This window comes from Pteronotus mesoamericanus, unplaced genomic scaffold (assembly GCF_021234165.1).
Source record: "Pteronotus mesoamericanus isolate MK-2021 breed Mesoamerican mustached bat unplaced genomic scaffold, CSHL_Meso_final contig_1242, whole genome shotgun sequence".
In the NCBI taxonomy this organism is placed as follows: Eukaryota; Metazoa; Chordata; class Mammalia; order Chiroptera; family Mormoopidae; genus Pteronotus; species Pteronotus mesoamericanus.
The window spans coordinates 2,316,032-2,455,792 of NW_026555053.1; the positions used below are offsets into that span (position 1 = coordinate 2,316,032).

At 49.8% G+C, this 139,761-nt stretch overlaps 4 protein-coding genes, 2 long non-coding RNA genes and 2 other non-coding genes across 9 annotated transcripts; 4 read left to right on the plus strand and 4 right to left on the minus strand.

Moving 5' to 3' along the window:
- Positions 1 to 2,912: 2,912 nt before the first annotated feature.
- On the plus strand, positions 2,913 to 17,235 carry CUNH15orf40 (chromosome unknown C15orf40 homolog). Of its 2 annotated transcripts, none has more exons than XM_054589136.1 (4): positions 2,913 to 3,052; positions 3,953 to 4,079; positions 6,062 to 6,189; positions 17,152 to 17,235. In XM_054589136.1, the coding sequence occupies exons 1-4, from the start codon at positions 2,939 to 2,941 to the stop codon at positions 17,233 to 17,235; spliced, it is 453 nt and encodes a 150-aa protein (XP_054445111.1). In that variant the 5' UTR covers positions 2,913 to 2,938. The 2 variants fall into 2 exon arrangements, with proteins under 2 accessions (XP_054445111.1, XP_054445106.1); XM_054589131.1 differs by lacking the exon at positions 17,152 to 17,235 and adding an exon at positions 7,492 to 7,684.
- Positions 17,236 to 18,563: 1,328 nt separating this feature from the next.
- LOC129083291 (uncharacterized) lies at positions 18,564 to 19,527 on the minus strand. Its single transcript, XR_008530477.1, has 2 exons — positions 19,344 to 19,527; positions 18,564 to 18,609 (listed from the first exon to the last, which is right to left on the minus strand). It is a non-coding gene; the product is annotated as an uncharacterized LOC129083291 (long non-coding RNA).
- Positions 19,528 to 21,947: 2,420 nt separating this feature from the next.
- LOC129082779 (uncharacterized) lies at positions 21,948 to 28,555 on the plus strand. The gene is made up of 3 exons (XR_008530437.1): positions 21,948 to 22,251; positions 22,364 to 22,484; positions 28,461 to 28,555. It is a non-coding gene; the product is annotated as an uncharacterized LOC129082779 (long non-coding RNA).
- An 8,214-nt stretch (positions 28,556 to 36,769) lies between these two features.
- On the plus strand, positions 36,770 to 84,963 carry HOMER2 (homer scaffold protein 2). The gene is given in 10 exon segments (XM_054588518.1): positions 36,770 to 36,930; positions 36,932 to 36,948; positions 64,955 to 65,111; positions 67,694 to 67,825; positions 75,552 to 75,644; positions 78,655 to 78,761; positions 80,221 to 80,377; positions 82,309 to 82,419; positions 83,106 to 83,186; positions 84,042 to 84,963. Coding segments are annotated over 10 exon segments (1,128 nt in total). The 5' UTR covers positions 36,770 to 36,846; the 3' UTR covers positions 84,231 to 84,963.
- Positions 84,964 to 97,298: 12,335 nt separating this feature from the next.
- On the minus strand, positions 97,299 to 112,172 carry WHAMM (WASP homolog associated with actin, golgi membranes and microtubules). The gene is made up of 10 exons (XM_054589146.1): positions 111,495 to 112,172; positions 110,648 to 110,821; positions 109,875 to 110,025; positions 108,522 to 108,691; positions 107,718 to 107,883; positions 105,127 to 105,311; positions 104,226 to 104,312; positions 103,930 to 104,025; positions 100,417 to 100,912; positions 97,299 to 98,333 (listed from the first exon to the last, which is right to left on the minus strand). The coding sequence occupies exons 1-10, from the start codon at positions 112,158 to 112,160 to the stop codon at positions 98,038 to 98,040; spliced, it is 2,487 nt and encodes an 828-aa protein (XP_054445121.1). The 5' UTR covers positions 112,161 to 112,172; the 3' UTR covers positions 97,299 to 98,037.
- Positions 112,173 to 115,653: 3,481 nt separating this feature from the next.
- On the plus strand, positions 115,654 to 130,020 carry FSD2 (fibronectin type III and SPRY domain containing 2). The gene is made up of 13 exons (XM_054589150.1): positions 115,654 to 115,882; positions 117,354 to 118,071; positions 118,212 to 118,307; positions 119,822 to 120,052; positions 121,208 to 121,230; positions 122,143 to 122,264; positions 123,525 to 123,680; positions 124,162 to 124,296; positions 125,026 to 125,176; positions 125,905 to 126,038; positions 126,934 to 127,066; positions 128,713 to 128,889; positions 129,708 to 130,020. Exons 2-13 carry the CDS (start codon positions 117,499 to 117,501, stop codon positions 129,958 to 129,960), a joined length of 2,184 nt encoding a protein of 727 aa, XP_054445125.1. The 5' UTR covers positions 115,654 to 115,882; positions 117,354 to 117,498; the 3' UTR covers positions 129,961 to 130,020.
- Positions 130,021 to 132,957: 2,937 nt separating this feature from the next.
- On the minus strand, positions 132,958 to 133,084 carry LOC129083490 (small Cajal body-specific RNA 15). Its single transcript, XR_008530487.1, has one exon. It is a non-coding gene; the product is annotated as a small Cajal body-specific RNA 15 (non-coding RNA).
- An 823-nt stretch (positions 133,085 to 133,907) lies between these two features.
- Positions 133,908 to 134,098, minus strand: LOC129083476 (U2 spliceosomal RNA). Its single transcript, XR_008530485.1, has one exon. It is a non-coding gene; the product is annotated as a U2 spliceosomal RNA (small nuclear RNA).
- Between the last annotated feature and the right edge of the window lie 5,663 nt (positions 134,099 to 139,761).

The window sequence follows — 139,761 nt, forward strand, 5'->3', positions numbered from 1 at the left end:
CCTAATGGATCTCAACCTCAGTTAAGTGGACTGTCTGTGGGATGTGTGGTTGTGGTTAACCAGCAAACACTCTGAACTAACCATTACGGAAAATACTTCTGCCTTAAAAAGGATGGTGTGCTAGAGATAAGGTAATGATTTTGGCGTCTGAGGCATTACAGATGCCTCCGGTGTGCGGCACTGAACAGTGATTGTAACAGGAGGTAGCTGTAGAAGGCACAAGAAACGGAACTGTTTACTGACATGGGACATCCCTGGAATTTTTTAAAAATAAATATTATCCCTTTATTATTTTTTTTGTCATTTGTTTTTTTCTTCTAAAAGTTGAGTGTAAAGTGTCATTTTGGAACGTGGGTTCTCGTTAATCAAGGTTTAACTTGTATTTTTAATTTACAGAAGTAATGCAACACACAATGACAGTGCCTCGCTGCTGCCATAAAGCAAGTCACAGGAACTGCAGCAGTGACACCTGCTGTCACCTGTCTCCTGATCGGGTTTTTGTGGTCTCGGGTTGTTCTCCCCCGTTGTAACTTCAGGAGTTAGGAAAATGAAGACCACTCGTTACTTACTCTGTCGCGGCGTGGCGGCCGTCTCCCTGTTGTTTAGTGTCAGTGACAGCTACCGGAGGGATCACTGTGAGCCAGACTCTGCACCGAGTACTTCACACACATTCTCATTTGTTTCTCACAACATCGCTGTGCGGTAAGTACTGTTAGGATACCCACTTCACAGGCAAAGAAATGCATGTTTCAAAGGCTCACAAAGTGGTGGGAGGCAGGATTGAAACCCAGGTCTATCTCCTAAGCCACAGAGTTGGGAAAATACTACTTTTCTGGGTCCCAAACTGACATGTCACTGTTTCCTCCACCTCTACAATAGGACCTGGCTAATCTGTATTTACTATAGGGTATAAGTATTTTCTGTGTCGTAGAAAGTGATCCTTCCACTATCTACCCCACAAATTGAGGTTATTTATTTGCATTATCAAAGTATCCTTTGTCTTAGGTCTACATAAGTAGTAGCTAGGGCTTCAAAGAAAAGGTCTGCCTTGGAATAGACAAACTTGAGGGCCTTAGGGAGAGCCAGGCCTTCCAATGCAGTGCGCTGCGTGCAGCGTGTCTAAAACTTAATGTTCAGCTTCCCTTTCTAGTCCCATCTGTTTCAAACCGCTTTCTTGTCTCTGCTTCCCTGCTCTAGCCTTTCACATTTAAAGCCTGGGACCTGTCGCTTGCATTAGACAGCATGTGTCCTTTGTAAGGGGGGTGCTGCCGTAGCATCCCAGCCCCAGAGCTGCGCGGCTCACTGTCTCGTCTAGCTTGTGTACTGTGAAAACCCGTGTTCTGCATTGGCAAAGCCGAGACAAGATGGAGTTTTCACATGGAACTTTATTAGGAACTGAAAGAAACTAAAATAGGAACCAGTACAGACATTTATCATAGGTTTTCTGCCGTTTGGATCATAGCCCCTGCCCTTCCCCACCCCACTGGGCACCACCCCACTCTTCTTTCCCCTCCACAGACAGATTTTGGATGGAAGGAACAAGTCCAGGGCACAGTTGGGTGGCAAATGGGGCTGATGGCTCCCCGCTCCCCAGCAGTCACCTTTGGGAAAGGCTGAGCGGTTCTCTGCAGGGCTCCCCTGCACCCCTCCCGTCAGCTGCGGGATACACTGACGTCTCACTGCCACCAGAGTTCCCTCTGTTTCCACGGCGCCTGTCAAGGCTCCAACTAGGGCTGCCGTGACTTAACCAGTGCTGTGTAATGCTGACTCAGCTCTTACGCCTCATTCCTTGACGGATTTCAAAGAAAACATGGCTTTGGTTTAATGCCTGGGTCCCTTTGTCCTACCAGAGCCTTCTTACTGAGCGGTCTTGGGGTCCACGTCGGGTGGACAACCCACCCAAGCCCGGCTTCCCATTGCCTTGACCCCATCAGCCACTCATGGCCACACCGTGCACCTCCCTGTGTGGAACTGCCCTGCCTCGGAAATCCTACAGACATCAGCTCTGACCGCAGCCTCCGATGCTTTCTCAGCTCCCCTTGCATGCCAGTTACATTTTACTGAACTTCTCAGCCCTCTTCATTCCCTACCCAGTTAGACTCCACCTGTGATCTTTTTTATTCCTTCTCCACTTTTGATCTTGGATCACTTTAATCATTTCATCAGTAACCCTGGAAGCCCCTCCTACCCACCTGGATGAATCAAACTGTCTGCCCTCAATTTCCTGCCTGCTGGGTCCAACACATTCAAAACGATAGCGTACAGATGGAGGCTCTGGTGGTTTCCTGGCCTCCAAGCCCACCGAGACCACTGGCGCAGCTCTGTGCCGTTTTCCTGAGCGTTTAAATCAGCCACTCACCTCACACCTTCAACACCCTCCCTCCTTTAGCTAATGAAGGAAGCTGCAGCTCCTCCCACCAAACCTGTAAACACACCTACGTGTGCACCCCTGGGCTGCCCACTTAGGAAGGAAAGGGTGTCTCCCTGAGGCTTCCTGCGGAAGGGCCAGTCTCCTGCTGTGCGCAGAATCCCACCGTCTGTCCCAGCTGTTAACTCCCTTCTGGCTTCGCTCCGACCAAAGTTGATAGGATGTTCTTACTCTATTAGCTGCCATCCGATTTTTCTTTTTTTTTTTTAAGTCTTAATGTCATGTGCCCCTCCAGATACCAGGTAACTCCTTTACAGTGAGCTCAAATACTTCCCTACACCAGTTAGCCTCCTCTCCATACACTGCAGGATTCTGAGCGCCTGGCCCACGGTGGGTGCTACCCATCTCGGTTTCTTGGGCCGCTTTCCAGGGCAAGGGGAGCCCGCGCGGCCGTGGAGCAGCGAGTATTGCTCCTGCGGGTCGGCAGGCGTCACCCTTGCGCCGGAGCTGCGCCCACCGGGGTGCGCGCACGCGCAGAGGGCGTTTCCGGCGCCGGCCTCCCTGGAGAGGATGCTCTGGCTGGGCTGTGGACTGAGGCGGATCCGGGCGGGACCTGGTGCTCGGGCCTTTGCCCGGCTCCTTGTGGGCGCCGAGATGCCGAAGAAAGCTGGCGTGGCGAACAAGGCCAGTAGCAGTCCTGCGACAAGCGGAGGGGTGGGCCGCAGGGGAGAAGCGGCATAGCGGGGTGGGAGCTCCGGCCGCCTGCCCCCGGGCTGGGGGGCTCCCTGGGCCCCGACCCCTGCCCTCGAGGCGGGCGTCCGTCCTGCGGCGCCTTCGGCCTGCGCTCCCTGCCTCACCTCTTCTGTCCAGAGCGCGCTGCGCCCGCTCTCAGGGCGAGCTCCAGCCGGCAGGTGCCCCTGGCGCCCAGGCCCGACGGCGTCCCTTCCCAGGAAGTGACGCCTGCGCGCGGTCAGCACAGTGTGTTAGAGTAACAGTGGGTCTTCCTCCCTGCGGCCCGAGCTCCCGGCGGCCCTGGACCGCGTGTCCTCATTCACGCTTACCCACCTCTGCCTGCGGGCGGCCCGGCGCTTAGCTCGTGCGTGCCGGACGGACGGTCTGGTACAGCTAACTCACAGAGCAGGCCTTTAAACATCCCCGTTGTTCCTGCCTCTCCCCCCAGATTCTCGCCCACAAGCGCGCTCCCAAGCTTAGTCGTTCACAGACATTTCTTAGCTCGTGCTGCCTGAGATGCCAAATATGAATACGCGCTCTCTGCCCCTGCGGGATGGGACATACAGAGCCGACAGCAGACACGAACCAGCGCTAAGGTGTGGAAGCCCAGAGTCAGGTCTCCAAGGCAGGAAGGAAATGCTCTATGGGGCTGATGGGAAGGCTTCTGGGGAGAATCGATGGGGGCCGTGAGAGACGCTGGAAAACCGTTCCAGGGGCCAGAAATCCCCGCGCACGGACGACTGGCCTAGTTTGTCTTGGTTAAAGGCGAAAGGGAGTAGCGGAAGGATGCAATGTGTGGGAACGTGTTTTGTAACCTGTAAAGTTGTAGTGTGGTTGTTGTTGTCGTTTTAGGGTAAAGGCCAGAGCAAGGAGCCAGAGAGACCACTTCCTCCCTTAGGTCCTGTGGCAGTTGATCCTAAAGGTTGTGTCACCGTAGCCATCCATGCCAAACCTGGTTCTAAACAAAATGCTATCACAGGTATATCTGGACACTGGGGTGGGAGGCCTGTATGAATTAGGTGGCCCCTCCCTCGTCGCTATGCCTTTGTTGAAAGTTTGTCCTACACAGTCTGTGTTTTTCACATCTGCAGTTAAAGGCTTTTTCATTCTTAAATTCTAGATTCTAGTATAAAGTTGTAAAACCACTGTTTAAGAGCATACGGAGTTTAAAGCATACCAGGTTAGATGAAAAAACATGATGTATTTTCTTTTTTAAAAATACAGTGTTTTAGAAAGGGCACCTAAAAAACGTGTGTGGCTTAGATTATTAGTTTGTCCTATTCCAGAACTGGAGGCGTTGGCTAGAGAAAGAAAGAAGACATTTTGGTGGTGCTGAATGATCATTGGTCCGAGGAGGGAGAGAAAACCTGAGATCTGAGAGACTGGATCATCAGCTCCAGTGTAAACTTGTTTTAAATCAAAATGATACAAAACATTTCTGGGTCCAGTTCTTTCATCTGTCAGATGGGAAAATTGGACTAAGTTAAAAGCTTTCAAGGGGTGGGCAAGGGGGGAGGCCAGCAGACAGGGTTCTGAGAAGCTGTGTTTACATTTGTTTCAAATGTTGGGCTTTCAGGGGAAATTGTCCTGTGTGTGGCAGGGAATACTGAGTGGGAAATAAGTTTAAAAACCATTGATCTGAATTATTTTGAAGGTCTTTTTTTACCTCTAAAGATATGCCAATTTTTAAAAATATTTTTAAAACGGGACCTCAGAATTTGGAGTGCTAGGCCTGGCTGTGTGAACGGCCATGTCAGCTTGGGTATCTGTTGGCAGTACCCTCCTTGGCCAGCATTTTCTGAGTAGTTGCTGTGGACACTGTCTACTCTTTGAATACCGTGTTTCATCAGATCTAAGATGCCATCAACTATCGGGTACACAGACATTTCACGCACCAGTAAGAACGACAAAATCTCTATAAATTAAACACTTTACTTCCATCTATTATAACATCTGGACTTAAAGGAGATTAGAATTTGAGAAAATCCACCTTAGGATCAGTGACAGGATGGGAGGAAGGTTGTTTTACCCCATTCTTGTGGAGTCTGGCCAGGCTGCTCGCACAGAGTGGGAGCATGTGAAATGCCCGCGTGACCGCAGACGCAGCAGCAGCTCAAGCTCACTTGCAAACTGCTTTGAGCAAATACTTCTCTCCCCCAGGAATGACAGTGGAGGACTGCAGGCCGGCTGCTCTTTATAAAGGCAGCGTTGATGGGCGAGGCAGGACCACTATTCAGATACAACGTTCCTTGTCCCTGGGTTTCAAAGCATGAATTGAAATTTATTGTTGATTTACATCGCTTTCTAGCAGGTGACCTTGGGCCCATCTTGATTCCTATTTCATTTGTAAAATGGAAATTATGTTGGTATTAATATCTTCATAAAGTCACGAGGATTAACAAGTTAATATTTGCAAAGTCCTTAAACATGTTTGTGTGCCCTTAAAATGGGTGTATGTGTTACGTAAATATTTATTAAATGCCGCATTTTGAAAACATTAAAGAAGGATTTCACATAAGAGACAAATCCAGCACAGTGCTCTCGTTTGCGTGAGGAGGAAGCCCTGAACAACCCTGTACAATCCAGTGGGCTGCCCCGTTCATCCTTTGTTAGTTACCTAGTTGGGGCTACACCCCACTCCTGACTCCTTGCCTGCAGCGCTTCCTAGCAAACAAGCGCAGTTCCCAGTTGCCTAAATCCAGGAAACTGCCCAGGATTCTGTAGGCCCATCTTGGTCAGTGGGGTGTGGGTAAATACCGATTCTCTTCTCTGGATTTGTTTTCTGTGATGGTGGGGGCATATTTATCATGTTCATCATGTTCCCTCAAGCCTGATCAGTTTAATCCATCATTTTCGCATCCAACAGTTATTAATTGAAAACCTGCTGTGTGCCAGGCAAATGCAAAATGTTCCCACTTCCTGCAGAACTTAAGGGTAAAGTCCACACTGTTTTCATTCCAGATCTGACAGCTGAAGCTGTAAGTGTCGCTATTGCAGCACCTCCATCGGAAGGAGAAGCTAACGCCGAACTCTGTCGGTATCTCTCCAAGGTCTTAGAACTCAGGAAGAGTGATGTGATTTTAGATAAGGTAAGGCTCTCTCTTTCTCTCTCTCTTTTAGTATCTTTGATTATCACACTTTAGTTATTATTTTTAAAAATACTGATTTTTTTCCTTTTCCAAATAATTGAAAAACTAGTTGTTTTAAACTGTCATTCATTTTACCACTAAAATCTGCGCATTCTTCCTATTTCATCTCCTTCGTTTCTGCTGTGTCAATCCTTACTCAGGCTGTCCACGTGCTCTACCTTCATTCCCTAGTTGCCACCATTTCCAGTGTTTTCTCCTTTCCAAATTCACTCCTGTACCTTTTCTGTCAGATTAATTTTGCTCTTCTTTCCCTTTGAGCCATACCATACTAAACCATCTAAAACAGTTCGTATTTGTTGATCATCTCCGTTAGTGCGTCCATCAAGTATTTCTGGCCCCACGTTGTACCCCTTGCTCACAGGGAGAACCTCATATGAAATCATTCGCACCACAGGTTTGCAGTAGGGTGGCCTCAAGGCCACCTGAGGATGATGTCTAAAACTCAGGTTCTTGGCCATTGGCCCAGACCTACTGAAATAGAATATGAATAGCAAGACCCTGCCCTGTCTGTATCTCTTCAAGTTCTGCTTGTTTTCCAGTGCTGTACTCTATAGCTCCCGTCCAGGTTCCAGCTGGCATCCAGAGTCATTGAATAATAGGCTGCACCTAAAAATCCATCTGATCACACCAGGTCCCTCAACATCCCCTATCTGGGGCAGGTCATTTCTGGTTTCTTGCCAGTGTGCATGCTCTGACATTTGCCAGAAAGGCATTCCCCACTCTTCTACCAGTGCAGCTTCTACCCAGCTAGAGAAAGCCCGCTTGGACTTTACCTTCTTTAAAAGCTGTGTTTTGAATTTACAGAAATGTGTAACAGCATATAGAATAACAATTTGTTCTGCATTTTGCAATTTTTAAATCAAAGTTTATATGAAATTGCAGTATTTGTTTTGGCAACCTAAAAAATATTTTTTGCTTTAAATTTAAACAAAAAGAATTACTGCAAACCAGAATTCATTTAAAAACTTTAGTGCCCAGCCTTTATTAGTACAGAAATTGATGTCTGAATGCAAAAACCCTGGAGAGTTGTAAAATTTGTAGTAGAAGGTGGAATCTAAGACATAGTCTCTGGCTAGATCGTGGCGGCCAGGAGACAGTGGCAGCTAAGCCGTCAGGAGCGTTGCAGCCACCTGTGAGACTCCCGCGAGGACATGGCTGCAATGCATGCAGCTGAAGTCTGTCTCTAATAGTCTTAGAAAGTTTAGTATGTTATCCTGACACTGTCTTTTCCTGTTAATCCAGGGTGGTAAATCTCGTGAAAAGGTGGTGAAGCTTTTGGCCTCCACAAGTCCAGAAGAGGTCTTGGAGAAATTGGAAAAGCAAGTTGAAAAAAAATAAAAGTAAGAAATGAAAAAATACATCCTTGAGAAACTTTTTTATTGCTAATGATGACAAGTCTGTTAAATAGGAAAATATATTTAAATGCACAGAAGAACATATAAGAAAAATACACGTATATTTAAATGAGAACAGGTCTCAAAAAAGAAGTAGCAATTTTAAAGGTACTGAACATTTGATGTAAGATCTAAAATTTCCTGACCCCAAATGGCTTGGACAATATTACCCAGATTTCATGACCTTTCAACATAGCAAAGCTGGGAAGGATATTCAAGGCGACCTGATTCAGCCCCTTTTATTTTGTGACACGGCTTCTGATATCCAGAAGTTGAGAGACACTCAGGATCACACTGTGCAAGATGACAACCAAAACCCAGATCCCTTGACTTCTAGTTGAGGACATTTTATCCTGATTGTAAATTAAAAGGATAGTATTCCCACACCACTTCTGGAATTCTAGGGATTGCCTTCTAATCCAGTTTACAAGTGACAGGAAAATTTGTCACTGCCTTGTAGTCTTTATATTTTAAAATGCTTATCTATATGAAAAAATGTTTTCTGTACCTTTTTTAAAACCCTTGAGCATTTTGTGAAAATGTAAAAATAATCAAAACTTGGCAGGCATACCTTGTTTTATAGCACTTCGCAGATATTGGTAATTTTACAGATTGAAGGTTTGTGGCCACTGTTTTGAGCAGTTTTCCAATTTTTCCAACAGCACTCGCTCACTTTGTATCTTTGTGTTACATTTTGGTAATTCATGTAATATTTCAAGCTCTTTAATTATTATTATATTTGTTATGGTGATCTCTAAACAGTGATCGTTGACATTGCTGATATTACTATTGCAGTTGTTTTGTGGCACCACGAACCACACCCATGTAAGACGGTGAATTTGATCGATAAATGTGTTCTGATGGCTCCACCCACCAGCTGTTCCCATTGCTCTCCCTTTCCCCAGGCCTCTCTATTCCCTGAGACACAACAATAGTGAAATTAGGCCAATGAGTAACTCTACAATGGCCTCTAGGTGTTCAAGTGAAAGAAAGAGTCGCACATCTCTCACTTTAAATCAAAAGCTAGAAATGATTAAGCTTAGTGAGGAAGGCATGTCCAAAGCTGAGATAGGCCGAAAGCTAGGCCTTTTGCGACAAACAGTTAGCCAAGTTGTGAATGCAAAGGAAAAGTTCTTGAAGGAAATTAAAAATGCTACTCCAGTGAATACACGAGTAATAAGAAAGCAAAACAGTCTGATTGCTGATATGGAGAAAGTTTTAGTCGTCTGGATAGAAGATCAAACCAGCCATAACATTCCCTTAAGCCAAGGCCTAATCCAGAGCAAGGCCCTAACTCTCTTCAATTCTATGAAGGCTGAGAGAGGTGAGGAAGCTGCAGAAGAAAAGTTTGAAGCTAGTAGAGGTTGGTTCATGAGATTTAAGGAAAGATGCTGTCTCTGTAACATCAAAGTGCAAGGTGAAGCAGCAAGTGCCAATGGAGAAGCTGCAGCAAGTTACCCAGAAGATCTAGCTAAGATAATTAAGGAAGGTGGCTACTCTAAACAACAGATTTTCAATGTGGATGAAACAGCTTTATACTGGAAGAAGATGCCATCTAGAACTTTCATAGCTAGAGAGGAGAAGTCAATGCCTGGGTTCAAATCTTCAAAGGATAAGCTGACTCTCTTGTTAGGGGCTAATGCAGCTGGTGACTGTAAGTTGAAGCCAATGCTTATTTATTACTCTGAAAATCCAACGGCCCTTAAGAATTATGCTAAATCTACTCTGCCTGTGCTCTATAAATGGAACAACAAGGCCTGGATGACAGCACATCTGTTTACAACATGGTTTACTGAATATTTTAAGCCCACTGTTGAGACCTACTGCTCAGAAAAAAAGATTCCTTTCAAAATACTACTGCTTATTGACAATGCACCTGTTCACCCAAGAGCTCTGAAGGAGATGTACAATGAGATTAATGTTATTTTCATGCCTGCTAACACAGCATCCGTGCTGCAGCCCATGAGTCAGGGAGTAATTCCAACTTTCAAGTGTTACTATTTAAGAAATATGTTTCGTAAGGTTATGGCTGCTGTAGATAGTGACTCCTCTAATGGGTCTGGGCAAAGTAAATTGAAAACCTTCTGGAAAGGATTCACCATTCTAGAAGCCATTAAGAACATACGTGATTCATGGGAGGAGGTCAAAATATCAACATTGACAGGAGTTTGGAAGAAGTTGATTCCAACCCTCACGGGTGACTTTGAGGAGTTCAAGTCTTCTGTGGAGGAAGTAACTGCAGATGTGGTGGAAATAGCAAGAGCACTAGAATTAGAAGTAGAGTCTGAGGATGTGACTGAATGGCTGCAATCTCATGATAAATCTCTAACAGATGAGGATTTGCTTCTTATGGATGAGCAAAGAAAGTGGTTTCTTAAGATGGGATCTCCTGGTGAAGATGATGTGAGGATTGTTGAAATGACAACAAGGGATTTAGAACATTACATAAACTTAGTTGATGAAGCAGCATCAGGGTTTGAGAGGATGGACCCCAATTTTGAAAGAAGTTCTACTGTGAGTAAAATGCTATCAAATAGCATTGCATGCTACAGAAAAATTATTCATGAAAGGAAGAATCAGTCGATGAGGCAGACTTCACTGTTGTCTTATTTTAAGAAATTGCCACAGCCACCCCAGCCTTCGGCCACCACCACCCTCATCAGTCAGCAGCTGTTAACACTGAAACAGGGTCCTCCACCAGCAAAGAGATTACGACTCCCTGAAGGCTCAGATGATGGTTAGCATCTATTAGCAATAAAATACTTCTTAATTAAGGTATGTACATTGTTTTGCCTACACCTTACATTGAGAGAACCTAAGAAAGCAAAGTCTGACTCATCCTGCCCCTGGAGGCAGGAGCAGAAAATCTGGACTCCTGGTTCCTGTGGGCTTTTCCCCACCCCTTTGCCCGGTAGGGGCTGGAGAGAGAACCAGAGCATGTACGTGGTACCTTTGCAGTGTTTGAAATTCCAAATGGCTAAAAACTCACAAACTTAGGGAGGCAGTGTTTTCCTGGGCTTGGGATTCCCAGCGTCCCCCCCTTACAAAAATTATAGGTATTTGGTTAAGTAGCTCCTTTAACTGTAATGCAGAATATAAATTTTGGAGTCCAAGATGGCCGCCGCCTCAGATTTTTTTTTTTTTTTTTTTTTTAATACATATGCCTGGAGACCAAAAATTTAAGAACCTAGATTTTCAATTTTGGTCCAGGAGGTGCCTCCATAATGTAAAGGCAGAGAGCCACCTAATTTGAAGAAGGAACTAAACTGCTACTGCAGTGCCTGGTACCGATGATCCTCCTTGTCTCATTTTCTCAGAGGCACTCCTGAGGCCGCCTCCTCGTATCTTGAGTTTAGCTCAGGCTAGAGTGTGTTGTAACCCAGGCCAACTGGGTACCCCAAAGTTCAGGGTCACGGCCGTGGCAGAGTCGGTATGATCCCGAATGCCACCCTTAACTCTACAGCTTTCAGAAATCCCCTTTAGTCAGTGTTTTTGAAAATGGAAGTGGTCTGGCCCTGGCTGGTGTGGTTCAGTGGATTGTGTGCTGGCCTGTGAACCAAAAGGTTGCAGGTTTGATCCCCAGCCAGGGCACCTGCCTGGATTGTGGGCAGGGTCCCCCGCTGGGGGCATACGAGAGGCAATATCTCTCACACATTGATGTTTCCCTCCCTCTCTTTCTCCCTCCCTCCCCCTCTCTCTAAAAATAAAACTAAAAAAATTTTTTTAATTCAAAAAAAAAAAAGGGAAGAAAATGGAATTGGTCTGGACTGTTGACAGGAACTAAATTCTAAATAAGATGCCAAATTTATTCATTTGAGCCAAGAACACACCTGCCAATTAGACTGTATAGTGGCATCCTCTAGTGAGTTCTTTCCGTCTCTGGGAAAACTTAGAAAACCAGCTGTTTGGAGGCCACTTAGAGCTTGGGATCGGGGCCTGGGAAATTATGGGCCTGGGTCAGCTATGACCATGTGGAGCTCCCATTTTGGCTGCAGGGAGAGACCTTTTCAGCCCCTCTCCTGGGATACTACTGGACACTGATGATTTGTGGCACAGGAGCTGCCTTTTTCTAGGGTCCAGGAAGACCACCTACTTCTCCCCACAGAGGCTTTCTTCAGAGAGTCCTTAAAATTCAGTGAGGATTTTCAGCATTTCATAATCCTATTCCAGCTGTGTGTCATCACAAGGTCTGTCTACTCTCCTTGCTACTAGAGTCTGGGCAGGGGGAATATACCCTCACTGTGCAGCACCAGTTATAGACTCTGGTCATTTCTACATGAAACTCCTCTCACCCACAATGCGGTTTCACTTTCGCAACCATGTCAGAGCCTTAGGTTTCCCCAGTGACACCTTGGCGGCTGGAGGACTGTGGAGAGTAAGGGAGTGAGTCAGGTCAACAGAACACCAGGCCTTTTGTCCTCTTCTCCTAGAGCTGTGCGTCCAGCACGGTAGCTGGCAGCCCCATGTGGCTGGTGAACACTCGAAGTATGACTAATCGAATTTAAAAATAAAAGATGAAAGTATAATAAAAATAAAGACCATGTTGGGAACACCACCAACAAAGAAGCTGAGCATGGCATGGGATTTAGAGGGTGGGACAGAGAAAGGTGAGTGAGGAAAGGAAAATGACAGGAATAGAGGTCAAAAGAGTATCAGCACATTACCTTGTTGGAGTCCTAAAGAAGAGAATCAAAGAAATGGAACAGAAAAAAATTTAAAAGTATAATGAAGAAAATATTAGAGAAATAAGATAAATTTACAGATAAAAGCCACAGTGTCCCAGGTGAAACACTGACAAAGAATGGTCAAAAATGAGACACAACCTAGTAAAGTTCTCCGATTTAAAAAAATAAAAGCTCATGGTCATCTAGACAAAAAATTGAAGTCATGGGGAGAGAGAGGAGAGACACATATATGCGTACTCAATGTGTTGTGGATAGGACTGAATTGCTCGTGTTTTAGAAAATATGGTAGCATTTATTAAAATTAAAGATAGTCCTCTTAAACCAACAATTCTGCTTTTGAGACCACCCCAGACCACATAAAAGCACCAAAGGATATATGAAAAAGCAACGTAGCATTGTTAATAGGGGCAAAAAAGGGGAAACAATCTAAGTATCTACCTATAAGAGAATGATCATATTGTCATGGTAAATCCATAATATAGTATGTTATTAAAATTAAATCATTGGATTTTAACCTATAACTATGGACCTGATGTCTTATATTTTGTTGCATAAACAAAGAATATACATATATGTGTGTGTATGCGTATGTATTTTTATATCTATAATAACTTTAATAAAAAAAGGGAAAATGTTTCTGTATATCAAATTTATATATACTTGTGCGGGCGTAGGGAAAGAGACACAACAGACCACAATCACTGGTTGGGTGCAGATTATTCATATTTGTATTATTTCATTTTTTGTAATTATATGTACATAAAATGTTTATAGTGAAGGAACTTTGAGAAGGAGAAAAACACACACAAAAAGGAAAAGCTCTGGCTTTTAGCAATTAGAGAAGCCTTATTTACCTAATTCAGACAAAAAGGCTGGAGCTCTTGGAGGGAGTTAAAGGCACTGGCAGTGGAAAAAAACCATGAGATCATCATCACATCATCCCCTGAAGCTGGAGAAGTCACTGAAACCCAGAGAAAATCTAACTGGTAATGAATACGTTTGGGCTCTCTGTGCCCTTTAGGGACAGGAATGAAAACACCAACCGAATTAGTCCATCAGCGCATGGAAACATTGGTGGAAGATCTGTGAGCTGCACCTGCACCCACGTCAGCCCAGAGTATCCCACACTCCTGGAGGCACAAAGCTGCCATAGACTGGGCCCAGCTTAGTGACAGGTACTTTGTATGAATGCTTTCACTTAACCGTGCGAAGGGCAGGCAGTCAAATCTAACACATTATTTTGGTGGAAGAATTGTTAACCTGCTTCTCTCACACTGTCCTGTAAATCTTAAAATCCAAGATGTATTTTAAAAGCTCATCTCCACTTCTCCAGTCTGATAGCACTGGTGACTCCTCATTCATACTTAAATTCGTATGGTAATTCATATTTTAATTCATGTAAGGAAACAATCACAACTCCTTCTCACTAAGTCTCCTGCCTACCTCATCTTCTATCAGTTACACTGTGTGTATGAACACTGTGTGTATGAACACTGTGCTTTACATTTTACCAAATACTTTCCTCCTGTTGCTTCAGCAAATGTTTGCAGCATCAGTTACGTGCTACCCCGGGTTTAATGGTCACAACTCCTAGTTTTGAGTGTCAAGCTCTTGTGCGATTGCTCATTTATTTTTACAACCCTGTGTGAGTGGCAGGGTAGGTAATATCCCCATTTTTATAGGTGAACAAATCAACTCGGTGATTTTCTCAAGGTCATACACCTTCAAGGACAGAACTAGGAGCCATGACTTCTTATGCTTAATGCTGTATGCTATTACGACAGACTGTCTATTTTTGAGATTAATTCCACTTGAACCATTTTTTCTCTTAAATTATCATTACTTTTTTTTATGTTATATTCTGTGTCTGTGCATGAAGCAGGAACCATGTCTTTTATTTCTTCCTGGCTTTGGGCTCGTAATGGGCAGCCTGATAGTGACTGCTGTTTAAAAAAAAGATTAAAATTTAAAAAAAACCCCACAAACCCACCGGCACATAACTCATGCAAAATACAGAAATAACTCATGTTAAAGGGAAGATTCTTACTATATTTTTAAGCAGGGCTGGTAGTCAGGCCGTAGGTACCCTATTCTATCAGTGTTAAAATATTTAAATATTGTTGCAAAATCATCTGTCTCCTGAGCTTTCTGAGAGGCACGTCTCTCACTTCCACCCTGCCCCTGCCCCTGCCCCTCTGGGGCTCCCTAATCAGTGTCAGAAGTGGACATAGCAGAGCGCTCCAGGGTCCTGCTGTAAAGCGGTGGTCAGCTACTGTCCTGCTTGGTAGTGCCTGAGCTCTATCAGTTCATAAGTATTTTTAATAACCCATTTGCTTTTATTTTCTTATCTGTCCGAACATTTTGATTAGATTTATTATCTAAGCCAACCAAAACTATAACAAAGACGTTTTAATTGAGTTTCCTAAAAACTTTTTTTAAGTGTTCCCCACAGTAACCCATCTGCTTTTAGAGAAGATGCTGGGGTATAGCCAGACCATTGTTAACTCTCTGGGCTAAATAGTGCTATGACCTATCTTATGGTTGTCTATTAATGTAAGTAGAGGGGTAGAGGAAACTCATTTTTATTTACATCTGAGTGTGAATAGTTTTATTAGATCCTTCCCAAAAAAAGTTTTACGTGGAAGGATGGCTTTCCTGGAAGCGGGGGAGAGCTGGGTCCAGAGCATGGAACAGTCCCTGGAGAGGTCAAGGGTCTAGCATGGAGCGCCAAGGGAGAAGGCAGGTGGCGGAAGTTGTGCTGTGATTCCTTTGGCCCATGATGACATGCGTACTCTTAATACTATTTTTAAATCAAATAAACCTTTTTCACTTGATACGAAGGACAGTAATAAAGAAGCATAACGCTCCTATTACCACATTACTGAATAGGCTAACTGCTGAAACAAGAGGGAGAAATTGATTAATATTGTGTTTTATTTAAATAAAACCATTCTGATGGCCATTAAAACTATTTGAAATACAATGATCACTCTGAAAGGGAGTTGTAGCATCACAGTATTTATAGAAGATAAAAGCAGCCAAGGTGCACAATTGGAAGTGAATATCACATTGTAAAATCATCCCACATTAAGTACCATAAAAGTAAGTAGAGTCAAATAATGCAGCATTAATCACACATGAGGGAAAAGGAAAGGGGAACATTACAGTTTTCCTCATACTTTTGTGTAATGTGCATTTTGACCTACTATGTTTCCATTAGCAAAAAGCCTTAGAGTTTGTATAAAATGATTGTGAACCCTAATCCCACCCACCATTTAGATCACGACACTAGAACTGAGAATGATTCCTTCCTCATTTTACGGTTTTATTCTTGATATTCTTCTAAAAAGAGACCAAAATGATTGTGGAGCTGACTCATACCTATAGAGTAATTACAAAGGACTGTAGTTACATAACAACAAGAGCCAAAAAAGAAATAGACTACAACAACTTTACCTTCCACCTGCTGATGTTAATGTACAATACAGTACAACTAAGCATAGTTGTGCATTCATGAGCTGATTTTACCAACCTCTGTGAAACTGTAGCAATGAGCACCTCCAAATATTTCCTCATATTAAAAAGGAAAAGCAAGCATTTTCTATTTTAAAATTTCTACTTTATTTCTGTGTAAAACAAAGACAGAACTGAAGGTCAAACAAGGAAAAGATACACAAAGTTCAAAGCACTATTAAGTCATGAAACAAAGAATCTGAGGTAGAAGTTAAGCAACATAACCCAGCAACCATCACCTCTCTCCAGTAAGATCTTAAATGTCTCAAGTTCCAAAAAATTAACGTGTTTTGTAAAACCTGATGTAAAATTATGACCAACAGAAGATACCCACAAATGTTTGTCTTGTTAACAAAGTAGACAGTTTTACTAAAAGCTGCTGACATTGCTATCAGTAGTAACCATAGGGAGGCCGTTGGTTGTAACCATAGTGTCCGTACTGGTGAGAGTAGTAGGGTTCTTGTCTGTGCTGCTGGTAATTGTTACCCCAGGGTCGTCCATGCCATTGATTGGATCGATTGTCACTTGGCCACCCTCGTCTGCTGTCCCTGCCTCTAAATTGTCTGTTATCTTGCAACCTACAACAACAAAACAAGAAAATTTTTAATTTCCCTTTTAAGAAAACACATCCATTTCCATCCTGTTGCATTTGATTTCTCAACTGACTACTCAGTAAACAAGAGTGAAAACCATTTTTCTCTATAGAATGTTATAGCAACAGTTATTCAAAAACATTCCTAAGATTTAAATCATTCTTTCACTGTTATATTGGACATGGTTTGCAGAGAAATAGGCAGACTACAACACCAAACCCAAAACAATGAGATAGTTCTGAATCAAACTAAAGACTATTGTAAAAACAAACTGGTGATTTATTCCTTTTATCTACTTTGAATTATTAAATAGAAATAACTTCTACCATATAAACTTTCTAAAGTAAAACCAAAAACATTACCTTCTTTATGGAATTTTAAACAAAATTTTGTAGAAGACTCTAGGTTTTTAAAAGTATATTTGCAGATAAAATATTAGTCCACAGAAAGAATGGTAAAGAATAAAAATAAAACACACATACACACAATTGAACAGTAAAGAAAAAAATACGTGGCTGACAAAATGTTAAATATTTACCAGCCACTTAATTTGTGCCAGGCACTAGGTGTACCACACCGAACAAAAACATTGGTCCCTGCCTTCAGTGGTCTTCTGGGCTAGCAGACTGAGGCTATTCTCTCCCAGGCCAGCCATCTGCAATTCATTCTTTGCAAGGAATACATACCAATTGCCTCTATTTCTCTGGTTCCCACCAGCTCTGCTACTCCATTCCTCAACAATTGGAGGGGACTCAGGAGGGCGTTTCAGGTATTCCTGGTACTCTTTGTCATCTTCTGTGAATCTACTGGCAAACATCTCTTCAAAATTTGGAACAGCTTCAGAAGTATCAGTCATTCTGAAATTCTGCACACTTTTTGTTTCTATTAGAATTAAAAAAAAAAATTAACAGTATTTTACCCATGAAAAACCAAGAAAGTACACAATTTTAGGTATGCCCAGAATAAAATACGTGACATTGCTTAAAGGAGAAAAAAGAGCCAATTTAAAAAAAAAACCAAAACAGTCTATAGAGTATTTTATAATGGTATCCAATGTATTCTTACTCCAGATTCTGTGATGAATGAAAAATAACTACTATAAATATTGTAATGGCTATAAAAACAAATCTCTATCAGCGGGTTTTTTAGAACCATTATGAATTCACGCAACAAGTAGTATTCCTTCACTGACAGTTCCAGGGAGCCCTCTACATCTAAGAAAAGATTTGACTTAGGCCACAGGGGCCTAACTCTCGAAAAACCAGGGTACAGAGTTCACCTCTTTCCATTTTCACCCAAATCCTGGAAGCCAACCACAGCCGTGTTCCGGAGGTAACCCACCTCTTCGTCTTCCTGATCAGACACTGGTCCGTATTCCCTTCCCCTACCTTTCCTCGCCCAAACCCATCTTTTTGCTCTTTGCGTCCACACTCCTAAAACCTGTTTTCTGATTTGGGGCACCTGTGCCATCATGCTAGCACTTTAAAACCAATCTCCCTCTTATCGGACATCCCCCAAATTATTTTTCTTCCTGTATTTTAAAAAGTTTTTGACAAGGAGATGGGATGTCGGAAGAGAACTGCTTCACTAGTTTGTCTTTCCTCCAAATCCCTCAAAACATGCAAATATTTGCAATACTACCTTCATCCCAACAAAATTAAGCTGAGATTATTGTTTGGATGCAAGAAACAACATCTAGATGTTTCTCCTTTCAGACTACTGCTCAGAGAGTTTTGCCTTATTGAAAATAGCAGACTTTCCATGTGCCTGGGATTGGCAAACTGCTGTCAAAGTCTCAGATCCAAGGTATGGTTTAAAATAAATTCTGCTAATTAAAGTTCGAGCTTGAGTTTCTAAAGGGATCACAGAAATCACCGGAAGGATGGCCCATACCTAGCCAGATGGGCAGTACATACCACAACGCAAGGCAGATGCGCTATTCTATTTTTATGTTCTCCCACATCACCATCCCACAAGTAAATATATTTATCATTACTCATGAGAATGAAATTTAAATAGAATGCTATTAACCAACGTTACCTCAATAAATTTAAATAAAATAAATTTAATTTTTTTGTTTTATTAAAATAAAAATAAATATATTTTTTATTGATTTAAGTTTTACTTACCGCGGGGATTTGAAGCTGTACTGCTTCAGGGTTAAGTTGTCTAGATCTGTGGGAGGGTAAAAAAACCACCTTCAAGAAAACCCTCGAAAGGGGCGGGGGAGGCAGGTAGGGGACAGAAGGGCTTAAATTAATGCAGGGGTTGGATTAAATGTGTTCCAAAACCTTCCGCCGCTAATTTGAAAGAGTGCTCGAAAGTGCCAGCGAAGAGCTAGAAAACGATACAAAGACTTGGCCTCTGGGCCTTCAGAACCAATAAACTAGTTCCAGCATGAGTAACAGCTTCACAGGGTATGGTCTTTTCGCTGAAATAAAAGGGCGCAGCCTTTCAGATTTGCACTAGAACATTAGTTTATTGACCACGAATAACACCACACAGAACTCCGGCTGCAGGCGACTAACCGTGGAAAGGACTAACCAGAGTCCGGTTTCGCTGCCCCAGGAGGTGAGCCCAGAGGACCGAGGGAGGTAAGGACTGGAGACCACCGCGATTTTCAGCCCGCTCCCAAAGCACATCAGAGCTGGTCTGCCAAGGCTTTGGCAATTCGCTCCCTTCCGAATGTTCGGGTGCCAAGGAAACTAGAGGCCGTGAAAGGTAAGGGGCTTCCGACCTCGCGGACGCGCCCAGACCCGGAGCCGCAGACCGAGGACAGCTCGCCCGCCGCTCGGCTCTGCCCGTCGGTCTCCCTCCTCCGCGGCCCCGAAACGGGCACATCACCCCCCCAAATGGGTGTCTACTCAGCTTGGGCCGAGCCCTGCCGACGAAACGCGCAGGAAACCCACCTCTGGCTCCCAACGCGCCGCTCCAACGCCACGCCACGCCACCCCACCTCTCCAAGGTAACGGGGCCACTACTGTCAGAATCCGACAACCCCCTGACTTCCGCTTCCGGCAGGCTACGCAGAGGCGGGCCTGTCGAGTCTCGCGATACCTAGGGTTCGGCGTGGGGCGCTTTTCCAGTTTTCCAGACAGGGGTGCTAACGTCGGAGCGCGCTTTACGCCTACCTGATACCTGCAGGAAAAGACGTCGCCGTCTATTAAGTCCCCTTGGCTTGGAGCCGGTGACGAGTAGAGACGGAAGTCCTGCAAAGATGCAGAGAAGGGAGGGAAAGGCCGCTTCCGGCCGCCTGCTCCCGAGGTCTGTGGAAAACGCGGGGCGAGAGAGGCCGCGGAGAGTAGCGCGAGCGGATCACCTCAGCGACGCGGCACCTTGACCTCCTGCAGGGCAGGCCGCGGCAGTAAGAGTTCCAGAGCCCGTTTCGTACGTGTTTTCCCCCAAACACACGCCCTCTCCCCTCCAGCTTCATTCGTCAGCGCCGAGCTGCCGCCGAGCGTCTTGGCCACTTTCTCCTCAAACGTTCCGCAGGTGTATATACACGCCGAGCACCCCAAATATGGCTTGGCCTCTTAGCGCCCGAATCACTCCCAGACTCGGCGCCCGTCTGTGTGTGTACCACCACCAGTTTCCGGCGGGGACACCTGGATGCCTGGACGGGCCGCCGTTTATTCCCTTCCTGGCGCTCGGCAGTTACTCAGTTCCGTCGGCTCCCCCGCGGCGGGAAGTCCGACCTTCGCGCCCGGCCCCCGCTGCCGCCGCCACCGAATCCGGGTTCCCGTGATCATTCCCCGCCACGGTGGGGACGCAATGCCTTTCCTCCGGCGCGTCCCCCGACCAGCCCGTCTTACATGCAGCTGCCATAGGTTTAATCATTTTCTTTTTAAAAAATTGTAGTTACTGACTTGAGAGAGAGAGCGAGGACCGTGGATTTGTTGTTCCACTTACCTGTGCAGTCATTGGTTGAGTCTTGTATGTGCTCTGGCTGGGAGTCGAACCCACAACCTTGGCGAAGGGTAGCACAGCTCCGATCTGAAATCTTTGCGGGCTCCCTGTTGCCTGTAGATTAAAGGCCAAATTCATTCATTTATTCATCTTTCTGTGTTTTTCCTTTTTGCTTAATCCCTCCACCCCCCAGCACCCCTCCCCCAATTTAGTAACATGGATTCAAAACTCTTAACTTTATTTTCCCCTGTTCCCCTTCCATTCGCCCTTTGCCCATAACACTAAACTTTCATGTATTCGTTCAGTTCTTACCACTTTCTGACGTAGAGCTGAAATTACTTATGTGCAAGTCGTTCCCCTGCCAGGCGGTACCCAGACCTTTACCTGATTCATTCCTGCATCTTGCCTGTGTGACGCTGTGCTTTGTATGACGTAAGCGCTCAGTAACTGTGTCGGGGATGAACGGTGGAATTACAAATGTTCCAAGCCATGTTTTAGAACCACTAGCCAAGCAAAAGTGTACAGGGTAGTCTGGACCACAGACACGGTAGGCGTGGTGTTGGATAGTAAAAGGGAGAGCAGAAAGACCAAGGTTACAATAATTGGACAGTCCCTGAGAATGATGATGGGAGAAAAGAATTCGGGGGCGTCAGTGGGGGGACTCCCAATTCCTTCGGCCTGGGAAATTCGGACTGAAAAGGGATAGCCTTAGGGCGAGCTGGTTTTAAAGCAAAAATGAGCTTAGAGCTCAAAAAGATTTGTAGAATTTGAGATGGCAGTGAACCACCTAAAAGAAAATTTTTAGTGGGTTGTTGGAAGTACAGGACTGAAGCTGAAGGAAAAGAGGCTCTGCCCAAATATGTAAGTGTGTGAGTCATCCACGAAGAATCAGCGATTGAAAATATCAGTGTATGGGATCTTTTCCACAGGAGGAAGTATTTATAGAGAAATGCAGAAGGCCAAGAGAAATGCAGAATTTCCTACGGCTCAGGAAATGCCCAGATTTAGGACTCAGGAATAGGAAATATGAAGAGAAGATTAGAATAAATATAATAGGTGGGTAGAAATGTAACAGTTGAAAAACTCGGGAAAATGCTTCCTACCTGGTATCAGGAAACAGGATATTTGGAAGAAGGAGGGCTATCTAAGGCCAGTTTGTTGGTTTCCTTGTGACTTTATGATGGCATTTCTAGGTAATCAGGACTTACAAAGAATATTTCTTTTCTTTAAATTTATAAATGGCACTTGGGAGCTCGTAGGCTTCTGAGAGTTTTTGTGAAAGATTCTAGGTATTACAGCCAATTTTCAGATGAAACTATTATTGCCCATAATGTCTTCTCATATTATGTTATCAGTTATTACATCTCATTTTCTGGCATCAGGAAATAATCTATTCCATGAAAAGGAATTTTCCAGATAATTGACACTTAGCCTTTAAATACCAAAATGTTTTCATTGGAACCACTTTTAATGGAAATGTGCATAAAATATAGTACTTACTTTTATGCAATAATCAGTATTTGCGCCATAATTTAATCTTTGCTTGGCAACTAAAGGTCATTGTTATCATTAATTATGATGTTCTGCTGCATGGTAAATATCCGTGGGCCTGTTGATATATATGGAAAAGATTGCCTGTTGTTAGTTGACTTTGCTGTCTGTTATTAGTGTTATATCTTAGTATTTTATCTTCTAGCCGCTTGATAAATTAACGTAATTTTACCTATAATTTTAAGCCTCACTTTGACCCGGTGATCTAAAAGCAAAATATACCAGCAGAAGACCCTAGGGAATCGTGGTATTGAGAGAGCCCTGCTTTCAAAGGCTGTGAGTGACCCAGGACAATGACCATTCTAAAGATGGTTGAACTGAGGTGCAAAGGGGCGTATAATTTATTCAAGGGCACAGCTGGTAAGTGGCAGCAGGATTTTGATCAAGTCTGTGATACTTCAAAAAACGCCTTGCATTTTTCTCAGTGAAACACTGTTTTCTCCTTTTCATTTCCGACTCCACAAATCTTTAGCCACGTTAAACAACTTTGCTGCTGCTGCACAGCCCAGGCTCTTCTGCACGGTTGCTGTGGACCCCCAGAAGGCAGGAGCTCTGCCCCTGCAGCCTCTCCACCGGGAAGTGAACCCCACAAGGTACCCATCTCCCTGATTTTATCTTCTGCAAAATGGGAGTAAAAATCCTTGCTACTTCTCAGCTTTGTAAGGTTATATTTATTATAAGAATTAATTATTGCATAGATAAAGTATGTTAGGATCAAGTGAAGAAAGATGCTATGTGAATGCTAATGATAGAGTTATTATATGTTACATAAATATCTAGTCTCTAAGAAAACATTTCAAGTTATATGAGACATTGTTTAGAATCACATCTGTACTCCCATGGCTGTAATTACATGCAGTTGTTTTGATCAGAGATTACAAGATTTTCATCCAGTTCTCTGCCTCAGTGTCATCCTCCCCCATAAGGAGTTCTTTGTGTAGGGGACTTTTTTCAGGAGAGTGTGGAGAGCAAGCCAATGCTAGTTACAAGTTTCTTTGCTACCTGAGTATTACTGTTTACCATAGAAGCCAACTGATATCATAGAAGAAATCATAGAAGAAGGAAAGATGAGCAACCTTGGGGAAGAAAAAGTTGTGAATCAGGCTTAATCGGTTGGAATCAAAGTCTTTTCCAATTCTAAAATTTATGATTGTGATATGAAAGTATTTTCCTCTCCTTTTTTCTACTGTTCGTTACATAAATAATGGCACAAACTATGTTTTCTAAGTAGAAGTGATTGGGACTTGCGTTATACAATGTCTGCCTATTTCTGTGTCATTTGACAGGGCTCATCCAAAGCCAAGTGATGACGCTAATCCTTAGTATCCTTCCTTCACTTTTTGTGGCTGCTTTGCATGCTCCGTCGGCTAGCTCTAGTAATCTACTCCTTCAGTACCTTGGTCCTACCCAACTCTTCATCAAATGTGTGTGTTACACTTAGACGGGACCTTGGAAATGCACAGAGAGGCCAAGAGATTCATCCAGAATTTACTCTCAACCACTCCTTCCCCCATACTGCCTTCATCTTTTCTCCAGGTTAACTTTCCAGAATCTTTTTCGTTGAAGTGATCATCACAGTTTGAGTGTTAAAACGCATTTTCTAAGCACTTGAAAATGGCCAGGTCAGGATTCTTATCTGAGGGTGAGCTTCTGACCTTTCCCTCGTTCTAAGAGGGTAAATCTTCTGGGTTTCAGCCCAGGGTTTTGGCAAGTTTATCGTCCTTGGTGACAGGTGGCCTGATCCACATTCGTGTGAGGCCAGCCTTGCCTAGTCATCATTTAAAAGAAAAGTACAGAAAGCCCCATTTTAAAACAGGTGTCCAGATGATGGAAGTATTTCCACATACGTGAGTGTGACATAGGGAATAGAAAGAGTACCGGACAAGGAGGCAAGATGCTTGGCTTATACCCTGTGGGTCACTGTCAGAGGGGGCCTTTGAGAGGATGAGGCCAACGGCCGACACGAGAGAGCGGGACCTGCGTAATCTGAGGCTCCTCAGCCTGTCCCCTGTCCTTGGAATATATGTTTTGACCACGGTCCCCACTGTCTGTTTTCAAGGGTGCAGCCATGAGAGAGTGGAGTGTTGTTGAGACCATCTGAACTGAACCTCTGTACAAACTTTTAAGATTCGTGTGAGTGGTGCAGAGATCTGCTCATCTTACAACTTGCCCAAGACAAGCCTCAGAAGTCAGCCGCCTTGCCTAATAAAACCAGCACCGGTATGGTGTGCTGTGCCTCTATCTTCAGCTCCCCTAGCTCTCACCGCAGGAGCCAATTTACAAACCAACAGTTATGCAAGTCACCTCGCTGGGCTTTTGTTTTTTCACGTAGTGTCTGATTTCACAGATAAAACTGAGACTTCAGCATTAATTCCCTCGGTTTCCCAATGCCATACCTACAGTTTGACCTCTTTATGCCCCGCTTTTTACCTTTTGTCTTTCGATATTGCTGCTGTGTGACTTTGGTCTGTGCATTCACTGCTCTTCCGGGCTTTCCTCCTGCAGTTATTCCTTCTCCCTTCTCTGTTTCAAACTCTCCCCCTTTCCTGGCTCCTCCCACCCCCTCACCCACCTGTAAGCTTGCTCAAGTTTCTCCAGTCTCAAAGCAAAACCGATACCCTGCCCTCAATCCCCTGTCCTCCTCTAAATATCTAGGCTCTCCTTTCTCCACAAGGGGAGTCTCTTACAAAGAGCACTCTACACCTGCGGTATTACAGTGTCCCCGCCCCCTTCCTATTCACTGCAGCCTTGTTTCTGCCCCCAGACACGCCACTGAAACCACTCTGGCAATGTTCACTAGGACTGTTGACCTAGGGCCAAATGCAATGACTGTTTGTCTAAAATCTTTGGTTTATTTAATATCTGTGCAGCATTTGACACTTACCTCCTTCCTCCCTTAAACCTTCTTCTCACTTTGTTTCCAGGTTTTTCGTGATTCTCCTCTGCCCTGGGACACTGTTTCCTCTCTGTCTCTGTCTCTTTGGCCAGCTCCTCGTTCCCCTGCTTGTCCCTCAACGTTGGTGTCCCCATGGCCTTGTCTGTACCCTCCTTATGTTACCTGTGCAGACTCAGTCTCTTTTTTGGCATCCAGTTCTGTGCTGATGACCATAGCCATCCATGATATCTGAACTTTAGACTCATAATACTCCTGCCTCTAGAAATTTCTATCTGTATGTCCGATAGGCATCTTTAGCTCATGTCATGTGAGTTCATCTTTCTTCCTGAACCTGTTCATCCACCTCTGTCTCCGTTTTTGAGGAATGCCTCCTCCTCATTACCTACACCAGAGACCTGGCAGTGATCCTGGACTCCTCTCGCACACCCAGTCCTTCCCCCAGGCCTGTGCCCTTGAGCGCCTGACCATTTCTTCTGTGTCCACCCCTCTCCTTTCCTTTCGCCACTCTTAGTTCTGACTCATGCCTTCTCATACAGACCACGGTGATAGGCTTTACCTGGTCCCTGTAGCCAGCATTGCTCCCCTCCAGACTCTCCTCCATCCTGCTAGTAGAGCGCTCTTCTTTAATTGTTATGAAACATATAGAACAAAAAAAAAAATAATAATAATAATATCGCCAGTTCTTGTGTATCTACCAGACAGCTCAAAGTAGGTTCTTCTGAAAACACAAACTCGGTTGTATCTATGCCTTGATTTGCCCACCTTTCAGTGGTTCCTAATTGCTTCTAGGATACATTCTTAAACTCCTCAGTGTAGAATTACAGCCTGTTAAGATTTAGTTCTGCCCTATCTGTTCAGCCCCATCTGCCACCTTCCCTAACTAAATGCGCAGCCATATCGAAGTGTTTCAAGTTCCTGGAAGAGTCCATGTTGTGCCACATACATGCTATTCCTTCTGTGTGCGGTGTCCTCCCCACGCCCGTCCACTTGGTAAATCTTAGCCTATTGTGTCATCTTCTTGTGGCCTTCCATAATCCACCCCTCTCTTTGTCCCCAACTCCAATTAAAAATGATTATTTTTTTCCTTTCTATCTTTAACATATATAGTCACATATTTATCACAATGTGTTGTAATTTGTTTACATCCACCTAAATTATAAACCCCTTGAGAGTAAGGCTGTGACTTTCACCTCTTCAGCAATTAGCGTAGTCTGGCAACATAATGTGTAGTTGGTGCTCAGTAAATGTTTATTGATCTGGCACCTCTGCCTTCCTCTCCGGTTTCATATTTGACTAATCGTTTCCACTGAGTAAACACTCAGCCACACGGACTCAGCTCCCCTCCTGTGCATGGCATCTGCGTTCCCTGGACACCCCCTTATCATGGTGCCACTTTATTGAATCCATCAGTTTTCATGTCCATCTTCCTGGTGAAATGTAAGTGCCAGGAAGCCAGGGACTTTGTGTGATGTCTTTGCATCTCTAGCACATGGCACTGGGGCCGCCACACCCAAGGCAGTGAAAAAGCACTCGTGAACATACGAATGAAGGCGTTAGACTTGCTGATTTCTAAGTTCTCCAACTCCAAAACTGGAAGATTTCAGGTTCCAAAAATTGTGACATAATCTAGAAGTTCTCTCCCAGTAAATGATCAGAACACCAATTCAAACAGTTGGCAAGTGGAAAGGTAAACATTTAAGAGAGTGAGTCAGATGAAGGTGAATCCTCCAGAATGATTGGGAACATTGGCAGTGAGTGGGTCCAAGTTGTCGCAGGCACCCCCTTTGCACCCGATGGTGGCTTCCATATGTTCCCTTCCGTGACACATGTGCCGGCGAGCTTCTCGGAAGGGCGTTTGACAGCCTCCCTGTGACTAAACTGGCTAGAAATGAGCTGAAAGCACATTATTTCTCTGCAGCAAAAATTGCTTTTTTCCCATTAGCACTTCACTTTAATTTGCTCATTTTCATCAAGCAAACACAAAGCTTAGTCATTTATTTTATTTCTGTTCACATAAAATTCTAGAGAAAACCCTAATCTAAAGACTCTCTTAGGATTTGTGACCTTACTTATTTTTTCACATCACAAGTAATTTATCAATATCCAGTGTATATCTAGGCTTCACGTTGGGAGAGCAGAGAGAATTAAAAATATGTGGAACACAAATTTTAAGGTCTACTCAAAGAGTCAAACGGAAGATATTTACAATATAGTGTATGCATGATAGAAGATATTACATAGTAAACTAATGGAGTGTAGAAAAAGGTAATTCCAATCTACATGTTGAGAGACTTCAAAGTGAGGGGGAAAAAAAAACAGAGCAAAGTGACATTAACCAGGAGAAATTCACTGAAGGTGGCGAATCTCCAACAGGCACACCACACACATACGGCCAGAAGTACGACTCTGTGGGGAATCTGGGTTTTGGATGGGGAGGATGGGGAATGGCCATTTTTCTGCTGAGTACCCTTCAGAGACTCGGTGGCTGCTCCGTTTCCCTTAGGCCAAGTCGCAGGGCTCTTTGCTCCTCTTCTCTTGCACGTTCCCCCAGGGACCCCTGTGCAATATCACCTCTGTCACATTTGGAATGAGGGTGGTCCCAGCTCCGTTGGGGAAATGCGTGTCTCTTTGGACTTCACCGTACCCAGTTAGACACTGGGGAGGGCCAACCCTGCCTTCCTCCGCGGGAGGTAAGCACCCTCTTCCTCCCACAGCAGGGGGGCTTTGCTCTGCAGGGATCTTCCGCGCCGCTAGGTGGGGAGGGCGTTGGCTTTGGACGCACACTAACCTGAGTGCCGTAGCCAGGTAGGGGCGCCTTTTTCTCACTTCTAAAATGAGGTTATAATGATGATTTTGTACCTCCCACATTACGATTATAAGGGTTAACAAACGTCAGTTCCCCTTCCTCTTCCTCACCGTGTTTCAGTGAGCCGCACCCTTCATCCTGGCCCCATCGCCCTGGCCTGTACCCCTATGGGGCCTCCCAGGTCCTCTAGCTTTAGCACAATGGCTCTCATCACTTTATTCTTACCCCCTTTTGGTCCCCCAATCCAACTCTACTCCCAGTGCCAAGTGCGCTGCACCCTCCGAGGTGAGCACCGGTGGATCTGATGGGCAGCCGAGCCCCGAGGCGGCCAGGAGGACGATGCCTGTGTTGCTTCCCGTAATTACACAACGGCTCCCTGTGCACCTTTATCTAGTCCCACTGCAGCCTTCGAGAAGAGGTGCTGGTGTCGCCCATGATACCCGGGGGAACTTGGGGCACAGGAAGTGGGAAAACACCCCTGAGGCTAATAAGTGGGGGAGCCCAGCTGAGAATCCCGATGGCCTGCTCCCTGCCACGTTCTACTGTTTAACCCTCAGAAGTGATTTTTGTGGTTACAGAGAATAAAAATCTCAAGTAGGGAGGCGATATTCACCTGAGAGCAAGCAAAGTAGCAGGTGCTTATTTCTTATATGTCAAATTGGCTCTGGATAATAGGATCCTTTCGTTCATCATTTCCCAGAATGTGTCCTCTGGAAAAGTACTTAAAATTTCATTGCTAATAAATTCATTTAACTTAGGAAATAGAGTCGGTTGTGTTTACTTACTGGAGTTTCTTAAGTCTACATTGATATACAAGAGGTGCTTTAAAAAATAGTAAAGACACCTGTTTCATTTTGTTTATCCCAGTGTTTCCCAATCTCTGGAGTATGGAACCTTTTCCTGCTGCGCACCACCTGTTGACATCCCAAGGAAACACTGCTCTGTGTAAACTTTCTGGAGTACAGATAAATAAAGAGCTGTTTTAGCAATTGCATTTCGTTAAAACACAAACATACTGGCTTTATTAAAAGGAGACACTGAATGTCCAGCCTGTGTTGCCAGGACGCTCTCTGATCCCTGTACCCTGGGTGGTTGTGGGGAGGGGGCAGCTGTGTGGAGGCTGAAGACGCCTCCCAGGGCCCACTCGGCGGGCTTGTATCAGAAGGGCCCCAAGGTGAAATTTCAGCTCCCAGGGCAGAGTTGGTATCCAGTGTCTCCCTCCGTAAACACGGACCGCAGATTTGGTAGATACAACCTTCCCAACTTATTTCCATACAATGACCCAGCGGGATCTAAAGGTAGAATATGATGTCACCAGCTATCTCTAGTCATTCCCTGATTAATACCTGGCCAATGAACACCTGGCTCGTTTGTTCTAAATTAGGACTATATCTCATTGTCATTCCTCAACTGTGGGGAACCGAGCCAGGGGCCAGGGCTGCCAGAACTTGGGGTCATCCAAGGCCTTCGGCCGTAGAGGTAGAGGTAAGAGGCTGTGTATAGCCCTGTGTGGAGGGTGCTGGAGGAGGGAGTGTGCAGAGGCAGCAGGCCCACGGGAGTCTTGGTTTGGGAAAGCAGCCCAGTGGTCCGACTAGCTCCTGGGAGCCTTTTCCTGCGTAGCCCCAGGTGGCTGGGTTGGCCCCCCTCGCTGTTGGAATGCTCTAGTTTATTTTGTCGCAAATTTGCCTTTCATAGGCAAGAATCATTTGGAGGCTCTTACTACACAGGCAGATTCCCATACCTGCCCCAGGAGGGCTGAATCAGCTTGTGTAATAAATGCCCCGCGTGAGCTATGCGAGGGGGCCAGCTTGGGGGAGCACCACTCTAGTTGTTCACGGGACCTTACGCAGCAGCAATGGGCGCAGTCCACGCCTCCAGGAGCTTTTGTTTCCCGTCACTTTGGTGTTTTGGTACAACTTGGGGTCTGCAAGAGTCTCAGGTTGTCTCAGAAGGGACAAGGGCCTCATCGTCATCCTCTTCACGGCCCTGGACCCCTAGTCCAGGGCAGGTCGTAGCCAGATGTTGGACAGCTAGAATGAGTATGTATGTGTTTTCTTCTTTTCTTGGGTCGGCCTTCCCCATCTTGTTGTAGTAAGAAGTAATTTTAGAAGGGGCAGTTGGGTGGGCTGTTGGTGCTGGTTTGGTGTCTTTTCTGTTAAACCTCTCTATCTGCTCCAGTTAGTCCAGGGCATTTATCAGGCACAGACTATGTGCAGAATAAGGTATAAAAAGTAAATGGAACATGCCCCTACCCTCTCAGCATTGAGTAACTTGCTCAGATCTGGGATAACAGGAAAGTTCTGGAGATGGTTGGTGATGATGGTAGCACAACACTGCGGATGTACTTAATTCCACTGAACTGTACTCAAAAATGAGTAAAATGGTAAGTGTTATGTATGTGTGTCCACAATGAGGAGAAAACCCAACTTGTTCAGGAGACAGTGCGCTCGAAAACCAACAGAAGAAGACATCTGCGAAGGGATAAAGCAGCAAATGTAAAGAAGCCCGTGAATTTAATGGGATACTTGAGTAAAGTAAACCAAATACCTGTACAACTGTCATGCTGTAGGGCAAGAATTGGCAGTTTAGAGAATTATGCAAATGAAAGAGATGCATGTGCCCAGAGCAGGGTAGATCATGTGTAATAAAAAGTGAATTTCTAAGGGGAGGAGCCTACTGAAGGGACAGCCCTCACACTACACACCAGCCTGGGTGTGGCAGTGTTTGCTGGGGGCCTGAGGGTCCGGAGTCACAAAGGAAATGGCGGTAGGAGCAGTCTCCCTGGTGGGTGCTGACGGGGAGGCCTCTTGCGCTGAGTGAGTAGACAGGTCTTGATTCAAAGTGATTTTGTGCGAACGGTCCTGGTATTACCCCTCTGTCGTTTCAGAAGGGAAGCCCTAGACACCCCTGAGGAGCGAGCTGCTGGAGATGGTTAGACATGGCCCGAGAAGGTGGGCACACTGCCAGGTCACGCATCTCGGCCTGCACGGGAGCTGGGGAAGAGCTGGAGGCGCGCGGCGGGGCAGCGCAGGCAAGGGCTTTGTGGCGCAGACGGCCAAAACCCCGCTGGGCAGCTGCCGTGAGGCAGGCGGTGTCCAGGAGAGCTGTTCCTGCCACAAGGACCCCAGCTTTGCGGGGGGACCTCACTTAGGACAACTGGTGGATGAGCTGAGCTTCATGGGAGGCAAAGATGCTGGAAACCAGAGCCACCATGACCTCCCAGATGGGGCTCAGGAGGAGAGTAGGCGCGGGCTGTGTGTCTGATAAGCCACCCGTGCCAGCCAGGCCATCTGGGGCTAGTCTGGCACGTAGTAGGCGTTCAGTAAATATTTGCTCCATTGAAATGAATTGAAAACCCACTTGTTCCTATTTTGTGTGATTTGCTTTTTGTTTGTTTTTTGTTTTGCTTTTAGTTTTCTGGTGAAGAGTTACTTCCTTTTTTAAAAGGAATATGTTTGATTCCACTAAAGAAGCCAAAAGGGGGTTGGTGGATCACATCTAGAATAGGAAGGCCCCTGTGCGCTGAGGACCACTCCTTCGTCCTCACCGGTCCCTTTCCTCCCCTGCAGAGTCCATCTGTGCCTCCCTCAGCCCGACCTCCGCTCCTTCAACACGCTCCTCCTGGGTTGGGTGTTCTCTTGCCAAAGGCTCCCAAGCCTCCCTTCCAAGCTCTGTACCTGCCATGGCCACCTGCCTGCTGGACATCTCCTCTTCTTTGTTCCTCAGATTCCCGCCCCTCAGCATGTCCAGAACTGGCACGCGTCTTCTCTCCTCTGTGAGTTGCCATTGTTCTCCCTCTGGGATTCCATCCGTCCTTAGGGGCATCACTGTCTGTTTAGCCTCTCCAGCTGGAAGCCTCAGTGCCACACGTGACTTTACCACCTCTTTAACTCATCCTGTCTTGACGAGCATGCCTCCGATATGGCTCTGGAATCTCTCCTCACCCATCTGACCTGCCTCATCCTAGCTACTCCCGAAATACAAACAGGCACCTATCTCCTCAGCTGCTGCCACCCATCAGGGGCGGGGAATGCATGCAACCCTAGTCCCTCTCAGGAAGAGCTAGCAGGCTTTAGGATTAACTCCTTCTGCCCTGTGCCCGGAGGAGGTACTGGTCCTCGTTGGCCCCACAGATTCCTGAGGTTTCTTAGTTCCCGCCTGGAGCCCAAAGTCTGAAGAAAGTCTAGCCAGTGAGCTAGGGTGTGCGCTTTTTTGTTCCTACCAGTTCCCAAATTCTGGGGCTCTGGGGCTGACAGGTACTTCTCCCTGGCACTGTGAGCTCGTGCAGTGATTCTCAACCTTGACCTTGCATGAGAATCCTCTGGGGAGCTGAGGGGATTCTGTCAGCACATCTGGATAAATCCCAAATCCCTAACTGGCCTCAGGGGGCCTGCGTACCCCCCCCCCCCCACCGTTACCCCCTGCCCGGCTGGGCTCTGACCTCCTCCCACTTCCTCCCGACTGCTCCTGCTCGGCGCTCAGCCACCTCAGCCTCTCTCGGTTTCCTCTGCCCAGGACCTTTTTCCTCCCCACTCTGTCTGGCTAATGACTCTTCGTTCTTCAGGCCTCTTCTTAGATGTTTCTTCAAAGAGGCCATTACTCACCACCCCTCTCAGCCTAAATTAGGACTCTTATTCACACAGATCATAGTTTGTATATTTGTGTGATTACTTGATTAATGCATTTCACCCAATTTCATAGTTCCTTGATGGAAAAACTCTGTTTTTGCTGTGCACTTTATCCCTAGTGCCCAGCACAAGACCAGCCAGATACATGGTAGGTGATCAGTATTTGTTGAAAGAATACATGTTTTTTGGTTACTGTCTTAATAGCTGCATAATACCTGCTAGTTATTCATTTAATTAATGACTTTAATGACATACGCACTGTAAAGAACTAAGCTCTTATGGTCCAAAGAAAAAAATGTTCAAAGTCTCAGATCCGCAGTATCAGAAGTCTGAACAAAGTAATAATAACATTGTATGTGGACATGGTGAGTCTCATTTTGCTGTTGAAAGAAAAAATATATAGATGATAGGTTCTGAAATCAATTTAGTGGGTTGTGAGCAGCACAGTTTTTAAAAATAGAACAAAATGAAAACTCTTAGAATGCTTTGTAGGTGAGAGGATAAGGATTATTTTGTAAAACTTTCACTTATGTATATATAACTTTGTTTCCATTTTATATAGCTGTGACTATAGATAAAGTTGAAGTATGTGCAGGGTTGCTGTGGAAAATATATTTCATACTGTGGGTTGCAGCTAAAAAATGGAGAGGCACAGGTTTTGGTGGCTTGCTTTGAGTTAGGAAAACAGTTTCAAGTCCCAAATGTCACCTGATAAGTCTACTGTTCAGGGTTTCCACATGCCTACCTTTCTGACGTCACCAATAACTAGATTGCTTGGAGAGTTTGGTAGACAGGAGACTCCAAGGACTACTTTCTTTTTTGTTAAACTTTTTATTTTGGACCAATTTAGATTTACAGAAAAGCTGCAAGGATAATGCAGAGTTCTCGTACACCCTGCACATGGTTGACATCTTCCTAACCATGTGGCACGCGTAAGGAGCCAACATTGGCACATCGCTCTGAACTAAATGCCAGACTTCAGTGGAAGTTTACCAGTTTTTCCTTCTTCTCTTTTAGGACAAATCCATGATCCTACATGCATTTTGTCATTCCACCTTAGTCTCCTCTGGTCTGCTACCGTTTTTCAGCCTTCCCTTGTTTTTCGTGACTTGGACAGCTCGGAGGAGTACTGGTCAGGTGTTTTGCAGAATGTTCTTCAGTATAGATTTGTCTGGTGTGTTTCTCATGATTAGACTTGTGTTATGGGTTTAGGGAAAAAAATGTCAGAGAGACGAAGTTCACGTCTCATCGCATCCTGTCGGAGGGTGTGTGCTACCAGCATGGCTTACGTCTGGTGATGTTTCCCTTGGTCACTTGGTCAGGGGGGCGTCTGCCACGTTTCTCCACTGTAAAGTTATAATTTTCCTCGTTGCGTATTCTGTTCTTTAGAAGCAAATCACTAAGACACTCAGACCAACCTACTCTCAAGGGGTGGGAGAACGAGGATATTAAATTCCACCTGGAGGGAAAATCTACACGTATTATTTGGAATTCCTCTGAAGGGAAGATTAGACTCTTCTCTCCTTATTTAAAACTTTTATCAGTATGGACTTGGGTGTATTTATTTTATATTCTGTGTTATAATTCTGAACGGGGTTATTTACCATGTTGCGCACATGCTCCATCCACCTTTGGCCACCAGGAGCTCTTGTCGTCGGCTCCTGTGTCCCTAGGACACACCCTGTCCTTTCGGGTTTTTTTTGAGCACTGCCCAACTTTCTGGTATCACAACATGCTCTAAGCTCCTTTTGTATTTCCCCTGCCCCAGACTAAGACCAGCTGTTTCTCTAGGCACTAGCGGTTGAGAGCCGGGAGGCAGAGATGCAACGTCTCCCTGTGTGACGCGGGGGGTGCACAGTGCTTTTCTGCCCGGGATGCTGGGGTGGAGGGGGTCAGTTGGCAGTCCAGGGGAGGGCCGCGTGGAGCTGCCTCCCATTCCCTTTGTTTCTCAGGCGTATGGAGCGCCCTGGTGAGCCGCCACAGCTCTCTGACTGCCAGTCCGAGTGCAGACTGTCCTTCAGAAGGACTGGCTGGGCTTGGATTCTGGGAGCCTCTGCTGCCCACAGGAGACAGCAGGGATCCCGAGTCCCCGAGCTGGTGCTGATCAAGGTCCAGTCTCCCAGACTTTTGGGGGCATCTCTGCCCTGCTCATTCGGAACTCTGGATCCATCCAAACAACAGTGCTTATACCTTCCCAAGGCTGCTGTTTCAAATCGGGCTTCCACCCCACCTCCTCTCTCTCATGCATGTTCGGTAGGTGTCCCTGTCCCCTTTAGAAAAAGTAGCCTGCCTGGCAAGTTCCCTCAGCCTCACATGCCTGCCCCGCTGTGCCCCTCTCCCCACTCTAAGGCTCACTCCTCCCTTCCCCCAGGACCCACCCTTCTTTCCCACATCTTGCCCCCCTCACTGGCTTTTCTTGTTCAGCCTAAAAGGACACTCAAGACTTGGCCCAAAAAGACTCTCCTTGGCTTTGCCTTAACCTCCAACCGACAAGGAATTTCTCCCCCTTCCCCCATCCCACCCCCTGCCCCGCTTCACTTCAGGCCTTTTGAAAGACGTCATCTCCCTGACAACTGGGGCCGTGGAGACCATGTTGATGGGAAATTTTCCATAGAAAAAAGGGTAACTGTGTTGGCTTCAATGAAGGGGGAGACACTGATAGGGAAGTTAGGTGTCCCCTCTGTAGGGACGATTCCAAGGTGATGTTAAAGGCCAACTCTGAGGCTTAGGCAAGGCTCTGGGCGTTGGGACAGCTCCTGCGCCTGAGGTTGGGGTTGAAGGAGAGAAATGGAGGCCGTTCCTCATAAGGGACGGGAGGGCCATCCATTTCCAAACCTCGTCTGATCTACCCTTTCCTCTCCTCACTTCGGTGCGAGAGCCTTTACCCAGAGTGACAGCCACTTTATCACGGAGTATTTCACCCCACATGGGCTCACACCTCCTGTATTGCCCTGCTTTTCACTGACTGTGTGAAGCAGCCCAGTGATTCACCAGCCCCACCTGTGTGGCATCACTGCATCTTCCCAAGGTAACGCGGGTGTGCCCTTCACAACAGTGGAGCCAAGGACACTCCTCTTCAGAGTTTGGAAACCACTTGGCCCCGCTGCACTGTGCATCTGTCCTCTGGGACCCCTACGGCAGCTGAGCTGGCTCCTGCCCTTTATCCCCTTTGCCACTGCCAGGGGCCCTCCCTGGTCTTCGGAATTCAGCTGGTGATAGACAGGTTACCTCCAGGACCAAGTGCTCACCCATCTCTGGCTCTAAACTTGGGCCTTACAGGCCCAGGCCAATTTTGTGTGCTTGTGGCCTGGCCTAGTCACTAATTCATTCTTATAGAAAAGCCTGTGCAAAGGCCCTGGGGCTGAAGGGAGGCCGGCCAGTTGGCTAGAGTGCAGAAAGCAAGGCGGAAACTGGGGGGGGGGGGGGGGGGCAGGCGGAGAAAGGCTCGAGAGGACAGTGGCACCTCAGTGGGGCAGGGCCTTCCACACATGCTGAGCATCTCGGTCGTCATCCCAAGGACAGTGGGAAAAAAGACACCAAAGGGTTTTTAGAGGAATGACATGATCAGATTTGTAATTGTGAAAATGACCGGCCAATTCTTGGTGCCTGCCCCCCAAAACTTCAGCGGTCAGCAGGTAAAGTTGTGGTCGCAGCCATGATAAGCATGCAGTAGGGGTGGCCCTGCTCCATTCGCTTGTCCCTTGACTTTTCACCGTCCTGAGATGCCAGGCTCCTGTGGGCAGTGTGCCCTCAGCAGAAGATAATCGTGCGGAAGGCCCTGAGGGCGGTCAAAGGTGGGGCTGGTCCCAGCGCCAGCCTTTAACAGGGAACAAGGACCCGGTGTGCGGAAGCGATCAGGAGACTGCTCTGCTTATAGTTCCACTTTGGTCATCTCAGTTTCCCTTCCTCTAAGAACAAGGAGAAGCTTGATCAAACCACAAAAGCAATGAATTACCCTCCAGTGGAGAGCCCTCATCCCATCTTCTCTCAAGGAAGAGCCCAGTACACCTGCTGCGGGTCAGGATCCTTCCTGCCACGGGGGCTTCTGCCGGTCCCCTGAGCCACCCATCCTGGCCGGGGACAGAGAGAAGGGGGCTTCGAGGAGCATGGCCGTTCCCAGCTCTACTCTGAAGATCCCAGCACTGATTTGAATGTGTGACCTTGGACAAATCACTCCCCCTTCTGGGGCCTCTCTGTGCCCTCACATGCAAACTAAGCAGGGGAGGCTCAAAGTCCCCTTCCAGCTGGGAATGAGACTCAGGCAAGGCAGACAGGCAGGATGCTCGCCCTGCGCGGAGCCCCCAGTAGGCGTGCGGCGGGGGCGCACAGTCGCTGGATCGCAAAGGGTGGGGGTCTGCCTGCGGGGCCGCGGCCACCGGGCACTGGCAGACCCCGCCACCCCGGCTGGGCTCGCGGCCTGGGGGCCACGAGGTTACGTAAGGAGTGGGGCGGGGCGGGCACCGCCCCAACGCGCGGCTGCCCTGCCCCCGGTGGCCCAGCCCCCCCCCCCCCCCCCCGCCTGCCTGCCCGCGCGGCGGCGGCGGCGGCGGCGGCGGCGGCGGCGGCGGCGGCAGTGGCAGCACAGCCCGCGGAATGGAGCAGCGCCGGGGCTGAGCCGGGCGCGCATGGGCCGCCGCATGTGCTTCACGGGGAGCAGCTGCCGAGCGGGCGGACAGCGAGTGCGAGAGGCCGCCTCGGAGCAGCCACGGGAGAGCGCCGGAGATGGGGTGAGTGAGCCCCTGCGCCGAAGGGCTGCGGGCCGCCCCCCGCCTCGTCTCAGAGCCCCCGAGCCTGGGGCGAGCGCGCCGCCGGCCCCGCGCCCACCGCCCCAGCCCGCGGCCCTTCTCTCCACGCCGCCTGGCCCCCGCGCGGGGACAGGCGCCTGGCCGGCTTCGCAGCCTCGGCCATGCGGCGGCCCCCTCGCTCCCGGGCGCGGTCAACTCCAGGGCCTGTGTCTGCGAGTGTTGGGAGCAGTTTGTCCTCCTCCACCATTGGGCTTATTCCGAACAGAATGCAAATCCAAGTTTTCCTGGAAAGGAAATGATAATAACCCCCCAGCGCAGGGAGGGTGGACTTTGAGGTGACCAGGATGATGGCCGTCTGAGCAGCTAGGGGAGGCTTCTGTCTCTGAAACAAGCGGGGAGATGCTCGGAAGCGAAGTTGAAATACTCTGTCGATGTGACTAATGCTTCAGAGCGTAGAAGGTAATTTCAAAAGCAGGGTCGGTTGCTCCTGGCTGCTCTCGGAGCGGTAGGCGCTGTGAGCCAGGAGCCGCTGTGCTCACGGCAGTCACCTCCTAACGTTGGCTCACCCGAGGGAAGTGCACTTCGAGGATATGCCGTCAGTATGCAGGGAAAGCTATCATGCCCACTTCACAGATGGGGAAACCAAGGCCTGACGTGGACGGGGAGCTTCCCTGGGTTGTTGGGCAGCTGGCGAGCATTTGTAGAGGGACGCTGTGCCTGGGCAGAGGGGAAGCCACAGCCTGACAGTGGGGGTGGGTTTGCAGGTGAACTAGCAGTTCTCAACCTGGGTGCCCTGCTGCTGAGCTTAGTGTCCTCCCTGCAGCCCTTGTCATGTCTCAAAGATGTGTGCTGGGTGGGTCTGGAGATCTCGCTTCCCTGTGTGGGATAGGTGAGGAGTGGGAAGGAGCCAGATTGTCCTGTGAGCTGGATCCAGCTCCTGTGGGTCAGTGGCCGCGTTGCGTCTTGCTCTAGAAAAGTTTCGGGAGCCCTTCCACCTAGTGAACTTCATCTGGGGGGTCTGCAAAGTGCTTGGAAGAACCAGAGGCAGGCCAAGAGGAGTTCTGAGGAAGGGAAGTGTGAGGGCTCTGGACCAACATGAACAGGACCGGGGGAGAGTCGGGCCAGGAGATGTGGTTAAGACAAAGAGGTTTCACGTGTACAGAAACTGGGAGCTTTGACCAGGGGTACCCGGCTGGGAAACAGACTGACTGTAGCATTTCCAGACTTACTCTTGGTAGGCTATGAACGGGCTGCTCTTTGGGCAGTGGGAACCTTTGTGGCTCTCAGGTTTCATACTTCAGAAAAAATGTATGCGAAGGAGGAGTTGGCAAGTTTAGATCTCAAGGTGGAAGATAAAGGGATCTGGTCATTTTAACTTCCTGCTCTCGGCCCCCCCCCACCCCCGCCCCCACCAACCCCGCAGCCAACCCAAAACCAAGCCAATACACTTGGGTGATCAAAAACAAATATTGAAACTCAGACTGGCTGAGGTCCAATCGTTCTGTGGAAATGAAAATGTTTACTCACAAAAGCTTAAGGAAAATGTCAGAAAATAATTTTTGTTTGTGGAGAAGCAGGGAGGAGTACCTTGGGGATTTTGTTTAAACATGGAATATGTCTTTCATGTAATTTTAACATCATCCATAAATATCTATTACTCACTTCTCATAGGTAAGGAAGGGCTGGTTTGTAACTCCTACCTACTTCTGCCATTTTTAATATACCCACTTCTTCTATAATTTATGGGAATGCACAAGCCATTGTTGTAAAATGAGATGGAGCTAGGGCTGGATAAGCAGTTTAGACAGAGGCGGGTGGAGGGAGCCATTTTAACCGAAAATAGAACCAATGTCATCCTTTCTGAGAGTTGAGTGGGATGGAGGAGGAAGAACCAGGAAAGGGCAGCCAGTAGGATACTTCTTAATGGTCCTACAGCCTTGTCGCAGCTGTACCTGTAGACACGACCAGGACTTAAGAAACAAATCTGAGTTTGCCTCTCCCCGCGTAAGGAGCTTTTCCCTACGGCCCGCCCCTCCCCTGTGAAGTGTTCCACATTGAGTATGGTTTCCCCGGGCAGCCTGTGTTCTCGCTCCCTGGGGCAGCTTTTTCATACCTTCTTCCCTCCTCAGACCCCTCTCCTCTCCACACACACACCTGGCCTCCCTCTTCAGTGACAAAAGAGGAGCCAAGGCCAAGGACAGCCTCAGCTCCCACCCTGCCTGTGGTCCCCTGTGTAGGTGCCCTGCTGTTTTCCTTCCCACCTACTTTGCTGCCTGATTCTACCAGAACCTCACTCCTCCCAGGAGACCGTCCCTGCCGTCCTCGCTCACCTCCTCGGGAAATGTTTCTCCATCTTTCACCTCCTTCCCTCCAGGCCCTTTCCCATCGGTGTGCAACATGCTGGAGTTCAGTGCCGTCCAGTAGGACTCTCTGTGCTGCTGGAAATGCTCTGTGTCTGCAGAGTCCAGTACAAGCTTCCATAGGTGGCTACTGGCACTGGGGATGTAGCTGGAGTGGCTGAGGACCTGCATTTTTCATTTCATTCCCGTTTAAACCACCACATGCTAGTGGCTGCCATCCGGGGTAAATAGTGGCTTCTCTTATCTAACTCCCCTCTCCTGCTTCGGGTCCAATTCCTTGCCCCGCTTCACCTGAACACATCTCAAAAGGTAGGTCCAAAGCCCCTGCCTCCGTTCCTTTTCTTGGCCCACCGCTTGCTCACCCCTCACACCCTACAGCCTGGCTTCTGCTCCCACTTCTCCACTGACACTGCCGGGGTCATGGAGGACCCGCAGGCTGACAGACTCTGTCCTTGTCTCACTCTGCTGCACAGCATTCCTCACCGGTGGCCGCACCCCGCTTCTTGAAACAGCTCCCCTCCCAGCTTCTTGCCACCTCGTGGTTCCTTTTGCTCCTTCGCCTGACCTCTGAATGATGGAGTGGCTGGTCTTGGCCCCCTTCCGCTGTCATTACTCTCCTTCTAGGTCATGTTACCTGCCCCCAGCCATGGCTTCATGTGTCAGCTACATGCTGAGGAGTCCCATGCTGCTTTCGGGCTCTGACTCTTGACCACATGCAGAGCTCTCGCTATTCCTTTCAGTTCTCTCCCCCCTCCCAGTCTGTGGTCCCACCCTCCATCCACTTGGTAAGAGTTATCCCGGATTCCTTCTCCCTCACTCCTCCCGCCCCTGCTCTGTTCCGACTGTCAGTGGCTCCCAGACCCACCTCCAGGATACATTGGAATGCATCCGCCTCTCTCCACAGTCAGAGCTCCCACTCTGTTCTTGGCCCCTCCTTCCCCGACTGACTTCCTAACAGGCCCTCCGGCTTCCACTCTGGGGTGTCTCCAGTCTATTTTCCACAGTGGGCCCCCAGTGACTGGCTCTAAAATCGCAAATCACATCACTTTTTCCCTAACATACCCTTCAGTCATCAAGAGGCTGGCCTGTGCCCTGTCTGCGCCTTTGCCAGCCACTCTGCCCGACCCTGACGCCCCTCTGCTTGCGCGGCCTCCTTGGCCTTTTCTGCCCTGCCTTGTGATCTTTGAACCACTGTTCCTTCTGTCTGGAGCGCGCTCGCCCTGGCTCTGCACATGCCTTCTGTTCCTTCAGATTTCGACAGCAGGGTCGAAATCCTGGATCTCCAGCAGACTCTCCAGTTGCTGCAACACACTCTGCTGCGCAGCCTCTCCTGACCACCCTTGTTCCTCGCTAACATAGACACACCTTTGTTTCCGCAGCACACTGCAATCTGGGCTTGTTTGCTTACTTATAATCTCTTCCCCGATGGCATCCGGCAAGGATAAAGTCTTACCTTTTTCACCACTGTGTCCCAATAATCAACCCAGTGTCTGACACCTAAGGGCCCCCACTAAATATTTTTTGATTGAGGTAATGCTTTCATGTGCTGGGCATCCTTGCTTGGATGCTGGCCTGGAAGTTGTGATAATTTTTGGATTACATTTTATATAGTTTGCTTAATTGAGAGTTGCAAGGGCCAGGAGAGAAAGAAATCACATTTGGGCGGAGTTTTCTTTTAATGCTAAAGCAAGCCATTTAGCTTTCACTGTGGCAGGGTTAGTTTTCAGGCCATCGGCTGTCATCCAAGTATTGGGACTGTAAATTGTCTTTTTACCTGCCTGCGAAAGGCTAACAACAGAAAAGCCAGCTTGTCTGCTGTTGTGACTTTTAGCTGATTTTGTCAGTGTTTACAAACAAGATCTACTGTATTTCTGTCTCGCTTCAGTTTACACTCAGTTATTTTCTTCAGCCAAGATTACATTGCAATGTACAGAGGCCACAATCTTGGTTATCTAACACCTTGGGCCTTCTTTCAGTAATCAATACCGATTAACTTTCTTTTGATGTTCATTCCCTATCCTTTAATTTTCCATTCCTCCTGAATCACACCAAACTATGCAGTTCCTATGAATTATGGCCTTTTATTTGGGGTTTGTGTTGACTGAAACAGATCGTTTCTCTGGTGTATGGAGGGAATTTGTTTTTCTTCATCCTGTTTTGGCTTTTTTAGACTTCAGTTTCCAAGGTTCATTTAGCCTCTCCACTTGTAATGCATTTGGAGAGTCCGTCGGAGATCCAAGATGAGCAGACCTACTAGTTAGCTCCTGCCCTTGTGTAGCTTATAGTTCCTACAGGGAGATAAGCCCCATATACAAGTACCAGCTCTGTCTGTGCCTTCAAACAGAATCTTGTGCCCTGTGGCTGGTCAGAGGTGGCGCCTGGCTCTCCGGGGTCAGTGCGCTGTGAGGAGGGCTGGGCAGGCTGCTGGCGTTTAGGGTGGCCCTCTTTGTTTAGACAGCCTTGTGTCGGAGTGGGAAAAATGCATAGCGCTGGAAATGGGGGGCACCCCTCCATTCTGTGTATGGAGTGAATGAGCGACAGGAAGGGACAAATACTCTCATCACTCTTGTCAGAAAGAGCGCTGAGCCTCCCGGCTTTGAGGGTTTAGGACGGAGCCCTGGGCACATTGGTGTTTGTATGCAGCCCCCTGAGGGAGGACCCAGAGCAGAGGGATGGCTTGTTTTTGGCTAATGCACTCAGCGGTTCTGTGTGAATTACTAGTTTTCTTTTCTGTAATGACTCCCAGGGAACTTAAGAGTCAAATGTGCGGTCACCGTTAGCAGAGCCATCCATTCCCTTTCTTCCTCGCTCAGTTTTATGACCTACTGTGATTGCCCTCACTCTTTCTCCTCTCCCACTTCTTTTTTTTTTTAACAAAATGAAAATAGCTTAGCTTTTTTTTTTCTAATTATAAAAATATTACATGTTCATACTAAAATCCAGCAGCATAAAGAAGGGAGTGAAAATTACTTGCCATCCCGTGTGGCAGGTATAACCTGTATCATCAATCAGGTGTCTGTCTTTGCAGACTTTCCCTGTGTGTGTATGTCTTTTTGTTTAGAGGTATGTATGTCTACAGACAGCAAATGTATTTTTAACAACATGGCATCATTCTATACATCTGTTCTGGAACATAAGTTTTTAACTTAAAATACCTTGAGTGGACATTTTTCCATGCCAATAACTATAAATCTACATCAGCATTTGAATCCACTTCTAATTTGTCATTTTGCTGGATTTTATACGACTTTAAAAACCTACCTCAATCCTTTCGAAAACAAGGCAGTGCATATTTTTAAAAAATTAAAAGAGACATTTTGACAATCCCTTAAAGCAGCTGTTGGCTTTAAATGAATTACTGAAAGACAAAAACTGTGGAGGAGACCCAGATCACAGCGAACACTGGGTGGCTGGCAGCGGCAGTGGTAATTTTGGGTGAGTCACCCTCCCTGAGTGAGTCTTGGTGAGAACACAGGGATTCATCGCTGTTGCTAAGGGCGGTTGGCGGACCGGGGCCCAGCTGCTCAGATGGCTTCTGCTTGTTTGGAAATATCAGGGCCGAGGGAGTCCGCTCTGGGACCTGGGTGAGGAGGTTCTCTGCCAGCAGAAAGCCCCGGGGCCCGTCCTGAGTGCCCCCTCGGCTTCGCGAGCCCTCGTCTGGTGGGCATCGCACCTCCCGCTCTGCGGAATTCCCTTGGCGAGAGGATTGGCAGGGACATACGGACAGGAAGGTCGTTATAGTCCCTGCTTCAGGTGCAAGGCGATTTTTTTTTTTTTAAAGCAGAAAACCTGGATAAATCCTGTCATCTATCACCTTAGCCAGCACTTGACACTTAAAACCTTCGGAAGAAGACTACCTGTGGGTCCATGGAGTGGGGACAGGATCTCCTTTTCCATTTGAAAAGAAAAACTTCCTTCACCTTTGTCGCAGGCGAAGTGAACAGTAGTCCAGAAACAGATTTATGAGAGTGAAAAAGCATTTTCCAGAATATTAGAAATCTCAGGTGTACCAAGTCCTGACCTAATAGATACTGAGAGTTAGACTCTGCTTTTTTTTTTCCTGTGAAAATAAATTGAGCAAAACAAAGCACGGTAAGGAATGCAGGTCAAAGCTTCCAATCTGCGTTGGGTTTGATACACCGGTCCCTAAGCACGGCTTGCTATGTGCCTGCACGTCCAGGTGTCACACACGCAGGCTGCCGCTGAGTTGCATTTCCAGGCCGGAAGTGCGGTGAGTGCGGGCATCGGGAGCCAGTGTCCTAGCGGAGTGCACTTTGTCTGGGAAGAGCGTCGGGCCGGAAGCCTCCGCCAAATAAACGCACGGAGAAGTCTCCAGTAGCACTGCCGCTGGCGCGGTTAGTCACATGCAATCGTTCTGGTAGAATTTATTTAAATTATATTTCAGATTTGCTTGTTAAAATAAAAATATGCTGTGCAGAACGCATTTAGACATGTGTTAGCGATCAGAGAGATTTTTTTTTAAAAAAACATTTTTATTCACAAGCTTGGTCGATAGTCTTCTTATTATTCCTCTGAGGAATTGGGGACCATGGTGTCCCCTCCTGTGTGCAGAGAAGCTTAGGATGAGGCATTGCCACCAGCCAAGGTACTTACCCTGAGGGCCATGAAACCCCGTAGTGTACAGGTACCTCCCAGCCAAGCTGAGGCTGGGCCTCAGCCACGGGAGGGTCCGGGCAGGCACCTGCCCCTTGGCCTTGAGCGGGGCGCTCTGGGTGCAGACCACCACTGAGGAGCTGGCCGGGCCCAGCAGCCTCTGTCCTCCTTTATCTCTGGGGGGAGTTTCGTCTGTGGGTTATGGGGTGGAGGGTGTCCACAGGGAGCCAATTAGTGAGGAATATTGCAGACCCTGCTGCCTGGGCATTGGATCCCTTTTGGGATCGTTAATTGGAAAAGATCTTAATTGGAGTTGTTCAGATAAATGGAGAAGAGGAAAGTTGCTTGGACTTCTGTTGTCTCGGGGAAGGGGGGTAACGGAGAAGGTTCTCATGGGGAAAAGGAATGGAGCCTGTGGCCGGAGGCCTTACAGGGCCGGAGGAGGAGCGCCCAGTGCGGGGCAGCAAGGCAGAGCGCAGCTCCGTGGGGAGGGCTCCTCACCCTCCGTGCAGGCTGGAGGTGGGCCTGGCTGTCCCACCAAGTGTGCGTTCATTGCCATGGAGGGCCATTTGTCCAGGGGGCTGGGGAAGGTGGCGAAGTACAGGCAGGTCAAACGCCAGCCCCCGTGGCTGGCTGTGGGAGCTTGGACAGGTCATCCCTCTAAGCTTTATCTGTTCAGTGATTGAGATGAACGAATGAGAAATGTACGTAAACATTTAGCACAACACAAAAGTACTCAGTGAGTGGTGGCCACGTTCGTTATCGCCATCATCATCATCATTGTCCTCGTCCTTTCTGCTTTGGGTGGGAGATTGGCAGGTAACCCCCGAGGCCCCTTCTGGAGTCTGTGGTCAGAGACAGTCCTCCCCCAGGGCTCCGTCACAGTCCCGAGGAAGTGCCAGAGTTGGAAGCCTGGCATCATGACCAGACGACATGAGGCTCGCCCTCTGGAGCCTTGCCTCCATCACTGAGCCTCTCAGGTGGTGTTGGTGGAGGACTGTCACATGCCAGAGGGCAGGAGAGGTCGGGAGAGCTGGCCCTCATATGCCAGCAAGAAAACCAGTCCGCCAGCCAGTTGCAAAAGAGGGGGAGGCATTTAGATGAAAGAGCTGCCCATGGCTGAGCTGAGAGAAAGGGAGAGGCTGAGTTGCCAGCTACTCTGATGTTTCCAGCCTCGACGACTGATCTGAGGGTGGTGCTGTTGACTGAGATCGGGAACACAAGAGGAGATGCGGTGTTTGGGGGGAACAGCCTGAGAGTTTGGTTTTGGGTGGGTGCAGTGAACTTCCACTTGTGAGGAGAAATTCGGCTTGGCAGTGAGGATAGAGTCTGAGATGAAGGGGGGACTCTGGGAAAGGCGATTGGAGGGAAGGAGAAGAAGCCAGTGGGTGAGAATGGGACGCAATGAGAATCAGAGGAGAGACACGTTGCAAGGAGCCAGAGGAGAGGAGGCCGAGAGGGTATCTGCTCACCAGAAGCAAAGTCCTCGGAAAGCTCGGAGTCGGGTGGGGACCCCAGGCGCAGCTGCTGCACACTGCTGTGGAACGGGAGTGTTAGGGGACTCGTGGATTTCAAGAGCAGCTTTGGCCAGGTGTGACGGCACAGATCCATTTGCCGGTGATTGAAGGCGTAGGGTAGGGAGAGAGTAGAGCTGTCTGGCTGAAGATGAAGGCAGGCTTGACGGGGCATCAGTGTAGAAGGAAGGTTCATTTTTGTTTTGTAAGTTGAGCATGTTGGGAGACTGAGGTCAAAGGAAAGGAGATTGGAGAGACTAGGAAAAGCTGAGAGGCAGGGAGGTTGTGGGCAGGAGGGAACTAAAGCAAGAGCCAGGAGGAGGCGCCCACCTCCAGAAGAGGGCGGGCAGCGTCCTCAGAAGGGGCACGTGCTGGCACACAGGCTTTTGGAGGCTGTGGCGGGAAGAGGGTGAGGGAGCTGGGCTGGTGGCCTTTCCTTCTTCGTGTGAGCCAAGGAGTTCCCTAATCTGAGAATCAGGGATGGATCAGAAGGAAAGGCATAGTTTGCTACAACTGGTTGTGGGGTCGGGCAGGGAGTCGCCTGCAGTAAATACAGCTTTGTGAACGGCCCCAAGGGGCCAGTCGGAGATTCAAGAACGTGGGTGTGGCAGGTGCCAGTCGCCACAGCTAGACCTGGGAGCAGGAGCAACAGCAAGCAGTCCCAGACCAGACGGTGGGCAAGCATCCGCGCCCCTGGTTTGGCTCCTAAGTTCCCTGCCATCCCCAGCCCTGGGGGCCGCTGCCAGGGACGCAGGAGCGCCCGCTCCATCTCGGTCAGCCGCCTTTCTGCCCTCGCCTCCCTGAGTAGCCAGTCATTGTTCTGTTAATAATTCTTCCAGACCCTTTCTAAAAAACGCATTGAAATTCGTGCTTGCATGACCTCCTTGAGTAATGAGATTTGTAAGTTTATTAACCTCTCTGAGAAGCAGCTTTCCTCGCTCCACGGGAACGTATCATCTGGCGGAGGGGATGACCGTGGTGACCCCGGGGGTGAGCTCAGTGCCTGGGGCAGAGGCGGGGTGGGGGCGGCTTCTCCGCGCCCTCGCCCCAACACCATCCGACCCAGCGAGTGTCCCAGGGAGGATGGGCTGGTGGTTTCTGCGCAGCCCTCTCCCCTCAGCCCACTCAGTGCGTCTCGCACTGGCCCGAAGTTGGGATGACCAGAGACACGGAACCATACCAACCCTTGTTCATCTTTCATTTCTATGAGCCCAGTTCTTTAGGTGTGAGAAGGGGAAAGGAGGAGATGCGAGCACTGCGCCCTGTGCAGACAGTGTGCCCGTTGGCACCGGCCCGGGAATCCACCGCGGTTGGGAGCGGATTGGGATGTGTGCCAGGAGACCATGTTGGAACACGTCCTGTTGTCCCACATCCGTACACGTATTGGGAGTGTGGAGTAAGCCACTCGCCAGGGTCCGTCTAAGTGGCAAGGATTCGTGACCTCATCCTCACTGGTTTGGCATTCCAGTCCTGCTGACACCCAGCCTGACCGACCTGTCTTCCGGGTACCCTGAATATTTGGCCCAGGCTGCTCGATATCGTTGATGACATAAGACATTTAATTGTAATCAATGTTATAGCAACATATTATCATCATCCGCATCTCCCCCACCTTTGCTCACCAGACCAGTGCGGCCCAATGGAAATATGAGCACACCTTATGTAATTTTACATGTTCTAGTGGCCACATTAAAGAAGAGAAAGAAACAGGTGAAATGGATTTTAATGTATTTTAACCCAGCATATCCCAGATATTACCATTTCAGCACGTAATCGATGGTGAGAAAATCAGATACAGTCCCTCTTTCCATGGAATTTACATTCTAGCGAGGGAAACAGACACCACCCGTCTCTGCCCCAAAAAGACACCTGTAAATGGATCCACAAATAAAATATCTGCAATTTGTGCTCAGGGCTGTGAGAGAAAGAAGCAAAGGCTGAGACCGGTGTTAAAATGTATGGCTGAGACGCCTTTCAGAAGAGGTGACATTGGAGCTGCTGTCTCGAGTGGAGAACAGGAACAGAGCCTTCTAGGTGGCGGACGGAGCAGGTGCAATGCCGAGAGTGGAATGGAGCTGCCCAGAATGTTCGAGAAATTGAAATCGGACCTGGGTGGCTGGGTGGCCAGAGGTGGGGGGGGAGAGCCCGGTCGGGAGCTGGAGCGAGGGGCGGGGGGCCGTGAGGTCGGCTGTGGCCCGGCTTCTGTGTGAGATGCAGGGAGGTTCGGTGAGACGGAAGGATTTTAGTAGGGTTGCGACGCGAGCCTTCTGTGTTAAGACGATGACTCTGGTGCTCTGTGGAGAATGGAGTGGAAGGGGACAGGAAGTGAAGCCAGGAGGCCAGTGGCAGAGCTTCTGGGTTTCAGGTGCAGAGAACGCTGGCTGAGGCTGAGACGGCTGACGAGGAGAGGAGAGGAGCGGGCAGGTTCCACAAACGGTCGGAGATGGAGTCATCGCTGGAGCTTTCAGAGGGATCGCATGCGGGGCGAGGGGGAGGGAGAGGGAGGACATAAAGACGGCTCTTGGTTTTCAGTTTAAGCATCTAGTAGCTGTGGGGAAGCTTCTAGAGGGGAAAGTTCGGAGCGGGAGGGGCGGGAAGTCCAGTTCAGGTAACCACGTGGGAAGCTCGAGATGCGGAGTGGAGCTGGCAGAAGGCAGTGAGTTACACGCATCTGGGGCCCAGCGGAGCCGGACTGCAGGTTGACTGGTGAGGCTGTGATCGGGAGGGGCAGAGGGAGGAGGAGAGGGCTCAGGAGCCTGCAGCACCCAGGCCTGAGGTGGCATCGAGGAAGAGCAGCCGGCAGAGGTTGGAGGAGGCGTGGCTAGAGAGGGAGGAGGAAAGTGGGCAGTGGCCTGAGGGCGGCTGATGGGGCAGCGTCTCAAGCAGGAGGGCTTGGGCATTGGTGCCGAGCGCTGCTGGGACGCGGCTGGGCAGCATGGCGGCTGCTGGAGGCCCTGCCTGGAGCCGGCTCAGCGGCAAGGTGAAGCCAGGAGCCAGGTGGTTCGGAAGGTGAATGGGAGGCTGGACAAGGGGTTGTGTGGGGATGTGTGGGCCACTTCACCAAGGTGACTGTTAAGGGAACAGAGAAATAGGACACTAACATGGCAGAGTGGAGGGAGAGGGAGAACATGTTTAAGAGAGAACGCCAGCACACTGTCTCAGCGGCTGCTGAGGGGTGTGCTACCCCGGAGAAGGCGGATGACAGAGGCGCCAAGGCCTCGGGAGGATGGTGGGCCCTTGCGGGGGGGTTCCAGGCACCAGGGGAAGGACCGTCCCTCGGCTTGGGTGTGGTGGAAGAGGCATGAGTCCCAGCCCACGGCTCCCGTCTGCACCACAGGGTCCGAGGCAGGTCGTCCCCGAGAGCGCGGGCGGGAAGCCTGCGGAGAAGGGGAAGGTGTGAAGTTGGCCTGGAGTGGGCGGCAAGCGTGCTGGAGGAGCCCCGGCGTGTGGGCTGTGGCGAATGACAGTTTGAGGTCAGAGAACATGAATTTAAGTGAAACTTGTCCACCCAGTTTGGCAACGTTGCCCAGTTGCTTGGGTGTGGGCCCAAGGAGGCAGGTGGTAGGCACATCAGGCTGGGCGGCAGGTGTTCGCGTGGGACTGGTACCAGCGATAGCTGCCATAGGCCATGGATGGGCCTGGGCCATTCAGGGAAGAGAGGAGCCGGGAGGGGCGGTGGCCAGCGGGCCCGTCAGCGGAGGGAGGTCTCTGAGGCGGGGATACCGGAGCGAGTGAGCTGCAGGCATAGGTGGTGTGGGCAGGAAGCAGGGGGTTGGGAAGTCCCACTTGGAGGTGGTGCATTTTTGGAAACGAGGGGTCCTGGTAAGGCTGGGGGACCGTGTCGCTGAAGGGATGCTGAGATGAAGGCTTTTTCTGGAGGAGGCCAAAGAACTTTGTCCAGGGTATTGAGGGTCATCCGCGGGGATGGCGACGGTGACAGAAGGTGGGCCGGGGAAGAAGCTGGGCTTGGAGCTGACCGGCGGGGAGGTGCCGCCGGTGGGATGAGCGCGGAAGTGGGCTCGCGGGCCGGGCTTGAGCACAGCTTTATCCCCAGGCCGGAGGTGGGGCGAGGGCTGTACACCCCGCACCCAGCATGTTCCCAAGTGATGGCTGGGCTCCCACCTCACTTTGGCGCCCACAGGATCAGCGAGATCTGCTAGACGTGAAAGTGACTCCCATGGGGCAGCACCAGCACTTCGTCAAGTTTGGCTTTGTTAGAGCTTCCTGCTTTCTTTCCTCCTCTCAGTTTTTTTTTTTTTTTTAAAAAAGCAGGCATGCCTTGCCAAGGATGGAATGTTCTGGAAAACTGGAATTGGAATCCCACAGCCTGATTGAAAGCTATATCACTTGCTCCCAGGGAAGAAGCTAAAAAAAGCCACTCCTTGGCTTCTCCCGTGCATGTTAAATGTTCTGCAAAGGAAACAATGCCTCACTCCTTAAATAATTAAGTGGGGTTCGCTGAGAATGGAGTGTTGCTCAGGCCTGGTCACACTGGGGCCCCCAGAGCCTTGCTCTCCAGGGGAGAGCCCAAGCAGGTGCCCAAAGAACTTGTCCGGGTAGAAAAATTGATGCAACTTCAAACAGCTGCCTTCCAAGTCCTTGGTGCAATTGGCTCAACCCTGGAAGTGTCACAAGAGAGGGTGAAGGGGGCCCGCAGGTTTCCCCTGAAACCGGCATCTGTGATGTTTGCATCTCCCGTGAATTCTTAGTTGGTCTTCCTTGTCCCCTGATGGCCACATGAGATGACTGGCCTCAGACCAAGTCTGTATCCTCCCAACCACTCTAGCATTGGCACTGGTTTCTGTATGTACTCAGTGGAAATTTCTGGAGAATCTGTGCAGGGAAGAGAAACCTACTTTATCTTCTGGCAGAAGGCCCTTCCCTCGGAAGCAGTGGTGGCATCTCAGATCTGGCGATTATTCCCCGGTGTCTGCCTGTCTGTGGGTGCACAGGCTCTGTCTCCTGGAAGGCATTGGACAGGGTGCTGAACACACAGCGTCCAGCCACACGGTCACTGTGGAGTCTGCGTGGCTCCTGTAGACAAGTGAGTTCTGCCAGGGCAGTGAAGGGCACTAATATTTATTAATTACTGATATGCATTATATCATTTAAGCTTCATGTTTTATGGATGAAGAAACAAGTTCAGGGAGTTTAAGTTACTTGATTACGGTCGCACAGCCAGGGCCCAGAGTGGGGCTGGTGGTTATATATGTTGGGCTCTGAGGTTCACACACTCTGCACGACTTACATTCCGTAACAAAAACAACCTTTGTTTCAGAAGTACAACTTGAGATTTTTAAAAGAAAGCAGAGAGGAGCCTCAAGGAAGTTCTGTTAGCCCGCCTTTCAGAGGGTGGGGCTAAAAGCAGGGGTTTGCTCCGATGTGATCCCCCGGCCATTCACACAGCTGTCTGAGTTTTCTGCAGACATCTCGCACCCAGAATCGGTGGAGCTATTCCTTTGTCTTCCTTTTCTCATCCTCTGTCTCCTGGTGTCTCCCTGGTCCTGCTTCTCAGATTTTAGTAGAGGTTCTCAGAATGACTTCAGTCTTCAGCCTTGTTGAATTGCATGTTGTGATCCCGTCTTTGAAGACATTATTCAGATTACCGAATAGGAATCTAAATCTCAAATAAAGAAACCTGTTTGGCTGGGTCTCTGTCAGATTAGTTGTATTGATATTGATGAGGACACAGAGGGTTGTGCGCTCTCCAGGGCCCACATTGCTCGCCCTTTTTATGACCTCGTTTCCCACACTTCCCCGCCCCCATCCCCCGCCATACTGGTCAGTGGTTCTTCAGGTGGTTGCCTGCGTTGTCTTTCTCAAAGAAACACGGGGGATGTGGGTTTTGTTTTGTTTTTGCCAAGTGCTCTAGCGGCTGTGCTGTAGTTGGAGCCCTCCTGGCTGTTAATGGAAGGACTTGCCCTGTTGGCAACGTGAGTGAGAAGGTGCTTTAGAGAAGTGGTCTCAGGACGGTGCCCCAATCAAACAGCATTGTATTTCCATGAAAGTTGGGGTTTCAAGCCCCTCCATCCTAGGTGGGAGGTCAGGCTGAGTCTGACATTGTGAAATTTGATTCTCTCTGTGCATCTTACAGAGTTTGTTCAGTTTATTTATGTCTTTTTTTTCCCCCTAGAGCAAATCTCTTATCCATTGGTAGCTAACGTAAATGAATGGCTCCTGAGTGTAGCTTGAAGAGGAAGTCAGATTGAAAATGTGATCTGAAGCCTAGATAGGGCCTCCTTAAGTTATTTTTTGCAGGAAGACGTTCCTCGTTGATGGTCTTCCAGGCAATCTGTTTTTAGAAGGAACATTTTCAGGTCACCACTGGAACAGGTAAAAGCAGTTTCCCCCCCATTCACGGGATCAAATATTTGCATGGTGGAGGCAGAAACCGCTTCAGACGTCTGTGTCCAAGGGCGTCTGGTGTTTTTTTCTCAGGCTTATCAGAATCGCCAGCTTTATTTAGGTGCCCTGTGTTCAGGTGGCAGCCCGTGGCAACAGTGTCACATCCAACCGGTCCAGGTGGAGGCCGCGGTCGCCCAGCAATGTCCCTCGTACGTCCTCACTCGGGTCCTTCGTTCGGTCAGTTAGGTAGTGTTTACTGGGTGCTCCCAGGGCGGCTAAGATGGATTTGGTCCCTGTCCTGGGAGAGTTTACAGTAGAGCAGGCAAAATGGATCTTGATTAATTACAGAAAGAATCCATTCAAGTGCTTGTTGAACAGTGTGTGCGAGACGCTGTCCATGGTGTTGGGTACCAGGCAGACGAGTCTCTGCCTTCGCGAGGCTTCCATTCTAATGAGATACACAAGGAATAAAAATATAACAAACAACACGTCTTCTGGCAGGTTAGAAGACAAAAAGTTTCTCGGGAAGCAGGGACAGGGACAGGTGATTGGGAGTATGGGCCGGGCCGGGCGGCGGGGGTGTGTCGGTTGCAGAGAGTGGGATGCAGGAAACGAAGATTATGGATGGGCTGGAGTTAAGGATAAATGACAGGTTATGACAGGGACTTGGGGAGGCTGAGGGAGAGGGGAGCAAGAGACGTTTCCGTGACCGAAGGCCAGTCGGGGGTCCTCTGGGTGTATTGAAATGACTGAGAATCGAGACAGGCCTGGCGTAAGAGAGAGGGTGGTGATCCAGGAGCTGAAATCATGAAGAAATGAGGGCGGTCACACAGGGGTCGTGGCAACAGCAGCATTAAGGGGGGAGGGATGGTGGGGTGTGGAGACCAGAGGTTCCAAGGTGGGAATTTTGAGGAGGGGAGAGACTTGCCTGGCGGGCAGCGGCTGTGAGGCCCAGGAGCGAAGAGGGGTCTGCAGGGGTTCCAGGTGGTCCGAGGGCAGACGGTCGGGATGTCTGGCCTGGAGTGGAGAGACTTTAGTGAGACTGTGACTTATAATAAGAATATTATAAGAGTATTATCGATCCTGTTTCTGGCACTGAGCTCCTAAAACCCTTGGAATCTCCTGGACTGAGAGTGAGAAACATGTCTTTTGTTATGTTAATGAGGCGACTTTTGGAAAGCACCTGAGGAGGGGGGCTGGTTGCCAAGGGAACCAGTGGGCAATTAGAGGGCTGGAGCTTTCACTGCCCCCACGTGCCCCTCCCTGGAGGGAAGAGGAGCCGGAGGTTGAATCGGTGGCCAGCAGCCAATGATTCAGCCAGTGTTAGCAATGAAGCCTCCACGAAAACGCAAAGGGATGGGCTTTGGAGAGCCTCTGGGCTGGGGGACACGCGGGGGCTTGGGGCGAGTGGTGTGCCAGAGAGCAGGGGAGCTGCACTCGCCTGCCCTGCCCGTACCTTGCCCTTCGCACCTCCTTCATCTGGCTGTTCTCAGGTTATACCCTTTGCAATGCATTGGTGACCTAGTAAGTAAAATGTTCCTAGTAAATTAGCACAGCCCAGGGAGGGGTCCCTGGGATCTCCACTGGATAGCCAGTTGGTCAGAAACACAGGTGACAACCTGGACTTGCCATTCGTCTGAAATGGAGGCTGTCTTGTGGGACTGAGCCTTAAACCTGTGGGTTCTGACGCCGTCTCCAGGTAGACGGCATCAGGATTGTGTTGAGTTGCAGGACACGCAGCCAGTGTCTTGGAGAGTTAGAACTGAGCCCAGAATCTCGGCTTCCCCGAGGAAGTGCTGTTTGAGAGGGTGGCAGGCGGGCAGGTGTGGCCAGAGGTGGTCACCAGGGAGCAGGAACCCCCTAGGGCTGCACAGTCCGGAGGAGGCCTGGCTCCCTGGTCTGGGTTGGCCTTTGTTCGGTGCTGCACGAGGAAGGGACCCGAGACTCCAGGGCTCAGGTGGAGATTCTCGGCAGCCGCCCAGGAGGCTGGCTGCTGCCTGCGGCCCCGTCTCCTGATCGGGATGTTGGTTGATCAACATGGTTCAAATACACCCAAGGGGCACCATTAGGGCTGTGAGCCCTTGGGCAGGACCCTTAATGTTTGGGGGACTCAAGAGGTATTTTCGGGGCTCTGTGCTGACTGTTGGGACATGGGGAAAGGCTGTGAGGATGCTGTTGGTGAGCAGGATTTGGATTTCCGGATCGTTCCTTAAGGCCTGGGGTGATAGCCTTGGTAAGGGATGCATAAGGCTGAACCTGTTCACCCACGGACCTGCTGAACAGCTCACGCGTGCTGCAGCCCGAGCGCGGTGGCAGGGAGGGGCGGCTGAGGTGGCTGGGAAGCAGGGCAGGTGTGGGGTGCCACGGGTGGCAGGCATGGTGGGAGGGGTGGGAAGGAGCCTGGGCACACGCCGGGCTGGAAGGCTGAGGTGACTCTCGCCTAATAGCTCTGTGTGGCCTTCTGTCCCCTCTGTGGAATGGAGACAGACACAGACCCTCACTTCTCAAGGTCGTTGGGGCAGTTAGGTGAGATATGTGTGCCAGTGTCCAGCATGATGGCAGCACACAGCTCATATGTGCCGGGACCTCCAGGAGCCACCCTGTGCCAGGCACTGCGGAGACCTGGGTGCTGAGGCCCACAGCCTTGCTGGACGGCGGTGGACAGGCTTGGGCGAGGAGCACGAAATGCTCTGAAGATGTAAATGTGCTCGGCACCTGTGTTTCTGAGGGTGGAAGGCCGAGGCAGAGCACGGGAGAGACAAATGCGAAGTGGGGGGAAGTCTGCGCACAAGCCATCTGGCCCTTTGGAGGAGCCAGGCGGTGTGCCCTTGGAGCATGGCAACAGCACAGGCTGCGCGGGGCCAGCCGTCTGACACCTGCCGGCTGCCTCGTTCACGGAAAGTCAAGCATCGGACCTTTTCCAAAAGGGAGAAGAAACTGTCAAGGATCCAGTACTGAAGGACCTCTGTGGGGTGTGTGCTCTAGCCCCTCTCTCAGCCCCCTGTTGAGACATGTTTTCTGGGTGCCAGGCTCTGCATGGCACATGATGTAGCCCTGGCCCTTGAGATCATTCTGGTTCATGCTTTCCACCCTCTGTCTGGCCAGGCAGGCCCATGGGAGAGGCCACTGGTGCAGCGCCCTGGGGAGGAGGCTGCTGGCGGGGGCCGTACGCGGGGCCTCCAGCGGTGCGGGTCAGCATGTCTCAGCTTACGCGTAGTCCATTACCCAGCAGCCCTGCTGGAGAGGGGGCTCCCCCTGCTCTCCAAGGAGGATCTGCTCGTTGGCCTTGTGGGATTGTGCAGGGTCCCACCAGCGGGCAGCTGGCCGCTCGGGGCCCTCTGCAACTTGGGTTCCCACAAAGCTCCTGGCCGCAACTTCAAGCGCTTCCTCTATCAAGGTGCTGTGGCGGCTGCAGAAGTGATGACTTGATCTCTGCCTGAGGGGCTTGCGGTCCAGTCAGGGGGCTACGACCCACCTATAGCTACCCAAAGGCCGGGCAGAGTGTGGGAGGGCCACCACGGAGCCGGGCTCCAGGGAGGGAACCTGGCTTGGCGCTGGAGCCGTGCCTCTGAAGGAAAAGGTGACCAATTTGCCTTTTGCCTTGGATTGTAGGGTTCTGACCAGTGGGAGTGGGCTGCGTTGGGGGTGGAGACAAGCAAGAGGCATTTCAGGGGGAGGCACCGCTTCAGCGAAGGCAGGTCGAGGTAAACTGCTGGCTGGGTAAGGGACTGATTGTGGGAGTGGGGTGAGTCAGGTGGGGACAAGGCTGCGTGAGGGCGGATTTCGTCTGCGGGGGCCGCCAGCACAGCCCGTTCACGCGTAGCTGGACATGGTGGGCACCTGTGGTCGGCTTGGATTGGGCGAGGTCGACAGGGTTGAGTACAAGGGGATAAAGCCAAGAAAGGCGCCCTTCACGCGCGTGTCGCTGGTTTGAGGTCCACGAGGGCCGACTGTGGACCAAATGCGGCCTCGCTCGGCCCGCTCGGAGTGCCTGGGGCTCCGTGGAGCTGCGGCACTATTTTTGGGCTCCCGCAAATGCCCATGTTTATTTTTAACCTTGAGCCTTTGTAAAGCGGGGATGTATCATGCAGGCTTTGCTTTTGAGTAAAAAGGTTCTCTGGGGCTGATGGAACCTGCAAAGGATGTTCTTGGTTTAAAGTTGAACATTCTTTGTATTTAATACCCCAGTTTATCTATTTTGACATTATAGGGAAGGCCACGCAGTCATTTGCTTTTTTAAAAAGTCCTGGAAAGAGGAAACGCACCAGCAGTTCGCCGGTGCCCTAACTTGTCCTGGCAGATCTGTGTCATGAGCAGTGGTGCTCAGACAACGGAGGTCTGTGTGGCGGAGGTGGCAGGTGGTGACAGGCGGTGACAGGCTGGATGGAACCCTGCCACCCACCTTCCACCTCCTGCCAATAGGAGCTCAGGGACAAGGGGCTCAGGATAGAATGTCTGTTATCTTTTAAGCATATGCGAGTTATAACTGAAAAATTAATGAGATTAACGTAGAGTGTAAGGTGTAGGATTCAACACATGTACTTATTTATACCTTTCCTCCAAAAACCCATTAGAATGATAATAGGGCGATTATTAGAAGCATAATCCTTTGACAGCAAGTGAATGGGAGGGAAGTACCAGCAGCTGAAAGGTTGCAACAAATTTATGGGTGATATAAAGGAGGGGAGGAACGGCAGTGTGAACGGTACAGCAGAGGAGACCGGGGCCCAGGCTACTGTTGAGGACCTGCCGGACCCCGCCAAGGCAGCTGCCCTGTTTTTTGCACTCCCGCCAGCAGTGCCGGAGGTTCCGGCGTGTCTGCACTCTCTGCCACACTCGACGTTCTCTGTCCGTTTGATTACAGCCCTGCTGGGAAGTGTGAAGTAATATCTGTCTCATTGTGGTTTTGGTTTGCACTTCCCTCTTGGTTCACGATGTTGAGCATCTTTTCATGTGCTTGTGGGCCATGGGTAGGTCTTCTTTGGAGATAATCTGTTCATAGTACCTTTCTGTTTTTTAAGTTGGTTAATTGTCCTTTTGTTGATGAGTTCTAAGAGTTCTTTATATGTTCTGGATATCAGTTCCTTATCAGATGTAGGATTTGCAAACACTTTCTCCGATTCTGCGGGTTGTCTTTTCAATTTATTTGACGGTATCAACTGCGACACAGAAGTTTTTTATTTTGACGTAGAAGAGTTTTATATTTTTTTTATTTTGGTGTTTATGCCACATCGGACACTTCCACAAGTCCTCCTGGTGGCACATTTGAAATCTAACAAACCCATTTCCTTCCATCTGTCCCCGCTGCTCTCGGCCAGGCTCTCATCTGTGCCCGGACGTCTCTGCAGTTAGTTGTTTATTCGCCTCCAGCCTCTTCCCACTTCAGTCCATCCTCAGTACGGATGCCAGTTGTTCCTCTAAGTTACAGTCCTGGTTGTGCCGCTCCTTTGCTCAAAAATTAGCATTTCCTGAATTTATGTACCGTGACACCGTTTACCTATTTTGAAATATTAGTGGGCGATCAACAGATTATACGATGTAACATAGGCTTAGTTAAGGTGGGTAGCAAAATGTGGTCTTGCAGGTGCATTAATTGCTGCAAGATTGTTCACATTTACATTTGAATGTTTTTTAATAGTAGCAGAATAAAACATCAGAGGAATTTATTTTTAGTTTATAAAGAACAAAATACACGAGTGGCCAAACATCTAATGTTATTTTTACTATGGATAAATACAAAAGCCCTCAACATTTAAAATCAAGAACATTATTGTCCCAGGTCTTTAAGAAAATCATATCACTAAATATTAGGAATAGTGTTGCCAAGTCACAGCCTCGCCTCAGGTATGGCATAAAGTCTTCTATGTTTTGTTTCATTGCTGTGTAATGTGAAAATCTCTGCACATGGATGTGTTACAGCAAAAGGAAGAGCGGACGCTGCTCCTCCGGCAGTATTCTGTGCTCTCTTGAATTAGGCTCTTCCAGCGATCATTAATCATTAAGACTCGGGCAGCTTGCCACCTGGTTTTTAGAAAACATTGCTTGGATGTATTCTGAGTCTTGGCTCAGGGGGTTCACCGTGTGCAAATCATGAAACTGCTTTTGTGTTTAAAGCTTCCTTTTTTTGCCTTAGATTCAGATAGGACCCGTTTTTTATCATATACATGTTCAGTATGCCATATGTGGAATAAAACCATGGATGCTTGTTGAAATCCCAAGACCAGACATCTTCCACAGATGAAACATTGCGATTCGAAGGTGCCCATCGCTGCCACGGCTGGTCTGCCAGGGCAGGTCCCCCGCCTGCGTGCCGCTCAGATGACAGATGTTGGTGCATCACTCAGCTCCGTATGATCTTCCTGCAGTCTTGGGTGGAGAATATAGTTTCTTAAAGGTGATAATACATAATTATGAGAACAGCCATCCAAGTGAATTTAACATTTTTCGTATGTCTATCTTGGAATATATATGAAAGAGAAACTAGCTGAGGCATTTATTTTTCATGGCACACAGTTGGGAGATGGTGGCTCCCAAGCCGAAGACCGATTTCCTTAGCGTGGCATTCAGTGTCCGTGGCTATTCCATTTTGGCCCACCCCGGGCCTTGTCTCGTGCCAGCCCCGTCCTGTAGCCACCTAGTGCCCTCGCCGAGCACACCTCTTGCACCTGGGGAGTCATTTCCTCCTTTCCTGCCAAACCCTGCGTGTTTGCTGGGCTCTGGGCTGGGCGGTGTGCCCGTGTGTGGAGGAGGGAGCGGGGTTCCTGTGCGAGGTGGAGGGGTGCCATTTGCCCACGAGAAGACACTGCAGTGTTGCTGGTAGGTGTCGTTTTATTTTCTCCCTTGATCCTGCCCTTGGTCTCGTCCTCCCGTCATCTGTTTACCTGTCCTTCATCTTCAGAGAAGCGCCCCACCTCACCCCGTGCCGGTGTTTGCCGTCCATCCTGGCTTTGCTCTTCTGAAACTGCCCCTCCCGCTCCTGGCTGCCGGGATCCTCCCCCGCTGCTCTGGACCCGCCGCCACTTTGGAAAGGCCGCACGCTCCCCCACAGCACACAGGAGCGGGTCTGATGGCCCCGGGGCAGCCCTCAGCCTGGGAACCAGCCCCGGCCCGTAGTGAAACCCACGTTCCAGGAGACACGCAGGCGAGTGTGCCGGGAGGCTCCTGGAAAGCCGTCCAGCCTCCCAGGATATAAATAGTGTCCCTGTGAAGGCCCATCAGCATTCATCAGGGGTACTTGCCTCATTCCATTCCCTGATGTAAATGGGACCCAAAAAGGGAATCCCAGTCAGTGGAGTAGGAGGATTTGTGACAAATGTGGCTTATATGAGACCTCTCGTTTAATTTTTAAATAGAGTCCTAGAAATTGTATCTTTTTACCTACTACTATAAATGAGATCTTTAAAAACCCATTATATTATTTGTCTGGTTGTTTATATGTATAGGAAGACTATCAATTTTACTTTTCATTAGTAATTTTATAGTTAGCAATGTTACTGAATTTATTCATATTCACTTTTTTAAATTGATTTTCTTGGCTGTTCTGGATGGGTGATACTGTCTACAAACAATGGTAGCCTTGTGACAGGGATTTTGTGTGAATGTGGAACCACAGTATGCTCATGAGTTAGATTTTTTGCATGGAAGAATATGCTGGAAGAAGTGTTTGTCCATATCTCTTTTTTCTCCAGCTCTCTGCCCTAGGAAGTGGGGATTTGACGCCGCCAGCACAGGGGCCTGTTGACAGCCTAGAGGCACCAGGTGCGCCCATACTTCTGGTGCCTTGTGACAGGTGCTCACTTCAGGGCCTGTGTCCAAAGACCACAAATTAGGTGTCTCAAGATGCCATGGCCAGACCTGAAGATCTGATAGGAACTCCTCTGACCAGCCGAGGGGGATGGACATTCTAGGCCAAGTGAACGGCATGTGCTTGGTGACGTGAAAATGCAGGTGATTTGGAAATGCCAGCAGGAAAGCAGTAGAGCCAGTCTGGTGAGGGGGCGGGACCAGGACAGGGGCCTGTGGGTCATTCTAATGCACTTGGAGCTGGGGATGGAGGCCTTGGAAACTGGGTGGGCAGCGCCCTACCCATTGAGCCTGGGGAAGCCCTTCCTCTTAGTGCTGTGTAAGTGATGGTTGCAGTTGGTGGTATTCAAGACTCAAGGCAGATACACAAGCAAGGGTACCCTATGAGACCCGAAGGACTGTAAAATAATGCCCAAATGGTTTGTTTTCACTCAAATCAAGTGGAAGTAGAAATAAAAATTGTCAGGTTTTACAAGTCCGTATCAGAAAAAGCCCAGAGCTGAGCATTGTAAGTGAGGGATTATTAGAAATTAAAACATTATTTTCCTTTTTTCCTTCAAAAAGTAGTCATACCAGTTATTTGTAGAATCATTTTACATGGAGCCAGAATTCATTCTAAGCCAGAGTGGTCTCTCTGGCTTAGAACCATTCTAAGCTGAGTGGTTTTCATATTCCAAACATACATCTGTTGCACAGCGTCTAATTATTCTTGGGGACAATTACTGTCAGGCTCCAAAATGTGTTCAGTGAACAGCAATTGGTGTTTATTCAGCTCTAAAAAGACTAGGAACGGTAGGTTATATTGTCTGCCTAGAGAAACACTGCCATCCGGAAACATCTGCTTCTATTTAAAGCACCGAAGAGGGAGTGGGAGTCTGTTTGAAATAGACTCCCTAAGCCTCCAACACCAAAGAGGGGGACAAATTGGGTATGAAGGTGGCTTCTGTTCTCTGACACGCACTCTCTTCAGCTTGTCCCTGCTGGGTGGGAAAGGCGACCTCCTGAGTTTGAAAGTTCTGCTTCTCCTGGATTTTCTATTTATACTGATTTGCACACTTATGGGAGCTGACTTTTGTGTCCCAGTTCCATCTCGTTCACTTTCTCAGGTGAGGCAAGATGCTCTGCCCGAGCTGGGGGTCTCCTTTTCTGCGTTTTGAGGCGAGGTTTGTAGGTGCTCTGATTCCGCCCGTAAAGACGTAAAGGTTGTTGTGCAGGTTGCCTGAAATCACCGTGACCCTCCGTGTTCTGTGTGGATGATGCCACCCACTTGCAGCTCTGTCGGAGGATTGAGTGAGAACATATGTAATTTGCATGGTGTGTAGTTAACGTCTATGAAGGTCGCTGTCTTAGTCATCTATTGCTGCATAATAAGCTGCCACAACCTTAGCAGATTCAGATAAAACACATTTCCATGGGTCAGAAGTCCAGGCGTGGCTTAGCTGGGTCCTCAGCTTCGGGGTCTCTTAGAGCAGCGGTCCCCAACCTTTTTGGCACCAGGGACCAGTTTCATGGAAGAAAATTTTTCCACCGATGGGGGTGGGGCGATGGTTTGGGGATGTTTCAAGCATATTACAGTCAAGCTCACCCCCTGCTGTGTGACCTGGTTCCTAAGAGGCCTGGACCAGTCCTCGGCCCAGAGGTTGGGGACCTCTGTCTTCGAAGGTGTCATCCAGTTGTTAATCCAGGGCTGGGGTCTCACCTGAAGGCTCAGCTGTGGAAAGATCGACTGCCCAGCTTCCAGGCAATTGTTGGCAGAATCCCAGTCCCTTGAGTGGCTTTAGACTAAGGGCCTCAGTGCGGGCCTGGCTGCTTGGCTGCAGGCCACCCTCCCTTCCTGCCGTGTGGGCCTCCCCGCTGTGGCAGCCTGCTTCATCACAGCCGGCGAGAGAGGCTCCCCCGCGGGAGTCTGCGACCATGACGGAAGTCACGGGCCTCTGTAACCTGCTCGCACACGTGACATCCCATCACCTCAGCCATATTCTCTTGGTTTAAACAAGTCCCAGGTCCCACCCCTGCTCAGAGGGAGGGAGTTCCAGCAGGGTGTGGGTACCAGGAGGCGGGGTCGCTGGGAACACATCAGAAGCTGGCCGGTGCAGGCACTGTTATTTCGGGGTGTGAGTACAGCCTAATATTTAAGAGGGAGGGTGTCCGTGTCATCTGCGCTGACTTCACCTCTCTGATCGGCCAACCCACCAACCTGCCACTTACTGCCTGCGTGACCCGAGGCTGGCCTTGGCCTTTCTGCACCCCGACTTCTCCACCTGTGCGGCGCCTTCCCCATGGGGTCGCTGTGATCCTAAATGAGGGATCGCAGGTGAAGCCTGGCAGAAGGGTAAGCAGTCAGTAGCTATTAGCCACCGGCTTTTCTTTTTACCATTGTGTATTTTTGGCCTTTTCTTTAAATACCATTACACTTTTGAATTTTAGAGGAATAAAATAGAACATCCCAGTGGTCTCAGACTTTGTTATGCATGTGGAAATCCCAATCCTTTGGGCAGTTTCCTGGGTACCAAGCTGCTGCCAGACTGGCTGTGCAGGTCCTCGGGACTGAGGACCAGCGGCCCTGGTGCCCGCCCTCTGGGCGGGGCTGCCGGGCGTCCCTGCAGCTCCCTGCCAGGTCTCAGGGCCTCTCCTCACGGTTTAGCAGCCACCGAAGCTGTGGCCAGCCCTGCTCTCCCAAGAAATTGCGTTTCTGGTTGGGGTCCTGAGAGCAACCTGTTGCGGCCTCAGTTCGTTCCCAGCGCTGAGCAGGCGGATTTGGAGATGGGCCTCCTCGTCTGCGCGTGCACTTTGACCTGAACCATGCCAAGCAGATGACGCGCTGCATTTGCTTGTCCCTGGTCAGAAGGCTCTGCCATCGTTTCTTGTCTCCCTGTCCCTCCTTCTCTGTCTCTCTCTGCTTTGCCGCCTTCCCTTTCTCACTGCTGTGGGCTGCAGGGACCTGGAGCGTTTGAAGAAGGTCACTGCTTGGCCACCTCAAGCTGCCCTCTTCCTGACCGGAGCACCTCCGCCTCCCCTTGCCCCTCCCCATCCTTTGTACTCAAAGATCCTGTTCTTGGTCCCACTGTTGTCTCTCGTGGGCTGTGGGGGGACATTCTGGAGACACTCCCTGTCACTCACAGTCAGCTGTGTGAATGGCAGAAGAGATGCTGGCTATATCTGTCACTTCTTCCATTTTTTTTCTAGATTATCTGATAGTGTCTAACGTGAGTATCTCCCCAGCTTCTTTGAGGATAAAAGTCACTGGGAGCTCTGTGAAGAACAGAGCCACTCAGGCCCCTGCCCTGGAGAGCCAAGTCCCTGGGGGCCAGGCTGGGGGTGGGGCTGGGGCATTTGTGTTTTGAGTTGAAGTGTCCCAGCTGATGCCGTCACAGGTCTCGGTGCGGAACTAGACCCAATGCTTCTTCCTCGGTGTGGAGGACATGAGGGAGGAAGGTCTGAAAGCCCGATCCTTCCCAGGGAAGACCCCTGCCTAGCTTGCTAGTGCTCTGCACAGGGAGGCAGAGAATTCAGCATAACTTGATCTTTAAAAACCTCGTCTGTATCGCTGCCCTTTCCATTGCTCCCTTCTGTCACATGGGCCGGAGAATACCGAGTGAGCCGGAGTTCTCTGTGGCGGTGCCTTAGACGATGACCAAATACTCAATACTGCGCCTGGGCTGGCAGCAGCGCAGCTGGGCCTCCCGGTGTCAGACTGCCCGCATGGCTTGATGAGGGGTCCTGTGTTCACACGCACCCGCTCCCCACAGGCTGCCCTCGACAGCAGACGTGGGCAGGCACAGACCGGATATCCCCTTTGCTCCTACGGCCAGTGCCCTGCTGCCGGGAGGGTGTCGCTGTTGGACTGAGTGAGTGAGTGAACTTGGTCACTGTTGAGGGAAGAGAAGCATCCTAGTAATCCATTCCCAGAGGCACCTGTCCTGCTCCCGGGATCTGGAAGGAAAGTTCCAGGGGGAGAGAGTGCTGGTCTCTGTGCGTTCTTCTGGAAAGCCAGCCTCTCAAAGCAGCTGCATTGATGTGGCACAAATGACATGCTCTTGGCTTGTATTCTTTTGGAGAAACAGTCACGCAAATAGTTCCTGCATTTCTCTGCAACGGCAGCTGACAGTTGATGCCGGTATTCATGGCGTGGTTCAGGCTCCCTTGCAGGATGCTCAGATAGTACATTGCTTTTCTGGGAGAAAGTCTTTCTCCTTAGCAAGAGTTTTCTTTCCAGTAATGAGCCTCCTATAGTCAGCGTGGGTTCAAAGACTGCTTTCGCCTAAGACCACCCTATCTAGAGACCAGAACACTTAAAACTCACTTTTCCCTTTTGATTTTTGTCTCCATTGGGGTGTTTTATTCTTTTAGGTAATGTCTTTTGACATTGTAATGATTTAAAAAATTAATTTGTCTAGGTAACCTTTTGATTCAATTTTTATCTCTAATAAGTACTTATTAAATCTGTAGCGTTCTAATGAATGATGGGATAATTTTTACATTCTGCTGGCACTTTCCCCCCCATTTTATCTTATTTTGAACACGTAAAAGGATTTCTGAGCCAGTGTGCCTGAAGAGCCTTTTTTCAAAATTAAATATTTTGTAATGAGTCTGTTTCATTTGGTTACTTTGTGGAATAGATACCTTAAAATATGAAACGCAGTGAAATCCATTACAATTTTTATACATCTGCCTTATCTCTTAATGCTTCTTAGCAAGATCTAATTAATTTCCCACCCAACAGAAGAATAGATAATGTGCTAACTAGCTTAATAATCACCCAAAGAATTTACAGGTATATGGAGTGAAAAAGCAGCAATACAGAGGCAAGAATAGCAAAAGAGATAGATCTGATGAATTTCACATAAAACTCAATAAATTCTTAAGTTGGAAACATGAAACTTTAAGGCTTAGTCAATTGTGAATGAATGCATTATTTGTAAAATGCTATGAATTTGAGAAGTACTTAATAGAAATAAATGAAGTTGCAAATGGTTGGCAAAATCCTAAAATTCTTGCAGACTCTCCCAAAGTAAATTTGTTGCAAATTCCTAACAATGCCAGCAGGACCTCAGAAAAAGAATGGAACACTTGACAGAATGCAGAAACACTCACTGGACAAGGAGTTGCATTTTAAGCAAATTGATTGTGAGGCCAGTAGCCCCACAGGCTCGGGGTGTTAGGTTTCAGTAACTACCTCTCTGGTGCCTCCCTTTCTCCTCTCTTCCCTTTTTTAATTTTAATTGTCCTCATGCATATGTATCTTTCCCTGTAAGCTACTAAAATCTTTGGGGATAGTAGGTGGTTTATAAATCATAAATTATACATAAAGCTGCGCTCCATTGCTTCATGTGCCTATCTCTCCTCTGGCAGAGAACAGCCCATATTCACCACCCGAGCGCACGTCTTCCAGATTGACCCCAACACCAAGAAGAACTGGGTGCCTGCCAGCAAGCAGGCCGTCACTGTTTCCTACTTCTACGATGTCATAAGGAACAGCTATCGGATCATCAGCGTAGATGGAGCCAAGGTACTGCCCCACTGACTGGTTTCAGCGTTCACAGCCGCGTAGGGGGTCTCTGAAGCAAAGCGAAAAATGGAGGGAAAAGAACGCGCCCCAAATCATGCCTCCGTCACACAGGTGTTATTGTGATAATGTCTTACAATCACAGATCCTGCCTGGTTTTTATTTCTCCATTTAAAATTACAGAAAATGAAGAAAAAAGATTTCCCTGTTACCACATGGTCTGTATAACTAGCCTTTCAATGCCTGTGGAATAATTCCACCAAGGCCCTATAATGTTGTTAGCCCGTCCCTTTACGGTTAGATATTTAAGTGGCTTCCAGTTTTTACTACGAGTTTTTATGATAGAAAATGAGAGTCTTTAGGCAACCAATGCCCTCATCTGATCATTGAACATACCTATTGCTTTCTTTTGCGTGTTTCCTCAGGATAGATTCCTGGGAGTAACATATTAACACCTTATGGCTCTCAGTGGACACCGCCACTTTGCTTTCCAAAGAGGTCTTCCCTCCAGCATGTCTGAGGATGCCCGTTTGTTGTACCGTTGCCAGCGCTGGGTATTCTATCTCGTTTGGTTTTGATGTTCTTAGGCATGGGAGTTGATTTTAATAAATGGTTTTATTAAACCATTTATGTTTTTTAAGAAATGGCAATATTTCTTAAAATAATTTTTTCCTGGTACTTTCATTATTCTGCTGTCTTCCTCGGTATTTTTGCCACATTATATGGAAGCAGAATAAAAAAAAGGATATCAGTAAAAGCATCACCAAATTTGCAAAAAAGATAGAAAGTAGGCGGCGTTTTATAATTTTTTTCTGTCTTTAATCTGTTTTCATCCTGCTGGAGATTTTTTTACAGGGATTATCTGCTGTCGCCTGAAAGTAAATTCTGAATCTGAATTTACTGAATCTGAAGCTGAATTCCCCTATTTTCTCTCTAAACTGCCCCTTCATTTTCATTTCTCAAGCACCGGAGCAAAAAAAAAAAAAAAGGAAGGAAGGTTGGAAGAAAAAAAAGAAAAGAAAGAGCATAACGTCGTTCCTTTTTGGATTGGCCAGAGGAGCCTGTCTTTTGTGTCTCACACCTTTCTGTGCCTAATACTTTGTCTCAAGGCCATAGCTCTCATCCTGGCACAGCTTTGCTCAGACCCTGCAGGTGCCTCCTACACTCACTGGCAAACTCAATAGGCTCTTGTGTACATACATTGCACTGACACTTTTACTAGTGACAACTCTAACTTCTTGCCCTGATATCTTTATTAGTTAAGGTAGGAATCTGTCCAGAAGGCCTATCCTTGAGCAAATTGATTGACCAAAGTTCCTACCAAGGAGAACAAGGGTCTGCCATTCAAAAGTTTTTTCTCTTCCTTGTTTTATCCATTAAAAAAGAGTATTCTGAGTTCACTGTGGAGAATAAATAAAGCTTTAGTTAAAAAAATTGCTAGTAAATTTGCTCTTTAGAGTGTTGACTCAGATTGCTCCTCCTCCTGCTCCGACGCTCAGAAACCACATGACGAGGAAGGAAGCACTGAGCGCTGCTGGTTAGCAAACATCCGAGGATCCCGCTGTCCAAGGGCATTTTTCTCGAGCGTTTCTTAGAGTCTTAGGGCTTTCAAGGACTTCTGCCTGAGTGAGCCTGTTGTTGGTACTTTACAACACACCGATTGTTCGGGGACTCCTTACCTGTGTCTACCCTCTTCCTGACCGCCTGCAACTGGAAAAGCAGGAACCTGGACTCATTCATCTTTGTGCCTTTGGTTGGCAGAATGCCTAGCATACAGCAGATGCTCGGGAAGTGTGTGCTGGACGAACGAATGCCCTGTGTGCTGGATGTGGTCCGCTTCCTCCTCCAGGTCCATTCCCCGCCCCCCCGCACCCTGCTCTGGCCACTGAGGGGCTGACCTGCAGGCTGCTTCGCTGTGTCCCCAGGGCCTCTGGCTTCTGGCTGGGTCTGGCTGATGGCAGGAGATCAGAGGGAGGGAGGCGAGGTGTTTCTTTCGCTGGCTCCCCTCCTGTGAGGTCTCTACCTTTAGGCCAATGAGGAGTCATGGCCAGCGCGAGGTCCCTACACAGTCCCTCACAGCTCCCTACACCCAGCCCACACCTGTGTGAATAGTCTCTCTGTAAACCAGCCCTCCAAAAATTGTCCCTTTTGGGGTGTATCCTTTCCTTCCTGTTGGGAGGCAGCAAGCCCCAATTGCTTATGGAGACTTTAGGTTGGTTGAGCAGGGCACTGGCGCACCAAGTACTTAAAAAGGTACATGTTTTTTTTTCAGAGAACATGTGACATGGCAGCTTTGGGGAAATAAAAAGCAGTTTTGGAAACTATACTTAGGAGAGACTTTTTCCCATGGGGAACATGTAAGGTCTTACTGTAGTCTGACAGTCTGTTTTTGAGTCTCTGACCCGGCCCCCCGTCACGGGAGGTGCCCGCAGAGGAAGAAGTCACAGGGATGAACAGAGTCCGGAGGCCGGCGGCCCCTGCTTTAAGCGTTAGGCCCTGGCCTGGCCAGCCCCAGACTCTGGAGGAGCCCCTCTGGCGTCCGACGCAGCGTTCACCGTTCTGCTCTCTGGTCTGGTCTCCTGCAGGTGATTATAAACAGCACAATCACACCCAACATGACCTTCACCAAGACGTCGCAGAAGTTTGGGCAGTGGGCTGACAGCAGAGCCAACACGGTGTTCGGTTTGGGATTTTCGTCAGAGCAGCAGCTGACAAAGGTAATGAACGTGGTCCTTTCCGCAGTGTGGGGCGTGCGCTGAGGGGCTGAGCCGTGCCCTGGGGAGGAGGGCTCCTCTCTGCCTGCAGTCCCGCCCCGGGCACCGCTGGGCTGCCGGCCAGACGAGCTTTAGGAAACTCCAGGCTCCTCGAGATGGAGACGCCGTGTGGGGAAGGAGAGCACAGCTGACAAAGGCTGCCTCAGAGCCTGAGGTGGCAGCACCAGGAAGCAGCTCCGACGGCCACTGCTGCCCCACGTGTCGGCCGCTGTACCCTGGGGCCGTCCACGTCGCTGACTCTCGCTGGAGCCCTAGGGACAGGGAGAAGGGTGACACCTACTAGCAGTTCCAACCCACACCATTTAGAGGTCACACGGCGTTTTGTGTGTGTGTTGCTCTTTCCCAGGGAGGGGGTTCATAGCCTTGCTCGCGCCTGTGGGATCCAGGACACACCGCGCAGGTGGTCAGAGGTGTGGAGGAGCGCCTGATGCGTGACCATGGCCTTGGAGGTCGCAAGGCCCGAGGGGACAAACTGACAGTCTCTCGAGAGGCCTCCCCCAGTTGATGGGAGAAGCCGAAAGCTTGTTTTAGGAAAGTAGGCTTCCTTTGAGGATGCTTGAAGGGCCCGCTGTAGCTATTAAGAATGTATTCATTGAAAGCAAGACTGGCTCGTTTGTGTGACATGGGAACTTGTTGGAAGAATGTCAGAGTAGCTCAGGAAATCCAAGGGAGAGTTTAAAATCCAGACCTCGGGGAGGAAAGCGATGCTGTTTTTTGAAATGAAGAGAATCGGGGGAAATATACATGAAGTATGGTGGTGATTTCTTGAAAAAATGCTACCAGAGCCTCTGTCTGAAGTGGGCTGTGAGGATTGCCGGTACCTTTCCATCCAAATTAGTGCCTGGTGGGGGGAGGCGGGGGTGAGGCAGTCCCTCCCCTGCCAAGGGGCCCCTTCCCACACCAGCCTCATGTCAGCCTGGCTGGGTGGGAGCCCCAGACCCCTAGGAAGGGCGAGAGGGGTGCCCCTGTCAGAGACGAGGTCCTAGCTGGGCCACCTCAGGTCACACGCCCTGGGTCCCGCCCAGGGCCTGAGTTCACAGACACCCAGGATGGCCTGAGAGAATCATGTCTGGCTGCCCAGAACAATTTCTTCATTCTTTGGAGGAATCCAAGTAGGAAGCATAAAGGGGGAAGTTTCAATGAAAAGACTAGAGTGAAGGAAGAACTCAAAACAGAAGTCCGAGCACCTGGTGAGAGCTCAGGGTTTTGTGCTCTGAGCCCTGGAGAGGCCGTAAGCTGCGCCTGCTTCCAAGCGCGGCCACTGCAATCTCTCCCCGACAGGAGAAAATGTCCTGTCCTTAAGGATGAGCGCCTGTCCTCCTGAGTCACTCCACCTACCTCCGTGGCTGAGGCCTGCCATTGTCAAAGACTTATCAGATAAGCACTCAGATGTCTCCTTGGTTCAGAATGTTTCCAATCAACTCTTCCCTTCTCTTTGAAGAGAACGATTAACCACATGCTGATAAATTGTCACGAAGTGAGGCTGGCAGTCTCGGCAAGTGGCAATTAACCAGCAAAGGGGAACATGGGCTTCAAGGGTTCCCAAGGCAGGCTGCTGAGGGGACAGCTGCGGCTGATATTCCTGACTCCACAGAGCAGCCACCCACAGACCTGAAAGGGGACTTGGTACTCAAACACTAAAACTGCACTAGAAAAAGGAACACTGGTGTGGATATTCTCATTTAAGAACGTTTAGTCACACTTCTCTCCCCACCCCCCAGAAAGAAAATAGATTCTTTGATCTTTACTGCTTCCATTATAAGGACCGCTTCCCACCACAAGCCAGCACGTATTCCAGGGACACCCTCTGCTCTTTAGACGGGCTTTCCAAAAATAATAGCGGCAACGTATTCCCCGAGGTAACCCGGGACTCGCCTGCCCACCCACGGGGGAGGACGTGAGAGCTCAGCCTCCTGAAGAAGGCCGAGGGGCACGTGCGTGTTCCGACAAGAGGAGGGGGCCTGCGGACGGAGGACCAGCTGTGAGAGCGAGCCAGGGGTTCGAGTTCAGGTTGTTCCGGCGCCTGACCGTGAGAGGTCCCCGCGGGGGCTTGGCTGCACACCCGGGGCTGACGGAAGGAGCGCCGTCTGCCGCGAAGGGGTGGACGCAGACAGGGGTGCCCGTGCTGCGCGGGGGGTCCTTCAGAGCCCGGCACACGCTGGCGTCTGCTTTCGACGCATTCCAGTTGTTTCCTCTGTCATTCAGATGTGTACCCTCGTGTCCACTTTATTTTTTATTTATTTTTTTAAAGATTTTGTTTATTTTAAGAGAGAGGGGAAGGGAGGGAGAAAGAGAGAGAAACATTGATGTGCAAGAGAAACATGGGTCAGCTGCCTCTCCCATGTCTCCCAGCCAGGGACCGGGCATGTGCTGGCTGCCTGGAACAATTTCTTCAGTCTTTAGAGGAGTCAAACTGGTGACCTTTCGCTTTGGGGGACAACACCCCACCCCACCCAACCCCCTGAGCCACGCCACACAGGGCTGCTCATGTTCACTTTAAGTCGGTGTTCTTGTAAGAAAGTTGCCCTGGTTCATACCTTCCTGTCTCCTAACTTAAGGGCCATTTTTAAAGGGGGAGGTATTGATGCTTTCGATGTTTTAGTTATAATGCTTAGGCTGCAGGTAACTGAAACTATTCACATGCCTAAGCAGAGAGAGCTGCTCTTTCCATGCAGAAGAGAAGCCGGGAGGCACGTGGTTGCCGGCATTCGCGCAGTGGCTCCTAGCCGTTGGGTCTGAGGACTCTGTGTGTTCTGTTTGTTTCTCTTTACCGGCCTTTCCCTCATGATGATAAGATGACTTCTCCCGCTCTGTCCCTGCATTCATGGCAAGAGGAAGGAGGGAGAAGGGTGGTAACACACCAGCTTCCCTGGAAACTGCCTTGACAGACAGACTTCTCTGTGGGTCCCATTGCCGGTCTTGGGTTGCCACGATCAGCTTAGACCAGTTCTCATTCTTTGTCACCTAGGACATTTCCTGCTCCAGAGAAATCTGAGGTTCTGTGAAGCTAAAGGGGAAAAAAAGAAATGGACTTTGACTAAGCAACTCAGTAATGTCTGCCATAGTGTCTTCAGTGGCCAAGGCCCAAAAAGCCACAAATAAAATAAAGTAGTACCCTTTCATTTCCTATGATGATAATCATGATTTTTATTTTGATTAAAATTATTACATTACCGCAGCAGAAAATGATCCTAATAAGTGAAACATGAGAATTTGGCCTGCATTTCAGAAACCTTTGTGGTTTGAATATCCTTTTATCCATGGGTTTTGTTTACAGGAATCTATTTTAAGGAAATAATTATAACTGAGTACAGAGATTTAGCCATGAGGGTTTTCCTTGCAGCATCATTTATAACAGACCCAAAAACCCAAATCACCCTAAATGTCCAGCAGCAGGAAATTAGCTAAATAGACTCCAGCATGTCCTTCAGGATAATCCTGTACAGCAATCCAGATGATCTAATAGAAGATCGTGTAATTGCATGGGAATACTAATGCCATACTGTTAGTTTTGAAAGTAGCTATAAAATGAGATACAATATAAATTCATTTTAAAAAGAAATATGTGTAACAGAGGGATAGTTACAGATAGAAAAATATCAGAAGTTTATGCGGTTACTGTTTATATCCGGGTGATGGGACTATAGGTTTAAAATGCTTTTTTCTAAGCTATACCTTCTAAATGTATAAGCACACAGGTGCTTTCTTATTAATAAGGGGGGGATGCTTTGGCAGAGGGAAGCCATCGGGCACCTCTCAGGGACAAGCGCTTCTCTTCGAGCCGTTGGAGGCTGTGCGGGGAGCGTCTCTCCGGGTGTGTGGATTGCTTCCAATTTTTAATTATTACCAATAAATCTCAGATCTTAATCGATCGAAGGCCTTTTTTCATATTCTCCATTATTATCATAGCCTCGTTTCCCAGAAGTGTTATCACTAGGTCAGCGGGCATGAGTATTTTTTCGGCTCATGATACATCTTTCCAAATTGCTTCTCAGGGGGCTGTACGTAGAGCTGACGGAAGTACCTTGCCAGCACCGAGTATTATAATTGTACTTAGTGGTTGCTACTGTAGCAGGCAAAGAATGGGACCTCATTATTTTGATTTGCATTTTCAGCACGGCTGAGCAATCTTTTCTATAAGTTGCTTACTTTGTATTTTTTATTCAGGAGTTTGGCCGTTTCTCTGTTGGGGTTTTCACGGTCTCCCTTTCGGTGCGTACACCCACGGTGCGCTCCCTCTCTTGGGAGCGCGCCCGCGCCTTTCCCGTCGCCCTCTTCTTCCCCTGGGCGCCTTACCGTTGCCTTCCCCTCTCCTAAGCCCCAGGGCCCTTTCTTCTGCTTCTCTAACTTGTTTCCTGAGCCTACGCAGCCCAGCTGGCTCCCTTCTACTACCTCTGTGGCTTTCTAAATAAGGCTTCTCTTACAGTTTAAAACCAGAAATTTGCACAAACCCTTCCTGTGCGGAGGATAACGGCCCCTTTCCTGTCGTCTTACTGGAGCTGCCATGTCTCCCCAGGCGTGTTTCTCTTCCCCGTGAGTCTTTCTCCTTTTAGAGTCAAAAGCTTTCAATGGTTATGGCATCAAATCTGTCACCTATGTGTTTTTTTTTAAATTTTTTTTCCCAAGTTTAGAAAATTACCCTTTCATCTCTTCAGCGGAATTTTGATACATGTTCAATTCTGTTTGCATGCAGGTTTTTTAAGGTTTGAGTTTTTGAAACTACTCATCCCTTTAACCCATTGGTAAGGATTTAAGTTCATTTTGCCCCAGCTTACCAAAGTTATTTCAATTGTATGTTGAATAATTTTCTCCATTAACTTATTATTTTTCCTTTGTCATAAGCTAAATTTTATGTAAATGTAGGGCCTGTTTCTATTATACATGTGCTAATACCACATCTTTCTAAGTGACAATTTTTAAAAAAATTTATCTGATTGGGTTTATCCTGCTTCATTACATTTTATGTTTGTTTTATGACTTTTAAAAATTATCACCCACTTGAATGAAAAACATAATCTTCCACAGACTTGAAGTCCCTTAGAGGCCAGGAACCAACTCTTTCAGAGTCCCCAGCACATAGAGAAACTAGTAGATTCTCCTGAATGAATGCATTTGCCCTTTTGTGGAGCTCATTTACCACCGTTCATGTTTTTAAGGCCCGAGCCATCATATCCACATGGAGAAAGGAGGCAGATCCAGGCCAGCAAAGCCTTGCTCCCCCTTGCTGAACCTGTCACATGCCCAGCAAAGCCCATCTCCCATCCTGCAGTGACCTGCGGGGCAGTGTTGTCACTCACGTTTCAGAGATGAGGAAGCCAAGGTTCAGAGTGGTTCATTTGCCTACTCTTAGAAGGCCAGGTTTGGACAGCTTAGCTCAGGTAGCAGTTAGGCAGGCGTATCATGGGGCGCCGTAGCGTCCAGCACTGGCATCACACTGCCTGTGTCCAGTCCCAGTGTGACACTGCCATGCCCGTTTGTACACGGACGGCAGCAAGAGTGCCGAGGGTCGCTGTGTGTGCGGTGAGGCTTTCCCTCTTCCGTCTCATCCCGATGAGCCATGAACTCCATGTCCTTTCTCCACTTTTTTGAGATGCTGTAGGCTGTTATTATTTATCATACCACTATCACCTTGAAGTCCTGTAGGATGTGTTTTTTGACGTATGCGTGACAGTTGTTTGTGGTCTCACTTTTGTAACTGAGAAGGAGAACAGTTAAATGACATAGCTGAGGAGAGCTGTAAAACCAGAACTCGTCACTGGGGGCCCTGGCTCCATATCTGGTATTCTGTTCCTCAGACCTTGTCTTTGCCTTAAAGATTCCTGTGGCCTGTTTTGGAGTTAAAGCTTTTATAAGTAAATATTTTTTGAAGAGCAAGTGAGTACAATTTTATTTTCCATTGTAAGGTAAAGGGACTTCTCTTTGCAAATGGAAAATCCAGTTAATAAATATTTAGCAACTGCTGTGGGCAAGACGCTTGGCATTCCCGTTGGCCCAGCGAGGTTCCCGAGTGCGTACGGCGATCATGGGGAAGTCAGACCCTGTGGGCCTGAGTTCAGGTTTACCATTTCCTTGACCCTGGGCAAGTCTTAACCTCGCTTAGGTCCATTATTATTTCAAAGCTGCCCAGGAGAATTCCTGTCCTGCAGAGGAGCAGTGAGAGGCAAAAGAATAAATGTGTGTTAAGCCATGAAACCCCTTAACAAGCAGGTGAGGTTGTGCTGAAGGTTGGCGGGAAGAGGGGCAAGTGTGAGCACCCACGGCAAGAACTGGGGGACACCGGCAGGGCCCACTGTGCCGGGGTTGGGGTCCAGGCAGAAGAGTCCACAGGAGCTGAAGACATGCGCCCTGGGCCTCCGAGAGCTGCGCTGAGGTCTTCACCATGTGGGGATGTTCAGGGGAAGGTGGCAGGGGACAGAGAGAATGGAGGCCCTAAGCTCAGCCCACGGGCGACTTGTCCTGTCCAAGCCTGGCAGGGCTCTGTTTCCTGGCTCGTTCGCCTCCTCCGCAGCCCTCGGCCTCCGACCAGCGCAGCGGGTCCACCAGCGTTCGTCATGGGCCTGCCAAGCGGACCAGTGCGGTTGGCCTGTGAACACGCTCGGAGGGAGCCTGTGCTCAGAAGTGAGTGCGTCCTTAGCAAAAGCCACAGGGTTGTCAGCAGCCCTACGGCTTGCAGGCTCCTTTCGTTTCTCAGCAACCACATGTGGCGCTCGGTCTTTGTGAGGCCAGCACTGTCTGTCACAGAATGTTCTGTTTGAACAATGTACGTGCTAATTGAAATCAGTTGCCTTGTCATGACTGTAAGCCTGTGATTGGTGTGATTGTCCTGGGATTTTTGAGAACTTCTTCTATTATGAAAATATTAACGCATTTTCTTAAAATGAGGGAGCATAGTATAATGAACACCCATGTCTAGATCGCCCCGTTGTTAACATTTGCCCCATTTCTTTACCTGTTTTGTTGCTGTTGAAGTACTTTAAGTTACAGACATCAAAGCATTTCATGCCTAAATACCTCAGAATTTATTTCTAAAAGAATGACATTTTCCAACATAACCAGAACATTGTTAGTACTTTTCATAACATTAATAGTAATTCCTTGATGTCCTCTACACCAGTCCCTGGTCACATGTCCCCAATGGTTGCCCGAAAGTTTTTATAGTTGGTCTGTTCAAAACAAGGTGCAATCATAGACCACCTGTCACTTGTTGCTATTTTGCCTTTTGGTATTTTATATCTTCTGCATTTAAAATCTAGAACAGTTCCTTCTTCCCAACTCTTTGGATGTCTTTGGTTTTCAGTACATTGCTTGTTCGTGGGTCTTTCCAGAGACATTATGCATTTTTTCACGGATTCCTTCTGTGGTACAACTGAATTTCATTTCTTGCATTCATATTGGTTACTGTTAACCAGAGGTGTTTGCTTTGGTCCTTCTTCAGTCCGACTAAGCCTCAGCAGCCTCTGAGGTGCTTTGGGTCGGACCCTGGCCGATAGCATTTACTGGAAGAAGCATTCCTTATACTCGTTTCCTTTTTGATCTCAGGTAAAGTTCTTCTCCTGGGTTCATACGGAATCCATTGGCCTAAAACGAATGCAAAATAAGAAAGGTGGTTTCTGAATATTAGCCACAGATAAGGTTAGGAAGGCCTTTAACAACTGTCCTTCGTGCTCAGTTTGCAGAGAAGTTCCAGGAGGTGAAAGAGGCTTCCCGACGAGCCAGAGACCAGTCGCAGGAGAAGATCGAAACCTCAAGCAGCCATTCTCAGGTGAGCGATTTGTCCCTGAAATAAATCCGAGGGGTTCGTGATGGAGATTTTCTTCCCTGCCACTTTGACAGGAAAGAGGGAATTTCGCAGCAGGGCATTTTGAAGGCCTTTGGACTGTTGGCCTGCTCACACTGAGGCATACAGGACGTGCGTTTATGAGACTCCTGAATTTTTCAGGGTGTGGTGATGAGTTTTTGATAGGAAACAGCGGTTGCTGAGATGCGGGTAATGCACGTCCCTGGCCCCGGAGAGACGCTCTCTGGCCACCATTTCCATCCCAGAGGCAGGGCAGCGTTCCCCTCCCCTCGTGGGCTGTGGGGTCTGCACGAGGATGCTCGCTGACGAGGGGGCGCCTGTGCCCGGGCCAGGGAGCCCTCGTCCCCGTCCCCCTATTCGAACAGACGTCGGGGGAGATGCACTTCCGACAGCCCTAGTTTAGCCGAAGGAGATGTGCTTTCCCAAGCGTGATGAATGACTAAGATGGACATATTTTTACCTGAAATAAAAACGCCACTTTCCTGATGTCTCACGGGTGTAGGTGCTGGGGGGCAGAAGGCCTGACCCAGTGCCAAGGTTCTGTGTGGAGCCAGGGACAGGCAGGCGCCAGGAGCAACGGTTCGGGCTTGGGATGGAGCATGTGGGGCCGCAGGGTCGCCAGGAGGCTGCGGGGCCGGGGATGAGGCCGCAAGGCCGCCAGGAGGGCCAGAGAGGCACTCGGAGGTACCGCGGAAGACCTGGAATTCTTCAGTGGAAGGCAGTTTATTATTCATTAGTTTTTAATCTGATTATTTATTATTGAGTAACTAGCAGGCATTGGAGGCGTTTTATGACGGTTGATCTGGAATTGACATGAGGGTTACACGCAGGTGTGCAACAGAGGACCAGTGAGGAGGCTGTGGGGTGGAGAGCGGCCCAGCCGGGGCAGCCACCGGCCTGAAGGGGGAGGGATGGATGAGGGGGCAGCCGGCAGGAAGAGAACCAGGAGGCCTGGGCTCCTCGGACGGTTAAGATTGACAGCCTCGCAGACGCAATAGCTGAAGCCTCAGGTGCACCAGGAAGCAGTGGGGAGAGGAGGGCTAGAGCCAGAGCCTTGGGAAATGAACCCCGAAGTCAGCAAAGGCAGAAAAGAAGTCCTGCCATCACTGAACCCCAGGACGCAGCCCACTGAGCACGCCGTGCTGCAGAGGAGAGGGGAGAGAATGCCAGGGGGAGCCCTGGGTCGGTCAGCCTCCCTGACTGGCGCTTGGGACAGGAGGTGGGTGGCTCAGGCGTTCCCTGAAGGCAGAGCTTGGCCTGTCTTGAGGTACAGCCTCCCCACCTCGTCCTGGGCGCATTGTATAAAAGGTGCCCCATGTGGATTTACGGAAGTGAATGTATATGAGACTTCGGGTAGACAGGAACTTTCTCGATCACTTCTTTCACTTTATGTCCTGATCATTTCCTTAGGTCTTCAAATATCTCTTTGTGAAACTAGTGTAATGGCTGGGCAGTATTTCAGTGTGTGTTTGTGTCGGAGCTTATTCCATTCACATCCTATAATTTGGGGCATCTCTATGGTTTCTAATTTTTTATTGCTATGAATAACACTGTGATGAACATTCTGGCACATCTTTGTGCAGATAAGTTCTTGAAGTGGAAGTTTTGGATTAAAAGGAGGGATATTTTAAAAGCTTTTGATGAACACTGCAGACTTAATGGGAGAAATGCGCAGTTCTAACTCCCACCAGCATGAAGGAGAGCAGTTTTTTCCTCCCACACCCTTATTAACACAATTTTGTTGATTTAACAGAAGAAAAATTTATTTTCTTGGCCCTTTTCATTTTGTATTTCTATACTAGTCAGATTAATATTTTTCATGTTATTTGATTTGTGCATTGTTTTCTGTAAGTGTCAATCGCAACGACCTTTGGCTTTGTGGGATGACTCCCAACCAGCCGGACCACACTGGTCAGGGCTGAGAACTTTATTTTTTAACATGGATGTTTTAGAACACGTACAAAGCCAGGGAGAGTTCTGTAGTGGACCCTCACGGGCCCATCGGTCAGCTCTAACAGTTAGGAATTTACAACCAGTTGCTTCATCTGGCTCTCCTTCCACCTCCCCCTAAGTTTTAAAATGAATCGCAGATATCCCGTCGTTTCATCCATCAGTATTTCTGTGTGTAGCTCTAAAAGATAAGTGCTCTCTCTCCTAAGAGTTTTTCAATATGGGAACAGTATTAACGTTTTACTTTTAGTATCTGCAAATATTTAGTAGCAGATTATCTCTCCAGGTTTTTGTTTGCATTTTAATTTTTTATATGGCTTTTTTTTTTTTTTTTGCAATGCAGCAATGTAAATTTAGTGAAATTTATACATCTGTCCCTTCATCATTCCTTCCTTTGCCTTTATGCTTATTGGAGGCTAAATACGATCTTGCTGAGATCTCACCCAAGACCAGACGGGATTTCACCACCATGTGAGACGACTTACTAAAGAAACATCTCAGAACATTCATAACAATGCTAAGTAATAACAGAGACAGCAGATGTCCCTATCTAGTTCCTGTTATTTTAATGAATATATGGATCTTACTCTCTGTAGCCCCAGGATTTTTAAGTTGTGTCAGCTTGTAATAGTTTTTCTCTTTCCTCACTCACAGTTTCTTGTTCCTTATTATAAATCTTTCCTCTTCTTTTAGTGTGTGGCTTCTGCCTGTGTTAAGGACAGACACTAGGTATCCAAGCGCATCAGGCTTATCTGGGAGGTGTGAGTGCAGCGGCCTTGAGTAACGGCCCCCGGTGCTCTCTTGCCCCTGAAGTGCACAGACTTCTGAACTCATGTGGGCCCTCCTGGGCTTTGTCCTTTGTTCTTGATCGTCTTTGACGAGTTGGTCAGATGAATTATTGTCCCACACTCAGAAACAGCTTCTCCTTATGCCGGACCTGCGGCCACTGTAAGGACTTGCAGTAACGTGTAAGGTAGTTTACTTTGGCCGGGAGTCTGGGTGTGAGACCCCGTCTTCCACGCAGGCATCCAGTGTCAACGGGACGGACGACGAAAAGGCCTCCCACGCGGGCCCTGCCGAGACCCACCTGAAGTCCGAGAACAACAAGCTGAAGATCGCTTTGACCCAAAGGTAAGGGGGTGTGAAGTCTGGAGGCTGTTTTCCCCACCCCAGCGCCTCCCTGAAGACAGCGTCCCTGCTGGGCAGCGTTTCAGGAAACCGGGAGTGACCGGCCTGTCTCCCGGCCCAGGAGGCCAGCTGGCTCCGCGCGGTGCTCTGCCTGGCCGCCCAGCGCAGTGAGCTGGCGCCCGCCTCTCAGCTCGGCTGGCCTGGCCTGTCTTTGGAGCTCAATTCCTGGGACCTGACCTCAGATTCTAGAGAGCACTGTGACCCTTAGACCCTGCCACCATATTTGGATTGTGGGTTTGTCAGGTATTTCAAAGGACAGAAGTGTGGCCAGTCTCTTACTCATCAGGCGATTATGAGGACTATTTTTGGTTGTTTAAGTCACAGTGAGCTGCCTGAATGAAAACGTTTCAGCCCTAAAAATAAATGTTTTGAAATCTCAGTTGAATGGAGAAGTGAATTACAGGAATGGGGATGAAGCCATTTCCCAAAATCAGCTTAAGTCCTCAGTCATCAGTCCTGAAATTAATCGGATAATAATACTTTCTGTTTTTTCAGTCTGTATTGTTTGAAACTGAAAGTATACATTTTCCTATCACATACCCAGGTCCTTGAGGCTGTGGGATGAAAGATAACACAGGTTATTCAGATGCAGCTGTATTTACTTTTTTAAAAAGACTCTAGAAGCAGAAGTCCCCTCAGCCAGGCCGCGCGCAGGGATGGCTCCCCGTGCGGGCTCTGCCTGTCACCTCAGGTCACAGTTGGCACACAGAAACACACGGAGCCTCCAGAGCAAACGGCGCCTGAGGGCAACCTGACTCCAGTTTGTTTGTTTTTAAAGACTTCTTCACTGAACACATAAAATCAACGAAAAACCCGGGTTTTTTGTGGTGCTGTGGAGGGGTCCCTCAGGCCTGTGGTGGGAACCCAGCTCTGCCCGCAGGGGAGCCCCCGTCACTGTCTCCCCGACTCTCCAACCTGGGTTCCTTTAAAGGCTCTGCGGGGGTGCAGGGGACAGTGGGAGCATCATCCGTCACCTGTTTGTGAAACCCAGGGTCCTCAGGCTCCAAGGTCGGTGGCAGGAACTTGTCATGAGGGGCCAGGAGCTTTCGTGAGATTCTGGGGGCCCCGTGGGCGCCGAGCGCAGAGCCTCTGTCCGTGGGGCTCGTGTCAGGGCTCAGCGGCGAGCGGGCAGGAGGGCGCCCTGGCTCTGGGCCTGCATGCTGAGCCTCCTCTCTTCCTTCTCTAAGGATTCTGTTCTTTTGCAAAGCGGTGCTTTAAGAACATAGCCCGGCCAGGTGATGGGTTTGCACTAAAGAGAGAGGCCAGGCCCTCCTGGCTCTTGTTTGCCCAGCCGCCCCATGGGTGGGAGAGCGGGCAGCAGGATCCCTTCCCCAGGCGGGTAGGGGGCAGGGGGGCGGGCGGCCCCCGCCATCCCGGTCACCGTCTGGCCTCGGCCTCGCAGCGCTGCCAACGTGAAGAAATGGGAGATCGAGCTGCAGACCCTGCGGGAGAGCAACGCCCGGCTGACGACGGCGCTGCAGGAGTCCGCGACCAGCGTGGAGCAGTGGAAGAGGCAGTTCTCCATCTGCCGCGATGAGAACGACCGGCTGCGGCACAAGGTGGGCGCTGGGGGAGCTGCGGGGACGGCCAGCGGGAGGGGCGGGGGGGCGGCCGGGCTCCTCCCCCGCACCCCCACCTCGCCTTCATCCCCACCGGCAGGAGGACGGCCTGCCGCCCCCCACTTTGAACCTCCCTCCGTCTCGGCAACTGATTTATCACTTTTATTGAACCAACTTTTGTAATTCCTATTGCAAAGGAGGAGATAAGTGGGAGACGTCAGCATTGCCGCTCGCGGACAGCCCCCCCCCACCGATGCCCGCTGTGGGTTGGCCCTTTCGGGGGGGGGGGTGGCCCTCCCTGGGCATTTTCCGCGGTCCGGTGATCCGAGGTGCGGAAGGGGATCCAGGGGGTGAGTGAGGAAGATAGATTCAGGAAGCAGTGAGGAGCGTTCGCTCCGAAACCCTGCATCGCCCAAGTCTGTCTCCCGGCATGTGACTGTGGAGGTGACAAAAGGAATCTGGCCCTTGAAGCGGGAGCCCTTGAAGCGGGAGCCGACCGCCGACCTGTGCCTGCCGCCACCTCCCTTGACACATGAGCATTTTGAATTTTTCAGCGTTCGCCACAGTCCTCCCTATAGTCAGGCACACTCTTTGTGGTTGGGCTGAATAGAGGAGGCAGTGCGGGGTGGCCGGAGAGTCCCCCGAGGCCGCTGTGCGGACCGTGTTTTAATGGTCAGCATGTTTACGCCACAGGCTGTGAACACCGTCTGGTTGGTAAGGGTGGGATTTCAGGGGCACGCGTCCCGTTGACATCGGTTGGTATCACTCCTCCCCCCGCCCCGTGGTCTCCCCACCTGCCCTGAGTGGAGCCGCTGGAGACCACGGCTCTGTCTGCCATCTTACTCGGTGCAGATGGCACAGAAAACTGCCTCGCGTCATTTTTTCATCTCCGTGCCCAGACTGCTGACAGCGAGGGGCGCCGGGCCAAGTGCTGACTCTGCAGGCTCCCTCACGGGCGGCTGGTCTGCCTGCCAGAGGGATCGATTGCCCTCTGTCCCCTTCCCGAAGCAGAGCCAGTTTGCCCTGAGGGAAAAGAACTGAAGAGCAGGGCCGGGAGTGGAGGCGGTGCTCCAATGGCGCATCAGGGTCCCCGGGGAAGCCCTGGGGACTCATCTCCGGGGCTGAGGCACCGCCAGCCGCTCCTTGCTGGGGTTCATGCCCCGAGAGCTGGTGCAGGCCCCTCTGGGGAGCGACCCCACTGCCACCGCCGGTGTGCTCACCTGGAGGACAGCTGTTGCCGCCGTGGGGACCCCATCAGCGTGGCACTTCTGTGTTACTCAGGCGGCACTCCTACCGTCTACGCTGCATGCACGCACTGTGGTCCCCCAAAACACCATCAGACGGCAGTGCCCGGGGTCTCAGCCGTGGCCCTTCTCCTGAGGGGTCAGGCTGGGGAGGGAGAAAAAGGTGCGCACTGGGGACTTGCCGCTCAGCTGGCACGCCTGCTGCCCCCAGGAAGAGGCCCGCAGGCCACGCTCCGGGCGCATCAGCAGGGAAAGGTCATCGTGATTTCAAACGCTTGAAATGTCATCATGCCCCATGTGGTGGCCACTGTCCCACAGTGCTCCGTTGCCCGCCCTGATGGCTTCAACCCTTGAAACAGAATCATTTAGGGTGTGATTAAAAAGATGTAAAATCATTCTGGGGAGAAGCAGATAGAGGCGTAGGACATCTGTCCTGTGGCCGTGAGAGAAGCCGGAAGCCCAGGGCCTCCGGAGGCTGGGCGCGGCGACTGGCTTGGCTCTGCCGGGCGTGAGAGAGGCGCCTCCTGCCGGAAGGGCCAGCCGGTCCTGCGGCTGCCCCCTGAGGAGACCTAAGTGGGCTCATTTCTGGCTTATTTGAGAAGAAAGCACAAACAGAGCAGTGGGGATCTCTTCTTTATTGACAAAAGGAAACTAGCATCGCTGCTTAATGTGTGATGTTTACTCAAGATTGACGAGCTGGAAGAGCAATGCAGCGAGATAAACAGAGAGAAGGAGAAGAACACACAGCTGAAGATACGGATTGAGGTGCTGGAATCGGAACTCCGAGAAAAGGAGACGGTGAGTAACCGGGTTCTGACGGCGCCCGCCCCCCGCCCCGGTGTCCTCTGGGCCTGTGGGGCAATATCTGTCCAAAGACACAGCAGGTGACTGTGGGCATGTGACCGGCCCTGGGAGCAGCCTGGACATCAGCACAGAGGCAGAGCCAGGAGTCACGCCAGGCGCAGATACGCCCGAGTCGGCAGCCTCCTCACTGTGCTTACCATGCGGTCAGTCGCTCAGACCCAAGAGGGATGTGAACGTTGTACCAAACACTTGGAAATGTCTTTTTAGTGAACTGTCATCAGAAGTTGAATTCTGCCGTCAAATTAATGCAGGGAGAACTGGCAATCATACAGTCATTTATTTTCTAGGGAGCAGGACAGCTAAGTACACAGGCACTGGAGACCATGGGCGAGTTCCCAAACCTTGCTCAGCCTCAGTCTCCCCTTTACAAAGCAGAAACCCCAAAAACGACCATCTGTTCCGGTGGCGTTCAGGCTTCGTGCGGGAATGCGCGCAGTGTGCTCCGCCCTCAGAGAGGCTGGTGTGTGTGAAGTGTTCATGTCATCACCGTTATTATTTATGCAGACAGTACAGGTTCCAGAAGCTGCTTCCAGTCCTTTAGGCACAAGCTGGAGGATTTTCAAGAATACATTTTATCTGACTTGTTTTTACATTCTTCTTAAAATTTCTCTCTCCTGCAGGAGATGAAAGATCTCCGAAAACAAAGTGAAATCATACCTCAGCTCATGTCCGAGTGTGAATACGTCTCTGAGAAGTTAGAGGTATGAGCGGGGGATCTGAGACGGGCGTCTGTTCTGTTACTCTTTCCTCCGAGGCCTCTTGCTTCATACCCAGCAGGGGTCGTGCCAGACGCCCCCTCTGCCCCCTGGTGAGGGCTCAGTGGCATTGGTCTTCTGGTTTTCCCACTTACACGAAGGTACCCTGTGCCACAAGCAGAGTGCAGACAACTGTTTCCAGTCCACGGAAGCCCCTGTAGAACCCCGCGGGCGGTGAGGCGTGCGGGCTGAAGGAAGGGCTGAGGGCATGATGCCTGGGTGCTAGTTGACCTCACCACTCCCCAGCCAGTGACCGTGCACATGACCTTGGGGCAGGACCCCCCCTGCCCCCCCGCAACCGGCCTCAGATTCTGATCCACAAAAGGAGGGTTTTAACCTCCTCCTTTACCTCCCAGGGTCTCCTCACCTCAGGAGCCCTCAGTCAGGCACAGAATCCTGGTGTTAGTAACTGGTCACATTATCAGAATGGAGCTGGACAGTCCTCTGCTGAGCATTCTGGGGCTGGGGCTGAAAATGCCTTGTGCTGGGATTTCTGATTTTCTCTGCTGGGCACTTGTGAAAGGGTAGTCAGTGCTGGACTCCCGGGCAGGCCTCCGAGTTCTGTGTTCTGTGTAAGAACACCGTCTTTCAGGCCAGATGCTGGCCATACACTGTGTCTGTTGGCGCTTCTGCCAGGGAACGGGCAGGGAAGAAGGGCACACTGAAATGCCCCTTGCCTGGTGCGCTGGGGGACAGACATGCACGGGGGTGCCCCCCCCACGGGAGGGCGGGTGCAGCGGCTCTCAGCAGACAACTCCCATTGCCGTTCTCCCGGCTCTCCTCCCTTTTGTGTTGCTTCAGGCAGCAGAGAGAGACAATCAAAACCTGGAGGACAAAGTGCGTGCGCTGAAGACAGACATTGAGGAGAGTAAATACCGACAGCGCCACCTGAAGGTAGAATTGAAGAACTTCTTGGAGGTGCTGGACGGGAAGATCGACGACCTGCACGACTTCCGCCGAGGCCTCTCCAAGCTGGGCACCGACAACTAGGGCGCAGCGAGCGAGCGGAGCCGGGCCCGCAGGAGGCCCAGGTGTGTGCGTGAGACAGCGCGGGCCAGGGCGCCCTCCTGCTTGCATCGCTTCCGTGAGTGCAGGCGCCGTCGGTCGTGTTTCTCGCTCGTGTCCACAATGGAAATCTCCTCGCGCTTCTCTGGCCCTTCGAGGTTGTGTGGACGCAGGAAGATCTGACTCAGGAACCCAGAACTAGGTCTACCTTAAACGTTCGCGCAGTCAGGGCGGGACGTTCCTATCTTTCCTAAAGGTGTTGCAACCACACAAACTGAGATAAGTTTTCTAAGGCAAATGTGAATATCCTTGGCACCTCCTTTTTTTGAATAGCGTCCAGAGTATTTGAATGTCCACCAGGCACCCTCGGGGGGCGTGGAGATAGAAAACTCCCTCTCAGTGAGTGTCCAGATGCTCTTCAGCAGCTGCTCAGCAGACTCGTGCAGAGGAGGAAGACAGGTTCCCGGGGGGAGGGCTTTCTGGGGCAGGGCCTTCTGGGGCAGGGCCTGCCTGCACCGGCTCCACCCCTCTCATCCCGCCCCCGATTGGTCAGGTTGCGGCCATGGGCCTTTTCTTGGTTTTAATTTACGAGCAGATCGCTGTGCTGTGGGAACAGCACGCAGTGAGGATGCCCAGCACAGTGCCTGGCACACAGTAGGTGCTTAATAAATATTTGTTCAATGAAACTGTATAAACAGAATTTAGTGTTTTAATCAAACCCCAGCAGAGTCCCCCGTTGAACAGCCAGCGTCTTGGTGCTCTGGGTGAGTGCTAGACATGGACGTACCTGTGCGGTCAAACCGCTGGTTTGGCCCGGTGGCCCTGTGGCGGGGAGGGTGGCCGGGGAGACAGCAAGAGGCTGGTCTGATCCCCCCACACACACACACCCCCCAGGGCGGTGATGCTGGGACCGCCCTGACCCTCAGCCGTGAGAGCCTGGAGCCTGGGGATTCCGGGACCCCTGCTTCTCCCCAATATCGGGGCTGCCCAAGGCTGGGGCCGGGGTGGGATCCGCTGTTGGGTGTGGGCAGCTGAGAGGGAGTGTGAGCTCAATGGGCGAGGCTGGGCCTCGGCCACGGGGGAGTTTTCCCCGGTCTGCCTCCGCCCCTCAGTTCCTGCTGGACGGGACTGGAGCCACACACCCCGCCCCTCACAGAGTTTCCCCGAGGGCATGGGTGCCATTGGCCTCCTTCTTGGGGAGGGCCTGCCCGGGCCTGGCACAATGGTTGGCATCCCTGGCTGTAGGCATTTCTACCCGCTTTCAGGTGAAGGGGGCCTGGTGCCCCCTTCCCCACTTTGAGTACCACGAAGAGAACCTCTCCTCGTGTGGACGTGTTCTCACGCGGGTAGCATTTCTCCTGCTGGATGTGCATGGAGGGTAAGGCAGCCTAAGCGTGGGCAGGGCTCCCGCAGACGGGACCTGGGCCCCAAGGCGAACGTACAAGGCCTGCTGCTCTACGTCCTGTGGCTGACACCCGCTGAGCAGGGAGGCCCCGTCTGGGCTCTGCGGGGGCAGGGACAGCTGGTGGCCTGGAGCCCTGAGGCCTTTCAGGGGAGACCCCGCAGGCAGAGTGGGCGGCTTGGCTGAGTCCACGGCCCCCAGGCGGCGCAGAGCGTGGATGGCCCTGGTGGCCGAGATGAGGCGCCGCTGGCCCTGCCCTTCCCCTTCCCCCAGAGCTCCGGTGGCTCTCAGGGCAGTTGGTGGCAGCTCCTGATTGGCTGTGCTGGGAGCCTAGAGAGCTCGGCTGGCCCTGCGCTGGGTCGGGCCAGTTCCCCTGGCAGTAGCCTGGGCGCACGGCTGCCCGGGAGTTTTGGAGTCCGGAACCTCAGCGGGGGCCTCCTGGTGCCCGCTAGGAGCGTGCTCAGGCGGCGTGTTCATCGGAAGGTAGAGTGGCTAGGGCCCCTCATGTGCCCTGGCAGTGTGTAGAAGACACTGGATGTGACAGAGCTGTTAGCACGGGGCTGCTGCGTCCCTGTGTGTCCCTAACCCCCGAAGCGTTGGGTGGGCACCTTGTGGGAGCAGGTGAGGAGCTTAGGTCCCGTGCCAGGGTGGCCCACCCGCTCTGACTGTGTGGCAGCCCCGGGGCTGGGAGCAGCGGGGCTCCTCTGGTGGGAACGCGGGTTCAGCACGGCACAGCCTCACAAAGCGCCGGGCTTGACGCTCCTCTGCTCTCGTCTAGAGGTCTCGCTGTTTCTGCATTTACTCTCTGTTGAGAGAAATGACCTGGACAGTCAGCCAAGAGACTGGCCCTGTCTAACAGCCTCTCGCCTGGTGAGGGTGGGCCCGGTGCCGTGAAAACAACCCGTGGAATTCATCCACTTTGCTTGTCGCTGTCTTAGGCCAGATGTAGGCAGGACAGAAGCCTTTTACTCTTAAACGTCCAGCTGTGCTGTATGGCTGGAAGATTTAGGACCGGGACTGTGTTTTCATTTGCAAACGATGTCTTCTGACTCTGGCATCTTTGAGGCTGGATTAGCGCTCTTTCTGCCCCTGTGAAACTTGGGCCCTCAAAGAGGCAAAGTGAAGCTTGAAGCACTTTATTCGTCATGGTCCTTAAAGACAGCTTTTGTTCCAGTAAGGACCCAGCTGGATGCATTGCCGAGTTGGGAATGGTGCGTGGAGACGAACTCTTCTTCCTCGTGTCCAGGGAATGGAAGACACCCGAGAGACAGGTTGGGACAGGTGACCAGGCCTTCCAGGGAAAGAGAATCAGCATCCACACAAGACCCGGCACTTGGTGGTGTTAGTACATCACTTCCCTGCTCGCCTGCGCCAGACCTCAGCTGGTGAGGGGCTGACCAGAGATTATTACCCCTATTTTGTAGACAGGAGGCAGAGACAGAAAGTGACATGCCCAGAGTCACCAGGGAGTGAGCAGCCACGCGAGCTTCGCATCCAGGTCTCCTGGACGTCCGTCTAGTGCCCCTCTCTGAGCCCTGCCACTGTTCTCTATTTGGTCGCCCTTGGGTGCCAAGAAAGAAAATGCTCCTGTGTTCTGATAAGCGCACAGGCTGCAGCTATGCTGTTTCAACTCATGTCCACAGCCAATGACCTTTTGCAAATGAGTGGATCAGAATGGAAGGATTCTGATTTTGCAGACAACTCTCCAGGACTGTGTTGGTTCAAATGATGTCTGTGCTCTCGGAGGCCAGATGTGGGAGAGACTCATTTTGCGTTCTTTGTGGATGGCTTTAGTGGAGGCAGTGGTTGGTTTGGCATGTGGGAGGCCCAGAGGCCGCAGACCAGTAACCTGAGTTCTGGCTGGGGGATCACTGTGTACTGCCCACCCCCTTCCCAGACGAGCCAGCTCTGTGCAGGGAGCAGCCAGCAGCCCAGTGGTCAGAGCAGCGTGAAGAGGTCCTGCCCAACCCCAGGACGGTCCACAGCGAGCAGATGGCCTCCAACCTGCAGCCACCTCGTGGACTTCTCTAGCTCAGGCAGGCCACGAGCACAGCCCTTCGGGTGGCGGTTTGCTGGCCCATGACTGATGCGTAGTCATCGGACGCAACACCTCAGGTCAGGGGCTGGAACAGAATATAGTTAATGTGCTGCCCAGAAGCATCACCATCAGACCATTTACCATAAAAAGAGCCCTTTTCATAGAAAAGTCTGCCCTAAAGCCAACCATTTGGTAGTCCAGGGACCTCGCAGGGAGTCCCCACGTGTGGCCAGTGGTCTCTCAGAAGGAGAGCAGCCGTGATGTGACTTAGAATAGGCCCTCGAAAGAGGCTTTGCTTTACGAAGGAGCCAGCCACTGCTGTTTGCTAATCACTGAAAGCGGGTTGGTTGTGCCATCTGCCCTTATAAGGTTGATTCTTTTGTTTGTGTCACTGACACTCGTTGAAATGTCCCTGGATTTTGAAGGGCTGATGGTTTAAACGTGAAGCTTGCAAATCAACGTCCATATCTATTTTTAAATGATATGCATGGTTTAAAAGGATTGTCATTTCTGATTACATGGTTTCCCCCGAAGAAATATTATATATTCTGGGGTTGGCGGGGGTGATGGCATGCAGAGGGAATCCTGTGCGGAAATGTGTGTTACTTGCACACCCTTCCCATACACCTGTCTCAAGACTACGGGTTTTCTAGTTCCTCTTTAAATGCCAGACAAGGTGGCTTTGGCAAGAATCTGACATCTGAATGACATGGTCTAATAAATTTAGGACTGTGTGTGTGTGTGTGTGTGTGTGTGTGTTGGAGAGGAAGTAGCAAGGACATGTAGAAGAAATGATATTTTTTTATTAAAAATACATGTAGCTAAGAGCTGTCTTTAATAGCCCCGGTGGTGATGTTATTTGTTGTGGAATCCGTCGATGAGGAGAGTTTGTGCGTCCTTTGTTTCGAGTGGAATTGTACAGTGCCCTACTCTCTCTGACGACGCAGAGCCTTATGAAGAGTGGTCCCCCAGGCCACCCCGACCTGCTGCACCTGGTTGGAGCCCAGAGACACCGTGTGGGGTCCAGCCGGTGGGATGTTTTGGCAGATGATTGACAGTCTGATGCTTTGCAGCTGTGGGGAATGTGCTACCGGTTTAATATAAGTCCTGACTAAACAAATTGTTGTAGCAGTGTCTTATGATGTCACAGGCAACTAGGCACATTACTTGCATCAAATGTAAGAATTTAATGATTAGTATGAGGTGGACAAGCCGACTTTCCCAAGAGTACCAGGGTTTGTTTGGTTTTTTTTTTCCTTTTTAAAATGCCTTTTTGGTACATAAATAATATATACTTTTTTTTTTTTAAAGAAACTACAGATGAATGAAAAGAAAAAGTCACCTGTGCTATACCTTCTGTTTATAACCACTGTTAACATTTTGGTATATATCTTTTCAGACTTTTTTTTCTATACCTCCACATTTGTATTATTACTTTTTTCATGAAATGCGGTCATACATACTGTTTTATAACTTGCTTTTTCCTTTTTAGCACTCTATTGTGAATATATTTCTATAACAATAAATACATAATTTCATCATTTTTTAAACACCTCTCTAGGTTGTACCTTGGATATTTAGGTCATTGCCAGTTTTTTACTGTTGTAGTCAAGGATATGATGAAATCCTTTCTTCTGGCATCTTTGTGAACTCTTCAGAATATTTACCTAGGAAATTTTTCTACAGTGGGACTTGCAGCCGCAAAGGTGTGGTGGGCGATACAAGTGCTCTCCTCCTTTCCTTCCTGTGCGCACAGGGGACTCCACTCGCCAGCCCCTTAGAGCCATTCAGGGTCCTGTCACTAATTCCGGCCACGGAAACAGGAGCAGAGGGACATGGGAAACTTGCAGGCCATGCCTGCGAGATGCCCACGTGCAGTTCTCCAGACTCTGTGCGCTCTGCAAATGCTGACGTCCCCGGGCGGAGCCTCTGTCAGCCTGGGTGCCGGCGTGACCGTGTGGAGCAGCCCTCTCGCCCTCCTCCGCTCCCCCCCCCGCCCCCCCGGCGTGGACATGTGGTGTGAAGGCAGAATAACCTTAAGGGGGACAATCGCTGGGATTCCAGGGTTAATTTGTTCCCGCAGCATAACATACCCTATCCTGACTAACAACAAAAAGACGTGCACATTTTTACAACTTTTGATATATAACATTGCCTCAAATTGCCTTCCAGAAAGATGATACCAAATTATACCCCCACCAGCACTGTGTGAGAATGTCTTGTTCCCTCTTTAACCTGGTGTTACCGTGGGGCTGGGAGGTAGTTTTCACATGCATTTTGTAATTAAAATGAGACCTTCGCTAGCAAATGGATGATATTCCTGTATAGTTTACCTAGTCATCTCCTCTGGCCAATTTTCTCATGAGGTGTTTGATTTCTACAAGGATTTTTCCCCCTTGAATATTGTAAAAAAAAAAAAAAAATCGTGTGTGTGTGCCTTTTGAAAAATATTCAGACACTGAAAAACATTTTTTAGTCAAATTTGTCTTTTTCTTTATGGTTTTTACCTTTACTGTCATGCTTATGAGAAGATCTTTCTGATTCTAATTCCAAGATTGTATAAATATTCACCAGTATTTTATTCTTGTACTTTTATTGTTTATTTTTTTAAAAATCTGTGATTCATCTGAAATTTATTTTCTAAATTGTCCCGATGTCATTTTTTTCCCCCCTGGAAATCTACCCTTTCTCTACTGATGTGAAATCCTATTTTTACTCGATACTCGATTCTTGTGTAGCCTTACCTGTGCTTCTGTCGTGGTCTGTTGTACACATTCAGACTACGTGTCTCAATTAACTAAACTTCTTCAAAAATTTCCTTTAGTTTTTGTATATTAACATTTCTGAAGGAAATTTGGTATTTTTTCAAATTCTAAATTCTAAACATCATAAACTGATGTTTAGAATTGGAAATTGGATTGTGTAAAATTTATAGGTTACTGTAGAGAGAATTGACATCTTTATAATATTGAATCTTTTATTTCAGTAAATTTATAAAATTTTATATTCCTCAGTATATATTTTCTGGTGTAGGTGTTTAAAAAAATTTTTTTAATTTTGTTATCCTCACCCAAGGAAATTTTTTCATTGCTTTTAGAGACAGAGGAAGGCGTAGAGAGAAGCATTGATCGGTTGCCTTCTTACACGCCCAGGCAGGGGATTGGACCCACAAGCTAGGCATGTGCCCTGACTGGGAATCAAACATGCAACCTTTTGGTTACAGGACAGTGCTCCAACCAACTGAGCCACTCTGGCCAGGGCTGGGATAAGTGATTTTTGTAGTTACTCTGGCCAGAGCAGGGATAAGTGATTTTTGTAGTTGTGGTTACTATATTGTAAATGAGCTCTCCAAGAGCTGATTGTTCGTATAAGGGTACAGCACTACTTTCCTTAAATGAAGAAGAAATCCATTGATTTTCTGACTTAAAATATTAAATAAAAGCTGTATAAATGTGAAATTATAAAAAAACATAATGCAGATATTGGAAGTCCCTCCTGGGTAAAATCCCTCTGCCCCAAAATAAACAATCAACAATTGATGCACATTCCTCATGTTTTTTTTTTCTAAAGCACGTTTTATCCTTTGACCATATGCTACAGCCCTTCTGCTACATGTGTGTTTCCCTTGGCAATAGATCTTGGGCATCTTTCTGTGTCAGCACACAATCAATCTACCTCATTCTTCCTAACTCTGCACAGAGAGTAGTGTGTGGTTGTTTACCAGTTTATTTAACTTGGTAATTGGCTATATGTTTATTTTGTAACCAGCCAATTACTGAATTCTCTTTTGTGCTAATAGTTTTGTTATTATTGCTCATTCTTTTGTCCTTTTTTTTTTTTTTAGGAAGATTAATAGTTCTGAGTAGTGAGGACAGTTTTACTTCCACACTTTTAATAATCTTATTTCACTTATGTCATTGACCAGCACTTTTAGAACATTAAATAGCCTATATATAATTGTGCCGGTATTGTACATTCTTCTTTATATGTATTGTTTTTTATTTAGCGATATTACCTCTGATGTTTCTCCAAAAGTATAAATTTGACTCTTAATGTAGATATTGTTAATATTTAAATTTATATATTAAAGTTTTCCTCTTTTCTTTCTAGTATGCTGAAAGTATTATCAGTAATGATAGGATTTTATTAATGCCTTTTTTTCCACATTTGTCAAGATGATCTAGTGATTTTTCTTTATCATGACTTAAGCTGAATCATTTCAATCGATTTGCTAATGGTAAGCCCTCCCTGCACTTTTAGAAAACCCTGATTTTGTCATGGAATGTTATCTGTTTCATGTACATCTCCCCTCAGTGTTAACAGTGGTTATTCATGACAGGCTGGGTATGGCAGATTTTGGGGTTCTTGTCTGTATTTTATGCTTTTTCTACAAGGTTCATATATGACTTGTATAATAAAAATGAGAGCTTTACAATAAGAAAATATTCTGGATTTGGTTTACTCATATTATTTTGGAATTTTTCCTATATTAAGATGGCTACTTGCACATATATTTATTTATTATTATTATTATTATTTTTGTTGCGTCTGTCACTTGGTTTATGTTAACATCTTAAAAAAAAGAAAAACAACTTGGGAAGCTCTCCTTTTTTCTATGCCCTGAAATACTAAATAATATTTAGAATTTTTGCTCCTTGAAGTTTTTATAACGTATATACAGTTGTCCAAGTCTAGTGCCTTTTTAGGAAATAATCTTTGACAGTTTTTTCAGTGTTTTCCATGCTCATTGGTCTCTTCAGACCTTCTTCCTATTCTGTAAGTTTTGGGCCATTTAAATTTCCCAAATAATGATTCTGTTAAGATTTTCAGATTTGCTAGCATGAAGTTGCTGTATTTCCTCTTCTCATTTCTTATGTTGGGTGTCATGCTTCCTTTTTTCTGATGAGTTTTTCCAAAATTAGTTGGTTTTACTAGAAATTATAAGGCTCTGACTTTCCTTCTGAATACTTCTTTATACATAGCCCTTAAATTTTTAGATGTGGTGTTATAAATAATTTCAGATTTGACTTTATTTTTTACTGAAGAGTTATTTGAAATTATACTTTTTCACTTCTAGACAGTGCGATATTTGTTGTTGTTGTTTTTAACATTTGCTATAAATTTCTAGTTTTACTGCCTTGCTGTCAAAGAGGGTATGGCCTGTACAATTTCTGCACTTTAAAGTTTATTTTTGTTTTGTTAGGACCTAATACATTGTTAATTTTAATAAATATTCCCAGGGAACTGCAAAAGAAGGCATATTCTTGGAAGGGAATAAAATTTATCTATATGTATTAATTTGATTTTATTAATTATAATATTATGGGCCTTTAATGTTTTTACTTACTTGACTCAGTAAAAACTAAAGGAAGTATGTTAATCTCCCACTATTTTTGTCTTTCCATCTCTCTTGTGTTTCTACAGTATTTGCTTTATGTGTTTCGGTATGATGTTATTTGGCAAATTCTCTTTTTATATTTAGGGGGAATTTTTTTTTTTCCCTTAAAGCCTTGTATACCTTCATGAATTTTACCTGATTTTGTTGTAACCGTTGTTTATGTTGAAATACATAGTTCAGTAACATGTTTGGTGTCTCTTTTTAAGTGAACAAAAAATCTTCCAGGAGCCTTTGTGTCTGAAGAAGACGTTTTGAAAGCGCTCGGCGTCCCCAAGGGTAGGCTGATGGTCTGTGTGGGTACAGGTGCTGTGCCTTGGGAATGGAATGAGGGGTTTTGAGTATGTAACATTCCCGACTGCTGCTTTGGGGCATCCCCACGCTCAGGTAAGCTTAGGGGACACCTCCCCTTCAGCTGGTCGCATTCTGTCTGCCTAGGGCCAATACCAAAACTTCTCTCAACCCAAAAGGCAGTTTTCTTATGTGGGCTCGTCTTCCAAGCAGAAGGCAGCAAGAGTGTGTGCCTATGTTCCTGGCTCTTGAGGGGAAAGCTAATCTCAGAGACTCCTTCCACCAGAAAAGAGTTTTCCAGAGTTTTTTGAGCTCCAGATTATTCATGTGGCAGTCTGTGCAAGGCAGGGAACCAACTTTCCCTTCCCCAAACACGTGTAGGAGGTGTGAATCTCAACCCGCCGCTCATGAGTGAAAGAAATATGGTCTTCTCTATTTTCCCTTCATTCAAGTTCACATCTGTTCTGAGCCCTGTTTTACCAGGCTCATGCAAGTTGATCTCAGTCAGTCCTGGGCCCCTCCTTTCTCCAGATGTGTGAGAGGCGTCTGTATTCCCAAGGCGTGAGGGGACCGGGCGTTTGTGTCTGCTGAGATGCCTCGTCTTCCTGCCCTTGCCCCGGCCGGCCGCCGCTCCTTTCTCCCCGCGGGCGTGCTCGGGAGTACGGGAACCACTCAGGTGCTCCTGCGCTGCGGGGTTCCCTGTGGGGCTGCCCGAGGCCCTGCTGGCAGCCCCCCTGCTCAGCAGCACGGGCTTGGGCGGAGGGTGACTTAACCTGCTCCGCGCACAGCGGCTCACACGGCCTTGTGCCTCTCTGGGTGCCATGCTCTCTTCTCTCCCGCACCGCCCCGACCCTCTCCCTGGTCTTCTCACTCCAGGCTCTCCTCCATCTTCTGCCTCTAGTTGCTTAAAGGGCCAGAGGCCCCTCCCTAAAGCGTGGGACAGATCAGCTTGTAGCCCCACATCTGCCGTCCTTCACCCCCACGTCCTTCGTGAGGCCACACCAGGCACCTCCCCAGACGGCTCTTGCCTGGCTGTCTCATTTCTCTGTGCTCACCCTGCTCCTGCCTTTCCTGCGCCTGGAGCCCTTCCTCTGCTCCAGCTTCATTCGCCTTCTTAGGCCCAGGTCCAAGGCCTTGCCTTTAGGCTCAAAATCAGCGATGCCCAAGGACCTTCTTTCATGCTCCTTACGTAGCTCTGTGCACACTCAGAGCTCTTCAAGGTTTAATCTGTTGTTCACTTAATAAATATTTCTTGAGCACATTTATGCTCAGGGCCTGGGAACACGAGAGTCGAAAGGCAGAGATATTTTCCACAAATCTCTGACATTCCCGTGGAGAGGAGAGATGCTGTGTCGCGGGAGGCAATGGGACTCAGCAGTGGGGGTTGGTTTGCCGCTCTCAGGCGACCAATAACGGGCCAGAGCACAGCCCCCTCCCCAGCGCCGGGGTGACCTCGGGGCTCTCTGAAGAGGACCGTGTGGACAGCAGGCGCCAGGGCCCATGCCTTGGCAGGAACCTGCTGTGACTGAGCCCCCCCCGCCTCACTCTTCCCGCGCCCCGGCCCCTTCACGTCCCGCCTGGCTTGTGCACAGCAGTGCCGTTCTAAGGATGGTCTGCAGGCCAGCGGCTGCAGCGCTCCCAGGGGTCGTCAGCCCATGTCAAAAAATCCTCCTGGACTAGGACTCGCAGTCCTGGCCTGGCATCATGCAGTCGAACAAGTGCCTTGTGTTAGGCAGGACGGTGGCCTCTCAAAGATACCCGCATCCTAACCCCCAAAACCTGTGACCGTGCTACCGTACCTGGCAGAAGGGCCCTGGCCTTTGGGATGAAGGTGATGGACCTTCGGCGGGGAGGTTCTCCCGGCGTATCTGGGTGGGCCTAATGACATGAGTTCTTAAAAGCAGAGACCCTTTCCTGGCTGGGGACAGAAAGAGATGCGATGGCAGAAGTCAGATGCAATACTGCTGGCTGTAAAGATAGAGGAAGGGGCCAAGAGCCACGGAAAGCAGGCACCTTCTACAAACACCGACAGGCAAGAAAGCGGCTTCTCCCCTAGAGCCTCCGGAAAGGGACGCAGCCTTGCCCACTCCTTGATATTAGCCCAGTGAGCCCTGTGTTGGACCTTGGACCTACACAAAGGTAAGATAATAAATTGGTGGTGTTTTGAGCCTCTTAGTTTGTTATGGTAGCAATAGAAAACCAATACACTCTTTATGAGTTTACACACCTAAGATTTGAGAACCTCTGCTGTCTAAATTCACTCGGCTACATGGATTGCATGATGGGAGGTCAGCAATCAGACACCTGCCTGTTGGCTCTAGCTCCTGCTGCCACCTGCCTCATTCCCCAGTTCACCTTCTGGAGAGGGAGCGAGTGAACAAATGAGTCTGATGGCCCAGCTCCTCGTTTGGTTTTTTGTTTGTTTGTGTTAAGGTTTTATTTTTAGAGAGAGGGGAGGGAGAAAGAGAGGGAGAGAAACATCAATGTGTGGTTGCCTCTTGTGCGCCCTGTACTGGGGTCCTCGCCCACAGCCCAGGCATGTGCCCTGACTGGGAATCGAACTGGCAGCCTTTCAGATCGCAGGCCGGTGCTCAGTCCACCGAGCCACACCAGCCAGGGCCCAGCTCCTTGTTTTGTACTCCAGGATTGCCGATAGGATACTGCTGGTTACGGACTGGCTGTCCTTCGGTCCCCAGGGCTGTGGACGGGGAGGCGGTGTAACTGGAGACCAGGACAAGGTGGTGGTGTAGGAGAAAGAGGGGTCGGGGCAGACTTGGGAGAGGGGGAAGCTAGGGGTTGAGCCTGAGGGGGCATATGCCATGGGTTTGCTGGGACCTGGGGGCCGAGGGCTGCGGGCATCCCAGGCACTGAGGCTAAGTCGGCAGGGCCGTTTGGGGCAGGCAGCAGCCGGCTTGGGGTTGCTGGAGTGCAAGCCCTGGGGTAGGAGAAGGGGCCGCTGGGGAGAGCAGCAGGCCTCGGGCTGGGTCCGCCGTACTGAGGCATCACAGGCTGGGGCGCAGCGGGCCACTCCGGTTGGGGCGGTGAAGGTCAACGGGCAGCACCGTGGAAGGCGGGTCAGAGGGATTGGAAGCTAGACAATAGGAGACAGGCTGTCCCCTCTCCCTGGCTCTGGATTCCGCGAGGCCAGAGTCTGGACTGACTTCAAAGCTTGGCTAGAAAAGTGGGGAACAGGAAAAAGGGGGAGAGAGTGTTCCAGAGAGGAAGAAGTTTAGATGCATAAGACACAATTGAGCCAGGGGGTTTAATTAGGAGCACTCTTTGAAAAAGTGTCCCTTTTTTTTGAAGGCTTCTCATCTTTGGCAGAGCTTAGAAAGCAAAATCTGAGGATTTGCCATGCCTGAGTGAGCTCACTGGTGTCTCAAAATAGGGCATTTACAACACTTAAAATAAAAGTCCAACCGAGTTCTGATTTTGCTGTTTGTAAAAATATCGCCTTCTTTCCAGAGAAATATTTTGGGGCTAAGCTTGGCCTGTGTGTGGTGGGGAAGGCGGCCTGGGGAACAGCCCCCCAACCTGCCTCTGGGGTTTGAACTGGAAGCCAGTGGAAACAGGATCGCCACTGCAGTGGCCCGGGGGGCGGGGGCAGGCTCTGAGGTTAGTGGGGACGCTTCGGGCAGCTGAGAAGTGCGTGTTCTGCCCTGTGTTGGTCCCTTCCCGTCTGCTAATTTTAACACAGAGCGAGGGGGGAAAAGGATCCCAACATGAGACTTCAGTTTCGAGGGGAACAACAGTTCCCTCCACCCTTAGTATTTCCTTAAACAAATGTTTAGCTGAAATCTTACTAAAACTTCATGTCCCGCCCCCCCGACACAGACAGGGGGGCTGTGCGTTTCATAGTTAAGATTTCATGTTTTCATTTCCTCATGAGTGACACTGATACATTAGAAATAGTTCTTTATTGTGAATTTATACGGTGCTTGATACATAAAATATATTTCATTTAAAACAATTCCTGAATATAAGCAATTGATTCCAATTATTGCTAAAGTAATGTTCACATTCGACCCTTTCAATCAGAGGAAACCAAGACAGTGCACACAGGACGTGGTCGGTGGTCTGATCGTGCTGTTCACCACGTGCCACGGTCACGTAAACGTTTTTCAAAATGAGGGATTGACTCTCGAGCATCCATGGTGAAAAATAAGTATCATTCTCTTAGGCCGGCAATATTTACTGTGGGTTCTTAGGTCTCGGCCGCGGTTTGGTGTGTGTAAGTCCCCACCTCTCTACTTCCATGATTTTTGGTGTTTTTAAAAAATTAATTATTTTTATAGAGAGGGGAAGGGAGGGAAAGAGGGAGACAAACATCAATGTGTGAGAGAAACATCCACCAGTTGCCTCTGGTGCACCCCCAACTGTAGACCTGGCCTGCAAACCAGAAATGTGTCCTGACTGGGAATCGAACTGGCGACCTTTCGGTTCACGGGCGGCACTCAATCCACTGAGCCACTTCCGCCAGGGCCACTTTCCCGGTGTTAAAGGCCACAGCGTTATACCACAGCTGCAGCACCACACACAGCTCTGCTGCCCGTCCGGGTGTCGTGTGGCCAGTCTACCCTGTTCACATGCTTTTCACGAACAGGCCTTGGGCCCCCGTGGCTTCTCTCCAGCCCACGGTGCAAGGCCCTTGGCCTTGCAGAAGAGCTTAGTGGTCCCACTCGCTCTGGCCATCCTCCTCTTCTTCCTCCGAGTCAGCGGACACTTTCTTGATCCTCTGGAGCGCAGCCTTGATGCTCCTCTCCAGGTCGCTGGTGGGCTTGCTGCTGGGGCTCAGGCCAAGGTTGGGGCGAACCTTCTTCAGTGTGACACCCTGCCTGATGGCAGCCAGAATGTTCTCGTTGACTGAGGAGCGGGGAGGGGCCATGGCGGGCGCTTCCGCCTTTGGGACAGGGGCTCGGCGATGCCGTAAGGAGGCCAGCACTTCATCCATAGACCCTGAAGCTGAATGAACAGAGCAAGAAAGCAAGTACTGTCAGGAACGCGTACTCTTTCTCCCCAAGACCCCAGCACATTTTTGTATTCGTTAAAGGTTAAGTCATGAGGTGATGTGTTAAGTCACATCAGCTAACGCTGTGATTTAAACAAATGATCATTGTTCCGTTAAAGGCATGTTTGCATTACCTGCTAGAAAGGTCAACCATAAATAAGCTCCCTGTGTGAATCCAGGATAGTTCCACCACTAATATTTTATCGTGAGCTCCTGTTTGCAGTTTCTCAGGTCTGCGGCAGCTCACAGGCACAGCCTTCTGTTAGCGTGGATGCGGAGACGCTCCCGTGCAATCCTGAAGCGTAACACGCCTGGCTGGGAACAGCCTGGCCCCATGTGCATGACTTAGAGATGCCTCTGACATTTCATCTCTCCCCTTTCCCTCCCCACTTTAAAAAATATCTGCTTAGAATAGGTGCCCTGCTTTATTTCTCTAACTTCAGTCTTGGATATTAGTCAGCGATGACTAATGAGTCAATGTGACAACGAAGCGAGGAGGTTTCCCCACAAGAACAGGCTTTAAAGGGAAACTTGAATCAGTAGCCCAGGGAGCCTGCGGGGGTGGCAGTGGCACTTCTCTCTGTATGTAATGTCTTTACTTCCACCTACAGCCCCCAAGGTAATTTACATGCTCTGTTCTTGAGGGTGTGAAATGCTGTCAAAACACAAATTAGATCAGAGTTTCAAAGCCTTGGAGGGTAGAAGCTATATTTCACCCTGGCTCCTTGAAATCCCTGAGTGGGGAAACCTTTGACCACCTGCTGGGGACAGGGGTATGACTGCGGCCACTAATGTCCTGGTCTTCCAGGGACAATGTCGAGATAAACAGTCATTTCTAGCTCAGAAGTTGAGGTCATGCGATGGCTAACAAAGTACTATGTCGCTTTGGACTTAAGCCTGTAGCTCTTTACCGTGATACTCTTCTAGGAGTATAGTAAAGGGCATTTTTTGGTGGCTTTTCCTCTTTTTCCTTTCTCCTCTTGCCAGCGGGAGGAGGCCGAGTGTGGGAGTTGGATGGGGCTTCCCCCCACGGTGCCCAGGCTGGACCGAGGCCGACCAAGACCTGCCCGCATCTGAACTCCAGGTGGGCACCGGCACGCACGCCTTCTCCCCCCACGCACACACTGCCGTTGCAGACCCCATGGTGGGGCCGTCTGTTCCCCACCTGACAGCGTGGACTTTTTCCTCTGTACCTGGTATTAGGTACAGTGACACCTTGAACTTGAATTGAGTATTCGACCAGAATACTCAATTATCCAGAACCACAGTTTGAAACTCTTATATTTCAGTCATTCACATCCCCTATCACTGTACCTGTGCGTGTTCTGGGTGGAGGCACTCAAGCGTAGTTTTGAAAACAAAGGTACACAGCGTTTTGCTAGGATTACCTAACAACCCGCCCCCCAAGCATTAGGCTATGAGTCTGGGCAGGGTTAAGCCACTGTTCTCAGTAGTCAGTGTCTAAATTTTAATTGGAATTAGAAGTTAGAACTATAGCCCTCGAGCATATTCAGCGTACTGTATTTGCAAAGGTAGAAAGTGGTCCACTATTTTTTTTTTTTAACCACTTCATTTTAGAAAGATTTCCCATAGGAAGGTTTGTCAGTCTACCTGTCAGTCTGCAGGGAGAGCCTTCCGTATTCTGACTAATATTCCTCTACAATAATTCCCAGCCAATCTTCTGCTTAAAATGCCACAGGTTAATTCTGCAAAGGACTCAGACGCAACAGTAATTCAGAGCAACCTTGAATAATTTGCAAATGGCAGAAATCAAACACATACTGGAGTCTTAAGAGACGTGAAATAGGTTGATTCTTTAACAGCCTCAGCAATCCCAAGTCATGTGACCATTAAATGTGTAGAGATGGTTTGTTCAAGGTGAGGTAGCGTTTATCACTCTTGATTTAGGCTATACTAACTTTGAAAAAAAAAAAAGTCCCATTTAAGGCAGCAAACAGTGGACTATTTTAAGATTGCAGAGAATTCTGAAAAAGATTTTGATTTGAAGGGAGCAGATACAGAATTCTGGCAGATTACCTGGGCACTTAAAACCGTCTGAGGAATCGTGGGGTCTTTCAGCAGGTGATTCACATACTAGAGGAAGTGGCTGATCATCGTTTACTGAAGTCCTGATGTGTAAATTCAAATTCCGATGATTTGCAGATAGAGAAGAAGAAGGTGAAGCAGGGGGGAGCGGGGGTGCAGGTGGAGGCGGAGGAGGCGGAGGAGGAGGAGGGAGAGGCGGCGGCGGCGGCGGTAGTGACAATTCCCCACTGGCTTTGGAGTGTGTCTGGTCGCCTCCTTGAACAAAAATCTGGACAGGGATATTTCCAGGGCAGTCTTGAAACTTGGGGGGTTGCACGTTACTAACTTCAGACAAGGGAGCACTTCTGGTTTTCTTGAAGGACGGAGGGATTACCGCCTCCGTCTGGGACGTCGGCCAGGAGGCCTGCTGGGGGAGTTCACCTGGCGGGTGCGGAGCTTCAGGTTCTGCTGAGCGAGGGCTCTTTCGTACGGACCGACCTGGACATCTCTGAAAATGGAAAACTGTTGCATTAGAAATTCGCCGCAAATGCAAGCTATCAAAACGTTGGAACTTTCTATAAACAATGAATGCCTAAGAGTTTCTGTGCATGGATCGTTCTAGTTCACAAAGCAGCTCCTTTCCACTTTGTTCAGCCACTCCCGCTACCAAGTTTATTAGAGCATAAACATTGCTATCCTTTCATATAATACTTTCTCCATAATAAAATAGGTACGGAAAGATACATATAAAAAATCATATTTTTAGTATGAAAAAACAGAAACTAAGTGTGAACAACAGGAGGTCAGCTTAAAAAATTAGGGTGAATTAATTTAAAATATTTGGCAGCCACAAAAAGTATAGACAGTACAAATTCAGTGAAACACTGAAAAATACAGCTGATGCAGTATTCCATTTACAACCATGTGAAAAACAGATCTATGAAAAATACTAGCAGAATGATGATTATAACAGGAATTATGAGTTTCTTTTCTCTACTTTTTAGGCTTAGAATAAATTTTGTAATTTAAAAGTGAATTTAAAAAGTTCTGGTCTTTCAGGTGTTCATTTGATAAAGGAAACCCTAACCTTACAAAAAATGAATCTGGAGGGGTGGGGGTCCCTAAAGAAGGCATTGATTAACCAATAAAACACATAAAGTAGGCCTCGCTTGGTGTGGCTCAGTGGATTGAGCACCAGCCTGCGAACCAAAGGGTCGCCCGTTCGATTCCCAGTGCAGGGCACAGGCCTGGGTTGGAGGCCAGGTCCCCAGTAGGGGGCGTGTGAAATGCAACCACACATGGATGTTTCTCTTCCTCGCTTTCTCCCCCTCTCTCAAAATAAATAAATAAAATCTTTTTTTAAAAAAACACATAAAATAAGAATACTGTGTAGCCATTAAAATGAACCAGAGCTATACATACGAGCATGGATACATCTCAAAAACAATTTAAGTGAAACAAATGGAAAAGGATGTATACAATAGGATCCGACTATTGTAAACTTAAGCCAAAAACCCATACCAAATTTAAAGCACTGAGTAAACTCAAAACACACACAAAATCACAATTCACGATAAACTCAGAGGATTTGTCTCCGGTTTTTCTAAAGCATTTTGAAATAAACAGCAAAGCAATGGCCACGGCACCGCCGCCCCCAGCCCTGCCGCCCCCCCCCCCGGCCCCGGTGCAGCTGCCATCCTGCAGTTCGGGGTCGGAGAGCAGGCCCACACAGCAGGATCCCAGAAACTGGCCAGACTCCAGGGGCCGACCAGCCACCCCGATGTCGGGGCTCCCCGAGCACCCCCTCCTTGTATCCCGGCAGCCATAGGTCTCTGTCTGATATAGCTGGGCAGTCTGCCTCCCGGACGGCTCACCTAGAACAAGTGAGACCCTTTATCTCCCAACAGCCCTTGAGATACTTAAAAACAACTTGTCTGGGCTCCACAAGTATCACGTATCACATGGTTTCATTTCAGGTCTTCTGCTTTCCTTCCTTCATTCCAAATGCACTCAAGTTGCCTATGTCCCCTTCGATTATGGCACGTCTTGGTACACTGTAGAGAATCTCCTCATTCTACAAAGGATGCTACTGTTCTTTCTAAAACTCATGAGTTTTTCTGCAGCTTCATCCCAAGTGATTCACATATAACTGAAGGAAACTAAATTCTCATGTTTCTTTTCCCTGCATTTAAATCACACACACACACACACTCCTCCCTACACCCCTATATAAGTGCATTTCTGGAGCAAAGACGCTGCAGCTTAAACCAGTTTGAGGTCACCTTGTTGGAATTTTTAAAACTCATCGTTCCAGTTTGCTGAGAGCCTGGGTGGCCTGATTCGGTCCCCTTCCATCTGTGTAACCTCTCACCTTCATACCAGCCCTTTTTGGACGTGGGTCACTGATCTCTCTGACTGGCTCAGGGCCCAGGACTTGCACTTGCATCCCTCGAATCCCTTCCTCTGTACCAGTTCCACTCACCAGTCACCCTCTGGTGGCGGCTCATCGGCCAGGGACGCACCAGCTCGTTTGCTGTACGTGCTGCCGGCCTTCGGTGGCTCCCCTGCAGTGCATTGTTCCCGCTGCCACGCACGCCCAGGCCCCCGGCCAGAATCGCTGGAGGAGGGTCTGGGCGTTCGCACTTCTAGAAGCTCCCCAGGGGCTCCCGAGGTGCTGCCTGGGCTGGAACCTCCCTGTGGTGCCTCTGAGGTTAGTAAGACCCGGCTCCGCACAGCCCTGAGCCAGGGCATGTGACCACTCTGAGCCTTGGCCCCTCATCGGTGAAGTGGAGAGGAGAGTAACTTACAGGGACATTTTAAAAATTAAAGGAGAACGTAAGTGCCTAGCACGGTGCCTGGGGTGTGGCAGGCACTTGGTGATGGTCAGAGCAGGAAGCGTCTCAGGAAAAACGCTGACGTTGGAATGTCCTGACTTTTTGCTCCAGGGGTCCCTCCTTCTCTTGTGGGTGCCATGAAGACACCGCAGTGCCACACGCCAGAGGCTCGTCTGGGGTGGGCTCTTTTCTCTCAGGGGACGACCGCAAACCTGCGTCTTTGTGACGGTGCCTGTGGGGATGTGTGATGAGAACGGGTTTATGTCTTACGTTCAACAAGTTTCTTTTAAAATAAGTAACTATTTACTTAAAAAAAAACAACTTACTTTTAATAGAGCACCTAACTATAGTTCTGTCACAAAGTTTCCTTGACTGCATTTTAAAAAATTCTTCATTGCAAATGAGAAGAAAGCCAGCTCAAGTTGAGGGCAATGTAACTACTTTCCGTTTTCCCTGCTGGTGGACACGTGGCGGGGCAGGGGGGGGGTGCGGCCAGGTCAAAGCGCCTCCCTGTTCTACCCTCGTTGGCTTTTATCTACATACGAAAAACAACGGCATTTGGGGAACACTTTGTGTTCCAGAGGAGCTGCTCGTCAGGCTCCCTCCTCCCCGCCCCCCGTGCCCCCAGGACGGGTGACCTTGATTTATTGCTTCAGAAAACGTCCGCAAGGCAGTCTTTGCGGGGACGTACCTCTTTAAATGCTCTCAACCGTTGCAGCGTCTTCTGGCGTTCTTGGTTTATCCATTCTTTTTTCTTTTGCTCCTCTTCTTTTAACTTGTCTCTCTTCTATATTTAAACAAATACACATTTGTAAATTCCTTAAAATAAAAGTCTTGAGAGAAAAAGGGGCCGCCTCCCCGGGACCACCGCCGTGCCTTCAGGCCCGCGCTGCCGCGGCGGGGCCGGGCACCGGGCTCCAGCGTCTGCACAGTTACGCCAGGGTGTCACATCATGCAAATCTACAATAGTTTTCTTTCACGACTCACCATCTGAATACTATGGTGCTGATGAAAATATCTCACACTCTCCTCAGCCTGTTGCAATCGGAGCCGATGATTTTCTTTGCATTGATCCTGGTGGAATAATACAAATCACCTACATGGTTTTTACTGTTACCGTGGGCTACAGCATAAGAGGTGAAGAGGAAAAAGCGCAGCCTTTGGCATTCGAAACAGTGAGGCATTCGCGAACGGGAGTCTCCGGGGAGCCCCCGAGCCGGGAGCCTGCCCGGCGCCTGCAGGCATCCGTCGTGCCTGTGAGGAGGGCCACAGGTTCAGTGCTTTGAGAGATGCCAGCGTGAATTCTCGGACCAAGGGCAAATGAGAGAGAGGATACACATTTCCTCGTAATGTTACAAACAGTATTACACTTCCAAATGTACCTATACAAGTTCACCCAACCTACAAATACCTGAAAAGTTATATTAAAAACTATATTTCAATGATGCCTAACCATTCTTAGCATGTTACCTTTTTAAATAATCATGGGATTAAGAAGAAAATCACCAAATATAAGGATTGAAATGAGCTACATATTATCCCTGATTTTATAATCAACAATTTACACTGAATTTTAGAGTTTACTACAGCTAATAATTAGAAGTTTTTCCCTACTGTGATTTTAAAATGCCTAGGTATATAATAGGCATTCAACAAATGGCTATTGAATGAATTAAAATCCACAAATTATGAGAAAGGCTGAAAGACGGAAAGAAACAGAATCATTCTAAGGAAAAACAATCGTAGACATATTGTAATTGCAGCTCCTGGTATCCGTATCAACGCACAGAAAAATACGGTACAGGCCTTCTCCTCGACACCTCTAATTTATCTTTCATGAAAGAAGAAATGCCCGCGAGGGAAAGGCAGCGAGCCGCCCGGCGCCCACCTTCCTGCTCCGGAGGCAGGCCCTCCTGGCGCAGACCCGGCCCCGCCTGTGCTCCAGCTGCCGGCACTGCCGGCTGAGCTCCTCGGTCTCCGCGCTCTGACCCTGCAGCCCCGCTGTCCGATCCAGGACGCTAAGCTCTTCCGGACTTTCGCACGGGTCGTAATAGACAACTTCATCCTGTTTATCTAAAAAGTATGTAATGATCTTTAGAGACAGGCTTTACTATAACAAAGAATGCACGCCATTTTTTAAGGGGAAGGAAAGTAAAGATCATGTGTAATCCCACCACCGAGGGAGAACCACTGTGCACGTGTGTGTGTGTGTGTGTGTGTGTGTGCGCTTTCACACACACAGCTACACATATCAGTACACAGTTCCAAGAGAACATTTTCCACATAATGACAGTAAGGTTTTAATGGCAACACAGTATTCTCTAATTTAAACAATGTTTGTTGTTATAATGTTGCATCCTCAATTTCATTCTGAATATAGATCTTTGTGCACATTTTTTATTACTTCCTTAACAGATGGATATTTAAGGGTCTTGATAACTATAGTCAAATTGCCCTGTAGAAAGGCAACTTACATTCTACCAGCAGTATATTATTAAATGGCATTAATAATGTGTCATCTTGACTACATACTGATTTTTTAAAAACATATGCATGTTAATTGTAACAAATTCAAGCCCTACAGAATTACAGTAAATAAAAAGTGAACTTTTCTTCTTCCTTTCCCAAACCTTTGGAATCTCAACCCAGAGGAAAACATTAGCAATCTGGCATACATCCTTCCAGGTTAACTTTTTTAAAATAAAATTTTTCCTAAATATGTAAAATGCTTATAACCTGAAACTATTATGAAGTTTTTTGAATTCCTGGGATTAAATTAAATATTCAGGATCTATATGAAAAAAACTGTTAATCTTGGAAAAACTTGAGGGGAAAAAAGGACGTAAGCAAATGGAGAGACATACCATGTTCTTGGATGGGAAGATTCAAAATTGCAAAGATGACAATTCTCCCCCAATTAATCTCTAATTTTAAGCACCATCCCAATAAAAATTCCAAGTTTTGTTTTTGTTCGTTTGTTTTGAACGTGTCAAAATGATTCTAAAGTTCATCTGGAAGAATAAAGGAGAACAGTCCGAAAACTCGTGGAGTAATGGAGTAGCAAGGGGGGTGCATGCTTCACGGGACACTGGAAGAGGCCCCCAAGACACAATGGGGAGAGTGTGGTACCAGTACCAGGAGCCACTCACAAATCGATGAAGGAACACGGCAATCGAAAATTGATCAAAATAAACATAAGAATGCTGGATGTGAGACAGGTAGCAAGTCGCAGCAGCCGTGATTGGGACTGCTGATGACTTGGGTGGAAACACTGGATTCCTACCCAGCGTCTGGATGAAAGAGCTAAATCTTCCTTTAAAAATCGTAAAAGTACTAAAAGAAAACAAATAAGTAAACTACTGACACTATTTCGGGATGAGGAGGAATTGGCCAGGCATACTACCAAAAGCAGAAACCATGGATTTCTTTGCCAGGTGTAACACAAAAACAGAAAGATGGATAGATGTGACTTCATAAAAATTAAATATTTCTGCAGGCAAGAAAAAGCAAACAACAGGGAAAATTTATTTGCAACATATGACAAATAATAGAGTAATATCCTTAATGTGTAAAGGAAACATTCAAAGAAAAATGGGCAAAGAGCATAGGCACTTAATAAAAAAAATGGGCTTCAACAAAATTGTGTTCAACATCACTTATGACTAGAAGAAATTATTAGAAGAAAATTAGAAGATGCCATTTTTTTTTCCTATTAAATAGGCAAGAATTTAAAAGAATGGGCAAAGTGTGGGGAACCAGGTATTTTGTATAATCTGCTGAGGGGAGCGTCTCTTTGTCCAAACTCTCTAGAGGGCCATGATGTCTGAGAGCATGAAATTCAGAAATCAGAAAATATCAGAGGAAAGGAAAAATGGGTATCAAATGATTGCTATTATGTTGTTTTGACACATTTGTCAAATGTAAATTTTGCATTGTCCTCGACCCACTGATCTCCTCTTTAGAAATGTCTTCCAAGGAAATAATCTGTCCTATACACAAACACGTTTAAAGGATGGTTCTCCACTACACTGCTGTTCACAACAGTAAAAAACCAAGAATCACAGTTGGTATAACCATATAGTAGAATACTATGCAGCCATTAAAATTTTTGAAGATTTTGTTATTTACTGAAATGTAAGGATGGTTATCATGTATTAAAGGAAAAAGAGAATACTGAATAGGATATATAGTTTTAATTTAAAAATTGATATTTATATCTATCAGGCTACAAAGCTATTCAGCAAATTGTTACCATTAAGTATGTCCACCTGATGAAACTAAATCATTAGAGGTTTTCCTTTGTTTTGCTGTATGTTTAACAAGGAATATATTATTTGAATAATAAAAATACTGAAGGGAAACTTTAGGAAATTTCAGTAGATATTTTAGACAATTTACAAGAAGTAATTGATAATAGGGTCTGTATTTCCTTGAATGTATAATTTAAACACTTTAATATGTTTTAAATATAAATTTTACCTTTTATAAGTCTTTTAATAGAGTCCAACTGTGTGGTAAGTAGGATTTCTTCATATTTTAATATCTCAAATTTAACATCATATAGTTCTAATTGAACTTCATAAAATTGTATTTCTAGTTCATCTACAACATTTATATTTTTTTCTTGTTCCGGAAGATCTTCCATCTTGTTTTCATGAAAAAAATAAAAGCAAGATAAAGTATATAGTATATTAAAAGGAAACTTTAAAAGCATTTGAGCTATTTTCTATTCTCTGCTCAGTACCAAATATAGAGAAGCAAATCTAGAAGAATCTAGATTATATTATTTAATCTAGACTATATTATTTAATGAAACAAAAATGCCCCATTCAACATTTTTATAAATACTTTGCCTCCTCCTTGAAGCGTATGAAAACATTTAGGTTTTGAGGAAAATAAATGTCACTGAAGCCTTTATAGTGTTTTCTGCTTTAAAGTCTTAACAGCGCAGGAAAAAATTTAAGCGACTGTGATCCTAGAATGAAGAACCTCTGATTATACTAAAGTTCTGCTGAAAATAGCGCTTGGTTGATTTTACAGTATATCACCTACTTCGGTACTGAGCTCAATGCTAGTATCAAGTGAATCCTACAATATAGTACTGCAAAACCATCTTGAGCAAATGGAAACTTTACAGCCAATCTTCCCTGGTTGGGAAATTCTCCTCTACTAGCAGATGCGGTTGGAATAAGAAAGGGAGCTCTTCAACAATGGCTGGAAGGAACAGTGATATCTAAAATCAAAGTCTATTTCTAACACAAAGTCACCTGTATCCCGTCTTACCTTTCCCTGGATCTCAGCTCTTTTGCGATTTAAACACAACTCTTTGGCTCTCATGAGTTGCAGTGTCTCTCGCGCTAACATCAGCTTGAGTCTGTCTAACCTGGGAGCTGCTGTGGCCCAGGCAGCCTGGCCAAATCTCCTCTCATCCTGTTCCATTTGTTTCTGCATCCCTGTCGGATTATAAGGAATACAATACGGCTTAATGACAGCTCATTAAAAAGTGAAAAATTTATCCTGGGCTAATTATTTATTGCCTCTCACGTTACTGGCAAAACATCCCGTTTAAAAGAAAATTTATTTTAATGACTTTTTATCACACAAATAACACATGGTCGTTGATATAAAATTTTAGATGCCTGATTTTTTAAAAAAAGGAAAATAATCACGAATCTCACCTACTTGCAATTGCTTCTTACATTTTAGAATATATACTTCTAGACTATTTCTATGTCTAGCTAGACAGACAGGTTATATAGTTTGACCAAAAAACAAACCAACCAACCAACCCACAAGATCGTCAGTCTTCTTTATGGGGTGGGACAAATTAGAATTACAATTGTTCATATGGAAAATAATACAATAATTAATAAATAATAATACGAGAATAAACAGTTTCATATACTTACAACTGTAAACGTACTTTCTCCCCACCCCTGTATATCTTGTTTATTTCACTTTCTATATCATGGAACTCTTGTCATGTATAAAAATAGAGAATCATGCTTAGTAGCTGTGTGGTATTCTGTCCTATGCACGTACTATGATTTATCAAACTGGCTGACAGACAGTAAGTTTTCTCCTCTTTCGAACTGCCATTGACAATGATTTCAGATAAAACAAACATCCTTTACACAGCTCACAAGGCCGCGCATGGTCTCATCTTGTGGTCTTGCCAGCACACTTGGGCCACACTCTGTCCCAGCCCCGGGGCATTTTCAAAGTTCCTCACACTTGCCAAGCTTCCTCAAGTCAGAGGACCTTTGTCAGTGCTGTTCCTTCTGTCTGGAACACCGTTCCCTCACTTTTTTACTCTCTGAAGTTCCATTTACCCTTCAGATTCCAGGGCAACCACCACTTCTCAGAGACCCTCACTGACCACTCTGATGGAGCCTAATTTTTCTCTCAGGCTCTCCAAGCCCCATGCTGATTTTCGTTATGTGGTTTGTGGCCACTGCCACCTCCCCATGCATTTGCACGAACGTGTGGCTACGACGTACCTCCCCTGGCAGGCTGGACAGCGTCTGTTTATGCTGAATCCCCAAGACCTAGAGCCTGGTACTAAAAAGACACTCAAGTGTGTTGTAAATAAAATGAAAATTACACATGTCTTAGTGCAGCATTTTAAATTATTACCTGCTAATGCTTTTACTGTTTCTTTAAAATAATTCACCGTAATATCTTGAATAGAGACTATAGCGTCTTCAGCCTGTCGGGTCCACTCTTGGGCTTCCTTCTGCAGGGCCACTATCCTCTTAGGACCCAGGTCATCCTCCTCCAAGGATTTCTATGGAAAGAATGGAAAATTGAGGAAGTGGGAAAGGATAGTAACATGCAGCCATTAGGATACTGAAAGCAAATTGCTCACATGGATTATTTCAACGACTTTTATTGTTACCACTTAGTCACTAAAGTTTCCTGAATTCCTTACTGAGGCTCTTAAGTTGGGGACCACCTGGAAGACAAAGGGATACTGGGGCATAAATGGAGGAAAAAATAAGCTTATTCTAAGTAGTGTCACAGGGCTCAACGAAATAAGAGCGATGACAGCATCTACTGAAGTTTAAATTATTGAACTATAATCTGGGACCTTGCTACCTAAAGTTCCATCTTAATTCTGATAAATTTGCGTGTGTGTTTAGAGGCAGAAAATAAGCTAAAAAAGTATTGCATCAAAAACAAGTCATCAGCAAAGAATGTGCTTTGAAAAATCTTCAGAAATCTGAATGTATTAAGAAGATGATCCATGTAAAATGTCTTCATTTTTTATATCACTTTTAAAAAATAATATATATCAACTAATCATAACGGTGAACCTAACAGGCCAACACTGATTGAATCTTAAATGTGACTAAAGAAATAGTATTTGACCAATAGTAAATCAGATAAAGTAAAAACATAAAACATACCAAAATATCAAGCTTACATGAAGTTGCATATTCTCGCATATCTCTAAATGGCTGCAGTAAATACTGGAAGAACATGGTTGCCACGGTAACGAATTCCTGGTAGGCTTCATCTTCTTCTCGATAAACTTCCATTAATGCTACCATGGTGTTGGCTCTTTCACGCCCTTGAAGAATCTGGAAGGCACAAAATACATAAAGCTCAGGTATGGACAGTATTTGTAAGATCACACCAAATAAACGGAGCTAAGGAAAGCTTAATGTTTTAAAGTTCAATACATGGGGCTCGGGGGAAGCAGAGTTCAAAATTGTACATCAACTGTGTACAAACTACTCAGAGAAAAGGAACTGAAAGACTTATCAAATATAAATAGTGGTTATCTCTGGGTTGTAGACTGTGGATGATGTTTCTTCTTCACTTTTATTATGATAAAGTTGTGCGATGCACTTTTTAGAATCTGACGAGGACATTAGAGAGGCGCCTCCAAATGCTTCAGCGTGTAGGCTCACTCAGCTCCCCAGGTTCATAGAACTACCACGCCCCCAGCAAAGAAACTGATTTAGAGTCAAAACCGTGGCTCTCGTCTCTGCAAAGGTCGCCTTCTGATAACGGGGAAGAAAAACTACGCTCTAATTTAACACGTCCTCTCTCTATGGGCATCCCGCGCGCCTCGGCAGCATCCCCCTGGCTGCTCCCGGCAGGTGAAGCGCACCTGTGACCCTGCGCCCTGTTCTCCACGTCAGACCGTGAACTTGCTCCTCCGCGGCTCAGGTTTCGTGGAAGATCCCCATTCTCGCCCTGTCTCCCTCTGATGACCCAGAAACACTAAGTGGGGTCCCGCCGGCGTACCTGGCGCAGCCGCGCGTCCGCCTCGGCGAGCCGCGCGCGCAGGGCGCGCTCCCGGAAGGCGCGCGGACTCTCGCAGTCGGGCGCCCCGCCGTCGGCCGGAAACAGCGCCTCACGCACGGCCGCGCCGCCGCAGCCCTCGGCCGCCAGGCCCAGGTAGCGCTCCAGCCGCATGCACAGCTCCTGCATCTCTCCCTCGCCGAGGCTCGCGCGCGCCGGCCAGACGAGCTCCCACAGGCGCCAGGCGCCGCCGCCCGTCTCCAGCTCCTGTGGCAGCGAAGGGAAGCAGTGCTCCAGCGGCGGCCACAACGCCGCCAGCTGCCGGTGAGCGCCGCGGAGCCCGGCGGCCGAGAGCAGGCCGGCCCAGCTGGGCGGAGACCCCGGCCGGTTCCCCTCGCGCCGCCGCTGCCGCTGCGCCGTGCGGTCGTGACAGGTCACCGCGAACTTGCCCTCCGCGTCGTTCCAGGCCACGAGAAAGCGCAGCTGGTGCCGCTCGGGCTCGGCGAACAGGTCCTCGCGGACCGGCACCCAGCCCTCCAGGCTGTCGGGCTGCTCGTCCCCCATGGCGCCGGCGGTCAGCGGCCCGGCCTCTTCGTAGCCCCAGCCACGGGACCGTCCGGTCCGAGCCGCGACATTTTTCTCTTGACTGTCATCGCGTCCGTACCCCATCACCGCCCCTCCTGCACTTCTGATTGGCTGTGTGTGGCTGGGTGGCTTCCAGCGGCGTCTGGGATTGGCCGGATCCGAGTCGGCGATGGCCAATGAAAAGGCCAGGGGTCTCCCTGGAACCTGGCCCTCGGAGTCGATAAGTGACGCAATGCCCCTTGGAGCCCGGGAATTCCCACTCTGTGCCTCCCTTTGCCACCTTTGTACATACTGACGTGGAAAAGGTATTTGTCGCATGAACGAGTTATTGTAAATCCTTGGGAACCGGGCCCCACAAGATTCCGTCTTTTCCGTCAGAGCTGCAGTGAATTCATGGTTCCTCCTCTCAGGGAGGGTGCAGACTTCCTGGAGGGACGAAGCATTAAATTAAACACAAGAGTTCTTTATCGAGCGCCAAGCTCTGGGTGGCAGCCACCCATTTATTGTTATCAGTTCAACAGGCTTTCACGGAGGGTCTGCCGTGTGCCTGTTTGGGGGTGGGGCAGAGGAGGCGTCCAAAAAGACGCCTCTGTCTTCAAAGCATGTTTTAGGAAACCTATGTGCTGCCTCTTCACTTTAGAAATAAGGAAACTGAGACCCAGCGAAGAAACTTGTCGTAAGATACAGAGACACTCTGGCTGAGTAGGACCACCGGCTACTGAAGACCTGCTGAGATCCGGAAATGCAGTTTGCATTGAGGCTGGAGTGCGGGGTGAAGCTGGACCTGTTCATGCAGCAGGGACCACGGGCGCTGGCCTCTGCGCAGGGGTGTGCACCTGTCAGCCCCCACCCTGTGAGGGCGCTGAGAGGTCTAGAGGGAGGGGAGGCGGGGACGTGCCCAGGGAGCCCTCCCCCAAAACAAGGCCGGTGCGGGCTTGGTTGAGGACCCAGTGAAGCAGCTTTTGAAGGTTTTGAAGTAGGGCAGCCTGGAATCTGCTTTGCACTTGCTGTTATGCCCAAGGTGAACAACAGCAAAACCAAAAGGGGACCAGGCTGAAGCTGTGGTCAGGGCATGTCTCCCCCTGAGGACGATCTCAAGGCATCTAGGTCTAACGCTGCCACTCTGACGGTGCCCTGCCCGCTTTGATGCCTGGGTGGAACTGTGGTCCTTGGACTCAGACCTGCTGATCACACGGCCACCCGGTCCTCTTGGAGGGAGAACTTTTTGGCTGAAGGGATTTACTTTTCCCTCAAACGTGTTTTTAAACTTTTCATTTATTTATTTATTTTCAGAGAGAGGGGAAGGGAAGGAAAAGGAGAGGGAGGGAAACTTTGATGGCAACCGAGGCGTGTGCCCTGACTCGGGAGTAAGCTGGCGACCCTTCACTTTGCTGGATGACGCCCAGGAAACGGAGCCACGTGAGCCAGGGCTCAAACTGCTTTTTAGTGCATTACTTTAGCCAATATAGTTTACGTGTAATTCTTTAATAGCCTGTTTAAATATCTTTTAAAACATTTTTATAGTAGGTCTTTTTACTGCTTTTGTTTTATATTATTTTATCCTTTCTAGTAGTTTTTCTAACTGATTTGCTTTTTTGAAATGAAACTAGCAGACTTTCTAATGATAAAGTTTCTATTTTGTGTGTGTGACGGGGGATAAGTTTGTATATTCTTAGAAAAAAATATGGCCAAACACACATAAAACTTAATCATTGTTGTCACCAAGATGCACAACTAGTTTATACTCACTTTATGATTTTTTTGTAGTATTTGTTTATTTCTAAGCCAAATACCATACATTACTTTACAATAAAAAAGATTATTAAAAGTTAATAAAAGGTACATAAAGTTACTATGAAAATAGACACTATCAAAGTTATAAAGAAAAAATAATTCAAAAGAAATAAACACTTCTCATTTTATGTGTATGTATATAAATATACATACATATGTACATGATTATACTGTAATGATATTTTACATAACTTTTTCTTACAAATATGTTGTGGCCATTTTCCACATTTAAAAAATTGACATCTACATCATTATTAATACTTGCCAATAGTGAATTGACTATTGTGATATAGTTAATGAACTTCCCATGACAGGCATAGATTTATTTCAATTTTCTGCCGATATAGACAGTGTGGTGATAAACATTCTTGTACACACATCTTTGAAAAGTTTTCTCAAAAATTTTTTGTGGTCGATACTTTATTTTACCTCTAAATTTTTATTTCATAGATGCCCTGCAGTAATGGTATTTTAAAAATGAGATTTTGATTGGGGCCCCCAAAAGCAATAGATGTAAAATTCTGAGATCAAATCATAGGCAGACTTGTAAAGGAAATGGTCCAGGACCTAAGTAATGCTCTCAGCTAACTGCAGAAAATAAGGAATCTGAGTTAAGAGACTTGTGGAGCAGTTTCTCTGGAGAGCGCTGTTATTGGGCTGGGAGAAGAATTGGAAGTCCCCCTCTATCTCTAAGCTCAGTGAGGGGTCTTCAAAGGGACCCTTCAGGGAGCTGGCCGTCCTTCTTGCAGGTGGGCCAACAGCGGCCTGAGTCTGGAGGATGGGCGGCTGTGTCGGTGCATCAGCTGGGACCAAGGACAGGGCCTGCGTCCCACAATGCAGATGTGGGCCAGCAGGAAGCCAGAGCCAGCAAGGAGTCGCCTTGATCCTGCCCGGGGGAGCCAGCTGCATGGGTGAGGAGGCCTCATCTGAGGGACCTTGGAGGGGGCCCGTGAGGGCTTAGGCCTGGAATAGCGGGTTTCTCAGCCCGGCCGCGGGAACTGTAGGAGAAAGCTCTCCATAGTGGGGAACTCAGAGACGGTCCGAGGCTGCGGGGGAGATGGAGAGACTGAGAGCTCTAAGCACGGCCAGACCCACAGAGCCTGCAGCTACACCAGCTGACACCAGTTCACAGGGGAGCTGTCTTATCACCTTAGCACCTCTGCCTGGCCCCCAAGCCAGCAGCTCAGGGCGGAGGTATGGGGAAGAGGCCACCTCATTCCTCCTCCCCTGGGGCACACTTCCAGCTAGAGAAGCCCCAGCCGGGGAGGGCGAAGATCTTGATGCTGGCTGAACTCAGTGTGACTCTTGGATTATCGTATCAAATCGTATATTTAATTACTGAACGGAGTCTAGATCTTCAGCAGCCCCTAGGACTGTGTGACCTCCGGGGGAGCCGCAAGTCACGAGTCTGCTGGACTTGTGTCCAGAGTAGGGAATGAGTCCAATTTTAAGTAGATGTTACAGGAATTGTGGGAGGAAAAATTAAGTCGCATTTGATCACCTTTAGAGCTGTGCTTGCTTGAAAACGTTTTGGAAAAAGACCCTTAGCCCAGGCGGAAGGTGCACAGCACGTGGGCTTGCAGAGGTCCCCCTTCCCTGCGGGGCATGGCAGCCCCCCCGCCCCCGCCCTCGGTACGTGAACCGCCATCTGAGTCCCTCGGTGGAAACACAGGACTCAAATCTCCACAGGAAGCAGCAACTCAGGGGACATCACCTGACCTCTCGTGGTGACACTTGAGCAGACGTGGCAGGACAGCCTGAGCAGGTCTATATTTGGGCTGACACTCATCGCAGGCCTGTTGCTGTTTGCAGCCGGAGCCGGCTCGGGTTTCCGATGCCTTCGCCACCCCATCACAGCGCCCGGTGCAGCACGGGCCGGGGCGGCCACGGGCACCCAGAGGTCACCGGGAGGGAGAGCCTGCTGAACCAGGGTGCAGTTTTCTAGCAGTGACCCACGGCCTCAGCGGTAAAGGAAGAGTTTACGGACCCTTCAATGAGCAGGCAAGTTGTTGGTTAGTAATATTCTAATGCTAATTGTATCTCTGAAACCTGCTAACTTAATGCCATGCTGTTAATGCAGTACTTCCCCTTGTAGAGGAAGAGAGAGCATGGTACATTGCAGGTGTGTAAATTGCAATGGACAGAGTGAGTGCCGTCTGGTGGCGGGGATTCACTCACTGAATGCGGCGCTGGTACAGGCTGCGACAGCCTCGGGTGCCGGCGATTCTTGCCATGTGTCGGGGGTATTTTTAGTGCCGGGGCCTGTCCGCTAGAACGGTGTGGAACCCTAAGTGTGCACGCTGACAACGTGGAATTCTGCGCTTCGACTCCAGCACTGGAAGACAGCCTTGTCATCGTTTTTGCTCTTGTGTGATGGTACAGCTAACACCTTCGAGCAGGTCTCTGTAGCTGCGGCTCAGGAATTGCTTGTGGGTATATGGCAGAGCTCCTACAGTGATATGCAAAATTCGGGGAGAGAATGCACAGCTTTTAGTGGATTCTCAGAGGTGTCTATGACCCATAAAAGTTTAAAACACATTTTGGAGGGGACTTGTCTAATTAAAGCACAGGGACACACCTCCCATATGACACTTGCAAACGTCTTTTTTATTTTTAACTGTGGCTTGTGGCACAGAGTAGAAGCTATCTAGCGAATACATTCATTGTAGACTGTGATTTATTACTCCATCTCCCTAAGCCTCAGTTTCATCATTTATAAAATGACAATTTATTATTGATGTTCCTTTTCTCCCCATCTCTGAATATTTTGTTAAGCTATTTGGATATAAAAGTCAGGGCTAGTGGAAAAAGGTGCTAACCTGCATCTCAAAAGCTAGTCTTGTTTTTTTTTTTCCTTAAAACCTATTTCGTATGTGTCACCTTCGAATAGTTTAATATTTGTTTTTAAAGCATTAGGTTACCACAGTTTTTTGAAAAAGGGCCCTAGGAACTAGATTGTGATAATGGTTATATAACTTGGGATGTTTACTAAAAATTATTGAATTGTGCATGTAAAACAAGTGAATTTTATGATATGTAAATTATATTTCAATAAAGTTAGTTTTTAAAAGATACTAGGGAATACCATACGCAGCTCACATGGTCCCTAGTCTTATGTAGGTGTATGTGGTTGGTAAAGTATTTGCCCAGGTTAATTAGTGTGGTACAGTGATTCTGTTCATGACTTGTGCAGGTAAATGGGAAAAAACCCTGCTTCTCTAAACAAAAAGCGTCTTCCTTTTTGTGCATGGATCGGTAGTCTTCAAACTTTGCTTGTGAACAGCACCCTTAGAACATTTATGTTAACTAAAAATCCTCCAAGAGGAAGCAAACTTTTCTTTACACTTCTGTGGTCCAAAGTGTAACCACAACTGAGCTGCTCAGAGGATTTTTTTTTAAGATTGTGAATGAGTTGAGCCCAATCTGATGACCATCTCCTGCAGTGACCTCAGAAATGGAGTTTTTCCCCTTTCTGTGTTCTAGGGCCCAGGATATCCACTGTTAACCGTCCCAGGAGGGACCCACCCAGTGCAGAGGCGCTGCCCAGGGCTTCCCGAGCCACAGCGCAGCAGGAAGCTGGGAGGGGCCGGAGCTGGGCAGGCCCCCGGAGGGCTTCCACTTTTACCCCATGGATCTGTACGACTCCGGAGACAGGCTGCAGATCTTCCCGGAAGACAGCAGTCGGATGGGAAGAGAAGCTATCCAAGCTGAGATGAGCAGTGAGCCAAGAGGGGCGGCAAAGGGTAAGCCTCACAGAGACCTTGAAGAGGAAGTGGATGAACTTGTCCATTTATATGGACTTGAAGATGATGACGAATTAGGGGACGAGTTTGTTAACGAAAACATGCCCAGAATAGAGGTTTCGGAATATCCTCCTCACGTGATGATGCAGAGAGAACCAGCCGTGCAGCAGAGAGACTGGAGGCTTCGTGGGGAGGCAGCGGAGGCTGACGACCTGGGCTTCGGAGGGTGGGGCTCCGCGGGCCCGTGCGAGGACCTGCGGGAGGCCTACAGGTACACGCACGGCCGTGCCAGCGAGGAGTACGAGTGCTACGTCATCCCAGAGGAGGAGGACGAAGAGGAGGCTGCTGACGTCTTCTGCGCCACTTGCAAAACTCCCCTGAGAGCACTGGAGAAGGCTCTGGATGAACACAGAGAGCATGAGGTGATCCCGCTCAGTAAAGCCCTGGAAAGCGCCAAGGTAAGCAGGTCTCAGCTCTCCTTCCTCTTGATATTGTAGCCACACCCCAGGAAATTAGGCAGGGAGTAACCCTCAAACGCCTGGTGCGAGAGAGAGAGAAAGGACGTAGCATTGACATCTGGCGGTCCTCTCCTTGACAGGATGAAGTTCACAGAAACATGTACAAGTTAGAAAAGCAGATTATCGAGATGGAGAACTTTGCCAGTCACTTAGAGGAGGTTTTCATCGCTGTGGAGGTAAGAGCACGTGCGTGAGCCTGTCAGGGACCCGCTGCTTCCCCCGTCATCGTGACTGTTGTCCCTCCCCAGCCCTGTCCCCTACCTCGTGGAACCGACGACTGGCCGCGTCTGCGGCAGGGCGGGAAGCTCTCAGTGCGGAGGCTGTGTCTTCTGGGCCTTTCTGTCCCCAGTCCCACTACGAGGCGAGGCTCTTCCGTGGGCCGCCCTGGACAAGGCTTTGCAAGACCCCCACCCTCGCATTGACGAGTGTTCCTTTCCCCAGTTGTTACCTGTTTCTCATAAGACTAGGTTTCCGCGTCTGTCCTCAGACGCACCATGGACCCCGGGTGTGCCCAGTAGGCATGCAGTGTGGCACTGCGGTGCCGGCCCAGTGGGCGGGCCTGGCCCGAGGACCTGGGCACTGCCCTCCCCGCCTCCCTTCCGGGGGACGCCGTCCGTCTGTTAATGCCGCCCTCGACTGACCAACAGGGGCACCGTGTGTGAATTAACAAAGCCCCAGGTCCCTTTCCTGGATGCTGGACCTTCCTCACCCCTAATCTTTACAGGGAGGAGGACCATTGCACTGATCCCTCAGGAGGGCACAGAGCAGGGACCAGCCCTCGCCTCATGAGCACGGGGTGCAGGTTGGAAGGGGGAGAGCCCAGCAGGGGTACAGGGCTCCCTCCACTCCGCACGGCCTGCTCGCTCTCAGGGCAACGAGCTCCGCCCTGTGCACTCAGCACGGGGGAGGCAGCTCCTGCTCTCCCCTCTCCCACCCTTCGGAGCAGGTCTTACACACACAGTAGGCGCTCAGGAAACACCCCCTGAGTGATGGATCCTCTTCTTTGGAAATGTCCCTGTCATCGGATGAGGATGGCAGCCACCAGAACCCGCAGAGCTGTTGTCCTGGGGGCCAGGAGTTGAGAGGCCCTCGTCAGTATTTCTCCCCCATTCTGCCCCGGGATAAGATCCGTCCCAACCCTCCCTCTGTTCCCTGCCTTTGCTCACCTGGCAGCGCTGTCCGGCCACACCCCTCCTTCCCCTTCCCTTCGTCTTTCTCTGACTTGCTATGAAGACCAGTGCAGTCCTGGTATTTGTACAATGCTGTCCAAGCATCAGGGAGGAGAGGAGGGGGGTCATGGGACGTTGAGAGCTCAGGCGGGACTCTCCCGGGGCAGACGTGTCCCCGGTAGGGCCCCAGGTTCCGGTGCAGGCTGGCTCATCACGGATGGTCCAAGCCTTGGTTGGTTGTCGTGGTGACGGGAGGATGGCGAATATGGAGGTGGTTTAAGGGTGAGGAGCAGCGTGGAACATGTGGCCAGGGCAGAGAGCAGGGCTCTCTGCAAGGATTATCCCGAGGGCTCTAGCTGGAGACTCCTGTGCCAGCGCCCCCTGCCTCCGCCCCAGCGCCCAGGCGAGAGATGGCGGGGAGGGACTGAGGCATCTCTGGGTGGGCGCATTTTCACGCCCCGATGACTCTGGCTGACGTACCCCACACACTGGCAGGGCGACTGAGGGCTGCTGTCTTGCAGGAGAATTTTGGAAGACAAGAACAAAACTTCGAGTCCCATTACAACGAGATCTTGGAAACACTTGCTCAAAAGTACGAAGAGAAAATACGAGCTCTAGGGGAGAGAAAGAAAGAGAAGCTGGAAGCCTTGTATGAGCAGCTGGTCAGCTGTGGCGAAAACCTGGACACTTGCAAAGAACTGATGGAGACAGTGGAGGAGATATGTCACGAAGAAAAGGTGGACTTCGTCAAGGTCAGTCAGGGCGCAGCAGGCAGGAGCGACCTGGGGCGACAGGGCCGCAGCGGGCCGGCGCGTCCGTCTGGTTCCTCCGGGTGTTCGTGACGGTGGGGCTGTCGCCCACGGGCGGCCGGGCGGGCTCACGCACAGCTGACCCCGTCCCTCCACTGGGGCTCAGGTGGTCCCGGGGTCTGTTCCTCAGTCCTGGTTGCCAGGGACCCGTCCCCTGTCCCCTCTTCCTGGAGCTCAGTAAAGGCAGGGCCCCGAGTTTCCTGGCCACCTCACAGGGCCTCCCGTAATTCTGGGAGAAGGCTGTCCAGCTTAAAAAGTCACCTCCAGTCTCCTGCACACAAGATTTTAAATCTTACTTCATAAACTTCAACATGCTAAAAAAAAAAAAAAAAAATAGCCACTCTTAATTTCCTTGAAATCTAATGAAATCTGCCACCAGGCCCCCTGCAGCTGGGCAGTGGGGATTTTGGTCTCCCGGCGTGGTCCCCGCTCTTCCCAAGGCCCCGCAGGAAGAGGGGCCCTTGTGGTGTCCAGCATGTGTGGGAGGGGCCTCAGCCTCGAGCTTCCTGTGTGTCCCATGGGGCCGCCACGGTGACCGAGCCCTTCCTGCTCCCTCGGAGCCCACAGCACCTCCTTCCAGCCGTGCTGGGGGCGAGGGACCCGGGGCTAAGGCTGCAAAGCAGTTGGCAGGCCCCCTGGAGCCCTCGATGTTCAGGCCTTTCGAACCAGCATCTCTCGTCCCACGATCCCACTGGATCGCGGGGCGTCACCCAGAAGGCGGGGAGAGTGATGTGCGCAAAGGGGGCCTCCTCGCTGTTACGACGGCGAGAAGCTGGAGGCACCCAGGATGTCCAGCAGGAGAAGGACAAGGTGGGGCAGACGATGGCGTTCGCATCCAGGGAACTGTTGCGCGCCCATCACGTTGATGCTGCAAAGGCCGTTTGTAACGGGGAAAGTGCTTGTGTGATATGAATGAGGAAAAGTCTTAGAGAAGGAACGGCACTGGCCTCGTTAGTTTTGTTACAGGGTGGGGCGTGGCTTATTTTTTTCTTTTTTACCACTTTCCAGGTTTTTAAAATATGCTTACCATGTTGTATAGTTTTAAAAAATTATTTCTGAAGTGAATTTCACGTTGTCTCCTTTCCTCCTCCTCTTCAGGATGCCATGGCTATGGCCGACAGGTAATACGTTGTTCTCATCTCTATTTTCTTCTGGCCCTTCGCCTCTGGGAATCCAAGGAGACTCAGTGCCCCCTGGCCGTGTGCTCCCACTTTCAGCTTTGGTGTGGGACCTCAGACTGAGTGGCCCTGGCTCCCGGACAATGGTGTGGGGCCGCAGGACCCTCTGGGCCCGAATCTCAGGCTCTCAGGGCTGGACGGGGGCCTGTGGTGAGCCCCGCCAGCAAGCCCATGGGCAGAGCTCCACCAGGAGCCCCTCGTTTCTCCAAGAGGCGCTGAGACCCAAAGAGTCTCCCCAGTGTCCCCCAACTGTGCCAGGACGTAGACTGAGGGCTGCAGAAAGCACACACGTCATAGAGTCAGACAGGAGTCCAGTCCTGCTGCCCCATGGCCTTGGGTGTCCAACCAGCCCGGGACCCGCCGTGCTTACCTACAGACAGAGACGCTTTTGTGGGGTTAAATAATACAGTGTCTGACAAGCAGCATGGACACTGACACTTCAGTATGTGACAGTGAAGCACGTGGGCACTGGCAACAGACAGACCTGCCAGCACCCGCGTCTCAGGCCCTGCCCCCACCGCTGTGAGCCTGTGACTGCCAGGAAGCAGGTGCAGGGAGGCCCAGAGCCCTGCTCCCCGGTCAACAAGCCGATTCCCCAGGGCGTCCGTGCACACTGGGCCTGGGGTGGTGTCCGTGGGGGGGACTTCCAGAGGCTGTGGATCGGAGCTGGGCGGGCACGCGTCTCCACCCCCAACCCCCTCCGATGCACAGATCAGCCCCTCCCTTTCCCACTGGCTACCCCTGCGTCAGTCACGGAGCGGCAGAGCTGCCTCGTGTGCGGCCAGCGGCCCAGCGCAGCCCGGACCAGAGCGGGCGCCACTCCGTTCTCATCAGCGTGCCTTTTTGCGCCGGCAGACTCAGAGAGTTCCTGCAGACAGAAACCGACGCGGACATCTCCGCGCAGCCCGCCTTGGAAGACCAGACCTTGGACTTCTCGGACGTGGAGCAGCTGCTGGGCTCCATCAACGCCATCCCAGGTGCTCCTCGGCCCCGGGTGCGGATGTCCCAGCATGTCCCTGTCACCCTGGGCTCTGAGGGAGACACTTGGGTGGCTAGAAAAATCGTGACGATCTAGGAACAAGTATTTTTCCCCCCTCCCTTCATGTTTTGGTCTTTATGGCTAGTAAGGGTGAAGACAGAGGCCGGCTTCCCAGGTAAGCGGCCGTTCACACTCTCCAGGGTGCGAGTGCCTGGCTCAGGGAAGCCCTGGGCAGTTTTCAGCTTTCGTAGCTCGTCCCTCCTCCTGGGCACCTGCTGTCCTGTCTAATTTGCGCCAAACTAGGAGCCTGAATTTTATTTCCTTACCCAGCACAGTGGTTAAGAGATGAGCTTGGGAGTCCGGTGGAGTTGGTGAGAATCCCAACTTCTGAGCTCTGTCACCCTAGACAACATACTTAACCTCTCTGAGCCTTGGTTTCCTGGTCTATAAAATGGACGTGATGATTCCTCGTGGGGACAGGGTGGGAATTAAAGGAGGCTCTGTGCACACAGCACGTCACACAGTGCCGGTGGTGCTCAGGAGTGTTACCGCGGTGACGTTCGCCAGAGAGTAATACTAGAATTCAGCTTTTTTGGCTGGCTCGCCTTCCCTTATCAACACCCAGCAACATTGTGAACAACGTTGTGTATATACTTTTAGTTTTTTCTTTTATGCAGATTTATCTTTTAAAGATACATACCTATGGACTTACTCATCTTTGTAATCTGCTTTTTTTTTTTTAGCAAAACAATGATCATGCATATATTCTCATAGTGATCAATTTTCCCACAACATGGTTTTTAAAAGTCACGTTTATTTAATCCTCAACCGTTGGACGTCTCTAGGTTTCTCGCCCCCTAAACCACCCCGGAACGCCTGTCCTCAGTCATGAATCTCGGGGGCCGCCGTCGACCCCCGGGGGGCAGCAGGGCCGGCATCCTGGCTCCCCAGCCCCTTTGGACGGTTCGGGAGGGTCAGAGGAGCCACACCTGGGGTGGGACTCGCAACCTGTGCGCCAACCTGAGTCCCTGCCACCGACCCTCCTCTCCAGGCTCATGTGGCTTTGCCAACGCAGAAGGGACGCGCGGGCAGTGGCCTGCAGGCCCCCGTCCTTGTCTGCTCGGGGCAGCTCGTCCATTTCCCACGCCCGGGGACGCACTGCGGGGGTCAGTGCCCCTGACGGAGGGGCCGTCCCCACCCCTTAGATCGACGTAAGCCCCCTCATGGGTGTGGGCCTTCCTCCCTTCTCCTTTTCCAGCTCCCTCTGCCCCCGTGATAAACCCGCAGGCCCCCAACTCTGCCACGGGCTCCTCGGTCCGCGTGTGCTGGAGCTTATACTCCGACGACACTGTGGAGAGCTACCAGCTGTCCTGCCGGCCCGTGCGGGACGGCCCTCCTGGGAAGGGCCAGGCAGGTGAGGCTCTCCCGGACACACGGTCGCGCCCCAGAGCAGCGAAGGCCCTCAGAGGCCGTGGGGGTGGGGGAGTGGGGGTGGGGTGCCGCTGCCCCCAGCACCTTGGAGGGCAGTTCCCTCGTCTGGGAGCTGCCCAGCGGACGTGCTGCCGGCAGGTGAGCGAGGCAGAGAGGGCTAGAAGGCAGGCTGGGGCCTGGCTGGGGAACGTGGGTGGCTGGGTCCTCTGTGGTGGGGTCTCAGCCTCCGGGAGGCGGCTCGGGCTGGGTCACGGGAACAGCTGTGCACCTGTGCTTCCCAGGCCTCAGGCGGCGGCGTGCTCGCTCCTCTCCCGTTGGCCAAGGCCAGCCGCACGGCAGAGGGCGTGTGGCCTGGGAGGGGAGGAGTCCGTGGCCTGCCTTGTGACCTTGGGACTCAGCACGAGACGCATCAGGAACTCCTGGGCCTATTTTTGGGTTGAAGTCTTCTTTTTTTCTTTCCGTAGAGTTTACAATGACCGTCAAAGAAACATACTGCTCAGTGAGAAACCTTGTGCCAAACACCCAGTATGAATTTTGGGTCACAGCGCAGAACAGGGCCGGTGTCAGCCCCACCAGTGAGCGCGTGGTGTACATGACAGGTAGCGGCGCCGCTCGCTCCGCAGTGGGGGTGTCCTCCCCGGGCGCCGCAGGGCGTCGGCTCTCTTCACGGGGCAGGGGTCTTGGTTCCCTTTGTGTGGACAGATGCTAGCTGTGTGTTTTGTTTTCTTTTATTTAATACACCAAATCCACAGGCCTGATACGGCCGGGACATTTTCTCGCAGGTGGTCTCAAAGTGTCAAAGACCACTGCTGCCGGCCGCAGGACCGTTTGAACCTTGCAGCCCCCCCTCCGCGCCGGGCACCCCTGCCAGGCACCCCCGGCGCCCTGGCCTGTGCGGCTGCCATAGCAGGACACGGCAGGCTGGGCGGCTTATGCACAGCGGGCCTGCGTCCCCAGTTCTGGAGGGCGGGCGGTCCTGGGGGCCCGCAGATTGCGTGTCGGGGGAAGGCCCAGCCTGGTCCACAGGCAGCTGCCTCCCTGCCGGGCCCTCCGTGGACGGAAGGGGCACAGGGGCTTTTTGGTTCTCTTTTATACTAAACCCCCTCCACCCCCATGGCCCCGTCACCCCCCAGCGACTCCACATGCCATGAGTTGGGGACGACGTTTCAACATAGGAGTTTGGGGGCCACGCGCAGTCAGTCTGTGGCACGTGGTTTGCTGCTTGTGCCCTGGATGTCTTTTGTGGGAAGGGGGGTGATGTCCGAGCTCTGGACAAGATGGCTGTTGTGACCAGCGGGGCTCTCCTCTCCCTCCCCCCCGGCGTTTAGCACCTTCTCCCCCCGTCATAAAGAGCAGAGAGGTGAGGAGCTGCGAGGAGGCCGCACTGATCTGCTGGGAGTCGGGGAACCTGGACCCCGTGGACTCGTACACGGTGGAGCTGACCCAGGCAGAGGCGCCAGGGGCCTCGGGCGTGACTGAGTGAGTCATGGGGCTGCTTGCCCGGCTCGGGAGGCCTTCCCCCGACACGGAGACACCGCTCAGGGAGCGTGTGGCGCCTGCGAGGCGGTCAGAATTTGTGACCCACAGGCGCCCACATTTCAGGTTGCTTAGTTTCCGTGAGAAGTAGCGGAAACGCGACCACGAAGGTGAATGATGAGCGAGTATGTGCTGAACCCTCCGGGTGGCCTTTTCATCCTAAAGGGCCGCCACCCACTCACGCAACGAGAACTGAGCGCCAGGGGGCCCCAGGGCCTGCGCTGGGCTCTGGGAACGGGACAGCCGTGAGGCAGGGGTGCCCTCATGGAGGCTGCAGTCGGGGGCGGGGGGGGGGCGCGGACAGACAAGAAACAAGAAAACAGACAAACGCATGAAACGTTCTCTGAAGGAAAAATAAGTGTCGTGGAACGGGAATGGTGATGGAGGGGGGAAACCCGCCAGGGCAGAGCAGGCGGGTAAACTGAGTCAGGACGGGCGGGAAGCGGGGAGGCCGGGGCACAGAGGGTGCGGGGACGCTCCTGGGCGAGGTGGCCGGGTTGAGGGGGGGACAGGGGACGGAAACCCACCCTGCTGGAGTTGGGGGCGGGGGGAATGGCCTGCAACGGAAACAGCAGCCCTGGGTGCACAGAGACGCTCGCGTCTGCGGGGGCGGCGGTTGGGAGGGCCACCTGCTGCGGGGCCCGCGGTGACTGCGGCTCTGCCCCGTCCAGGTCGGTCGTGGGCATCCCCTCCTGCGAGTCGCTGGTGCAGCTGCAGCCCCGGCAGAGCTACACCATCTACGTGCGCGCCCTCAACGTGGGGGGCCCCAGCGCGAGGAGCGAGCCCGCCACGGTCCACACCACAGGTCTGCGCCCCAGGCCCCGCACCCGCTGGGGCCCACAGGGGCCCCTTCGTGGCAGACCCAGTGCAGCTAAGACGGGAAGACAAACCCACACTCATAGATGGGGGCGCATGGCAAGTCAGGCTGGAAAGGGGCCCGGTGGTCAAAGCCCTGCGGCCTCATTTTACAGGCGGCCGGGGCGGGGTGGCCGGGGCCTGAGGCGCGCGGCAGTTTGCCTGAGCAAGCGTTAGGACTCGGGGTTCTTCTCCATGCCCCTCGGGTGGAGGAGGGGCTCGTCCCGCTGCGCCCGGGGGCCTGGTCCCCTCCTATCCCACACAGCCTGATACCACCCTGGGCGGTGTCCTTATGAAGTTGCGGGCAGAGCCGTCCCTGGCTCTGGCGTCCTCACTCCTGCCCTCAGCCCAAGCACCGCCCCACCCGCAGGCCCAACCTCCACCGGCCACCCACCTCCTCCCAGGCCCTGTGGCCCCGCCCCGCCCCCTTCTCAGGTGCCATCGTGTCATCACCTTGTCCCGTTTCACGTCCAAGTCTTGAGTCAGCGGGGGCATCACTAGAAACATCTGTCCCTGTCCCGCTGTCCCTGCACGGCTATGGCTCTGGCTTCTGAGCCTTTGCCAGCTGGTTTCTCAGGCCCCCTCGCCTGTTCTCATATCCACAGATGGAAATACCACCAACCGTTTCCAGGGGCAATTGTGGGATTGAATGAGATACGACCGGCCAACGGCCCAGCCGCGGTGCACGGCCGCCCCGTTAGCGGGAGGCTTACGCTGCGAGCTCCGGCCTGAGGTGTACAGTTCGGGGTACGAGGCCGGGACGTGCAGTGCTGCCTGTGCCGCTGTGGCGGCGGCGCCGCGAGGAGCGCCTGGCCGCTGACCGCCCGGGGTTTGCTCCCCTGCAGGCAGCTACTTCCGCCTGAACGAGCACTCCTGCCACCCCTGGCTGACCGTGTCCGAAGATGGGCTGACCGTGGTGCGGAGCGAGAGGCAAGCCCCCGCGCGGGCGCCCCCGCCCAGCACCGCCCGCTTCACCAGGTAGGGGCTGTAGCCACCGCTCGACGGAACATTCTCGAACCGCCCTCATAGATGCTAACACTCAGGTAAAACTGGATTGTGACAGCTGCAGCCTGGACGGGGCGAAGCGATCTCAAAAGTAAATGAGGGGAGCAGGGGCCTGCTGGTGAGGGGAGACTGGCGTGGACAGAGAGACCCGCTGTGGCCACTGAGGCCCAGCCGTGGCAGGAGGGCCACACTGTCGGGCCTAGCGGGGAAGAAGCGGGGCCGCGGTCTCCAGATGCTCGGCCCAGGGCTGTTCCTCACTCACAGGGAAACCTGGTTAAATGCTCCCGGTGAAGAGCTGGCTGCGCCCCAGGCCCAGGCAGGGTTGCCGGGGGGAGGGGCGGGGGTGATTGTGCTCTGTGTGGCGTGAGCAGGGCGGCCACCAGAGGTGGCTCTGTCTAGAGCCAGGGGTGTCCACGTGTGGCCCGCGGCCTGCATGCGGCTCAGGATGGCGGTGCAGGCGGCCCGACACAAAATCGTAAACCTACTTAAAATGTGATGAGATTTTTCTGTGTGTGATTATGTGTCACAATGTATTTAACGTGTGGCCCAAGACAGCGCTTCTCCTTCCAGAGTGGCCCATGGATGCCAGGAGGCTGGGCGGCCCTGGCAGAGCCATTTCTAGAGCTTGCTCTCAGCTGCTGTTGAAACGACTGATTGAGTTATACCTTACTTCTTTCCAAAGACTTGAAGAAGGCTTACAGGAAGGGGCCACGTACACCAGTGAAATAGAAAAACCAAAGCTTGGGAGAGAATGAAGGACACAGGTTAACTTCCGGGCTAAGTTCCTTTCCGTGATTAAACATGAAATAGTTCTCAGCTTCCCGGTAGTCATGGCAAAAAGAGGTCTCGGTGGGTTGGTTTTAGGGCCGGGAGGATCTTCCTTGGAAGAACAGTGGCTCCCCGTGGGGGCCGGCAGGGCCACGGATGGAAGACTGCGGCCTCCCTGCCTGGGTTCTGGCCACCGCCAGCAGCTGCCTTTGCCTCTGGCCTTTTTACTGTGCACGTGTTAGGCACCTACTGTATATGTCAGTGTGAGGTAGAACCGCACATGGTAGAGAACCACCTCATCCTTTCCTGCCTCTGCCCATTCAGCCCAGGGTTGGGGGCATGAGGAGGGGTAAGAAGCAATAAAGGTCTTGCCTGTGTTTAAAAGCAGAATTCAACTGAAATTTTAAAGATTTTACCGGCTTTATTCAACGATTCGTGAATCAGGCAGCACCCCATCTAAAAGGTAGAAAGGGGCCGTGTGGAGCTAGGCAAAATGAAAGACTTTGGGGTTCACTTGTCTCTTGAGTTCTAGGAGGTTTCAGTCCCTTTATTTTTTATGAACAAGTGAAGCAAACCATTGGTTTTGTTACTAAAAAGCCCAATTTTAAAAAGCAAACAGAGCCTGTTCTGTGGGTTTGCCTCCTCTTCCGTTACCAGCAGTAAAGTAACCTCATCTCCTGCGTCAGCCAGGCAAGAGCTCAAGGGGTGCCCCTTTGCAGGCGAGGTGCTCACACCTCCCGCCCCCCAGCCCGTGCAGATCCCCTGCCGACTCACAGCGGTCGGCGTCCCTCACCGGCACAGCCCGGCACGGGTCACCTCGAATCACACGTGGTTCCCCTTTCCAAAACCAGGTGTGTGGCCGTCATGGGGAACCTAGTTCCAGTCCGAGGGCGCCACTACTGGGAGGTGGAGGTGGACGAGCGTTTGGACTACACGGTGGGTGTGGCCTTTGAAGACGTCCCCAAAGAGGAAGACCTGGGAGCCAACGGCCGGTCCTGGTGCATGCGGCACACGTGGGCGCCACCGAGGTAATGGGCAGCCAGGCCCACAGTCGCTTCTGAGAGAATAGAGGCAGAGGTTTCCACCAGCAGCCGCGAAGGCTGCCCGTGTGTGGGCTGGTTAGAAAATGCTGTAAGGCATTTCAGGACTCGCTCCCAGCCCCTCCCCCGGAGGTCCGGCCGAGGAGGGGAAGAGCCGCGTCGGGTGGGCCGGCCGCGCTGACCCGGCCAGGCTGCGCTTCGGGCGTTCGCGCCAGTCGTGGGGGCAGCGTGTAGCCTCACACAGCGCTTCAGACATCTGTAGGTAGCAGGTGGGCGCTCCTGTGGTTGCTTTGGTTTCAGCCGTTTCTCAGAGCACAGGACAGCTCGCGGTGAGAGGTGCTGGAGCCGTGAGACACTGACCCCCAGGGTGCCCTGCTGTTGAAGGTTTAAGGACTGGGTGCCTCAGAGGCCCTGTGCACAGACGACGCCATAAGGCCCGTTACATGAGAGACTAGGACACCCGCTGTGTGAAATCCCTGTATTGCAAAGGATTTTGAACCTCAAAATCCAAAATTTTAAAACATGTGCTATGTCAACACTGATTTGAATGCAGTGAGTTTATAATGCTGTATGTAGATTTCTTAGGTTAAGAAGGTGCTCAGAAACAAAGCTTAAAAACAGACATTTCTTAGGACAAATTTTAGAAAAAAGCTATAGTTACAGAAATGGCCTGTTACTTTGGTAGTCATTAATAAAAGGAAATGACACAATCATAGAAGTACTTGAATACAGCTATATACAGTGTTCTATAAATAGCCCATCTACAGAATTTCTGAAGATTTGTTATGTCAACATTTAATTTCCAGGCATAAGTATGAATTTCTACACAACAAGATGACTCCAGATATAAGAATAACAGTTTCCCCAAAGAAGATTGGCATTCTGTTAGACTATGAAAATTCAAAATTATCATTTTTCAACGTGGACATTTCTCAGCATCTGTACACATTTAGCTGTCAGCTCCACCAATTCGTGCATCCCTGTTTTTCTTTGGAAAAGCCTGGGTGTCTAAAGATACACAATGGCATTTCAATGCCAAAGCACGTCACTTTCTACTAGACCACTCTATCGCCCAGCTCCGTCTGTCTGTCTTCTGCACCCGCCCCTCAGGCACTCACAACCCCCTCCCCATTCAAGCACTGTGCACCGAGCACAGCGATGGCTCACGCTGCTACCTGGCCGACTGTGTGCTGGCACTCACTGCCCCTGGCCTGGGTTTTGTCCTCTGCGGGGACACCTGTGTGATGGTCACTCACGACCAGGCCTGGCTGCGAGAGGACGGCTCAGATTGAATGAACTCAGAGATTCTGCAGCGCGTCAAATTGTGTTGGGTCTATTTGTGTACATGCAACGTATCCGAGTCTCCAAGGCTGACAGAGCTTGGGGGAGGGGACGGGGAAGACACGCCTAAGTGTCAGTGGCCGCGGCAGCCCCAGCATGCCCGTGACGTTTCGTTAGCCAGCCAAGGGCAGGCCTGAGAAGGCAGGCTGTCCCGAGAACCGAAGCCCTGTGGGCCCCCTCCTGCCCCCCCAGGGGTCAGCAGCGCTGCGATGTGGTTCTTCCTAGCGTACCCTTTGTGGAACACCCTGTTCCTCCTTCAGAGCACTTGCCCCATTCTAATTTTGAAACAACCTCTATGCCTAATTCCATGAAGGCAGGGACGGTGTCTCCTCTTCCTTGCTCCATCCCCAAGGCCTAGCACAGAAGGGCGCACCGCGTATCTCTTGAATAAACGAGTGTTTTGTTCACCCAGCCACAGCTCTTTGGCCTCTCTGCTCTGCATGGGAGGGGCAGCCCTGCAGGCGGAGAGCCTGGCGGGGAGGCAGTGAGGGCGGGGGAGGCGGGAGGGCCCTTGCAGCTCGAGGGCAGGATGGGGAAGATGGGACACAGGGGCCCACACACTTCCTCGTGTCACACAGCCGCCCACACATGCATGTGGTGCTTTCACTGTGCATATTTGGTGGATAGATGGGGAAAACCAGAAAACGAGTTGTACCTGATTCTAGGAATGTCCCCTAAGGTAGAGAATCAGGTTTGAAATCAAGACCTAGGTTTGACTGCTACTTTGTAGTTACCTGCCCTGAGAAAGTCACTATCTTCCACAGCTTCCCTGTTCCTTTAAACAAAGAGAAGAGTTTGTTCTTGTCTCATAGGATTGGGTGGTTTCATGACAGATGTGAGTGGGCATAGCAAATGTACAATTTCATAAAAGAGAACATCAGCCCACCAAAGTGCAAAGCTGAGCCCGGCAGCAGACATGGTCCCAGCCCGCGGCTCTGGGGCAGCCGCCTCGCTGCTCTCAGGCCGTTCTGTGACCTCAGTGCCCGGCCCCGCGGGCTGCGTTCCTGCCTCTGTTCAGGCTTCCAGTCGCCCCTGAAAGCCCTGCACACACAGCGTTTTCAAGCTTGTGAGCCCAGGCGCAGAGTAACTGACTCCATTTGTGAAGCAGTTCCCAGAGGCAGTGTAGTATCGTGCCCTGTGGACGCCTCTCCGAACGACAGCCCCTCAGCTCATCACGTAAGGTTTTGTGTTACCTGAAAAATATTCCACTGTGAAACTTCCACGTTTTCCAGCACACTCATAAAGTGTGACGCAGTGAACGCCTCTCATCTCCTGTCTCCAAAATGCCTCGTTATAAGCAGCAGTTCTGGTTCCTGAATTAACAACTCACCTTGACAATCTCACAGCTCATTGCACGCGTGCACACGTGCACGCCCGCCGGCCCTGCCACGCTGGGTCACTACCCTGAGACACGGAAGGTACAGCCCACGTAAACAGACATGCTTCATGTTATAAACAACACAATACACATCCATATACACTGAAAAATGTTCTCAGCAGAAACCACGGCGTGGGGAGCAGGGTATCATAGGTGAAGCAGGTGTTGCCCAGGGCTCTCACAGGCTTTGCGGAGGACTCCACATGCAATATCAATGTGGATGAAGTGGATAAAAGCTCAACACTGAGGAGGTTTTAGTAAAATTTTATTTGATCAAGGAAAACATCTAAAAGTGGCTTTGACATTTAAAATCCACTTAATTTAAGCAAGGCAAATGACCAATTTCAAGCATCACCATTATTGGCCATAAACAATTTTTGTTTAAATTGTTTCTCATATTCTACCAGAGGAGAAGTCCAGAACAGAAGCAAACAAAACTTTTTCTTTCTGTAAGTATTGGAATTTCTTACCATCAATAATCTGCTGAAACTAAACTTCAAGGGACAGGATTTACCTCAAGGTCATGTTCACCTCCAACCTGCAATCTGTTAAAAAACAAAGCAAAAACATTTTTAAAAAGTCAGACCATTGTACCCACAACCCGACACAGGGCAGTTAAAAGACATCAAAATCTGTTCTTTTCTTGGCTTTACCGCTATCACTTTGTAACTCATGAGCAGTTAACATAAGCTTTGGCTTCCGTCCACAAAGGGGAAAGAGATTATATGGGGGCGGGGGGGGGAGCACATAATCTTGCATATAAACCAACATGGGTTTAGTAATTGAGAGTATTCAGAATTTAAGGGACCCTTATTAGATGGGATTGTAAAGTTGGTTAGACTTGGCATATAAAATGATGTTGGATGCTGGTACCATTAGATTGCCTTTTATTTGGAAAAGTGTAGATGTAATAATGACTTCCTCCTGGTTGAAACAATGATATGCAATCACTTGTACACATCCAGTAAAATATTTCTGAAGCACATGCCTGGTCATCATATAAGCAGAGCAACTGCATGGACAATGTCACATCCTCCAAAATGTGTTAAAATCCTAACTTTACATGGCTTGCCAGACCCATTCACTACAGTGGGCCCTTCTGTAAATGAGACAAGGTGGGTCTCTATCCAGGGAGGCTTAGCTACCAAATCACTTCCTGGGTCCACTGAAGACTGTGCTTCCGGAGAGGTCCTAAACAGCGCCTCCCGTTTCTCATCACCTTCCTGTCTGTGAGTACAGTACGGTCCCCTTGGGTTAACCCTGCCCTCCTCCACCCTTTCTAATCTATAAGTTTACCATTGCTCTTCTCTATAGAGAGACCATGGAAAGTGCGTAATTGCTGTTGGTAGAGAAGTAGGTCTTGAGTTTATTTTGCAAACAAGACCTGTTCTATCTACCTTTTTATTTAGGAGGCTAATAGCTGAGTCAGCTTGACTTCAAGGACTCTATTTTCTTAGTCTCCAGAAGAACACAAGTCCAGATTTTAAAACACTGCCCTACCATGTTTAAGGTATTAAGGGAATGATAATTATTTTTAAGCTTTAAGAGACCTGAACTCTTCCATATGCTTGCTTTGCCGCAATAAGTAGTTAATGAATCAAAATGCAAGATAAGAGTTTGGGATTTGGAAAGAAGACTCCAGCCAGTCAGCATCTTTTCTTTGTGGTATGAACTTGGATTCTAATCTTGCTGTCCTGCTCGCTCATTCCTAAGACTCTGTGGGTCTCTTATTTGAAAGGAGCTATGGAGATGCTTAAACATAATAGAGTGGATTGGAGGCAAGAACATAATCCATTCACTGGGAGAGTATCCACGGAACAAAATTGAGGTTTGTTCAGTGTGCTTTTTAACAAAGTAGAAACTTAATTTTTAGAGATGGTTTTATTAAGTATAACATTGCTTTTTGGTAAACCTGTCCTACCTACCATTCTGCCACTAGGAAGGATTCCTACCCTTGGACTTCCTTTCATATCCCATCCAGTTAAGGGGGAGAGGGACTGGGACTGAAAGAAAAGGAAAACTAGAGCACTATCCAAAAGTAAGGATAGAGCTCTGGAGAAAGGTACGTTACCCGACACTGTCTTATTTACAACTTACAGTTTAGAAACCAGACACAGATCCCCAAGCACCTACAGTGGCCCTACTCTTCCTTATGCACCCAATACACATATACCAACAGTGTATTTCCAAATTAATCCAACAATACCTGAGTTTGTACGGGCCCTCAGTTACATCCCTTCCTCGACACAGTATATCACGGCTGTGAAGCTCAGGTACTGATTTTACACACACACACACACGTTCCTGGAAGTAATGCAATACAAGGTCTATGCGCAGAGTGGACGGAGCAAGCTTCTACTCCATCTCCCAGCTTCAAAACTCCATTTAATATATCACCCTCGGATAGAGAATGTATCAGGTATTAACTGATAAGAACAGACACTACACTTGATCTTAGCCAAAAGGCGGAGAAGCGGTCACCTACTGAGTTTTTTAAATTAAATTTTGTTCTGTGTATTCGTCCCTCCCTCGTCTATCCCCACCACCGCTCCGTGCTCGCTTTTCAAACAAGATTGAGAAACCTGAGCACAATGAGCTAGGATGACACCGAGGTAGTTGGTGCGCCTATGCTCCGACCTACACGCTGATCCCTCTCCGAAACTCCGGTTCCCCGCCCGACCCCCGAGACCTGACCCGCCCGCATGCCTGTTTACTAGGACGCTGCTGCCACCCGCCCCGCTCAGTGGCCAGGAGACGGCCTTACTACTCCACGCCACAGAAGCAGCCAGAAGCTCCGGTGTCTAATCTCCATGTCAAGCCCCTTCTCTTTCCGGAGGAAGAAAACCGTTTCCGGTTTCCGGGGCGTGGGGGGGAAGTCCCGCCCTCCGCAACAGCGTGACGTAAGGAAATACGTCGAGGCGCCGCGCGCCGGCTCAGAAGTGATGACGCTAGTGGCGCTCTTAGTGAGTCGCGCCAGTAGACCGACGGGAGTCCAAGTGCAAAGGGCAGACGGAGAGGAGGTTATTGTTGCTGGGTGTGAGGAGCGGGGAGAGGGCCGGGAGCCCTTCAGCGGGGCATGGCAGAGCGGCTTGGAGGCTCCGTCGCCTCCCAAAACTCCCTCCTCTCGGGGCGACCTCCCGTCAGCTGCCCTGGTTTCTCGCTTTGCTCCGCCTGCCGCTTGTTGTACTCAGTTTCTCCCCGTCTTTTGCGTCTCTGTGCGGCCCCACGTCTTTTTGTGAGAAAGGCTACCACTTATGAGCATCGGCTGCGCATCCTGCCGGCAGGCGCTCATAAGCCGGGCTGTACTGGAAGGGACGGAGCGCCCGCAGAGCCCTCCACTCCGCTGTGCGGCCAGGAAGACAAATTAGAAATTGTAATAGTCCTTGTTTTAGTTTCCTAAGGCTGCCGTAACGAAGTACCACGAGCCGGGGGGCCTAAACGACAGATGTTTGTTCTCTCACAGGTCTGGAGGCTAGAAATCCGAAAGGAAGGTGTCAGCAGGATCATGCTTCCTCTGGAACTGGGTAACTCCCTTCCTTCGTTCTAGTTTCTGGTGGCGTCCCGCAGTCCTTCGCCGCTCTTTGGCTTGCAGCTACTTCACTCAGCTCTCTTCCCGACTGTTCTCTCCCTCTGTGTCTCCGTGTCTGCCTCATGTAAAAGGACACCAAGCGGGTCCTCTCCGATCAAGGGCCCGCTTGACTTCTGTATGTGACCTGGTCTTCACTGATTACATCTGCAGTGATCCTGTTTCCAGATAAAGTCACATTCTGAGGTTCCGAGAAGGACACGAATTACGGGGGTGATCCAACCCAGTACAGCTGTCAAGAGCTTAAGAAGCAGGCAAGACAAGCCCTGGCAGGTAGCTCGGTTGGTTAGAGCACCCTCCATACCCCACGGTTGCAGGTTCCCCGGGCAGGGCCCATAGGAAAATCAACCAGTGAATGCATGAAAATCAATATGTGGAACAACAAATCAATGTTTCTCTTCCTCTAAAACCAATATTTTTTTTTTTAAAGTAAGCAAGACAACAGCTGACAATAAATAATTGTAATATGAGTGAATTCAAATGTAGTTCAATTGGATCTGAGAAGTTTCTGTGGACGTTTGGACTATTCCCTTGATAGGTAGGTAGATTTGGATGAGCCATCAGAGCATTCCAGGCAAACAAACATCGCAGATAAGAAAGCACACGTTGAAATCTAAAATAAGTTAAAGCAGGAAAGACCTTGAGTGCAGGTTGGGAAGCTTGGAGTCTATTCTCTGTAGAAAATGAGGAGTAAATCAGTGTTTCAGCTGTGGAGGTGTACTTTCAAGATTTATTAGGAGCTTGAGCCAAACCCACCTAGGGTTACTAATTCCAGTTTAAGAAATCGTAAATCCGGCGGCGTCTCTGCTCATTGCTGTCCCTTTTTCCTAGAATGCGGCCAATCAAGCCACATAATTTTGACTTGTCAGTTTTTATGTCCTGGAAGTTGTACTCTATGTAGCGGAGAGAGTTGTTCAACTTATAACGTTAACTTCCCCTTAATGCCAAAATCTAACAAAAATCACACAAAAAAACGACACAAAAGTCACATTCATACAGAGCTCTAAATGAAATAATTAAATTCAGCCCTGCATTCTATCTGGAACAAGAAAGTGCTGATCCCAGCAATGCTTTAACATTAGAAAATATGTTGCTATAAATCATTGTATTGGTAGTTTAGAGACTTTAAACTGTATGATTATCTCAACTGACAATATGTTTTCTGAAAAAAATTCAATGTCTATTTTCATTTAAAAGGAAACTGCAACTTGATAGAAGGCAGAAATACACTGAACAAAAGATGTAGCGTGCTTTTGTGGGAAATGTGAAATATTATAGAAAGGCATTAAAACAAATACATGTTGATTTCTGTTCCTGGATGAGAAAATCCAGTGTTAAAGATAGCACTTTATCACAGATTAATAAAAAAAGTTTTGATATGGTGCCTATTGAAATAGTGATAGCATCTCCAAATAACTCTATTTGGTCAAAGTGCTATTCTTTTGATACACTCTTAAGTGGCCTGTATTGACACTTTATTTAGAACGTTTGTGTCTCATTATGAGATCGGTATGTAGGGGTTTTTTGGTACTATGGTAATCAGATGTTGGTGTTTAAAATTACATTAGATCCCTTCAATTAGGGAGTATTTCATATTTTTCTATAGTCTGAAATAACTTAAATTTAGAACTATTTGCTCTTTTAAGGCTGAATAGAGAACTCAAGTGTGACACTGTACTATATGATACGGTAGTAAAGGGTGGATGGGGCATCTGGGTACCCTGGGGGGGGGGGCCAGTGACGGGGGAAGGACCCGTTCAGAGAGCAGGCCCAAGCGGCAGGGCTGGCTGGCACAAGCAGGTACGGGGTAGGGGCTGAGCACCAGGAAGAGTGAAGAGAGGGTGGGCGAAGGTACCGGTTACCTACCCCAATCCCCAGCCTCACAGCCTCTGGCTGCCACCTGCCCCCAAAGCTGCCAGGAGCAGGAAGTGCTGCTCTCCAATTGGCCTAGACATTGATGCTCAGAACAGGGCCCCAGGGCTTCCTGCTCGGCCCCTTCACCCGACTGAGGGGCACAAGGCTCGTTCTTGCTGTGGCCACAGAAGGAGAGCAGGAGCAAGGTGTGGAGCGTGGCTACTGCACCATGAGCTGCTGGGGCTCTGGGGGGATCAGTCTGCCAAGAGAGAGGCAGTGATCGGAGGCTTTGAAAGGGAAGGAAGGGCCAAGCAGGGTGTGCTGGGGGCTCAGGGGAAGGACCAGCTCCGCCCCAGTGGGAAGCCCCGCCCTTGTGGCTGAGGGTGGCGGGCAGGGAGCATGACCCTAAAACCTGGCCTCTCACAGAGGAGCCCTTTGTCCAGAGCTAGGCTGAAAGGGGACGGGTGGGGCTGGAAATTCAGGTCAGACCACGGCCACAGAGCTCAGGGCTGCCAGGATCGCCCCAGAGGCCTGTGCTCGGTGACGGGACCCCGCTGGGTGGAGAACCAGCGGGGGCCTCTGGGGGATGGAAAGGGCCCTGGACCCCGGAGAGAGTGGCCTGTCACCCTCACACCCAGGCTCAGGGCCACCCTGGCCACTCTGTTCTGAAAGCGTCCGTCAGGGTGAGAGGAGCGCGAGCACAGGCCCCCAGCATGCCGCCCTGACAAGGGGGGCGGTGCTGTCAGGCTGGGCGCCCAGAGACTGGGGCGTCTGTCCCCTGGGCTCCTGCTCACAGGTCCAGGGCCTTGCTCCTTTTCCTGTCCCGGCTCATTGAAAGCCAAGGGGAGGGGTCCCTTGGGGTCAGGAAGGACACCGGGGTCAGTGCCTCCGGAAGGTGGGGTCTAGGGAGGGGGTGCTCTTTGCTGGCGGCAGAAAGAGGCAGAAATGTACAGTGGTTAAGGACAGGCGCTGAAGCCAGACCGCCTGGACCTGCATCCTGGTTCTTCCCCTTGCGAGTTGGTAACCTCAGCGACCTCTCCTGGCCTCAGTTTCCCCATCTGTAGAATGGGAATGGTGCCAGCAGTACCTTCCTGGCATCGCTGCTAGGGTCGGATGGAGTTGTAGCACAGTTCTGGTATCAAATACCATCGTTGTGGATGGAGCAGCGCACGCAGACCTAGATCCCTGCCTGGATGGGCATCTTCTCACCCAGACCCTGAGCCGAAGCCCAGGGGCCCCGCTGATGGCGGCCAGAGTGCCTATTCAGCTCCATCCCGCTGGGGAACTTTCCACGGGAGAGCCAGGGGCCTTTCCAGCTGGGTGATTCCCTGCGAGCTCTGGGCCAGGGGTGACAGGGAGGTGGCCCGCTCTGAGGGCCCATTGTTCTCCTTGGAGCTGAGAGATGCCTTCTCTCCACCCTTCGTCCCCTGACGCCCAACTCTGCACACTGAGGAGTGAACCAAAGATAAATCTCTCCCGTTTCCCCTGGTCCAGCTCACAGAGAGCTCTCAGTGCCTCCCAATGGCCCTGCGGTGCCCAGCCTTTCAAGTGTATTGTCCCCAGTCCACAGATGAGGAAGTTGAGGCCCAGAGGGAACAAGTGGCTCATTTGATGTCCAATATGGAGAAGTGGCACAGTGAGGACTAGGTCTGCAGTCCTGTGTCCTGTCCTGCAGCACAGACTCATGGGTGCTTGACTGGGTCCTTGTGGTGCGAGGTCTAGGGAGACGGAAGGAGGCAGCCTGAGCCCAGGATAACCTACCGTCCAGGTTTCCCTGGGTTCCCAGGAGGTGGGACTTTGTTTTGAAACCTGGAAAGTCCCAGGCACTGGAATGAATTGGTCACTTCCACAGCTCTCAGTCTGGGAAAATGAGACCCACCCAGCAATAAAGGGAGGATGCTGTTGCCTGGGGCCAAAAGGGAAGAGGGCCAGGATGGGGGAAACAGTGGTGGGCACTCTCCCGTGGGCATGGGCAGCCCTGCTCCTCATTTCTATACGGATCCTTCCCGCCTACGGCCAGGCGGCTGGAGTCCTCCACTGCCTCCCAACAAAGATGCCCAGAGCCCGCGGGGTGGCGGGCCACTTCCTTCTCAGCACCTCTGCCAGCGCGAGGGGGCTCATGCCCAACAGGCTCTTCTTTCACCCTCTCCCTGGCTGAGGCCAAAGTCCTGGTACACCCCAGGGAGTGAGAACATCCTCCCCAGTCCCGAGAGCCTCTGTTCCCCGTAAAGATGGAGAAACCTGAGCCGAACACACCACCTCACTTGTAGAGGAAGAGGAGGCAAGAGGGGTGACTGATGTTTAGGGGAAAGGGCACGAGAGAGAGAGTGTCATGCCGTGTGCCCTCTGGCTACCTCTGAGCCTCAGTTTCCTTATCCTGAAAATGGGGCTACTGGACCCATCAGGTAGATTATGTTAAGGATCGGGCGAGCAGCTGCTCGATGGACATGCGCTGCTGAGACGGCTGGAGGGCTCTTCCTCCAGCCCGCAGGGGAGGAGTGGCCGTCCTGGGTCCCGAGCGCACTGGGGTGTCTTTCTTCCGGGCTTCTGCCCAGCCCAGGCACCAGCCGTCTAGGGCGAGGCAGGGCAGATGGTTGCAGCAGGGGACCCTAGAGGCGGGGAGGGGAAGAGGATGGAGTAGCTGGAACGGGAGATGAGAAAACTTGGATGAGGAGGGGGTCCCACTTGCTGGAAACCGCGG

Excerpts from the sequence above, each read along its gene's own strand:
- CUNH15orf40 (XM_054589131.1), top strand. The coding sequence starts at position 2,939 with ATGCTCTGGCTGGGCTGTGGACTGAGGCGGATCCGGGCGGGACCTGGT. Across the intron at positions 4,080-6,061 it reads TAAACAAAATGCTATCACAG|ATCTGACAGCTGAAGCTGTA; the intron begins GTATATCTGGAC and ends TTTTCATTCCAG. Across the intron at positions 6,190-7,491 it reads GTGATGTGATTTTAGATAAG|GGTGGTAAATCTCGTGAAAA; the intron begins GTAAGGCTCTCT and ends CTGTTAATCCAG.
- WHAMM (XM_054589146.1), bottom strand. The coding sequence starts at position 112,160 with ATGGGGTACGGACGCGATGACAGTCAAGAGAAAAATGTCGCGGCTCGG. Across the intron at positions 105,312-107,717 it reads TATTAAAAGACTTATAAAAG|ATAAACAGGATGAAGTTGTC; the intron begins GTAAAATTTATA and ends CATACTTTTTAG. Across the intron at positions 98,334-100,416 it reads AGACGGTTTTAAGTGCCCAG|CTTCAGGGTCTATGGATGAA; the intron begins GTAATCTGCCAG and ends CTGTTCATTCAG.
- FSD2 (XM_054589150.1), top strand. The coding sequence starts at position 117,499 with ATGGATCTGTACGACTCCGGAGACAGGCTGCAGATCTTCCCGGAAGAC. Across the intron at positions 124,297-125,025 it reads GCGCGTGGTGTACATGACAG|CACCTTCTCCCCCCGTCATA; the intron begins GTAGCGGCGCCG and ends CCCGGCGTTTAG. Across the intron at positions 128,890-129,707 it reads CACACGTGGGCGCCACCGAG|GCATAAGTATGAATTTCTAC; the intron begins GTAATGGGCAGC and ends TTTAATTTCCAG.